At 43.5% G+C, this 133746-nt stretch overlaps 1 protein-coding gene and 1 pseudogene across 2 annotated transcripts; one reads left to right on the top strand and one right to left on the bottom strand.

Annotated features, from left to right (window-relative positions):
• The first annotated feature begins 31846 nt into the window (after positions 1 to 31846).
• Positions 31847 to 32577, top strand: LOC105729876 (phosphoglycerate mutase 1-like; annotated as a pseudogene).
• A 22687-nt stretch (positions 32578 to 55264) lies between these two features.
• Positions 55265 to 121309, bottom strand: ETV5 (ETS variant transcription factor 5). Of its 2 annotated transcripts, none has more exons than XM_012470818.3 (13): positions 121265 to 121309; positions 117353 to 117471; positions 117162 to 117249; positions 116977 to 117024; positions 116833 to 116883; positions 91895 to 92024; positions 90690 to 90977; positions 75637 to 75896; positions 73967 to 74026; positions 67230 to 67298; positions 66885 to 67054; positions 61554 to 61655; positions 55265 to 57772 (listed from the first exon to the last, which is right to left on the bottom strand). In XM_012470818.3, the coding sequence occupies exons 2-13, from the start codon at positions 117395 to 117397 to the stop codon at positions 57551 to 57553; spliced, it is 1533 nt and encodes a 510-aa protein (XP_012326241.2). In that variant the 5' UTR covers positions 117398 to 117471; positions 121265 to 121309; the 3' UTR covers positions 55265 to 57550. The 2 variants fall into 2 exon arrangements, with proteins under 2 accessions (XP_012326241.2, XP_012326240.2); XM_012470817.3 differs by lacking the exon at positions 121265 to 121309 and adding an exon at positions 120440 to 120589.
• Between the last annotated feature and the right edge of the window lie 12437 nt (positions 121310 to 133746).

Genomic DNA, 133746 nt, shown 5'->3' on the forward strand with positions numbered 1-133746 from the left:
GAGGCAGGGTTTTACCATGTTACCCAGGCTGGTCTTGAACTCCTCGGCTCAAAGGATCCTCTCACTTCAGCCTCCCAAAGTGCTGGGATTACAGGCATGAGCCACTGCGCCCAGCCTCTCAGTCACTGTTTTATTTAAGCCTATTATCTCCTTGAAAAGTTGGTGTATGTGATGTTTACCAATCCTGTCTTCTTTGGTACACAGCTGGACCTCATTTCTCAGTGTTTTTTTTGCAATTAATTACAGCTGTAGGACTATTCTAGACACTAGCTTGTGAGTGGAAGTGATGTGTGATACTTCCCGGCCTGGCATAAAACTCTTCCACTTGCCACGGTCCTCCACCATCTCCCTATCACCTTCGGACTGATGTCTGTGCTGATGACCCTGGTGAGGCCCAGCCACCTCGATTCCCTCTTAGAGGAGAATGGCTCATAGATTAGGAACACGTGCTTTGAACTTCACGTGAACAAGAAATAAACTTCCATAGTATTAGAGGCAATTGACATTTTGAGGGTGTGTGTTTATTATAGCAGCTATCATCACCTTAATCAGTACAGTATTTTCATGCCCATTTTATAGAGAAGTAAACTGAGGCTTGGGGAGTTAAGTGACTTGCCCAAGGTCACGCAGCTGAAAAGTAATGAATTTGAACCCAGATTTATCCAGCTCTTAAACCCAGGGTCTTTCTAAAATAACACACTGCCTCTAAACTCAACAACACATTCTGTGGTGCCTAGTTTGTGCTCTCTCATCCTATTGGATACCCCACCCCACCCAAATCTGATGGAGCCTCCAAAATACAAGCAAATGGGAGAGAAGAGCTGGGGTAATGGGGGGCTGAATCATCAAGATTTCAATCTAATATCAAGTTACTTAGAGGGAAATCCACATGCAGCTCCCAAGTCCCTGAAAGCCAGTGGGTGCTGCGGGCAGAGAAAAACGGGGCCTGTATTTCCCCTGCCTGCCAGCAGGGACCTGAAAGTCCTAGGGGAGTTTTTAATTCCCAGTGGCACTCTCGCTGGTCCTCTTGTTCATTAACATCTGTGTCCCTCCAATTTGGGCTCTGGCTTGAACTCTCTGAACTGCTCAAAGAGGCTCTTGCTACCTCTTTGTTCAAACAGACAATGGCTGCAGTAACAAAGAGGAAAATCAGATGCAGGTGAAAGTTTATTTTTAACATTTCCGAGGCCAAATGAGGATTTAACATGAAAATCAGAGCCCTCACTTCCGCCTGCTCTCTCCAAAAGTGGCTGGGGCGCTTTTGGCTGGCCCAGACTCCAACACGCTTGGATTCCCTCCAAATGAGAACACCACTGATGAGGTAGACAGTTTAGTCTTTCTAAGCCTTCTGTTGGCAGGAAATAGACATTTTGTTTGGAGATGAGGTTAAACTTGAACCCACACATTGTGATCAGCTTAGGAAGCCAGCCTGCTCTGGCCACCCCAAATATGTGAGGTTGTCTTCACATGTTATTTTATTTTATTTTTTTGAGACAATCTCTCTTTGTTGCCCAGGCTGGAGTGCAGTGGCACAATCTCAGTTCACTACAACCTCTGTCTCCCAGGTTCAAGCGATTCTCCTCCCTCAGCCTCCTGAGTAGCTGAGATTACAGGCATGTGCCATCATGCCTGGCTAAGTTTTGTATTTTTAGTAGAGACAGGGTTTTGCTATGTTGGCCAGGCTGGTCTCAAACTCCCGGACTCAAGTGATCCGTCTGCCTCGGCTCCCAAAGTGTTGGGATTACAGGTGTGAGCTGCCTCGCCCAACTCTGTCTTTACACTGTAGTCAAATCAGACTGAAGTCTGAACAAATTAATAAAGTGAAAATTCTTTGAAATCATGAGTCTGAAAGCTCCCTTGGGGATGAGCTCTTAGCTTGCCTCTCCTCTGTGGCTCCTCTGACGCTTGCAGATAGCAGAGGCCTGGAGGTTCCCGAGAGAAACAGCAAGAATCACCAGGAGCTGGGGTGCCTGTAGCACCTGCGTTGTGCAAAGTACTTAATTCCCTTATCCTGATCCTCATAACCATCTCCTGAGGTCAGAGCCATTATCAGCAGTGTTTGAGGGAACCAGCTCAGAAAGGTGCGGGGTCAGCCCATTCCTTGCAGAGCACTCCCAGGCTGATTTTCTTTCCATTGTACCACAGTGTGAATGAGCATGGTTTTCTTTTCCCTGATTTCCCACCTACCAGCAGGAAGCAGAAGAGTGCAGAAATGGCCCTATGCTTTCTCGTTCCTGAGAACTCAGCAGCGGCAGTTTTCTTGCAGAAACTCAGAAAGGAGAAGTTATGGGTTCATGATAGCCATGATTATAATAAAGTGGTTCCAGAAAATGAAACAAACCACCACCACCACCAGTACCACCACCACCAGAAACCCAAATGACTTGCCCTTCTCCTTATGCTTCACTTTAAGCTGAATTGGCTTTCTGACACAAAATGGCTTCCCTTTCTGTTTCAATTCTTCCATTGGCAAGTCTTGGGCAAAGGATGGATTGATGAAGGAAGGAAAAGGGGAGCAAGTGGTCCTAAGAGCTAAGAGCTGCCCTTCTTCCTTTAAGACACCTGGTGGATATTCCCTCCTCTTGCTTGTGTTTCATTTCAGCCTCTCTGCCCTAGGGCTTCTCCATGGTTCTGACTGGTCAACACCACCCCCCCAAGTCCTGATACTTAACCCTTTTTCCAGAAAAAGAGGTATTCCTTGAGGTTACCAGATCGGTTCTCCTCAACTCCCCATCTCCAGCCAACATCTCTCACCGCACGTTGCCCCGTGTTACCCCATTTACCACCAGTAACTTTTTTTTTTTTTTTTGAGACGGAGTCTTGTTCTATCTCCTAGACTGGAGTACAATGGTAGGATCTCAGCTTGCTGCAACCTCCTCCTCTCAGGTTCAAGAGATTCTCCCGTCTCAACCTCCCAAGTAGCTGGGATTACAGGCATGCACCACCACACCTGGCTAATTTTTGTATTTTTAGTAGAGACAGGGTTTCACCATGTTGGTCAGGCTGGTCTCGAACTCCTGACCTCAAGTCATCTGCCCGCCTCCGCCTCTCAAAGTGCTGAGATTACAGACATGAGCCACCACCAGTAACTTCTATAAAGCTCAACAAGGGTAAAGTCAAGAGCAAATCTTCTCCTTCAGACCAACTTCTCCTTTCTTTCTTCTCATTTTTAACAGGGCCGCCAGCGTCCAGGAGCCCAGGCTTGCAGTCCTGATTCTTCCTTTCCCATCAACTCCATAGTCTGTCATTCACAAATTCCTGTTTGTCCTTTTTTTCCAAATGCCTCTTGCATTTCTTACTGTTCTCTCACTCCTCTGCCTTCATCCTAGCCTAGAGCCTGCCCCTGGGCTGATCTCCCTATAAACTCTTTCTTTTCTAAGCTATCATTCTACTCCATTCATCTATTCCTTCATTCATCAGAAGAATATTTGTGGAGTACTTCGTGCCAGACACTGCACTAGACACTAGATGCACCCATAACACAGACACGGTCCAGCAGGGGAGGCAGGTAATTGACAGGCAACTACAGTGTCTTGGGGTGATTGTGATGATAGAGGAAACCCGTAGCTGGGACAGGAATCCAGATGGGAGCAGCGTTAGGGGAGGCCTACATACTCCTACTGATATCATTGTCCTAAAACAACACTTTTTTCCTGTTTCAGTTAAAATTGGCCTTCTCTTACCATCGTTCCTTTGGGTTCAAACCTGAGATTCTCAGGCCTTCCTTGCCCACCTAGCCCCATTCCCAGGACTCTCTAGTGGAAGAGATAGTAGTAATAATGATAGCAATGGTAGAAAACCTTCACTGAGATTATTTATCTCAGATAATAGGCCCTCTTCTAAGTTCTGTTCTTATGTTAACTCTTCACAACATTCTCTAGGAAGGAGGTACAGGTACTGTGATCAGCACCACTTACAGAAGGGAAAATCGAGGCATGAGTGGGCTAAAAGGTGGAATCTGGGTTCGAATTCAGGTGGTATGGCTTCCAGGCTGGCATGTAACCATGACACCATCGCGTGTCAGCCTCACCTGGTCCCGTGGACCTCAGACTCTCTACCATACACCCTAAGTTCTCCCCAAGGACCTTTTTCACTGGTCCCCTCTCCCCTGAGAGTGCCCTTCTCTTTCTTAAGCTGTATTTACATATAAAAATAGAGGCTTCTTCTATGAAAAGTGACTAGGTCTGGACTCAGTTCGATGTTCCAGCCTTGTTTCTGGCTGCCAAATCCCTTCTTCTTCCTGACTCTCAATTCTCCCATCTCTGCAATGGGGATATTACTATTCTCCTCACACAGCCATTCTGAGTATGATGCAAAAATAATGCATCTGAGTGTGCTTTGAAAACTGCAGTCCTGTACAAATGTACAGGAATCAATATCACTTTTTCCTCTGGTTTCTTAAAATAAGAATGTCGTTATACAGTCTGAGCTTCACTAAGGCAAAGTTTGCCTATACATTCCACTGGGCACATGACTATCTTTCTAAACCTCAGCTTCCTCATCTGGGAAATGGGCATAATACCAGCTGCTTTACAGGAAAATTTTGGGAATTTAATGAAACAGCTTTTTTTTTTTTTTTTCTTTTTGCAGATAGAGTCTCACTCTCTTGCTCTGCCTTCTGAGATCAAGTGATTCTGCCTCAGCCCCCTGAGTAGCTGGGATTATAGGCATGAGCCACCATACCCAGCTAATTTTTGTATTTTTAGTAGAGACAGCGTTTCACCATGTTGGCCAGGCTGTTCTCAAACTCCTGGCCTCAAGAAATCCACCTGCCTTGGCCTCCTAAAGTTCTGGGATTACAGGTGTGAGCCACTGCACCCCGCCAACAATAGTGTTTTAAAAGAATTAGATGCATAATAGACATTGAAGAATGTGCGTTCCCTGTCTCCCCCAAACCTTGATTTTTCTCTGGCTGCTGGGGATAAATCGGTTTTGATTCTCATTAGAAGGGGAGCATCCAGAATCATGCCTTCTCTCTTCTTCCATTCTTTTAATGAATGAGTGACACCTATATTCTTGTAGCTTCCGCTTTAATTCAGCACCAACACTGAAATATTTGTTTACCAAAGAGAAACACTTTCCGTGCTCCTCTGACTGTGTCATCCGCATGTGCCGCCACCAGCAGCCCAAAGCCAGCTCTGAAGCAGCGGAACATTTTTCGAGCATAACAGCAGTCTGTGACCCTCGGAGTGCTTGTTCAGCTGAAATGACTTGTGTCTGGCACAGACCTTCTCTTTTGATTTTGGCAGGACTTCAGAGAGTGAAAAAGCTGGGTTAGTGTTAGGGCTGGGATTAGAATTTGGTACTCAACAGATCATACTGTTAACACTTCTCCTCTTTGCTAACTTTATGAAGTTCAAGAAAAAGCTTTCTGGGGAATGGCACCAATTTATTTGCCAAAAGCTGAGATGGGCCAAGGAAGATGTAGTCAGCATTTGGAATCTCCTTGCCTTAGGGTTTAACAGCCAAGGAGGGAAGAAGGTTGTGCTGGGAGCTGGGGAATAGGGGCCGTGTGGGCAGTGCTGGAAGGATTCGGGATGCTGAACAGGCTTCGCTCCTTGCGGTTCCTCCCCCACATCTCTCAAGCCATGTGCCGTCCTCGCCTCTAGCACAGCACCTTGCCCTGATCCTTATCATCCTTACCGACTACAGCGATCCTTTCTGCTACACCTCCTTGCCTCTCTTATCCGTCCTGAGCACTGCTGCCAGTTTGCATTTCTGTGCTTAGAAACATTCAAGGCTCCCCAGTGCCTGTCATCTTTTAGCATAATGCAACACCCTCGACAAGCAGGTCCCAAGCTACACTTCGGTCCTTGCTTCTCCCGTCACCTTCCACGAAGACAGCAGCTGGATATGTGCCATCCTCCAGACGTGCCACGTCTGTGCCAGCCTGCAAGACTTTGCACGGGCTGGTCCCTCTGCCTAGATTGTCCTCCCCTAGTTCCCATCTTTGCCTAGTAGATTCCTTCTCATCCCTAAGGACCCAGGTCAAATGTCGCTTCTTCTGTGAAGCCTCTCTCAACTCTTCTGGGCAAAGCTGATGCCTCAAGCTCATCTACGGGACTTGTGCACTGCACTCGTTTCTGTGTGCCACGAGGGGACCTTGGGGACAGAACGATGCCTTGTTTATAATTATGCGTCTTCTACTCTACATCGAGTGCCTTGTTCAGTGTCTGTTACTTATTTGAGTTTTTGAAAGCAGATGGGACAATCTTCCTTGATACCAGGGAGAAACCAGAGCAGTAAACTCGGTTTTTGGCTGTGTCAGGCTGATTGCTCTGCTTTATTTTTATTTTTTCCTCCTGCAACTGTCTTGATCGAGTTATATTTATTTTTATTTTTTATTTTTTGAGATAGGGTCTCTGTCACTCAGGCTGGAGTACAGTGTGCAATCTCGGCTCACTACAATCTCCACTTCCCAGGCTCAAGTGATCCTCCCACCTCAGCCTCTGGAGTAGCTGGGACCACAGGCACGCACCACCACACTCAGCTGGCTAATTTTCTGTACTTTTAGTAAAGAAGGATTTCACCATGTTGCCCAAGGTTTCTTTCTTTCCTTCCTTCCTTCCCTCCCTCTCTCTCTCTCTCTCTCTCTCGCTCTCTCTTTCTTTCTTTCTTGACAAAGTCTGGGTCTGTCACCCAGGCTGGAGTGCAGTGGTACAATCTCAGCCCACTGTAACCTTCGCTTTGTGGGTTCAAGCGATTCTCCTGCCTCAGCCTCCTGAGTAGCTGGGATTACAGGCACGGGTCACCACGCCTCGCTAATTTTTATATTTTTAGTAGAGACGGGGTTTTTCCATGTTGCCCAAGCTGGTCTCGAACTCCTGACCTCAGGTAATCTGCCCACCTTGGCCTCCCAAAGTGCTGGGATTACAGGCAGGAGCCACGTGCCCAGCCTCAGGCTTGCTCTCTTTAATCTCCAGAATAATGCAGGGCACTGGGTAATCAGTACTTGGTAAACATCTCCTTATTGGCCACAGGTGACTACTCCCTGCAAATATGTCATCTCTGAGAAGATGTCCCAACTGGCAGGCATGTTTGACCCAATTAAGCTCCCAAGAGTTATCCTCATTATGTGGCAGACCATCTGTTGGGTTTTGGAGACACATGCATAATTGTGACTCTGTGCCTGCCATGGATGGAGGTCCTCACAGCTTAGTGAGGAAAGCACACACACACACACACACACATACACACATACACACACACACATGGTGTGAAGCTTGATGGGGTTCTCAGCTAAGCTGGGAGCAACAGGATAGGTTTCTTAGAGGAGGTGAAAACTGAACTGAGCATTAAAGGTTGCACAGGAGTTAGACGGACAAAGGCAGTGAGTATAACCAATAGAGCCTCAAGCTGCCGTTAGCACTCAGAACTGAAAGATCATGGTGGTGTAGGGAAGGGGATGCGATGAAGATAGAAAGAGATATTGATAGAGAAGATGATATGCGAGCTGGGCTTTGAAAGATGAGAGGGTTTTGGATCGATAGAGATAGGAATAGGATACAGGTTGAAAGACAGTCTAGGCAAAGGAACAGTATAAACAGAGGCATAGAGGAGGGATGTAGCTTGCTTTAAGTGATCAGCTTCAAAAAGGTTGTCACTGCAGTATTAGTTGAGAGATGAATCATGATGAGAGATGGGGCTGGAGAGGGGCAAGGGTTTAGGTTATGAAGGGTCTAAATGTCTCCAGAGCAACTTAGGGTGACATGATGAGCATACTTCTTAGCTAGAGTCTGATGATCTCCTACTAACAGCAGGGTCTGTGGAACTGGGAGACAGAGTGCCTGAGGAATTGGTCAACTCTAATATTAACCAGCAAAACTGTAGCAGGTTAACCACGTCTTCTTTCATCATCTCTGTTCGTACATGGATATCACGACGCTGACTTACCTCCTGGTAGCAGAGTCAGAATGAAAGCAACCCAGGGTCCCACGATGCTGTCCCACCATGCTGTCCTGCTGTCCAAGGACAGAGCATGAACCTCTCTCACAAAAAAACATCAGTTAAACATCTCTCCTCTGAAAGAACAGCCTGACCATTCCTTTCCAGGCTAGTTTGTTCTCAGAAAGTAAAGTTCCCTATGTCAAGCATTTCCGATGGGTCAGAGACACGTTGGGAATTGAGAGGCCCTTAGCCTCCAACAGACAGGCTGCAGGACTCTTAAGTCACAGCCCAAAGAAGAGGGAGGTGATATTGCCCATTTGGTCTTCGAGGGAATTCAAGTTGTTCCAGGAATTATCTCTCTGCTCTAAACCCCAGGCTCTTCCAGAAATGAGGATCTATTGGAATGTGGGAATCTTGACAGGGTTTGGTGGACAAGGTGCATGGCAGTCCTGGGGCCCTTGACTTTGGGTTTAATATCGAGCTCCTATGCAAAACATACAAGAAAATCACTTGCTCAGCTGCAAAAGAAATAGCTCTTGTGAAAGTTACTGCATTTCAAGGCCTATTTTGGGTGAGTGTGGGAATTTAGATCAGTGAACCTGGACTCTATAGGTCCAACTGGAATCTTCAGGTTTCACACTCATTGATAACCCACACTGTAGCTTCCCTCATTACCAAAGCCCGTGCATCTCCGGTGATAACCCAGAGGAAGGGTCCTGGCCTCGCATCGGTAACTACCCAGGGAAGGGACAAAGGTTCTCCTAGCTACCCTGAGATCTGAGGCTTGATTAGAAATGCCTTCTGGAGACAGCCTCGAGCTCATCCAAGAAATTCTGCTTTAGGACCTACTGTGCGCTGAGTGCTAACATGACTGTGGAGGATGCAACTGCAGACAAGATCTAATCTCTGCTTTCTAAAAGCATACCATCTGATTGACACGAGACAGGTGGGGATAGGACTTCTCAGTTGTTACTCTTGTCTTTGCACATGCTGAAAATACTGCCTCCATATGACTTAAGCAAAGAAAGAGGCACGACAGGGGCCAGTGGCCAGGGGCTAGGGGCTCAGGAACTGGGGCTTCTCTTTCTCAGACACGCTTTACCCTTGTGATTGCAAGATGGTTCCTAGTAGCCACTGCTCTACCTCTCTGGCTTATGTCCAATGGGAAATAGAGAATTTCTGGCTGGCTCTGATTGGTCTGGCAGAATAGCTTTCCCAGTTTCTTTCCTCGGATTATTAGCAAAAGCTTAATAACGCGTCAGTAGCTCTAACCAGGTATACGCCCATTTCTCAACCAACCATTGTAGTGGTTGGGGAGAGAAGATGTGGTGATGACCTTAGGTCTAGGTTACGTGCTCCATCTTTGGACCAGGGATAGGACCCCAGCTGAAGCCATGGGCTGAAGACTGGGAAGGAGAATAGGGTTGTGGTTAACTAAAGGGTGAATGGAAACTGGTGGCAAAAAATGAGATACTCCAAGGTATACTATGACACTGGGTCTCTGATGACAATGACAGCGACTCAAAGCAAGTGGAGAGACAGAGAGAATAAAAGGAAAGACACTGGAGGAGGCACAGGATCAAGTGCAGATTTTCCAGAAGGACAGTCCCTGGATTTTATGGAGATCTTTGTGAATGATTCCATAACGTAGCTTGGGGCTGTGTTGGTTATAATCACTGCCTTTGCCTGCCTAACTCTCGCACGTCCATTAATGTTCTACCCCACCGGTTAGACTAAGCCAATCATAATATCCAAATATAAGGGCAGAGTGATGGGAAAAAAACCCAGGTCTTCGGTGACATTCTTCAGTGGCTGTATCAGACAGTCCTGGGGTCCAGTTTATCTCAGGTTGTGTGAGGCATTTAATTTTCTTAAATGTTATTTTCATTTTGTTCATGATTTGAGTTCAATATCTGCTACTTTCATCTCAAAGAATCCAGATTGGTACAGGCTCAAACAAACACCTTTGGGATGCTGGATTTCATCTGTTTCTCTCTACCTGCTGGCCTCATTCCATTACAGAAAGGTTCATAAGTGGCCAGCTCCATGTATATATATATATAATATACATATATATATATATATATATTTTTTTTTTTGAGACAGAGTCTTGCTCTGTCACCCAGGCTGGAGTGCAGTGGCCCGATCTCATTTACTGCAACCTCCGCTTCCTGGGTTCAAGTGATTCTTGTGTCTCAGCCTCCCGAGTAGCTGGGATTACAGGCTAATTTTTTTTTTTTTTTTTTTTTTTTTTTGAGATGGAGTCTCGGTCTGTCGCCCAGGCTGGAGTGCAGTGGCACGATCTCAGCTCACTGCAACCTCCGCCTCCCAGGTTCAAGTGATTCTCCTGCTTCAGCTTCCCAAGCAGCTGGGATTACAAGTGCCTGCCACCACGCCTGGCTAATTTTTTTTTTGTATTTTTAGTAGAGACAGGGTTTCACTGTGTTAGCCAGGATGGTCTCGATCTCCTGACCCCGTGATCTACCCACCTCAGCCTCCCAAAGTGCTGGGATTACAGGCGTGAGCCACTGCGCCCGACTAATTTTTGTATTTTTAGTAGAGATGGGGTTTCACCATGTTGGCCAGGCTGGTCTGGAACTCCTGGCCTTAAGTGATCCACCTACCTCAGCCTCCCAAAATGCTGAGATTATAAGTGTGAGTCACTGCACCCAGATCTTAATGGCTCTGAAAGATGACAGGAAAGGCTCTGATTGGTCTGGGAGCTTGCCTGCCCTTTGGACCAACTGTGTGCCGAGGGACATGATATATTTGGAATGGTACATTTTAGGTTAATTATCTCTACCTAAATGATTATTAATCACTTTGGACTAATTGACCATTTTGGACTAATGGATCTTATTATAAATCTTGGACTAAGCTACCATGGGCAAGGGCTAAAGGAGGAAGAGAAGAGACATTGGTCCTGGCGGTGAACACCCTACTGCACAGTATGCTCCCCAGACTAGCAATGTCTGCATCACTAGGGAAATTGTTAGAAATGCTAATTATTGGCCGGGCGCGGTGGCTCAAGCCTGTAATCCCAGCACTTTGGGAGGCCGAGGCGGGTGGATCACGAGGTCAAGAGATCGAGACCATCCTGGTCAACATGGTGAAACCCCGTCTCTACTAATACAAAAAATTAGCTGGGCACGGTGGCGCGTGCCTGTAATCCCAGCTACTCAGGAGGCTGAGGCAGGAGAATTGCCTGAACCCAGGAGGCGGAGATTGCGGTGAGCCGAGATCGCGCCATTGCGCTCCAGCCTGGGTAACAAGAGCGAAACTCCGTCTCAAAAAAAAAAAAAAAAAAAAAAAAAAAAAAAAAAAAAAAAGAAATGCTAATTATTGGACCCTCCCCTGGATCTCCTGAATCAGAGACTCTGGAGGTGAGGCTCAGCAATCACCTCCACGTGTTCCAAGCACACTAAAGTTTGAGAACCATTGCATCATTATACAACTAAAACCAAATACCATGGTGGTTCAAGAAGCAGTAATGTCTGGCCAGAAGATGAGGGAGGTCTTAAAACGAGAGGAAGCCTTTGAGACAGGTTTTCAAGATTGAGTAGATGACTTGAAGCCAACATTATTTCACAAACAATATTATAATTGCAATGAAGAATCTTCAAAACCCTTCACACAAGCAAATCAACTGTTTCCTGTTACATAAGGTCTTTTCATTCTTGGTCAAACATATATTGATTTGTAACTAACACGGATAACATTTTCTATTTTACTTTTTTCACTCAACATTTTTCTTCACGGTACTCTATGGTTTCCATTATATATGCATTTTAACCATTTATAATACATTTGAGAAAACTAATTAAAGATTTTAGAAGTTACTACAGACCCACTACCCTAGCCCAATAATTACTATCATTTCCTTCTTTTTCCTTTGGAGATTATTTATATAATTAGGATAGCAGCAGACATATGTTATACATATATACTTACATTACAGTACAAGCAATCCTCCTCATTGCTGAACAGTTTTCACGGGCATACATTTCATCGTGTACAAGAAGCCAGCAAATAAACATCATGATTTATTTCACCACTCTCTGATTATTAATCCTTTTGGTTGTTTCCACTTTTGCTGTGATAAATATCTTTGTGTATGAAGTGTTTTCTCCTGCATTTTGAGTTATTTCCGTAGAATAGATCTCTAGAAGTGGAATTACAGGGTCACAGGGTACAAACCTTTTTATAGTTCTCGATACATGTTGCCAGATTTCTTCCAAATGGTTTGTACCAATTTACGTCGCCACCAGCAATGTGTGAGAGGGCCAGCTTTCCCACACCCTTGGCAGTTTCGGGTCTTTTAATTAAAAAACATTTTTTTTTTTTTTTGGCCAATTTATCAGCGGAAGAAGTTTACCTTGTTATAATTACTTTACCTAATATTACTTAATAAATTTTCCCCAAATTTCTTCAAAGTTCGTAATAAACTCTTTTACGATTGTCAAGCCCTCTTCTGGTTGAGATTTAATGAGTGAGTATTGAAGGCAGGGCAGTCCAGTAAGAGGCCAGCACGAGCAGCTGCACAGGGTCAGGGAGCCCAAACACAGCCTATCCGGAGCTGAGCTGTTTCCAGCAGCCTCCTCTTCCTGGGCCTCCCATCCTGAGCAATAGCACCACTAGCCATCTAATTGTTCATGCCCAAAACTGGGTGCCACTGTGGACCCCTCCCTACTTTTTATCACCTACATCCAATCAATAACCAAGTCTCCTAAGATGCTCTTGAAGCTGTAGCCCCATCTGTACTGCTAATACCTTAGTTCAGGCCATATCAGCTTTTCCCTAAACAATTGCATGTGCCTCCTGCTGGGTCTTGTTTTCCTCCAAATCATACTCCACATTGCAGGCAGACCCATCTTTTAAAAAACCCAAATATTGGCCGGGAGCGGTGGCTCACGCCTGTAATCCCAGCACTTTGGGAGGTGGAGAGGGGAGGATCACGAGGTCAGGAAATTGAGACCATCCTGGCCAACATGGTGAAACTCCACCTCTACTAAAATGCAAAAAATTAGCCGCTGGTAGTCTCACTTACTGGGGAGGCTGAGGCAGGAGAATTGCTTGAACATGGGAGGCAGAGGCTGCAGGGAGCCGAGACTGCGCCACTGTACTCCAACCTGGCCAACACAGTGAGACTCCCTCTCCAAATAAATAAATAAATAAATAAAATTTAAAAAACCCAAATATCACTCAAGTTTTGTTTTTGTTTTTGATTTTCTGAGATGGAGTCTCATGCCATCGCCCAGCCTGGAGTGCAATGGTGCAATCTCAGCTCACTGCAACCTCCGCCTCCTGGGTTCAAGTGATTTTCTTGTCTCAGCTTACCAAGTAGCTGGGACTACAGACACCTGCCACAATGCCTGGCTAATTTTTGTATTTTTAGTAGAGACCGGGTTTCACGTTGTTGGCCAGGCTGGTCTTGAACCCCTGACTTCAGGTGATACACCCACCTGGGAATGCTGGGATTATAGGCATGAGCCACCACACCCGGCCTCAATTTTTTTTTGTTTTAAACAACTTTCACACAGTTTTTAGGATGAAGTTCCCAAATTCCTTAATCCATTTTGCAAGCCCTCTATGATCTGAACCCTTCCCTTCTCTCTTCTGAGTAGTGCAGTCGGAAGGTTGCGTATTTCTGTTTTCTCGTGAACCACATGGTGACCGTGCCCCACACCTTTGGGGACCATGACTGCATTTTCAAAATGGCCGTCTAGGGCTGGGGTTAAATGATGGGGAGCATTACCCGGTTACATGAGTGGCCGTACTAAACCTCCCTGTATCCAGACCAACCATCTGGGTGGTGCTTTGCCCCAGAGCTCTTCAAAGTAGCTGGTTAGTCTTTGAAATGCTTCTTACTGGTACAAGATGAATAGGAAGCAAGCATTTAGAAATGGTTACGGCAACTCAATAATTTTGTGTTTAATATCTAATAATAAAATGAATTTGTATTTTCCGTCTTTTAAAATTTCATTTGTTAGCTGGGTGAGGTGGCTCACACCTATAATCCCAGCACTTTGGGAGGCCAAGGCAGGCAGATAACCTGACGTCAGGAGTTTGAGACAAGCCTGGCTAACATGGTGAAACTTCATTTCTACTAAAAATACAAAAATTGGCCGGGTGTGGTGGCAGACACCTGTAATTCCAGGTACTCGGGAGGCTGAGGCAGGAGAATCGCTTGAACCTGAGAGGCAGAGGTTGCAGTGAGCCAAGATCATGCCGCTACGCTCCAGCCTGGCCAACACAGTGAGACTCCATCTCAAAAAAAAACCAATTAATTAATTAAAACATAAAAATAAAAATAAAATTCATTTGTCTCATAATTTAAACATTTTTCTAATATTTAATTTTGTGAGTACATAGCAGGTATATATATTTACGGGGTACATGAGATATTTTGATATTAGTGTGAAATAATAATCACATCACGGAAAATGGGATATTAATTCCTTCAAACATTTATCAATTATATTACAAACAATCCAATTATACTCTTCTAGTTATTTTAAAATGTACAATTAAATGAGCATTGACTACAGTCACCCTGTTGTGCTATGAAATACTAGGTCTTATTCATTCTTTCTATTATTTGGTGCCCAGTAACCATCCCTCCTCCTACCCCTGCTACCATTCCCAGCCTCTGGCAACCTCTGTTCTATTCTCCATCTCCATGAGTTCAGTTGTTTTGATTTTTAGATCCCACACATTTGTGAGAACATGCCATGTTTGTCTTTCTGTACCTGTGTCTGATAATTTGACTCTACTGTATTTTATGAAAGTCTTGGTATACAATGCAATGAATTGGAAATTTTAAAATCAAAGCTCTTTGAACACAGATAGCTTGCCTTGAGTTCTCTTGAAAAAGTTCAGTCTGAAACATCTTCCCATAAGTTTATAAATGCACTTTCTGGAGTAAAAAGATGTTTGAATCCCCAGCTGAGAGTGTGTGCTTCAAAAATGGAAGAGAATCACAGAAAGAAAGAAATCACAACTTTAATTTATATCTTAACGGTTCATGATTTTCATAGAGTAACTGGTTAGAAAAGAAATTTCTGGCTTCTGACCACCAACTCCAGATGCAACAGTACGTACCCGATATCCTGAACAGGACGGTAACTTGGAACATTTGAGAGGGGGAGATGCTTTCAAGCACTTCCTCATTTTCTTAGTCTGTAAAATGAGGTGAGATGAAAAAAAACTCTCAATGTTCTTTTCAGCTCAGTATAAAACTGTGTACTTTCATAATTCTATAATTGACTGTTAAGTTTAAACTTTTCTAATAAAGACACCTGATGATATATTATAAGAAATAAAAACAGGGCTTAGAACAAAGTAGATGGATAGTCATTGTTATTAGTCATTGTTATTATTTTTTACTTTCTACAAATGCAACACATTTTTAGTGCAAGGAATAGCCAAATACTGTTATTTGTCAGAGACTTGGTTTCTTTACCATGAAGTAGCTGGGTGACTGAGGATAGGTGATTTCACTTGTTTGTGCCTTCTGCTTTGGATAAGGGGATTAAACTGTGTTGACAGCATCCCTAAAGTGTCGAGAGGTGCTGGGGAGAAGGACGAGAGCCAAGCAGGTTGGGTACTTCTTGAGAGTTACCTCATCCTTGGCCAAAAGAGCTTTTTTGTGTTTAGAGATGGGTAATGTGGGTAGGCTCTGCGTCCCCACCCAAGTCTCAACTCAAATTGTAATCCCCATGTATAGAGGGAGGAATCTGTAATCCCCATGTGTTGAGGTGACTGGTTCATGAGGGTGGTTTCCCCCAAGCTGTTCTTGTGATAGCGAGTGAGTTCTCATGAAAGCTGATGGTTTCATAAGTGGAAGTTCCTTCTTTGTTCTTCTCTCTCCTGCTGCCACGTGAAGAAAATCCTTGCTTCCCCTTCGCTTTCCACCATGATTGTAAGTTTCCTGAGGCCTTCCCAGCTATGTGGAACTGTGAGTCAGTTAAACCTCTTTCCTTAATAAAATTACCCTGTCTCAGGTATTTATTTGCAGCAGTGTGAAAGCAGACTCTCATAAAAAGATTGGGAAAACTGTTAGGCCATATGATTGCCAATGTCCCTGCTAGCCTTATGTCTGCCTTGTACCATTTAGTGATAGATGCCTGAATTGCAGGTATATTGTCTAGGTTTGGGGGTTGAAAATTCAAACACATAGAAGACAGGCAAACGCTGTAAATGAATGAAGAGGGCTGAATATAAGCCTGACAGGGAGCAGTGGGGAAGTGGAGAATTAGGAAGCATATGCCCTGTCTAAAGGGAACCTCAAAATTCAGTTCCTGCCCCTTGTTGCCATGAGAGGGTGTGAGCACTGCTCTAGAGGCCATGTATCCAATATGTATTCTGCGAGCTAAATGTGACTCATCTGCCCCTGAACTGTGGTTGACCTGAAATTCTTAGAATTTTTTTTTTTTACACTAAATAACTAACACACATGATAGCAGGCTAGTAGGCCTAATCATCTTCCCAATTGCTTAGCACGGTCTCTGGTGCATGGTAAACAGACTATGGATGTTAGCTGTCATTATCATCATCATCATCATTATTACCTAATAATGATGTAGCAGACTTGGATCTGCTAATAATTGCAATGGAATTGTAAGATAATTATACGATTTTGTGCTATTCAAATTTAATTTCCTTAAAAGCCATATGATAAAACTGGAACATTTTGGAGAATTACTGACAACAGGAGAAAGGAAATAAATGAAGCCTCATTGTGAACTTGAGTCCTATCCAAGGTAGGTCCTCTGCTACTCTGCGAAGTGTGGCCCTTCAGACTCACTGTGGCTCACAATGCAAAACATGTGGGTGTCCAGCACTACGGCACCCTTGGGTGTGCCTGCTCTGTGTCTCAGTCAGACCTACCCCAGTGATCAGAAAACAACACAGTCACACTGAATGTGAAGGTGTCTGAATGCTTGGCTTCTTTCTCACTCACATGATTATTGCAACTTTAAAACAAGTTAGTATATCTATAGAATAAGGTCTCTTTTCTTACTTTTTTTCCAAAAATGTTTTATCTTGTCTTAATGCCAGATAAACTTGCTTATTTATATGTGCTGTAAATGCCCAGAGACTGATTTCAGACACCACTGTGAAATACTGTCTGAGAATTGACTCTACCTTAAAAAAAGGCTGTAAAACAAAGCACAAAAGGAAAATTTAAAAATGCTCTCACAGTTCCACCAGCCTAACAAAAGTATGATCATTTCTCTGCATTCTCTCTCATATATGCTTTTACATTAAATAAACTAAATAAATGCTGACTTTATTGAACTCGTTAGAGGCTGGTTAAGGGGTGGGTGGTTACAAAAATGAGTTTTCTTATTTTCTTATAGTTTCATAGTTCCCATAGTTTCTACTCTCTGAGAGGTAGGGAGACACTGAGAGGTAAAGGAGAATCTTAAAATGGAATAAAGAGAGCAGAGGATGACAAGTGGGGGTGTCTAGGAAGAAGGAAGCATGAAGGGGAAGGGCTGATTAATACTGACTGTGGAATTATCTAGCCTTAAGGTTCCAAAACCCCTTTGAAACCTGTTCTCGCTGAGGATTTCTTTTTTAAAGCAGATTTTCTTTCTTTCTTTTCTTTTAACTTTCATTTTAGGTTCAAGGGTACATGTGCAGGTTCGTTATGTAGGTCAGCTTATGTCACGGGGGGTTGTTGTACAGATTATTTTATCACCCAGGAACTAAGCTTAGTACCCAACAGTTATTTTTTCCTGTTCCTCTCCCTCCTTCCAATTTTCACCCTCAAGGAGGCCCTGGTGTCTGTGGTTCCCCTCTATGTGTCCTTGCGTTCTCATTATTTAGCTCCCACTTAAAAGTGAGGACATGTGGTATTTGGTTTTCTGTTCCTGTGTTAGTTTGCTGAGGATAATGACCTCCAGTTCCATCCATGATTCTGCAAAGAACATGATCTCCTGCTTTTTATGGCTGCACAGTATTCCGTGGTGTATATGTACCACATTTTCTTTGCCTAATCTGCCATCGATGGGCATTTAGGCTGATTCCATGTCTTTGCTATTGTGAATAACGCTGCGAACATTCATGTGCGTGTGTCTTTATGGTTGAATGATTTATATTCCTTTGGGTTTATACCCAATAATGGGATTGCTGGGTCGAATAGTAGGTCTGTTTTTAGCTCTTTGAAGAATTGTCATGCTACTTTCCACAATGGTTGAACTAATTTACACTCCTACCAACAGTGTGTGTTTCCTTTTCTTCACAACCTTGCTAGAATATGCTATTTTCTGACTTTTAAATAATTTGCTAAGGGCTTCTAAGGCTGGAGATCCCTACTAGATCTGAGGGATTGAATTTATATATAAAAATTCACACACATTTCTGTTTTCCTCTGATGAAATTTTATGTTAGGAAGTAGACCATTTCTTGTGTTGCTACAGAAAATCCTCATAATTATTTTTTGTAATCTACTGAAATATTTTTCTTGTATTAGGTATGTATGTTAGATCCAGTTTATCACAAATATAAATAACACTGTGACCAATATCTTTATACATAATTTTTTTCTTCATTACAGTTATTTCTTTAGGATAAATACTGTAAATTTGGGAATGTTGAATTTTAAGAGATTATTATTGTAACTCATGTCATATTGCCCAGTTGTCTTCCTACAGATTATACAAATTTATATTGCTACCAGATTAAATGGAGTTTCAGTTTTTCTGCAGACATCTGAGAACTGGATTTTATAGATTTTTGTTTTTATTGTTTTAGTTTTAGTTTTAAGCTTTGAAGGTTAATAGAGTAGAAGAGCTTTAAAAGCTCTTGTTATTATTATTATAATTAATATTATTATTTGAGACAGAGTCTTGCTCTGTTGCCCAGGCTGAAGTGCAGTGGCACAATCTCAGCTCACTGCAACCTCTGTCTCCTGGGTTCAAGCAATTCTCCTGCCTCAGCCTCCCAAGTAGCTGGAATTACAGGCACCCACCAGCATACCCAGCTAATTTTTGTGTTTTTAGTAGAGACAGGATTTCACCATGTTGTCCAGGCTGGTCTTGAACTCCTGACCTCAGGCGATCCACCCGCCTCAGCCTCCCAAACTGCTGAGATTACAGGCGTGAGCCACTGTGCCTGGCCTGATTATTGTTATTTTTCAATAGAGACAGAGTCTTACTCCATTGCCCAGGTTATAATGCAGCTGTGCCATCACTGACTCATGCAGTCTCCACCTCCTAGGCTCAAGTGATCCTCCTGCCTCAGCCTCCTGAGTAACTGGGAGCACAAGTGCATGCCACCACAAACAAAAGATAAAGTTGATGCACATATAGAAATATATCAAACTTATTTATTTATTTATTTTTATTTTTGTAGAGACAGGGTCTTGTCATCTTGCCCAGGCTGTTCTCAAACTCCTAGGCTCAAGCAATCCTCCCGCCTCGGCCTCCCAAGATGTTGGGATTACAGACTTGAGCACTCAGTTTTGTTTATTATTTTTGTTTTTTCTCGTGTTAATTGCCTACTTATGTCTTTCACCATTTTGTCTCATAGGACTGAGACGATGTTCTTGCATGCATATTTACCTACTTTTATATGGTATAAATAGTAACTTTTTGACAAGTAAAAAAATAGTTATGCTGGTCAGGTGTTTCTCCTTTTACATCTTAGTTGAGTTAGGTTGTGCTAATCTGACCTGGGCTGCCATGCACTTTGTTCATCTCACTATGCTGTTCACAAGGTTGTGCTGTAATGATCGGTTTACTTGTCCTCTTCTGTTGAGCTATGAGCTCCTTTCTACACACCCAGCATCTTCTATAGGGTCTGGTACATCATATTTGCTCAAAATTGCTTGTTGAGATTTTAGAGAAAAAAACACATTTGAGTGAAAGAATTAAATGAAGGAGTGTGCTGCAGTGATACCACCATTTTCAATTTCAAGAACTAGAAGGAGACCTGAATTTTCTTCCTCCAGTCAGGAAGCCATAGGAAAACCTCTGGCTGACCCTGTAGGAAGTTGGAGAGCAGGACTTCCTCTCTCCCCTGGGGCCTCACCCAGGACTCTGAGGCCCTACTGGAGAGCCCCTGGGGGTCTGGGTGGGTAGCTGCTTTCCTTTGGCGCCACTTTCTGGGCAAAAGGTTCCAGTGTTTGGATTTTATTAGCCAATAAAATTAGGGGGAAAATGCTGGAAAAAAATCACAGCACACTGTTGTTACTCTTGTGAATGAATAACATAACTTGCAACTAGACTATTAATGGCTAAATGGATTTTCTGTGCTCCAAGCCAAAACACATTTCATAAAGTTATACAGAGATGGATAGCATCCCAGTTAATAAAAACAGTTGTGGGCGAAAAATGCATGGTCTGACAGAAGGGGTGCTGATTGATGCTAGGTTGCTGGAATTTTTGCATTTAGCTGAGATTTTACTTTATTTAAAAAAATTAAACATTCTATTAAATAGTCGAACTTAAACATTATTACCCCATAACTTTAAAAAGTATGTTTATTGAGCAAGTGTTTGGAGATATAAATATATAGATGGAACCCTATGAGTTATCTTAAATAATTTTCAACATCGTATTATCAACCAGTTTAATCCAATCCTAGTTTGTTCCAAGTCATAAATAGGGATGTTTCATTTTAAATCACATTTAATTTATTTGTCGGATCAGTATCTCTCCCAGATTGATGTACAGTTTTAGAGTTTTAACTCAATACTTAAAGTAAAACAACTCTAGAGATTCTGATAGCTGAGGATACCTACCTTAGCTCAAATAATTAGTTCTGTGATCACAATCTATTGTGATAACACATTGCGGAGTTTGCCTTCTTTAGCTCTGCCATTATATTCACCCAAAGGAGGAAAGAAGGAATGTGAGTCACTGTATTGAAAGCCTGACAGACCCAGGACTTTCATCCAAAGAAAGGTCACTTTTCATTTCATTCTTAGAAATCTTCCCCATCCCAGGAGATCTCTTCAGCGGGGATCAGTGGCTGGTGGCTGGGTATTGCTTGAAATTGCAGCCACCTCTTCCAACAGGGCTATTTGTAACGATGGCTAGGAAATACGTGGCACAGGACACAACCTGCTTGGACAAAGTAGGTAGCATCCTATATATATTTAATATACATATAGGCCGGGCGCAGTGGCTCACATCTCTAATCCCAGCACTTTGGGAGGCTGAGGGAGGTGGATCACTTGAAGTCAGGAGTTCAAGACCAGCCTGACCAACATGGTGAAACCTCGTCGCTACTAAAAATACAAAAAATTAGCTGAACGTGGTGGTGGGCACCTGTAATCCCAGCTACTCAGGAGGCTGAGGCAAGAGAATCACTTGAACCTTCGAGGAGGAGGTTGCAGTGAGCCGAGATTGTGCCACTGCACTCCAGCTGGGTGACAGAGCCAGCCTTGGCCTCAAATATATGTGTGTGTGTGTGTGTGTGTGTGTGTGTCTCTCTCTCTTTTGTCACACATTAGAACATATAGTCTTCCCTTTTATCACACATTAGTACAGACTTGTGTACTGGGTTTCAGACTTGCTTGGGACCCATGGCCCCTTTTTTTCCTTCTTACTTCTTTTTTTGGAATGGAAGTGCCTATTATATGCCTGTCCACCACTGTATTTTTGAAGCAGATAATTTGTTTTTTGATTTCACAGGTCCACAGATAGAATTTTTCCCAAATTGTACCATACCCCAAGACTCACTCATAAATGACTTAGATAATAAAATTTGTGACTTTAAAAGTCGTTTTTTTTGTGTGAGGCTGAGTCTAGTGCTCTATTGCCCAGGCTGGAGTGTAGTGGCGTGATCTCGGTTACTGCAACCTCCGCCTCCCGAGTTCAAGTGATTCTCTTGCCTCAGCTGCCAGCATAGCTGGGGTTACAGGCACTTGCCACGCCTGGCTAATTTTTGTGTTTTTTAGTAGAGACAGGGTTTCACCATATTTGCCAGGCTGGTCTCCAACTCCTGACCTCAAGTGATCCACCTGCCCCAGCCTCCCAAAGTGCTGGGATTAGAGGCATGAGCCACCATGCCCTGACTAAAAGTTGATATTTAGATAAGATTTTGGACTTAGAGTTGATAGTGGAATGGCCTAAAATTTTGGGATCAGGCGAATGTATTTCTGCATGGGAGATGGACCTGAATTTTGTGGTGCCTGGGGCAGACTATACTGGGTTAGCGAGTATCCCCCTCCCCCAAATTTGTGTCCTTTCTGGAACCTCAGAATGTGATTTATTTGGAAATAGTGTAGTTGTAGATATAGCTAAGATGTAAGTTAAGATGAGGTCATATTGGAATAGTGTGGGCCTTAATCCAGTATGAATGGCATCCTTATAAGAAGAGGAGAGTGGTCAGGCGTGGTGGCTCACACCTGTAATCCCAGCATTTTGAGAGGCTGAGGTGGGCAGGTCACCAAAGGTCAGGAGTTCGAGACCAGCCTGGCCAACATGGCGAAACCCCATCTCTATTAAAAATACAAAAAACTTAGCCGGGCATGGTGACGCATGCCCGTAATTCCAGCTACTCAGGAGGCTGAGGCAGGAGAGTCGCTTGAACCCGGGAGGCGGAGGTTGCAGTGAACCAAGATCACACCACTGGACTCCAGCCTGGGCAAGAGAATGAGACTCTGTCTCAACAAAAAAGAGGAGGAGAAGGCACACAGGAGGGATGCCCAGGGAGGCGGCTGTGTGACAACAAAGCAGAGGCTGGAGCGATGTGCCTACAAGCCAGGGAACGCCAAGAATGGCTGGCCCCACCAGGAGGCAGGAGAAAAGCATGAAACAGATTCTCCCCTAGGGCCTTCAAAGAGAGCATGGCCCTGCCGACACCTTGACTTTGGACTTCAAAGTGTGAGACCATAAATTTCTGTTGTTTCAAGCCATGCAGTTTGTGGTGCTTTGCTTTGAAGCCTTAAAAGATGAATACGACTTGTATAGGAGCTATCATATTGATACGTATATTATAAAGCACACACCGAAATTGATAGTGACGAATGTATCAAGATAAAGAAACCAATATTTGAAAAAATTTAATCTAGTTTATCGATAGTATATGAAAGAGTTTTGAGAGCAATAATCTTGAATATGTGCTATTTTAAAATAAACTTTTAATTTTGGAATAATTTTATATTTATAGAAAAGCTGTAAAGATAGCGCAGAGGGTTCTCCAGCACCTTTCCTTGCGGTGCGTGCGTGGCGGGGGGCGGGAAGCAGATGGTGCCTGCCAGATCGATAGCATCTGTGATACCCAGGAGAAAGTAGCGACCTACTCTCCATATCAAAGCCCAGCTTTGCTTCCACCCTCTTCCTGCCTCAGTTTCCTCATCTGGAAACAGGGATGAAATTGTTGTGAAGATGAGTAAATCCTGTTCTGTCCTGTGCTAACTGAAGAAGACACTTGACTGTTTAAGGTATGGTTTCCTCCTCTGTAAAGTGAGGAAAGTCATTCCTTCCTTACAAGGGTGGAAGAAGAGGGGTAGTTGTTCAACTCTAGGCTACTGGTCATCTGATCTTCCCTTTCTTTACTCCTCATCCACGTTTTTCAGGCTTCTCCTTAGCTCTGTTCTTGTTTGTGGCTGTAAAAATGCCAAAAGGCAGATCAAATATCCACATGGTATGTTCAGACACACCATGAAAACTTGCTGTAAATACACAGCTCACAGCATGTGCATTTGTGTAACCTCGTCTGTATGTGTGTGTGTGTGAGAGAGAGAGATTGGTGACCCCTTAGAGACCTTCCAGTCTTGAGATTCTTTGTATCAAGATAGGCAGAATCTAAGCTCGATGCTTTTTATGCTGGAAGTCGTCTTCAGCTCTGTAGTCCTCTGGAAAATTCCAGGAGGAGGCTTCTTCAGTACATATGTCTGAGAAGCGCTGATTTGTTCTAAAACGAGCAAGTGTGTGGGTTGCTGCGCACTGCTCCTTAGCACATTCCCCTCGCCCCCACTTCTGCCAGCACCAGCCTTGCCTTCAGCAGAGGAACCTCTGCTACCACCGCTCCTTTCTCTCCGGATCCCTTCAGGGAGGAGGGGACACGCCCCAGGGTCTGGTCCTCAGCTTTTTTCTCTTCTTGTTGCATGATGACAAAGATCACAGAACACCCGTTTTAGAGTCAGCTGTTCTCAGATCATTTTGTCAATGTGTGTCAGTCCTGGCTACATTCTGCAGTCTCTCGGGGGAGCTTTCAACATATACAGATTTCCGGGTTCTATCCTCTGAGATTTTCATTTAATTGGCCTGGGAAGAGGCCCAGGCATTGGTAGGTTTTTAAAGCTCCCCTGGTGATCCTAACATTCCGCCAAGATTGAGAACCGTTCCTTCAGTCCAGGATTTTGCAGACCACCTCTTACAGAAAGCAGGGCTGTCTCCCTTGTCCACCACTGTTTCCCCCAGCTATGCAAATATTTGTTGAATGAATGATCAAGCTCACTCCTCAAAGCCCTGGGGAGTCCCTGTATGTCATACCAGGCTGGGGATAAGAGGGCCAATTTTCTGGGCTCTGGGACCCCATTCCTACTTTTGCAGGAGCACCTAAGTTTTATCTGTTAAAACTTCCAGGTAAGATATGGAAACCCCTCATTACTGTTAGGGTGGAGGCTCCACACAAGAGAACAGAGACCGTGTGTCCTGATACAGCAGAATGGCCTGAAGAACAAGCGTTCTGGTGATAAAACTCCAACACATGATCATTCACAAGTAGAGTTCTGTAGTTTAAGAATAATTTCGTTACACAATTATAGAGTTCAATCTGTGATAGCCATTTTTCATAACAGACTTTATTTATTTATCGAGGTGGAGTTTCGCCCTTGTTGTCGAGGCTGGAGTGCAATGGCACAATCTCGGCTCACTGCAACCTCCGCCTCCCAGGTTTAAGTGATTCTCCTGCCTCAGCCTCCCGAGTTACAGGTGCCCACCACTACGCCCTGCTAAGTTTGTGTTTTTAGTAGAGGTGGGGTTTTACCGTGTTGGTCATGCTGGTCTTGAACTGCTGACTTTGTGATCTGCCCGCCTCAGCCTCCCTAAGTGCTGGGATTACAGGCATGAGCCACCGCACCCGGCCATAGACTGTATTTTTTTAGAACAGTTTTAGATTTACAGAAAAGTTGAAACGACAGTACAGAGTTCCCATATACCCTGCACCCACTTTTCCACTACTAATAATACCTTATATTAGCAAGGTCTGTTTGTTACAGTTAACGAGCCAAGATGGATACACTATCATTAACTAAAGCTCACACTCTGTTCGGGTTTCCTTACTTTCTGCCTGGTATTCTTTTTCTGTTTCGGGCTCTCATCCAAAATATCGCATTGTGTTTGTAGCTGCCATGTATCCACAGGCTCTTCTTGATTATGGCAATCTCTCGGGCTTTAATTTTTTTTTTTTTTATGACGACCAGTTTTGAGAAGTACTAGTCAAGTTTTGAAGAATGCCCCTGTATTGGAATTTGTTTTTCTCATGGTTTAACTGGGGTTATGGGTCTTTGGGAGGAAGGCTGCAGAGGTGAAGTGCTATTTTCTTAACACCATGTCAAGGGGACATACTATCAACATAATTTATCACCGTTAATGTTGACTTTGATCAGCTGACTGAGGTCATGTTTCTCCACTGTAAAGCTACTTTTCCCATCTCCCCTTGACCTAACTGTGCTCTTTGGAATGGAGTTACTGTGCACAGCCCACACTTAAGGAGTGGGGAGTTACATAACCCTCCCTGAGTGGGCAGCATCTATGTACATAATTTGAAATTCTTCTCCATGGAAGATCTTTCCTTCCTTCCTTCCTTCTTCCCTCCCTCGCTCTTTCCTTTCTCTCTCTCCCTTCCTTCCTTCTTCCCTCCCTCCTTCCTTTCTCTCCTTCCCTCCCTCCCTCCCTCCCTCCTTCCTTTCTTTCTTTCCCTCCTTCCCTCCCTCCCTCCCTCCCTCCCTTCCTTCCTTCCTTCCTTCCATCATTTATGTCAGTGTGAACTCTGGATATTTATTTTATATTTTGGCTTACAATCCAATACAGGAATACCTCAAAGATATTGTAAGTTCAGTTCCAAACCACTGCAATAAAATAAATATCACAATAAAGCAAGTCACGTAAAGTTTTTGTTTTCTGGAGTATATAATGTTTATCCTATGCTATAGTCTATTAGGTGTGCAATAGCATTAGGTCTAATAAATGTACATACTTTAATTAAAGTGACTTTATTGCTAAAAATGTTAATGATCACTCAAGTCTTCAGTAAATCATAATCTTTATGCTGGTGGAGGGTCTTACCTTGATTTTATGACTGCGATTAATCAAGGAGGTGGTTTCTGCAGGTTGAGGAGGCTGTGGCGATCTTGGGTCACTGCAGCCTCAACCTTCAGGGCTCGGGTGATCCTCCCACTTCAGCCTCCTGAATATTTTTCATATTTTTAATAGAGATGGGATTTCATTATGTTTCCCAGGCTGGTCTTGAACTCCTGAAATTAAGCAATCTACCCACTTCAGCCTCTCAAAATGCTGGGATTACAGGCACGAGCCACCGCACCAGGCCAACAGTTTCTTAAAAGAAGACAATAATGAAGTTTGCTGCATCGATCGACTCTTCCTTTCATGACAGATTTCTCTATAGCACCCAATGCTGTTTGATAACATTTTACCCACAGTAAAATGTTAAATGCCTTCAAAACTGCAGGCAATCCTCTCAAACCCTACCACTGCTTCGCCAACTATGTTTATGTAATAGCCTAAGTCGCTCGCTGTCGTTTCAACAATGTTCATGACATCTTCACCAGGAGCAGTTTCTGTCTCAATAAACCACATTCTTTGCCCATCCCTAAGAAGCAACTCCTTATCTGTTCAAGTTTGATCATGAGGTTGCAGCAATTCAGTCACATCTTCAGGCTCCACTTCTGATTCTAATTCTCTTGCTATTTTCTACCAATAACTGCAGATTACTTTCTCCACTGAAGTCTTGAAGTCCTCAAAGTCATCCATGAGCATTGGAATCAACTTCTTCCAAATACCTGTTAATGTAGATACTTTGAAATCCTTCCATAAATCATGAATGTTATAATGGCATCTAAAATGGTGAATCCTTTCCAGAAGGTTTTCAATTTACTTTACCTAGATCCATCAGAGGAATCACTATCTATGGCAGCTATAGCCTTCACAAGATTTATTTTTTAAATAATAAGACTTAAAAGTTGAAATTACTCTTTGATCCATGGATGTAGAATGGACGTTGTGTTTGCAGGCGTGAATACAATATTAATCTTGTACATCTCCATCAGAGGTCTTGGGTAACCAGGTGCATTGTCAATGAGCAGCAATATTTTGAAAAGAAATCCTTTTTTTCTGAGCAGTAGGTCTCAACAGTGGGCTTAAAAGATTCCATAAACCATGCCGTAAACAGATATGCTGTCGTCCAGGCTTTGTGATTCCATTTCTAGAGCACAGGCAGAGTAGATTTAGCTCATTCTAAAGGGCTCTAGGATTTTTGGAATTGTAAATGAGCATTGCCTTCAATTTAAAGTCACCAGCTGCATTAGTCCCTAACAAGGGAGTCTATCTGTCCTTTGAAGCTTTGAAGCCAGGCATTGACTTATCTCTGGCTATTAAAGTTCTAAGCCAGGCTCAGTGGCTCATGCCTGTGATTTCAACACTTGTGGAGTCTGAGGTAGGAGGACTGCTTGAGCCCAGACGTCAGAGACCAGCCTGAGCAACATAGTGAGACTTTGTCTCTATAAAAAATAAAAATTAGCTGGGTGTGGTGGCTTATGCTAGTAGTACCAGCTACTAGGGAGCTACTAGGTGAGAGGATCACTTGAGCCTGGGAGGTGGAAGTTGCAGAGAGCCAAAATTGCACCACTGCACTCCAGCCTAGGTGACAGAGCAAGACCCTGTCTCAAAAAACAAAACAAAAAAAAATGGAAAAGAAAAGAAAAGATGACATCTTCTTCCAATAGGAGGTTGTTTCATCTACACTGAAAATCTGGCTGGGCACAGTGGCTCACACCTGTAATCCTGGCACTTTGGGAGGCCGAGGCAGGTGCATCACCTGAGATCAGGAGTTTGAGACTAGCCTGGCCAACATGGTGAAACCTCATCTCTACTAAAAATACAAAAATTAGCCAGGCATGGTGGCAGAAGCCTGTAGTCCAGGCGATTAAGTAGCCTGGAGTCCCAGCTACTCAGGAGGATGAGGCAGGAGAATCGCTAGAGACTGGGAGGCGGAGGTTGTAGTGAGCAGAGATCACGCTACTGCACTCCAGCCTGGGTGACAGAGACAGACTCCATTTCAGGGGGAAAAAAAAGAAAGAAAGAAAGAAAGAAAGAAAATCTGTTGTTTAGTGTAGCCGCCTTCACCAGTGATCTTAGCTGGATCTTCTGGGTAAGTTGCCGCAGCTTCTCCGTTGGCACTCGCTGCTTCACCTTGAGCTTGTGTGTTACAGAGACGGCGTCTTTCCTTAAACCTCATGAGCCAACCTCTGCCACTGTTCACATTTTCTTTTGCAGCTTCCTCACCTTTCTCAGCCTTCATAGAATTGAAGACTGTTAATCCAGTTGCTCTGGATTAAGCTTTGACTCAAGTGAATGTTGTGACTGGTTTTGATCTTCTAACCAGACCATTCAAACTTTGTCCATAGCAGCAAAAAGCCTGTTTTGCTTTCTTACCAATCATGTGTTCTCTGGAGTAGCACTTTTAATTTCCTTCAATAACTTTTCCTTTGCATTTACGACTTGGCTGTTTGAGGCAAGAGACCTAACTTTTGGCCTATCTTGCCTTTCAATATGTCTTCCTCACTAAGTTTACTCATTTCTAGCTTTTGATTTAAAGTGACAGATGTGTGACTCTTCCTTTCACTTCAACACTCAGAGGCCATTGTAGGGTTATTAATTGGCTTAATTTCAATATTGTTGTGTCTCAGGGAATAGGGAGGAGAGAGAGAGAGAGAGACAGGGAACAGCCAGCTGGTGGAGAGTCAGAACACACACAACATTTATCGATTAAGTTTGCCATATGGGCACAGTTTGTGATGCCCCAAAACAATTACTAGAGTCACATCGAAAATCACTGATCACATGGTCAGGTGCAATGGCTTACACCTGTAATCCCAGCACTTTGGGAGCTGAGGCAGGTGGATCACCTGAGGTCAGGAGTTCGAGATCAGTCTGTCCAACATGGTGAAACCCCATCTGTACTAAAAATACAAAAACAGCTGGACACGGTGGTGGACATCTGTAGTCTCAGCTACTTGGGAGGCTGAGGCAGGAGAATCACTTGAACCTGGGAGGCAGATGGTGCAGTGAGCCAAGATTGCACCACTGCATTTCAGCCTGGGTGACAGCAAGACTCTATCTAAAAAAAAAATCACTGATCACAGAACACTGTAATAGGTATAAAAATAATGAAAAAGTATTTAGTATTAAAATATTGTGAGAATCACCAAAATGCAACACAGAGACACAAAGTGAGCACATGCTATTAGAAAAATGGCACCAGTAGACTTGTTTGATGCAGATTCGTCACAATCCTTCAATTTGTAAAAAACAAAACAAAAAACAAAATGCGTACACACAACGTCTGTGAAGCACTGTAAAGTGAAGCGCATGGGATAACTGGCTGGCCATACACATAAGACTGAAACTGGATTCATTCCTCACACCATATACAAAAACCAGTTCAAGATGATTTAAAGACTTAAATGTAAAACCCAAAACTATGAAACTCTAGAAGAAAACCTAGGCAATACCATACCATTCAGGACACAGGCAAGGGCAAAGATTTCATGAGAAAGATGTCAAAAGCAATTGCAACAAAAGTAAAAATTGACAAACAGGGTCTAATTAAACTAAAGAGCTTCTGTACAGCGTAAGAAACTAGCAGCAGAGGAAACAGATAACCTACAGGATGGAAAAAAATTTTTGCAAACTATGCATCTGACAAAGGTCTAAAATCCACCATCTATAAGGAACTTAAACAAATTTGTAAGAAAAAAACAACCCCATTAAAAAGTGGGCAGATAATATAAACAGACACCTCTCAAAAGAAGACATACGTGTGGCCAACAAACACATGAGAAAAAAACCCAACATCTCTGATCGTTAGAGAAATGCAAATCAAAACCACAATGTGATACCATTTCATACCAGCTAGAATGGCTATTATTAAAAAGTCAAAAAATAACAGATGCTGGTGAGGTTGTGGAGAAAAGGGAACACTTTCACACTGTTGGTGGGAGGGCAAATTAGTTAAAACATTGAGGCAATTCCTCAAAGACTAGAGACAGAATGCCATTCCATCCAGCAATTTCATTACTGGGTAAATGCTGAAGGGAATATAACCGTTCTACCATAAAGACACATGTACACGTATGTTCATTGCAGCACTATTCACAATAGCAAAGACATAGAATCAACCAAAATGCCCATCAATGATAGACTAGATAAGGAAAATGTGGTACATATACACCACGCAGTACTATGCAGCCATACAAAGAATGAGATCATGTCCTTTGCAGAGACATGGATGGAGCTGGAGGCCATCACCCTCAGCAAACTAACGCAGGAACAGAAACCCAAATACTGCATGTTCTCGTTTATAAGTAGGACCTAAATAATAAACACATGGACACACAGAGGGGAACGACACACTGGGCCCACAAGAGGGTGGAGAGTGTGAGGAGGGAGAGGATCAGGAAAAACCACTAATGGCTACGAAGCTCAATACCTGGGTGACGGAATAATCTACACGACAAACCCCTGTGACAGACATTTACCTACATAACAAACCTGCAGTCCTGCACATCCTGTGCCCCTGAACCTAAAAGTTAAAAAAAATAAAGTGAAGCACCACACAATGAGATATTCCTGTGTTTCTTTATTTTGTTGCTTAAGCTGTTCCAGTTTTGGCCATTGGGAGTTTTTTCAGTTAGCTTTTGTTCTTTCAAAATATGACCACCAATTTTTAAGAATTTATTTATTTTTTAGCATTTCCTTACTTTCTGGCACTACAAGATGCTGCAGTCTCGTGTTTATTTTCTGCCCCAGATTGTAGCCATTTATTTGTATTGTTCTTTTGTACTCCTTAATTTCAGATTCATGTTGTATTTTTTTCCCTCAGAGTAGCTGAAAAATTAAAAAAAAATTAGAATGGTGTGTCAGATAGTTCGGGTCTTGTGATATGGCTCAGCTTTAAAGATTTTTTTTTTTTTTTCGAGACGGAGTCTTGCTCTTTTCGCCAGGCTCCTCAGCCTCCTGAGTAGCTGGGACTACAGGTGTGTGCCACCACACCTGGCTAATTTTTTGTATTTTAGTAGAGATGGGATTTCACTATGGCCAAGATGGTCTCGATCTCTTGACTTCATGATTCACCCGCCTTGGCCTCCCAAAGTGCTGGGATTATAGACGTGAGTCACCGCACCTGGTCAGCTTTAAAGATTTGTAAATTGTTTTGATTTATTTTCTTGGTTGAAATGAACTTTTTGTTTTTTTTTTTGAGACGGAGTCTCTGTTGCCCAGGCTGGAGTGCAGTGGCATGGTCTCAGCTCACTGCAACCTCCACCTCCTGGGTTCAAGCGGTTCTCCTGCCTCAGCCTCCTGAGTAGCTGGGATTACAAGCAGCTGCCACCATGCCCGGCTAATTTTTTGTATTTTTAGTAGAGATGGGGTTTCACCATTTTGGCCAGGCTCGTCTCGAACTTCTGACCTCAGGTGATCTGCTCGCCTCGACCTCCCAAAGTTCTGGGATTACAGACGTCAGACATCACATCACGCCTAGCCATATATATTTTCCTTTAAAAGAGACCTTTCCGGCTGGGCACAGTGGCTTAACCCCATAATCCTAGCACTTTGGGAGGCCAAGGTGGGGCAGATCACCTGAGGTCAGGAGTTCGAGACCAGCCTGGCCAACATGGCGAAACCCCATACTAAAAATACAAAAAATTCACTCCGGAATCTGCGAACCCTAGTTGGTGCTGCATCCCCAGCCCGTAGCCATGGCCGCCTACAAAGTGGTGCTGATCCGGCATGGCGAGAGCGCGTGGAACCTGGAGAACCGCTTCTGCGGCTGGTACAAGGCCGACCTGAGCCTGGCGCCACGAGGAGGTGAAGCACCCAGGCAGGCGCTGCGAGATGCTGGCTATGAGTTTGACATCTGCTTCGCCTCAGTGCAGAAGAGAGCGATCCAGACACTCTGGACAGTGCTTGATGCCATGGATCAGATAGGGCTGCCAGCAGTGAGGCCTTGGCGCCTCAGTGAGCGGCACTATTTGTTACAAAGCATGGTGAGGCCCAGGTCAAGACCTGGAGGCGCTCCTGTGATGTCCCACCACCTCCAGTGGAGCGTAACCATCCTTTCTACAGCTACATCAGCAAGGATCGCAGGTGTGCAGACCTCACAGAAGATCAGCCACCCTCCTATGAGGGTGTGAAGGACACTATTGCCAGAGCTCTGCCATTTTGGAAGGAAGAAATAGTTCCCCAGATCCAGGAGGGGAAATGGGCACTGATTGCTGCCCGTGGCAACAGCGTCCGGGGCACTGCCAAGCATCTGGAGGGTCTCTCTGAAGAGGCTATCACGCAGCTGAACCTGCCGACTGCTATTCCCCTTGCCTGAGAATTGGACAAGAACCTGAAACCCAGCAAGTTCGTGCAGTTCCTGGGGGATGAAGAGACTGTGCGTAAAACCATGGACGCTGTGGCTGGCCAGGGCAAGACCAAGAAGTGAAGGCCAGCAGGCAGGCTACTGTCCCCAGGAGCACCCTCCCTGCCGGTCACGTCCCTCCGCCCCTCCCTCCTGCACGCGTCACACTGACCACATCTGTAAGCATCTTGAGTTGTAGTTGCAGATGGGGGCCAGTGACTCCCACTTTCATTTCAGCCATTTTTGTCTCCTGCACCCACCCGCTTCATACATTCTAGTCAGAATAGCACTTCCGGTGCACGGGTTCTCAGTCCAAGCTGTGGGAAATCTCCCCTTATCCAAGAGAGTTCAAAGGTAGTGATTTGGACTTTTCAAGTGCCTTGTTTACTAAGGACTTGTGGGGAGGAATCATGCTAAGCCATGACCAATGAGAGAAGCTAGAGAGCCTGTGTGCCCCCAGGAGCCAGTCCTGTGCTCTTCTGCGTTGGGCCACGGCCTGGGGGCTCTGGTCATTCCCGGGGAAGATGAGTGTAACCTGCATGGTGATGTGACAACTGCTTCCTCCCTCACCCCAGAGGAGCTGGCTCTAGAAGGTTGGGATGAATCCTGAATTTAGTTTAGGTGTTACATTTAATATTATATAAAAAAAGAAAGTATAGCATATGTAAATAATACAAAACAATAACCCTTCTGGGGTTTCTCATGACAGCTGAAATAGTCCCACTGTGTGGTCATCAGAAAATAGGCCATTCCTCATACCAATATGGGATCAGCCCTCTGACCTCTGAGGGGCAGGAGTGCTTCCTGCTGTGTGTTTTTGAATCCCGCCCCCGGCTTGTTTCGCAGCAGTGAAATGCCTCTAGGTCCCATCCAAGTGTCTCTTTCACTGATTTCTGCATCATGTTCTAGCTGCTTGGCCCTGCCACATGGGTCCGGTGTTCATTTGAGCATAACTGTACTAAATCCCCTTTCCAGATCAGTATAATAATGGAGTGATGTGCAATGGTGAAAAAAAATACAAAAAGTTAGGCGGGCGTGGTGGCGGGTGCCTGGGATCCCAGCTACTCGGGAGGCTGGGGCAGGAGAATCTCTTGAACCCTGGAGGTGGAGGTTGCAGTGAGCCGAGATTGCACCTCTGCACTCCAGCCTGGGTGAAAGAGTGACTCTGTCACACACACACACACACACACAAACATACACACACACAAATAATAATAAAAATAAATAAATAAAGAGACCTTTCCTCCTTTGCACTTATGACTGGGATGTTTGTTACAAGAGGCCTAAAACTTTTATAACTGCATAAAACTTTTACAACTGCATAAAAATTTTAGGCAGTAGATATTTCCCTGCTGAGCCCCTGCTGCCCCTTGGCTGCCTATAGTGAGCCAAGGCCCCAAGGAATGAAGTCTCGGTCTTCAACATTCATGGTCAAGAGAAAGAGTGACAAAATTGGGACACGGAAAAAAAGCTGGCCCAGCTCATGGGCCAGGACAGCTGAGCCATCCCTTACGCTGGCTGCTGACCACGGGCCTTTGCTAACAGCCCTTCTTTGCCAATAATGTAACTTCAGTTGTTGTATTTATTATTTTACTAACCATGTGGTACTGGTGATTCATTCAGTAAGTGTTCAGTGAGAACATCTGCTATGTGTTAGGCATCTCGCTGGGCATGGCTGGAGATAATAAGCAAGACAGGAAACTAGGAAGCTGAGAACCAACTCCTAGGAACGAACCTGCAGTGCAGAGGAGGAGATAAGATAGGAAAGTCTACGGATAATCACAAACTGAATGTAACCGGTACTCTGGGGCCACATAATTCTCAAGGAGAGTCGTCTTGTCTTTTGGGGTATCAGAGAAACCTCCCTAGAGCAGGGGATATTTGGATTGGGTCTTGACAAATGAGTAGAAGTTTACCAGGCAGAGAGAGGGTTGATTCAAGTTGGGAAATGAAGTCAGGCTGTGTGAATACAGCTTAGGATTGTGAAAAGTCCCGCCAGGCACATCAGGAACCCTAGAGAGGTCAGCGAACCCAAAATGTGATAACTACTTAGTATTCTTTTCTAGATGAACAGTTCCTGTGTCAGATTCATCTTCATAACTCTAGCACCCAGACGGTTCATGGAGAATAGCAGGTGCTCCACAGCATTTGTTGAGTGAATAAAAGAAAACATGCAACACGCATTCTAAATTGACTTCTCCAATGTATGCGAATATTTGACTCTAAAGATGTGCAGCATAACGTTATATACAACAATAGAAACCTCAAAAGAACTTACATTTTCAGGTTGGTTAGAAAAATTATGGTACGTTCACGAATACAGCAGAATTTGATGTAGCCATAATAACAAAAAAGATTATACTTATGAATATGGAAGAGTATTTAAATATATCATTGAGTAGAAGTAAGAGGTTACAAAACCAAAATGTATCATATGAAGAAGTTTTGTAAATTATGTATTGTGTATGTAGATATATACACACATAAGTATATATATACATATACACACATGTATATGTATATATATGAATATCTGAAAGGATTTTTGCAAATAAATTATAGATTATTTTGATTTTCTATTTTTGGTTTATTACTTTTCTTAATTTTTCTATAATGCATAGACATTAAATATGTATAAGAAAAATGCTTTTAGAAAACTAAAATTTTGAGAAAAAGTGTTTTCTGAAAGTGTTTGGTTCCTGACAGTAACCAAAAAAAGTTACCTATTAAAATGCAAATATGTGTGTGTGTGTGTGTGTGTGTGTGTGTGTTTAGGAATGGTGTAGCTAGACTGATATTTTGACACCTTGTTGTCTCACGTTTTGAATGATCATTTTCTAACCATTGTCTTATTTAATTCCCACTATAGCCCTGGGGTAGAGGCGAAGCTGGCATTACTATGAGTGAGAAGTGTTAGTATTGGGAACTGAGGCTCAGAGCCTAAATTCGGCCTTGCCTAAATTCTCACATCTGGTAACTGGCTGAGCTGGAAGTCATCCACAGACCTCTGAGCTCCAAAGGCCAGCACACTCTTCTTTTCTATTTCAGAGATTATCATGGGGGAGGCAGAAAACAGCCCCAGCGATATTCCAGGGCTTTTCCAGACAGTGCAGCCTTTGAAAATGATACTGTGGAAGAATATTTGAAAATATGCAGAGGTCCACAAACAATTTTTAAGTAAAAAAGTGCAAGTTACAGAAGTACGATCCCATTTCAGTAAAAACGAATGTTTGCATAAATACGTTAAAAAAAGCAATAGAATATATTGTCAAGTCAAAAAGCTGAATGCAATTATGTGACATGCTACCTTTTGTAGTAAGACAGGTGTAAAATAAGAATTTACGTTCGTACTTGTATTCGCATTAGACAACGTTAGGAGAATGTAAAAACAGTCGAGTTCACCTGAGAAGGTGGGAGTGAGTGGGAAACATGATGGAAGGGGAAGGGGTAGGGGCAACAATTCTCAAGGAATATCTTTTTAATGTCACTTAGATTTTGAGCCATGCCAAAACAAAAAAATTAAAACCATGTTAAATGTGATAGACATACCAAAATGCTATTTTTGGGTAGGAGGGAAACAGAGAATGTGCATTCCCTTCTCTTGATGCATCTATATTTTCTCAGTGTTTTACATGTGTAAGAAAGGAGTTATTTTGAAACACTTCTTTCTAAACTTATTAAAGTCTTTGTACCCATGGTTGAAAAGAGGGGTCGAAGGGAATTTCGAAAGGATTTCAAAAATAAAAGGCATTCCGTAGGATACTGTAAAAAGGAATCCTTTTTTTCACCTGAATCTGTTTATCCCTTCAGCCTGCCAGGCTGGAAAGATGCATTCTGGACCTGGTTTCCATTTTAGGAAAAGTCCCTAGAGTTCCCTCTGGAACTGCATTCAGGATACTGCTTGGCTAAAAGGTGAAAGGCAGATTTCTCACTACAAGGCTAGTCCTCCTCCAACCCCAATGTTGATTCAGATAATGCTTAAAAAAGAATCCCACACCACCTACTTTCGGGGAAATGGAAGACGTCCAGTCCAAATATATTCTCTGGGCCTTTAGCATTTTTGATTGATTGTGAATTTAATGTATTTTTAACTCAATTCAAGTGCTTCTCTCTCAAGAGACTGCTCCTCCTCTGCTTCTCCGCTGTGTTGCCGGAGTTGTAGTCGGTGAAGTTTGGCTGGGTGTTTGTTGACACATTTTCTGGGCAAGGCTATTTGAGAAACACTGACATTTCCCCTAACTTCCTCTCCAGGCATCAACTCAGTTTGTCTCCTCATCCCTGTTGGTGCTCCAAATCTCTTTCTTGGAAGCGAAGAATCTGCTTTCGTCTTCACAATCACTTTCAGATTTTTTTTCTTCTCTCTTTCTTTATTTCCTTCTCCAGACTTGTCTCTATTCCCTCAGCTTGGGCCTCTGCCCAGTCAGCTTCCGAAACAGGCTGTCTCCTGAAGCACAGAGTCCTCTGCTCTCAAATTTGGAAAGGTCCTCAGAAATCTTGTCAGTTTTGCGAAATGATCAGGAATCTCCTCTACCGCATCTTTGCCAGATGGTCATCCAATGTCTTCTTGAACACCCCTAATGGCAGAGCGCTCACTCTCTTTCAAACCGTTGGTGTCAGCCGGGGGTTTCCTAAGGAAGCCAGGAGCAGGCTGGAAGCTCCCTTGCTTGCTCTTGAGTTAGTTTTCATCCGAGTGAAAAGAACAGACTGGGGAATGGAGGATGGAAAAGAGAAGAGACCATTGCCCAGCCTGGACTAGTAGGAGGAGGTCTGAGAGTGGCATTCGCCCCAGAGGCAACGAGGTAGGCTAGAAAGAGCTCTGCGTTTGGCCTTGAAAGACAGGGCCTCACCCCAGCTCCATATTTCACGTACTGACCCAGTATTCGGGATCATTTGTACTGAGCGTAGCGTCTCTTCTTTATAAAACTGGAGGTGTAATTACCTCATAGGACAAATGGGAGTACTGAATGAAATAATGCAGGTGGATATGCTTTGTAACTAGAAAGCGTTTTGCAAACAGGAGCATGGTTATCATCCAAGATGCTAGATGCCTAGGGTGGTAAATCTGTGAACCCGCCCAGCCCAGGGAAGTTACAAAGTGAAGAGTCTGTGGATTTGCTCTGCCTGTACCTATGTGTCATTGGCAGAATCAACCTGTGACCACCGTGGCCTCCTCTGAGGAGAAAACTGCAACGTGATGACAGAATCTGGGCGTCAGGGGCTGAGGATGTGAGTTCTCATCTGGAATACAATGCTCATTTTCAAGATGAATGAGATGGATTGGTGACTTGCCCAGTGCCCTGGCTCACTACGGTAGGCTGGACTTTGACCCTGGAAGCCTGATTTCTAGGCACAGCTGCTGTGAGGTTTCTGACAGAGGTGCCGCTGGTATTTTGCATAGTATACTCTTCATTGTACAGGATTTCCTGGAACACTGTTGCAAATTTAACATCTCTGCTCCTCATCCTTTAAATGGCAGTTGCAACCTCTTTTCTTTCTTTTTTTCCAATTTTGAGATGGAATCTCACTCTGTCGCCCAGGCTGGAGTGCAGTGGCATGATCTCAGCTCACTGCAACCTCCGCCTCCCAGGTTCAAGCGATTCTTCTGCCTTAGCCTCCTGAGTAGCTGCGACTACAGGCACGTGACACCACGCCCGGCTAATTTTTTGTATTTTTAATAGAGACAGGGTTTCGCCATATTGGCCAGGCTGGTTTCAAACTCCAGCTCCTTTTCTTAAGTCTACTAATAAGGCTCCCACACATCTGCCATTACTTTTGGGGGCAGTACTTCCCCTGACTGACAACCACTGGGAACCACAGTGATGTCGTGTAAAGGGGAAAGAATATTGGATCAGGAGTTAGAAAAATCATGTCTGCTCTTAACCAGCTCTGTGATCTAAAGAAAATGACTTCATGTCTCTAAGCACTAGTTTCCCCATCTATGGAATGAGGGAGCACGTCCACATGCCCTCTGAGTTCTCTTCCATGCCTCTGGTCCCCACGCTTGCCTCTCTGGCCTGCCTACACCCAAGATGCCTCTATCAACGAGCTTTCATGTTAGGTCTCGATATGATAGGTGATTTGGGTTCTTTTGTAATATACGCCTTTCTGTATTTTCTAAATGTTATACATTGAACATATATTGAGCCCTAACCCTAACCCAAGAATAAAACCAACAAGTGAAAAGCAGAGCCTTGTGTGATAAAATGAGACTAGGTGCTAGCAAAATTATTTGAGCCCCTGGATCCAACTGTGTCTTACCCCGGGATGTGTTGGTAACGTGCACCAATTTATCTAGCTATCAATCATCTATCTTTCTAATGTCAGGGGTCCCCACCCCTTGGGCTGCAGACTGGAACTGGTCACTGGCCTGTTAGGAACCGGGCCGCACAGCAGGAGGTGAGTAGCAGGCTAGCGAGCATGACCGCCTGAGCGCGGCCTCCTGTCAGGTCAGCGGTGGCATTCGATTGTCATAGGAGCTCAAACCCTATTGTGACCTGTGCATATGGGGGATCTAGGTTGTGCTCTCCTTATGAGAATCTAATGCCTGATCTGAGGTGGAATAGTTTCATCCTGAAACCATCTGTGCCCCCACAATTTCACATGTCCGTGGAAAAACTGTCTTCCACGAAACCCGTCTTTGGTGCCGAAAAGGTTGGGAACTGCTGATAGAGTTTTTACTTGCAAGCAAAAGACCCTTGACTTAAAACAATCCAGTGATTTGAAATAATACTTTTTTTTATTATATATAAAAATTTGACAAGAACTTGTCCCCTCTAATCCGTCCCATTGATCCATTTATCTATTTCAAGGGTCATAAACTAGAGGAATGTGCTTTTCGGATCTCTTTTGTTTGGATAGCTCACTTACAAACGTTTTGAATTTGAATGTTGCTGTGATTACTGGCTGGTAACAGTACCCAGTTAGCCCTCTTCTTCAGAGGAATGCTGTTGGTGAAACAGAAGCCCTCCCACCGGGGAGGCTGTGTCCCCCAGTCACCCCCAAATTCTGCTAGTGACTGAATTCCATGGGGTCCAAAAAGGCCAATCCTCTTGTCTTAAAGGGAGACTGTGTTCCAGAACATTCTGGCTTGGCTTTTCCTCCTTGCTGGAGAATTGCCTTTATTCCTTGTCTCTTGAGAGCACTTCCCAATAAGCCATTTGAGTAAGAATCCCCACCTCAGGTTCTGCTTCTAAGGAACCTGAACTAAGAGAGAAAGGAATTCTTTTTTTTTTTTTGAGATGGAGTCTCGCTCTGTCACCAGGCTGGAGTGCAGTGGCACGATCTCGGCTCACTGTAACCTCTGTTGCCCAGGTTCAAGTGGTTCCCCTGCTCAGCCTCCTGAGTAGCTGGGACTACAGGTGCCTGCCACCTCACCCAGCTAATTTTTTGTATTTTAGTAGAGATGGGGTTTCACCATGGCCAGGATGGTCTCGATCTCCTGACCTCGTGATCCACCCACCTTGGCCTCCCAAAGTGCTGGGATTACAGGCGTGAGCCACTGTGCCTGGCCATTTGAGAGAAAGGAATTCTTTTCAGGCAGTCGTAACACTCATCCCTAAGAGCTGTCACTAACTGGAAAAAGTAGCCCCTCTAACAGCAGAAGCAATGCAGATTAAGGATATCGATTCTTTTTTTTTTTAATTTCTCTCTTTTTTTTTTGCACTTATTGGTAAGATAAGGGATGTTGATTCTTTTAAATGTATCTACGTAGTTGCCTGAATCCAAGATATATCAGATAATCAACACTGGGCAACCATCAATGTGTAGCTTTGTTTGGGCAAAAAGGTCATCAGTGGGCTGGGCGTGGTGGCTCATGCCTGTAATCCCAGCACTTTGGGAGGCTGAGGTGGGCGGATCATGAGGTCAGAAGTTCGAGACCAGCCTGACCAACATGGTGAAACCCCATCTCTACTAAAAAAAACACAAAAAATTAGCCAGGTGTAGTGGCGCATGCCTGTAATCCTAGCCACTCAGGAGGCTGAGGCAGGAGAATCGCTTGAACCTGGGAGGCAGAAGGTGCAGTGAACCGAGATCAAGCCATTGCACTCCAGCCTGGGTGACAGAGCGAGACTCCATCTCAAAAAAAAAAAAAGAAGAAGAAGATCATCAGTGGTTGCCGAGACCATTGGTTTGGAAATGGGTTATTATTAATCACATAGGGGAAAATATACTTTTATAATCAAAAGAATTGGCATTACCACCTTAACGAAGAGATCAAACTCAGCATCAGTAATATTGGAGCAAACCAACATTATGTGCCCCTCAGAGGGATGTTAGGAAATACACAGTAACACTTAAGTAGTATTCCTGCCAGAAATATTAACCTGGATCCAATCAGGAGAAAATGTCAAACAAATTCAGCCTGTGAGGCATTCTACTAGACAATGGGCCTAGAGAATGTCCTTGTGCTTGGGAGCTGAAGTTCATTAAAAAGTGTATAAATAACCAGGATAGATGAGTTTAAGTAAAGTGTTTACGTGTGTTCTTCACATTATTCTTTCTACTTTTCATAGGTTTGAAATTTTTCAAAAACAAATTTGCAAATAAAAAAAGTATTTTTTATAAAGGCACACAAAATATATATCATATAAAATTCTCATGTGCTTTCAAATTGGTGTGTGTCATTCAGTTAAAACCTATTTTGTCAAATCATATTATGAAATGTGCATCACAATTATAGTCAATAATCCTCTTATTTCAGCTTATAATAAGGTTTTATTTCTCCTATTAACAAAATATAAAATTACATGCTAGCTGCCGGACCAATTGGTTTCTTTTTCATTAAATACATGGGAAATTTAATTATAAGGCCTAATGAAATTAATGGAGCTATTTTGGCCTTTTTAATGCATTACTTAATTGCATTATCCCCAAAAGCTGTCTACCAGAAGTCGATACCTACATGAATACACATTTACTGAAGGAGTACCTTGCCTTCTGCAATATTCATCACATTAGTAATAATTATTAATTTTAGCCACACATCACACTAGATAGTTATAAAATAACGAGGATTGATGTTATCTTCTAGTTTAGGTAACTTGGATATGACTAGTTACATTAGATCTGCATCAATTGCGTGTTGACCTGGCTGCTTTAGTAGTATTTCTTTCTTTTTTTTTTTTTTTTTTTTTTTTTTCCTTGAACCAGAAAATTTTATTGGCAGGTCAGGGGAAGCGCCAGGGATAAGGGTCCCTTCCTTCCCATCTCCTCACCCAGGAGACACCCTCCGAAGGACAGCGGTTCTGCATGGTGAGCTTCTCGTTGCCAGCCAGCAGCCCGTCAGAAGCGGCCAGGATGCCGCCGTAGCCGCCGCCGTAGCCCCTCGAGGAGGACGAGGACACGAAGCGGGCGGAGGACACGGACACGCCGCGGCCGCCGGAGCCCCCGTGTATGCTGGGCGCGCGAGAGGCGACACCCGGCCCAAAACGCACGGAGCCGCCGCCCAGGCCCCTGAAGGATGACGTGGACGACGACTGGCGATAGCTGTAGGAAGTCATGGCGAGGCGGAGCACGTACGGAGCGACCCTGGTCCCAGAGGCTGCCATCATGGGAGGCCGGTAATATTTCTTATAATATACGCTCCAAATTGCATCATTTCAAGTTTAAAAAATATTCCTTAAAATTTGTGTTAACATTTTTTTTGTTTGTTTGTTTGTTTTGAGACACAGTCTCACTCTGTCGCCCAGGCTGGAGTGCAGTGGCACAATCATGGCTCACTGCAGCCTGCACCTCCTAGATGCAAGTGATCCTCCCACCTCAGCTTCCAAAGTAGCTGTGATAGCTGGGACTATGGGCGCAAACCACCACACCCTGCTGATTTGTATTTTTTGTAGAGACAGGGTTTTGCCATGTTGCCCAGGCTGGTCTGGAACTCCTGGGCTCAAGCGATCCCTCTGCCTTGGCCTCCCAACGTGTTGGAATTCCAGGCGTGAGCCACCACACCCAGCCGACACATTTATTTGAATTGAAAAGTGACATCAGACTCTTTCTGACAGAAATTAAGTCAGAGCCTGATTTGGCTGATTGGTTTGATAATGAGGCCCAGCTTTGCCAAAAATGTTCTAGTGAACATTTTTCAGAATGCTTGTTACTGAACGACCCAAATGGAATCTCTGAAGTTTTGATAAAATAAAGGATGCAATAAAACAAAAGCATCTCAACAAAAAATACTGGGTGACATGGCAGAAGGATTCTAACCTGGCTCCGTGATCCTTCCTGGTGTTCTTGCCTTTGTGTAATCCCCTCCCTTTGAGTGTGAATGGGACCTAGGACTCTCTTCTAACCAAGGGAATATAGCGAGAATGATGGGATGTATGTGATAATGTGATATAAGACAAATTGTAATGCCAGTGTTGTTAGGAGAGACTCCCTTGCTGGCTTCGAAGAAGCAAGTAGCCATGCTGGGAACACCCACGTGGCAAGGAGCTGAGGATACCTTGCAGCTGACAGCCAGCAAAGAACTGAAGACTGCCAACAGCCATGTGAACTTAGACATGAATCCATTCCCAGCCCCCAGCCATGCCTCAGCGGAGACTGCTGTCCCACCCAACGCCTTGACAGCACCCTCATGAGACCCCGAAGCAGAGGACCCAGCCAAGTCATGCCCGGACTCCTGGCCTACAGAAATGTATACTGTTTAAAGCCGCTAAATATCTGGTAATATTGCGCACTGATGGATGACTAATACAAAATGGCAAAGGTAGGCTGAAATTGCTATTTCAATATTTGAACCTCTTCGGAACCTAGCCCTATTAAACAGGAGCCCAGGTGAAAGAACCGCAGGTGTAACATCCAGCAGCGGTTCACAGACGAGCAGGCACCAGAATCACCTAACAGGCAGGTTGGCCAAACACCGATTGCTGGGTCCTACCCTTAGAGTTTCTGATTCAGTAGGTCTGGGTTGGGTTCTGAGAATTTGCATTTCTGACAAGCTGCCAGGGATGCCGATGCTCCTTGTCTGGAATTCACACTTTGAGAGCCACTGTATGGAGTCACCAGTAGCTAAGTATTAGTAAAGACTTGCTGGTATACTAGGTCATTGAGAAAACGATTAGATTCTAAAAACTGGTAACAAATCCTTTTGCAAGTTAAATTGTTTTCAATCTTTTATTTTCAATAAAATTGAAGGGGGACCTAATAGAGTTGTCAATTGATAAATCATTACAAATACTTTCTGATGAAAGAATATGTTAATTTTAACAAGTAAACTTGTTAAAAGTTGGAAAGACTTCCAAGAATGGAGTTGCATTTCTATTAAAAACTCTCACACGTTGACCAGGCGTGGCGGCTCACACCTGCAATCCCAGCACTTTGGCAGGCCGAGGTGGGTGGATCACAAGGTCAGGAGTTCAAGACCAGACTGGACAAGATGGTGAAACCCCATCTCCACTAAAACTACAAAAATTAGCCGGGCATGGTGGCAGGAACCTGTAGTCCCAGCTACTCAGGAGGCTGAGGCAGGAGAATCGCTTGAACCCGGGCGGCAGAGGTTGCAGGGAGCGGAGATGGAACCACTGCACTCCAGCCTGGGTGACAGAGTGAGACTCCGTCTCAAAAACAAAACAAAACAAAACAACACAACTCTCACACACAACTGCTTCTATTCCTAAGTGCTTATTTAAGTGAATAAGGTGTATTAGAGTAGGTTAAACTGCTGTTATAAATGGACTCAAACATGGTTCAAACATAAAGTTTATTTCTTAATTGGCAAGTGTTCTCCAGCACGTGGTGAATCAGACACCCAGGTTTCTTCCATCTGTGGCTCCATCATCCCCCCAGGGTCTTGCCATCATCTACACCCAACTAGAAGAATGCACAGAGGAGCACCTCCTCTTTTAATAGTCCTGCCCAGAAAGAGCATGTTTTATTTCTGCTTACTTTTAATTAGATTGTATCCATCTGGGTCCAATCAGCAGAGAGAAACCATATAGTAATTTGAATAGGGGAAGTTTAATAGGAAGAATTATTAACTGTAAGAGGGGATTGGCAGTTCAGAAGTAAAGGGATAACACTGACAAAAAGTGAATACTACCCCTAAAGCTGAGAAAGAGCACTCCCACCTCCTTCTCTGTCATCACGGCTGAGACTCATATTTCACTGAAGAAGTGTATTTGAGGGCCCCAATATCACCCTTAGGTTCAGTGATATGTGAGGACTCAGAATTCAAAAAAGCTTTTATACTGAGAGATATGGTTTGTTATAATGAAAAGAGAGTTAAAAATCAACCAAATGAAAAGGCACGTGGGGCAGAGGCTGGGACAGGCCAGCTGCAAGCTTCCAGTTGCCTTTTCTTAGTGGAGTCATATGGACAGTACTTAATTCTCCCAGCAATGATGTATGAAAACACTCATAAACCATTGCCAACAAGGGAAGCTCACCCAAGCTTTGGTGTCCAGGGTTTGTAAAGGGGATTGATTACATAGGCACGGCTGATCGTGCTCACAGGTGACCTTAGTTATTCAAATCTTCAGCTCCTCCAGAGGCCAGTTAATACCAAGACCCCCACCATAAATCACACCATTAGCATAGACTACCTGGCATGGCCTAAGGTCCTAGAAAAATAAAGACACTCTTATCAGGCAGTGTATTCCAATACTTTTTTTTTTGAGATGGAGTCTCATTCTGTCACCCAGGCTGGAGTGCAGTGGTGCAATCTCGGCTCACTGCAACCTCTGTCTCCCAGATTCAAGCAATTCTCCTGCCTCAGCCTCCTGAGTAGCTGGGATTATAGGTGTGCACCACCACGCCCAACTAATTTTTGTATTTTTTAGTAGAGACGGGGTTTCACTATGTTGATCAGGCTGGTCTTGAACTCCTGACCTTGTGATCCGCCCGCCTCGGCCTCCCAAAGTGCTGTGATTACAGGCGTGCACCACCACGCCCGGTCCCAGTACTTATTTTTGAAGGTACAGGGCTTGGACAATGTGAACTGAGTTAATCCTTTATTGCACAACAGGGCATGGCTACTGCTCACTGAAGGGTAGACAGGTACATTGCTGGTTGCACTTGCTGGAAATCTACCCTATTGGGTGCCAGGGAAAGCTGCTCAGCCCACTCTGCTACAGAACTGCCTGGAAGGGCGTGGGCCAAAGGGAGCTGCAGGCTGCTAGTGCTGCTGACTGCTGTGCATTGCAGTAGCTGGACACTGGAGAAGCTGTGATCCTTGGAGGAGGCTGCACATGGGAACTAGGAAGCAAAACGCTTTTCTCTTTTCAGTATCACTCTAGCATTCCAAAGCTCCAGTGCCGGCCACCAAAGGAAAAATGTTTAAAGGGCCCAGATCTACTTTCTTTTTTGTTTGTTGTTTGAGATGGAGTTTCATTCTTATTGCCGAAGCTGGAGTGCAATGGCAAAATCTCGGCTCACTGCAACCTCTGCCTCCTGGGTTCAAGGGATTCTCCTGCCTCTGCCTCCTGAGTAGCTGGGATTACAGGTGCCCGCCACCACACCTGGCTAATATTTGTATTTTTAGTAGAGACAGAGTTTCGCCATGTTGGCCAGGCTGGTCTCAAACTCCTGACCTCTGGTGATCTGTCCACCTTGGCCTCTGAAAGTGCCGGGATTACAGGCGTGAGCCATGCGCCCAGCCGGGCCCAGATCTACTTTACAGAGCAAACAGGCAAGGATGAATTTGAGCTGAAAAGCAATATACTGATAATGGCACAGCCACACTGCAAGGAATGCTGGGAAATATAGCCCACTCACATATCTAGCTAACAATCTTATTACTGAAAGAGAAGAATAATGATTTTGGTGAACAGGTAGCACTCTCTGCCACATGATACTTCTTAGACTTAACTTAAAATGGAAAAATGGGAATAGAATTGATGCTAAACCCATCTTATTCTTGCAGTGAACTAGTGAGGAAAAAAAAAATAACACTCCTGTCTAGCTCGTTGAGAGATTCAATTCAGACAGATTTTTACTTTTTATGTTTAATAAGTATACATCAGATTTGGTTATATATTTATGTTTTTTGATCAATTGTGAACTAATACTTGTAATTGCTCAATACAGAATAATTTTTTAACATATATTGCTTTATTGTCAAAAAATTATTTAAAATAATTTGTTTGTATACAAGTATGATAGAGTAATTTTTTTTTGGTTGGGGGATGGAGTTTCTCTCTTGTTGCCCAGGAATGCAATGGCTCAATCTTTAAAAGTAAGATAAGCCCAGCATGGTGGCTCACGCCTCTAATCCCAGCACTTTGGTAGGGTGAGGCAGGCAGATCACTTGAGGTCAGGAATTTGAGACCAACCTGGCCAACATGGTGAGACCTCGTCTCTACCAAAAATACAAAAATTAGCAGAGTGTGGTGGTGCACACCTGTAATCCCAGCTACCCAGGAGGCCAAGTCAGGAGAATCACTTGAACCTGGGAGGCAGAGGTTGCAATGCGTTGAGATCATGCCACTGCACTTCAGCCTGGGTGACAGAGTGAGACTTTGTCTTAAAAAAAAAAAAAAGGAAAAAAGAAAAAAAAGTAGGATAAAGACTTCTAAGTATAAAAATATATCAGGATAGAATTCTTTTGGGGGTATACATGGAAATATGGATTCGGGGATAAAAAAGAATGACATAAAAGTTTGTTTAAAAAAGAGATTGTGTATTTTGGTGGAAATTGATGATAATTTGGTGATGGTGGTAATTAAATTGCTATTGTATACAGAATTGGTTGCTAAATTATGATAATATTTTTATTTTATTTATTTATTTGAGACAGAGTCTCGCTCTAATGCCCAGGCTGCAGTGCATTGGTATGATTTCAGGTCACTGTAACCTCCTCCCAGGTTCAAGTGATTTTCGTGCCTCAGCCTCCCCGTAGCTAGGATTACAGGTGTGAGCCACCATGCCTGGCTAATTTTTGTATTTTTAGTAGAGACTAACCATGTTGGCGAGGCTGGTCTCAAACTCCTGACCTCAAGTGATCGGCCACCCTCAGCCTCCCAAAGTGCTGGGATTACAGGTGTGAGCTGCTGCCCCTGGCCACTAAATTGTAATCATATTTTTAAATGTCAGGATTTATAATAAATTGGAAATTCTTTTTATAATACGGTAGAAATTATTGTCAACTTAAAACAGTGCTAAAGGGTACCCAGATTTTAAATTCTTTTAGACAGAATGTAAGAAAAAAAAATGTGAAACTACTGATCTAATTCATCATTTCATCCTCAACATCTGGTCAGAACATGGTACATAATAAGTGCTCAATAAATATTATTTGAATAAAGATAAGAAAGAATGAATGGTAAATAGAGGTGTAAATATAAATAATGGTCAATGTAGACAAAGGTTGTAAGAACCTAGGCAAAAGAAGTTGTAGGATACTAGTAAAGGTACAAATCCACACAATCTTTCCGGAAGGCTTTTTGCAGTTTATATAAATAGCTTTAAAATTTGCCTCCCTTTTGACCAAGTCACATATCTTCTAGGAATTTATCCTGAAAGTCATAAGTGAGCAAAGATGCCCATTACTGAATTCATTCAGTCAATAGATATTTCTTTTTCTTTCTTTCTTTTTTTTAGACTGAGTCTCACTCTGTCGCCCAGGCTGGAGTGCAGTGGTGTGATCTCTGCTCACTGCAACCTCAAGTCATTCTCCTGCCTCAGCCTCCCGAGTAGCTGAGACTACAGGTGCGTGCCACCACGCCTGGCTAACTGTTTGTATTTTTAGTAGAGACAGGGTTTCACTGTGTTAGCCAGGATGGTCTTGATCTCCTGACCTCGTGGTCCACCTGCCTCGGCTTCCCAAAGTGCTGGGATTACAGGCGTGAGCCACCTCGCCTGGCCAATGGCTATTTCTTAATCACCTACTCCTTATTGTAGATAAAGCAGTTAGGTATGGTCCTGCCTTCATAAAATGTACCATCTATTGGAGAAGGCAAGTAACTAATCTTGCAAATGAAAGGTTAAAAATTGTGAGAAGTTCTATAAAAAATAGATAGCAAGCTCTGAAAGGGTATAAAAATGGTGTTGGAGGGGAATGAGATAGCTTGGAAGGCTTGGAAAATGAAATTATTCATTTACTTGAAAGATAAGCTGATTGTTTTCCCTGTGGTGATCTTAGAAATGACAGTAAAGAATGTGTGGAGGTTAAGCTGCTTGGAGGCCAGGGATGGATTCGGGGGCAGTATAACATTTCAGGTCCAGGGAACAGCTTGTGTCAAGGCTGGAACAGGAGGGAGCCAGGTATGGCTGAGACACTGGAAGAAGGCGAGGGGCCGTGGGACATATAAAATAGGGGAGAGGATGGTGCACGGTGAGGCTCAAGGCAGGTATTGGCTTGTAAGGCCAAGTTCAGGATTTTGATTTCTTTCTTTCTTTTCTTTCTTTAACACATTAAATGGAAAGTGAAGGATTTTGGTTTTATCCCAAACAATGACTATAAATATTTTCAGAGGAATAATTAATATGAAATAAAATGCACAGACTTCAGGTGTTAAGCTCAATGAGTGTTAACAAACATATACATATGGCCGGGCGTGGTGGCTCATGCCTGTAATCCCAGCACTTTGGGAGGCTGAGGCAGGTGGATCACCTGAGGTTGGGAGTTCGAGAGCAGCCTGATCAACGTGGAGAAACCCTGTCTCTACTAAAAATGCAAAAAATTAGCCCGGCATGGTGGCGCATGCCTGTAATCCCAGCTACTCAGGAGGCCGAGGCAGGAGAATTGCTTGAACCCAGGAGGCGGAGGTTGTGGTGAGCCGAGATGGCGCCATTGCACTCCAGCCTGGGCAGTGAGAGTGAAACGCCATCTCAAAAAAAAAAAAACAAACCCCACAAAAAAGCGAAAACATATACATATAACAACCACCCAAACCAAGATATAGGCAATTTCTGTCAATCACCCCAGCATGTTCTCTCCACCCGCTTCCAGCCAATACCTGTCCACCCACCCCTTGCTACCGCTTTCTATCACCACAGGTTAGTTTGGCTATTCTAGAATTTCATATATTATAGAATCACACAGTATGTACGCTTTTGTGTTATATTTAGTTTAACATAATGTTTTTGAGATTCATCCATAGTGCTATGTGTATCTGCAGTTCATTTCCTTTTTTTTTTTTTTGAGATGGAGTCTCACTCTGTAACCCAGGCTGTAGTGCAGTAGTGTGATCTCGGCTCGCTGCAAGCACCGCCTCCTGGGTCCCGGTTCAGGCAATTTTCCTGCCTCCGCCTCCTGAGTAGCTGGGATTACAGGCATGTACCACGTGCCCATCTAATTTTTGTATTTTTAGTAGAGATGGGGTTTCACCATACTGACCAGGCTGGTCTCGAACTCCTTGGCCTCCCAAAGTACTGGGATTACAGACGTGAGCCACTGCACCCCGCCCCATATTCTTTTATTGCTGAGTAGTATTCTGTTATATGGATACCATGACTTGTTTATTTGTTCTCTGGTTGATGGACCTTTAGATTGTTTTCAGTGGCTGTTGTAAATAAAGCTTCTATAAATGCTCTTGCATACGTCTCTTTGTAATACTTTTTGTTATATCTCTTTTAGGCAAATACTTAGGATTGGAATTGCTGGATCATAGAGTAGATGTATGTTTACCTTTGTGATGAACTGCTAGTTTTCCAAAGTTGATTGTGCTAATTAACACTCCTGCCTGCATTGAATCCTTACCAACATTTGGTGTTGCTCGTCTTTATTGTAGCCCCTCCAGTGGGTGTCATTGAAAAGTCTCAAGCAGGGGAATAACTTAAAAATAAATCACTCCGACTACATCATGGAGAAGGGGTGGGAGTGGGGCAAGAGTAGATGTGGTAGGCCTGTCAGGTGGTGACGGCAACAGTCCGGGTGAGAGACATTGGGAGACTGAGTTACGGTACTGATGATGGAGATGGATTGTAGAGACATTTAGAAGATAAAATTAATAGGAGTTGGTTACTAATTAAAAACAATAGAAAAGACCCCAATAATTATTTGCCATTTGTTTGATTTTGGAGGAGGGGGGAGGTGTAGATTACTTGGTTTGGTGGGCATGGGCATTATATTTGTGGTCCCTTTATCTCCACCAGCAAAGGGGACTGCTTAAATATATGATGTACATACGTACCATGGAATAGTATGCTGTCATTAAAAATGGTGTTGTAAAAGAATTTTTGATGCAGAAAGATGTTCAAAATACAATGCTCGAGACAAGTTTAAAGACTTTGTAAAGTGTATAGTATGACCATTTTTAATATTTAAAATACGGCATAGAGAAAAGCCATCTGGAAAGATGTAAAGTGTTAACTGTGATCTCTAGGTTGAGTTTTCAAAATAGTTTTTAATTTGGGCTATGATTTTTTTCTGGTTTTCTACAAAGAACATATGCTAATTGTGTAAGAATGAAAAAAGTTATTTAAAAACACTTAACATTTCAAATATAGAAATTTATTTTAAGAGCACAAAATGAGAATAAATAGAGCTCCGAGGGGATGGGAAAGGTAGTGGTAACAGGATCTTGATTCTTCCTTTATCCTCAGATACTCTTTCCCACCCTGTGTCTTCTGGGTGACTACCTGGCAGGGGTTCCTAGGCCTTTTTCAGCCTTTGAGGGTCTGAGAGTAGACGGGCTAGTGAGAGAGGCTAAGATGAAGTCAAATCCAGGATTTTGAAATCCATGGAAACTTCTCTGATCTCTGTCCCCTACTGAGGGTAAATTCAAACCTCCTTTGGATTCTCGCAGTATTGATCAGTTCTATTACCTTTGCCACTCTGGAAATGGCTTCTGTAAGTCATACGTGGCCTCCGCGTTGCTAATCCAGCCTCAGTCCTCACCATACTGACACATCAGAAATACTGGCCATCGTCGATCTCTCCTTCCTCCTGCAGACACCCTCCCGGTCACCCCCATTTCACTGGCCACTCTTTTTCAGCCTCCGTTGCAGTTTCTTCTTTGTCTCTCCAGCCTCTTAATCTTGGAGCGTCCAAGGGCTCAGTACTTGGAACTTTTCTTCTATATATACTTATTCCCTTAGTGATTTCATCCAGTTTTAGCTTTAGATATTCTCTTACGCACTGACAATTCCTAATTGCTATCTCCTGCCTGGATCTCTCCCCTGAACTCCAGATTTGTATAACCCAATGTGTTCCCATCTGGATTTCTCAAAGGCATCTGAAAGTTAATATGCCCCCAAAAGAATGCCTGTTCTTCCCCCACCTCTCCCCAGATTGTTCCTCAGTAAATGGCAACATCAACCTTCCTTGGGCTCAGACCACAAACCTTGGAGCCATCATGGACTTCTCTTTTGTTTCTCGCCTTACATGAGCAAAACCTATTGGCTCTACCTTACAAATATGTTCATATATGCTCTCCTTATACCCTGGCCCATGCCGGCATCTCGCCCCACCTGGATCACTGCAGCCGCCTGCAACCTGGTCTTCTTGCTTCCTTCCTTGTTCCCTACAGTCTATATTCAACTTAGCAGACAGAGTGATCTTTCAAAATACACATCAGATGATGTCACTTCTTAGCTCAAAAAACTCTAACAGCTAAACATAAACAGAGTAAACGCTAGAGTCCTTAAAAAGCCTACACGGCCCCAGATGATACAATCCATTACTTTTCTTTTAACCATGTTCTGTCTGACTTCTGGATCCAGTTTCACAGTCCTTGTTATTCCTAAATATTCCAAGCATGTTCAAAGCTTCAGGGTCTTGAACTTGCTCTTCCCCCTGCAGGCAATGCTGTTCCTTCAGATATCCGTCTGGCAGCCACTTTTTTGGGTCTTTGCTCAGTGAGACCTTCCCTGACCTCCCTACTTAGAATTGCAACCCTCTGCTGCCGTCACTCACCACTTCCTTTCCCTGATTTATTTTTTCTCATAGTACCTAATATCTAACACATTCTATCATTTGTTTTCTTTCCTCCCTTTCCCAGATGTAAGATCCTTGAGAGCAGAGATTTATTTCCCTCCACTAATCCTAGAGCAGTACCTGACATGGACTAGGCCCTATTTATTGGATGAGTAATAATCAGTATGTTATATCTTGTATGCTAGTTTCACCTAGAGAAATGTTTCCCCAACTAGATTGTGGAGTGTTGAAGAAGAGGGTGGGCTTCACTGTGACTCCCTCATCTCCACCTGCAAAGTGTCCTTTATAGTGTCTTATACATCATGGATGATTGGTACATGGTAACTCCATGATGAAAGCACTGACTTACACTTGTTTCACTCTAGAAAACAGGTCATCCAGAAGAGCCTGGCTAGTTGTTAAAGGGAGGTGTCATAGACACCAGTGATGCCAGCTGCATGCGGCCTCAACCTCACGAGCTAATCGCACCTGAAAACAGTTCCTAGCACACTGATTATCTGCGTCTACTCTCTTCTCTTCCTGATAGGACATATATTGAAGAGTTAACATCTCTGGGAATAACCTTCAACCAATAGGGGCAGGAGTTGAAGGATAAACGCCCCAGCCTCCCGAGCTTCTGGTCAACATGGCCTGGATAAGATGGTGTCAGTTGTGTTTAAGTATGAGCCGGGAAGTATAGCATTTAAACATGTAAGAGGTTGTCACACGGTTACTATATCATGAACAGGGCTTTCGCTTGACAATGCCATCTAAATCATTTATTTTTAGCATCCAGCAGTGCCTAGCACCTAGTCAGTGCTCAGTGGATGATTGGAAAATGAAGAAACATGCCCTTAATGGTGGAGCAATCTTCAGAGTTTGCTTAAAAATGGTGACTTGAGAGTGATGTTCGTAACTGGTTAACTCTCTACACACAAGCACACACCTCTTGACTTCCCTAGGAAACTCCTTTCTACCTTACCGCCTATGAGATCTGGGAATTAGTGCTTCCTCAGTGCCCTCAATGAACCTGAGGTTAGGCCAGATGGCCCCCTGAGACCATCTAGTTAAATCCAATCAACCACTGAACTGGGGCCAGAACCCAAATGTCTAGTCCTCTCTCCACAGTAGCCACTGTAAAAATTCCAAAAAAGAAATTAATTCTGGAGGCTAACAGCCATGGTATTTTCAGATTCAATTTCAACAGTATTGCTGTTTAAGAAAGCCTGCCAAAAAGATAATGGAGATGAAAAGGTGCTCTGTAAACTGTAAAGTGTTATCCAAAGGTGATCTGAGGTTCACTGCCAAGGTCAACAAACCCAGGCCTGGGTGTAGAGCCAGTTCTTAAAACGAGAGGAGCTAAGGCTGGTCATTCAAGGGGCCCCTTCTGAATGGGACACCAGAGTACTCGATGGGATCAAAAGGACACCGTTGGTCACCTGGTACCACCCTCACCTCTCCCCCTATTTTAAGTACAATACACTTACGTTGAATAGAATATTTATGCTATGCATTTGTATTAAGCAATACTTACACTATGTATTGGTATTAAACTGATGATCTTCTGGACTTCCTTTGGCTTGTATTTCACAGGCCACACATTGAGCAGAAGCCACCTGCACCTCTGGGCAATGAACTGTCTCTCTAAAGTTTCCAACCGTCTGGGTACATTAGTGTTTTTTCTCCCACATTAGTTTACAGTTGTCCCAGCTGCATTAGAATTTAGATTCTGCACATACTCTGGCTCTCAAAACCACATTCTTCTGCGCTCACACTACCTCTTTGTCATCTAACAACTGAATACGCATTGTTCCCCTGGCTTGGCTCGTGAAAGGGGACCCTGATGAAGAGTAAACTTCCCATTTTCTGGGCTTCCTTATCCCAGCGCCCAACACTAGAAGGGCAGCCGTGTTTGGTGACCTCCCGCGTTAGGTTAACGATCTGGGTCTGGGCCCAGGCTGGATAACGAGCCCGTGAATAATGGGGAGCGGATTGTTAATGCCTTATCATGGTGAAGCTGAGAGGCAGAGATGGCTTTTTCCTGCACACCCCTGCCCCTTCTCCCCAAGCATCTTTTCTTAATCTGTCGGAGCTAATGGGGTTTATGTGGCAGACATTCATTCCTCACAAGCTCCAATTCAAGCGGCGGTGCACTGGTTCAGTCTCAGATGTTTCTACACTTAGAGGCTTGTAAAACAGTCAAGAAAGATAGCAGATAAACTGACAGAAAGCCTTCTGTATTAGGTTTGAAAAAAGGCTCTACTTTATTTCTCCACTGTAACAGGAGTCTTGAAAAGGCCAAATTAGAGGTACAGAAAAAGGTGAAATAGGAACACTAAAAGCCATACTGCTACTGCAGACAACCCAGCAGTTCCTTTTCATCACGAGAGACAAACTTGGAGGAAAGGTTTTTACTTACTGCTGTATGACCAGAAAAAACACAAGCAAAACCTTCCTGAGCTCTTGTTATTTATCAACCACTAGTCAAATTCGTACTTGTCAAGAGCAAAACTTGTTGGGGAAAAAATGAGAAAATGAATGGTCTTATATTCTTATTAATTTTTCAAGTATCCATATAAGGGGCTGAGAATAATTCTGGGACTCCGAAGTCCTAGACTAGCTTGCAATCTTTTCACACAACCCAAAGCCAAACATGGGTTACGCTTTAAAAAAAAAGTTACTAAGAATTGGCAGTGTGGTGGACTCAAGGGGATGAGGTGATCTCAGCTCACCATTGGCTGGGAAGAGGATCTCTCGACTTCTTATCTCTTTGGATTAAATTTTTAGCTGGAGTTTATGAGCAGATGTGTTTGTCTATTTCCAGGTAACACAGTTCCTGAAACTACCCTCAATTCCACGGTCCGTTCATTGGTAAGGCTAAACTGTTGAGAGAGGACTAGGGTCGGGGTGGAGAGAAAGCCAGGGGGCTTTTGCCTGCTTTAAAATTAGAACAGAGGGCAAGAAAGAGGCAGGTTTCAAGTGCTTGGTAAACGAAAAGCAAACTTCTTTATTGTACACAGTACAGAATATAACGCAGCTTGGCAGGATGCATACGGCCCTGCGCAGGGGAAAGTATTTCAAATCAACTGGCAGGTTAAAGTCTTTCTGCACTGTAGACTTTCCACACTCTGGAAAAGAAGCAAACAAACCCCAAAGAACCCCCGAAAAAAACAAAAACCATCCGGGAGGCGCATGAGTCCAATGGGAATGCAATGGTGAGCCGCGGTCCTGCGCCGGTGACAGCACAGGCCACGCAGTTACAGCGGGGGAGGGGTAGCTATTATTCTCATATTGCTAAGACAGCAGAAATCCATTCAAAAAAATCCAAACCAGGATAAGTAAAGAAAGGAAAACCAAATCTATACAGCATTTACAACAAATAAATCTCTAGCCAGCCGGGGGTAAAATATGCATCTATGTATAGACTATGTGTAGGTTAAGAAAGCTATAAATATGGTTTAGAAAGAGTCCTTGATTAGAGTACAATGCTAATTAAGGCCCAAGCTATAGGTTTACCACCTTTGTGGGCTAATTAGCTTCCAACAGAGGAGAATCTCATGTTAACATAGCTGTAAAGTGCACCCCTTACCCCTGCGAACCGCTTCACAAATGTGCTGTCGGTCATAAGGGGGACTGTCTGGGACTATGGAGTGCTCCATTAATAGAAAAGCAGTTCAAAGCATGTGTCTCACACTCACGGAGTCAGCACTGCCTCCGTCACATACGAGGAACAGCGTGGTCATTCTTAATGTGCTAAGTGTCGTGGGGAGCACAGAATTCTACCAGCAGAGCAGGCAGCAAGGTACCACCAGTAACTTTTCCTCTCCCTTGAGCTCAACTTTCACATAGCCTTAGCTTGGTTGTTTAAAACCTTCCCAATATAATACAGCAATGAGAATAATTTCTTTTTTAAAAAAGGCAGGAATCTAGAATGCTAGCACTGTTGCTTACCTGTCAGTATCACTAAGTCTCAAACCCTACTGAATCATACAGGTAGGGTTTAAAGTCCAAGATTTAAAGAAAAAGGAAAACAAAACCAACCGATGAAATGGAAATTGTCATCAGTCATGCCCAGGGAAGACTCTCAAGAGTTCTCACCAGGTGACCAGCTTTCCAAAGGACATGACACATGTTATATACATATGCTTTCCAGAGAGGGCATGTTAGTGAACATGGGGAACTATACACAGAGAATCTAAGCTTGTGTCCAGGCTGCCCTGCACACTTCAAAAATGTACAACTCAGGTGCAAACGTTCCATCAGGTTGTCTGGTACAGAAAGCACAAAGCAGGCAACAAGGCGGGCTTTCACATGGCCAAGGGGAAGCCCCAGCAAAGCCCCTCTCAAGCTGCAGTGTCTTCGTAAGTCAGCACGGCCCTGGTTCAAGGACATGGTGCAGTTACCAAAAGGTTTTTGTTTTTTTATATATTTTTTGCTTTAAATACCAAAACTACAAAAATCAGTTTATAAACTGTTTTTCCAAAACAACCACCAAAACAAAACAATCCCCCAAATCAAGGCAAAACAAAATACTGTCAAAAGTGTTGATCGCCCTTCTCCTAAAATAAGTCATCTGCGCTCAGCCACGTGATTGGGAAGAGAAAGGGTGCTTGCTCTACTTGGCGACCACATGGCCGGACGGTTCCCAAGAGTAGCAATGTTTTATGATTTTGAGAACCTTGGAGTGGGGAACAGCTGTTCTGACTGCCCCCCCCGCCCCGCTCTCCTAGACAAGGGGTAACATTTCAGATTCAGCTAGAAGAGCTTTCCAATTTTTAAGATATATGTTTAACCCTTCATGGTTTGAGCCTCCCCAACTTAGCCTACTTCCTTTTCTCTGGGTTTGTGATTTCTTTTTCTAGAAATTGTGCAAATCAGAGCCCTTCTACGTAAAGGCATTTAGTAGTCCATGATCAATGCAGATTGTCACATACTGTGTCCCGTTTGCGGGTACTAACCTGAACAAGATATTGCTTTGCATATATTGTCCATGGTAAGGAGACTCCATTTTGATCTCTTCCCAGAAACCTCATCAGAATCAGAGTTGAGGCACCAGCCTTTTGGTGGTTTTCTGCCCCTCCCTGTTCCCACTCCCCAGCCAATGTATCTGTCTTTAAGGGTGCCAATCCAGAGACGGCTTGGGTTCTCCGGATAATACTCAAAGGGCAAGCTTTAGGAACAGCCAAAAACACAAACAAAACCACTGCCCTCGTTTGCCTGAATGGGAACTGCTAGCTCTAGGGTTTGGCCACTCCGCCACTCAGAAACTTAGTAAGCAAAGCCTTCAGCATAGGGGAGGCTGCTGCAGCGATCCATATCCAGGAGGTAAGCGGGGCTGTCTTCAAAGTGGGTCAGCGGCAGGGTGTCCTCCTCGCTGAGGTGGCACTCGGACTCTGCCTTCAGGAACGGACGCTGGTTATCCGGGAAAGCCATGGAGAAGAGGGCATCTGGGTCACAGACAAATTTGTAGACGTATCGCTCTCCAGCCACCTGAGGGAGAAAACACACCTTACAGGGTCCATTTGGAACAGGCCGTGGGATCAGGGGAAGAAAACCAGGCATTCCTAGGTCACAAAGCCAGGGACCAAAGAAGCAGCTGATTACCCCAATCACTCAGATTTATTTTGAGAATCCTGGGAACCTATCACCTGCCAAGTGTTTTACTGATGCTACAGCAGTTAAAAAAAAGTATCTCAATTTCAAATTCACACTAGATGGACTCTTAAGAGAAAATCCTCACTTTCTGTCTTCCAGTGACAGCTTCAGAAGCATGGTTATGCTGAGCCTGGAGTTTGGTGTTCCAAAAAGGTGTAAGGACTGACAGGTGCTAGGCCTAATAGACCACATTTTTGGTCACCTCCAGAGTTTACAGTCTTCATAGTATGGCCACGTTATTTTGAAAGGTTAGAAATCTGATGAGAGAGAGCCTGTGCGGAAGCCTTAAGTATGTTCCAAAGCCAAAAAGAACTGCTTTTGGCTTACCGGCAGCTTTAAGCTACCCGTCGCACGGTGCTGCTACACTCAGGGAACCGCAAACTACCTTTCTATGGGTCTTCTGCATTATCATATTAGAACCAGAAGGTCTTGGTTATTCAAGGGCCTCATGGTACGTGGCTGATGAGCCATCTAGGTCAATGGGATCACCCTCTCTCGGTTGGTTGGTTAGCAACAGTACAAGAAGCACCTAACACTGAAAATCGAACCCGATAATCGGCTTCTGTCTGGAGACGCGGAGAGGCAAAGGAAGGCAGCCAAAATTACTGATAAAATAAACATTTGAGATTAAAAAATTCGAACTGCTGAGTTTAATCCTGCCCTTCAGTCATTCTGCTGTGACTCTTAAAATCTTTTTTTAATTCAACAAGTATGGCTCTGCTTCCAAATCTCTATCAATCAACCATCTCTAGTTAGTGTTGTATGCCACAGTTTTACCTTAAAGCCCAACTCCAAAAATGAGTTTCTGTGGAAGAGAGAGGCAGGACAGCACAGTGAAAATAATCCTAGATCAGAAGCCAGGAGCCGCATGGCTTCCAGTCCTGCTTTAGTCACTAAGGAGTCTTAACCTCTGTGAATCTCAATTTTCCTTTAAAAAAGAGAGGGTATGGGACTGCAGCTTTTGTAAGTCTCTCTACTCACCGACGGGCTATCATTCACCTTTTAACGAGCTCTCATTTACTCATGAGTCATATAACAAATAAAATAATAACCCCTCCCTTACATTGGATGGTACATTGTTTCTGAAATATTTTCAACTATATTACCCAGTGATATTAGAGCAAGAATTATTATCTACATTTTTATTAGAAATAAGGCTTTGGGAGATTAGGTGACCTTCCTCAAACCATACTGCTGACAAACTGAAGTGTTAGGATCTAAGCCTACCCAAGCCTCATTCCTGGGCCTTCTTTGTACTCTTTCCCTATTTATTTTCAGAAATAAAGTTCTCTTCTACTTCCTTAGAAAACACAGAAGCGGCTGGGCACAGTGGCTCACACCTGTAATCCCAGCACTTTGGGAGGCAGAGGCGGGTGGATCACGAGGTCAGGAGACCAGCCTGGCCAATATGGTGAAACCCGTCTCTACTAAAAATAAAAAAATTAGTCAGGTGTGGTGGCGCGCACCTGTAGTCCCAGGTACTCAGGAGTCTGAGGCAGAAGAATCACTTGAACCCGGGAGGTGAAGGTTGCAGTGAGTCAAGATCACGCCACTGCACTACAGCCTGGGTGACAGAGCGAGAGATTCAGTCTCAAAAAAAAAAAAAAAAAAAAACAAAACACACAGAAGCTAGTCCTAAGGACAGTTCATTTCCACTAGTTCAAGCTACTGTATCCTGGGCTATTCTCCTCATGTTGGATCTGGAGTTGGGAATAGCAAAGGAATCATGGCTCTCCCACCTGAACTTAGGATTTGACCTGATGATACTGACTCTAGGAAGGACAGGGGAAAATCAGGAGGGACTGCTGATAGGTATGGGGTTTCTTTTTGGGGTGATAAAATGTTCTAAAATTGATTGTGGTAATGGTTGTACAGCTCTGTGAATATACAAAAACCCACTGGACTGTATACTTTAAAAAAAGGAGAGGAAGGGTAGGGGGACCAGCTGTCTTACAGCATTTAACTCTGTGTCAAGCACTGAAGTTAAACCTCAGTTCCTACCCTGAAGGAGCTTATATTCCAGAGCGGGTTAGCAACAAGAAAGCAGTTATTTAAGACACAGTGAGAAGAGCAGTGGTAGGAACAAGTGCTGGTGCCATCAGAAGCAGCAGAGGGCACCGCCTAACCCACTCTGAAACAGAAAACAAGGAGGGAATGGCCAGGTACTGAGAGCATTAGGAATGTTCTAGGTCTTAAGTAGGATGGTAGTATAGTAGGTGTTTTCCATTTTATGGTATGCTTGATAATGTACACGCATGTAACATGTATTCTTTGGCAAACAAATACTACATTAAATTAAAAGGTGGCTACGCTAGTGAAAGCAGTCAAGTGTGAGTGAGGAAACGGGACTCACGTGGTGATCAGACTGGGAACAGCCTCAGAGCCTGTACGAAGCACTAACAAGTCTAGAGTTTATCTGGAAGATCACAATGAGCTGTTGAGTATTTTTTAAGGTGGTGAGGAGAATGAGGGGTCACATTACCACCCCACTATGAGAAAGATGGATCTGGCTTCTTGTAGACAAGTTCTCAGCAGCTATGCCCGTATGTTTCTGCCAAGTTCATCTTATTAGCTACTGCCAGGTACGCTGCCTCCATGTGTAAATGCTGGGATCTGGGCAACAGTACATTACAGAGTTTGGTAGCTAAGAAAGACTTGCCATTCCCATCTTCTACTTATCCATGGGTGTTAAGACCATGGCCTCTCACTACCTAGCCCAGTAAGAATTTTGTACTGACTTCCTCAAAATATGCTTCATCCTCTATTCCACGAAAAGCAACCAGGTGACTCTGCTGTCGTTCTACAAACCTAGGGTTTTCAACCTGAGTTCAGTTTCTGTAAGTCTGAAAGAAAAATCAGATGTTCTTATTCCTCTAACACTTCTGAGCATATCAAACTAACAGATTTGGAGGTCTAGGTGTTTTTTTTTTTTGAGACAGAGTTTCGCTCTTGTTACCCAGGCTGGAGTGCAATGGCGCGATCTCAGCTCATCGCAACCTCCGCCTCCTGAGTTCAGGCAATTCTCCTGCCTCAGCCTCTTGAGTCACTGGGACTACAGGCATGCACCACCATGCCCAGCTAATTTTTGTATTTTTTTAGTAGAGACGGGGTTTCACCTTCTTGACCAGGATGGTCTCGATCTCTTGACCTCGTGATCCACCCACCTCAGCCTCCCAAAGTGCTGGGATTATAGGCGTGAGCCACCGCGCCCGGCAGGTCTAGGTGTTTTAACAATTAAAGACTTCAACCAAGCCGCTGAAGTAGAGACCTTCAAGTTGATTCCCTCATGGAGTCCTTTTTGGATACAATAGTTGGCCTAAGTTTCTGGAAACTTTCATATGTAGAGGCAGTTTGGGGAAAGCAGAGGAGCCTAATTTTCTATTGCGTGTTCTACATGCAGCTTCCAGTTTCCACATACCCAACGGCACTCGGTGTACTCTTTTTATCTTACTTGATTCTTGTCTCAAGTTGTCTTCTCAAGATTCTTTCCTACCACAGAATCACTTAGGGGGCTAACATTTATTCTTAGTGACGATCATCAGTCTCACTACAGAAGCCCTGGACTTTTTCCTTGAAAGAGACCAGAGTGGGCTAAGGGTCTTGCATAATGGCTCACCTTCTGCATGATACCCTTTTCATAGTAGTAGCGGAGAGAGCGGCTCAGCTTGTCATAGTTCATGGCTGGCCGGTTCTTCTGGATGCCCCAGCGCCGAGCAACCTGAAGGGACAGGAAAGTGAAGAGCAATGGAAACACATCCCCTGGGCCCCGTGTCCTCTCCAATCCCAGCAAAGCCAGGTCTGTAACCTGACTGCTCTGGTCAATGATCTACTACTCTGACCTGGAAGGGGAGGCATTTAACTCCCTCAAGACCAAACACTCAACAAAGGCGATGATTCAGTGACCACTAGGAGGTGAGACCTAGAGATGGAAGAACGCTAGCACTTTAAGATTGCAGAAGGCTTGGCTAACGTCCCAGAGGATGCAGGCCCTCTACTGTTTCTCCACATATGAATTATCGACCAATACCCATAGACCATTAACATGTTGCCATTAAGTGCTATGGTTTCTGTAGCAGTCAATAAGGAATAATTAGAATGGTCATTCCTGAAACATTAGAAACACACTAGTGAGTTGCTAATGGGCCAGCAGAGCAAAAGTTCAATTCTAATAAGATTGGAGGGGGGTTGGGAGATGTTTACTTATTGCAGCTCACGGACTAAGGGGGAATCAGATCATTTCAGCCTGTTGCCATCCAATCCCACGCTCCCAGCAGACTTGCAGAATGGACATTAAAGCATGTAGCACCATTATCCACTTAATGAAAAATTAACAGAGTTTTCCAAACAGTTTTGAAATGCATTATATCCAACCCAGTCCACCTGAGGTGCAGTGATAGGGCAATATAACTGGAGCTCTGGGCAAAGAAGCCTTATAGCAGGAAAACTTCCTAGGAGAGGTTACCCAATTATCACAGCAGCCAAGCAATTTCTGTTCTCAAGTATGTCAACTTCCAAAATCCTACTTATGACAATGACTGTCAAGGTAGGAGAATAACCCTGGAAATGTGAGTTTTCTCAAAGGTTTTCAAATGTATGTAAACCACGGGTCAGGGGTCATGTTTTGAGCATTTTAGGTCAGTTTTGGAAACTTAAAAATAAAAAAAACTAACTATATTCCTATATTCCTTCGGTATTTTATTTTTATTTTCTGAGACGGAGTCTCACTCTGTCGCCCAGGCTGGAGTGCAGTGGCACGATCACAACTTAATGCACCCTCTGCCTCCCAGGCTCAAGTGATTCTCCTGCCTCTGCTTCCCAAGCAGCTGGGATTATAGGTGTCCATCGTCACGCTCAGCTAATTTCTGTACTTTTAGTAGAGAGGGGGTTTCATCATATTGGCCAGGCTGGTCTCAAACTCCTGACCTCAAGTGATCCAACTGCCTCAGCCTCCCAAAGCGCTGGGATTATAGGAGCAAGCCACCACACCCAGCCCCTTTGATATTTTAAAAGCTAAATGTTAAACATGGAGTAGGAAGCAGAGAGAAGACAGCATTTCACATAAACCATTTCCTTAAAATATTTGGGCAGAATGAAAGCAACATCTCCTAAATTCAGGATTCTAAAATGACCTTTAATAAAAACCAAAAAGGATCCGATAAGAATGCATCTCTCTCTCAATTACATTAATAGCAATGATTCTACTCTGCCTTGCAAGAAACCCTGTGAAAGTTAAATTTCCGTTCAATTGCTTCACGTCTCCACAGCAGACACAATGTCCTGGGTCTCTCTTTATTCCATATGGTACCCACTCAACTCTACCTTTCAAACAGCCCAAAAGGCAAAATTAACCAAAAATTACATCCTGGTTAGAGAAGATAAACATATTAAACCAATAGAAATAATGGTAAGAAATCCGCTAACCCAATAATATATGTCATTGTACCCTGTTCAAAAGAAATGATGCTTTACAAAACTAATCTTTAACTGCTGTATGCCATAAGTGACACAGAGAAATTGCAAAGAAGCCTCATCATTTTACTATGTTCAGGGGTGGAAAACAATCCTTGAATATTCTTCAACTTTAGCGGCCACCTCTCAGCTGTCACTTGCATATGCAGTTGCTTACTGGAGAGAGGTTTGGTATATGCACAGATTTCAAAGCAGCTCTGGTAGCCATAGTTACTGACTCATCCTCTCGGGCCAGAGCCCTGTGATTCTCTAGCCCTCACCACGGCTGTTCCTTCTACAGTAACGCATGATGCGACTCAGCTCCAGAGCAGCTGGGAATTAGGGCTGCCCCTCTTCTGGGACTGGAGGCAGGCAAATAGCTTGTCACCAGATCTTTCTTCCTTTCTTCTCTCTCATCAGTTATTTGGTAGCACGCATCTTGAGGACTGAGGCTGAAGGAGTTAAGGAATCTACCTATCCCTTCTCCCCTTTAAAGAGAGAAAAGCCACCGAACTGGGAATGGCTCTTTCTAGCAGCCCATCCCTTCAAATCTCCTAGCAGCAGTTATCTGCCACATGTTCAACAAACAACCCTACCCCCCAAAATATTCATTAATGCAGATTCACAGTTAAAATGGCTCCAGATTAAAGCCGAGTCAGTCATAATTGAGAGGGTGCTAAGCTGGATGACTATCAAAAGACATTTGATTAGGGGGCCTGCCAAAACGCAGTTCTAAAACCACAATTTCCATGCACAGTGTAATGGATATTATGGATAATTACCCAGAGTGCACTACTCAGCCACACAGCTGCCTACAATTACGTCCTCAACAGCTTCCTCCTCCGCTTCACCCTTCAAGCTCCCCCATGACAACTTCTTACAGCTTTTTCCAGAAGCTGGTATCTTCCTGACATTAACAAGAATAGGGCCCTTATAGGTAAAGGAGGGGCGGGGGGAGCTCAGCAAATGTCACCTGTCCTGAGGCTGACATGCACATGTGGCACCCAACTGATCTTGGGTGAACAGAAAGGCACATTGGGATCTTAGGGAATGCTTGGGGACTTCAAGGTGGGGTGGAAAGCAACATTTCCTGAAGAAACAAAGCTGCCCAGTCAACCGAGGAAGGCTCAAGGACACTGCAGGCTTCTCACATGACTTGGCTGCCTGGCATTTATGAGGCTTCTGTATTAATATTCGTTTCTTTATTAAGTAAGAAAGCAGGAGCCCTTTGCCATCTGTTCCTGGTTCTCTTTGCCACTGGTAGGAGTGCAGAAGATTCAATAACAGCTTTACGGAAGGCCATAACCAGGTTTACCTGCAGCTGGACGGCCTGGGCTTGGGCCTGAGGCAGTGGCAATAAAATAATAAAAGCTCCTGTTTGTGAAGCAAGATAAAGCAATGAGGGCTGCCCACGTGACAGAACTACTTTCAAAAAGCCTCTGTGAACCTAGGTGACATGCTTTCCTCAGACGTCACATAAACCAGGCCACATTATTGAGAAAGCAGTGAGGAGGAGCATGGGTCCATGTGGGGTGGATGGCTCTCTAGGGGTGCTGGAAGCCTAAAACATGGCTCTGTTTCTACATAACAGCCAGAAAAAAACACTTAGGCACTAAATGAACACAGTGGCACTCAACTCCAGCTCCGAATGTAGACTGAACCTCATAGAAGCTGTCTACAGTCTAGATGTTGATACATTTCCATTCTCGGGAGTGAATAGGAAACAGGGAACATACGCATACCTTGTTTTATAATTGCCTTTAATGAAGGCTGCCTTCTTCTCCTACCAATCAGGATCCTTCATAAATTTCCAATTCATACATTCTCTTCCTTTTCCCATTTGAACCTTTAGACCAAATCAAGTCCCAGGTTGTTACCTCCTGCTGTTAACCCCATGCCAACATATTTCCTTGGTGTGCTAAAGCAAGCCCTCGAGTTAACTGAACACTGAAAACTGCATTTCTCATTCAAATGCTTTCTAAGAGTGTCTAAGAGTGTTGTTCCCAATTTAATTATACCCAACCCAAAGATGCCTTTTGATCTGCTGGTTTAATTTATATGCCTAAGAACATGCTACTGAAAGAAGCATATGTCAGTTTTTTTGGGCAGTTATTTCTGTTCCATTTATAATCTCCCTAGATTCTAAATCAAACAGAAATTAAAAATCAACCCCTTTAGAATATGCTATACTGAGAGCCTGATTTAATTTACTTTGTTTTGTGATATTCGGGAGAGGGATTCTAGGGCGTGTCTTCTCCACTCAAGAAACGGTACTGGTTCTGTCAATAGTTCTGGGCACAGAAACAGTAACAATGTTCTTTTCCTGTTAAAATAATCGAGGTTTGCATCATCTCTCAACTACTCTATTGTGATGCCATATAACACACCTTTATGTTTTTGGACACAGGGTTCCACTCTGTTGCCCAGGCTTAATCACTCCTCCCCACCTCACCCTCCCAAATGGTTTGTACTATAGACACACACCACCATGCCTAGCTAATTTTTATTTTTTTGTATTTTTTGTAGAGACAAGGTTTTGCCATGTTACCCAGGCTGGTCTCGAACTCCTGGACTCAAGTAATACAGCTGCTTTGGCCTCCCAAAATGTTGGGATTACAGGTGTGAGCCACTGTGCCCAGCCCTAACACACCTTTAAAAAAAAATCTAGGCTGGGCACGGTGGTTCACACCTATAATCCCAGCACTTTGGTAGGCCAAGGTGGGTGGATCACTAGGTCAAGAGATGGAGACCATCCTGGTCAACATGGTGAAACCCCGTCTCTACTAAAAATACAAAAATTAGCTGGGCATGGTGGCGCAGCCTGTGGTCCCAGCAACTCGGGAGGCTGAAGTAGAAGAATTGCTTGAACCCAGGAGGCGGAGGTTGCGGTGAGTCCAGATCGTGCCATTGCACTCCAGCCTGGGTAACAAAAGCGAAACTCCATCTCAAAAAAAAAAAAAAAATATATATATATATATATATATATATATATATATATAAGCTCATAAGATTGATCCATCTCTGATAATTTTATTTTTCCAGGCTACGGCCATTTGAAATACATAGTGGGTAGCTGTATCCTGTAATATATTGGCAAAATGTCATACAATATGTTCATGTAGGCTCAGAGATAGTCTATGGCCTACAGGGACTAAGACCAAAACAAGTCTGTATCATTGAAACGACACCTGAAAAAGACTTTCCAAGGGGGAAAGCATATCCTATTTGAATATAAGTCTTCATGGTCTCGCTCCCCAGATTTTGCAGAAGTGTTAGAAATACTTTTCATGTATTCTACAGTGGAGAACTCTGCCTGTCCATGTATTATAAACTGTCCTATTAATAGGAGGGATACTGCCAAGCCCACTGGCCAGGCCAGAAGTTGAATGAGAAGAGCAGACTTAACACAATAAAAAGCCTCAATGGAAATCTAAACAAAAAACATCATCATCAACAACAACAAATCAAACACCGTCTAAGTCCAGCATCCAGCACGTACCTCTTCTGGTTCTATCAGCTTGAACTCCATGCCTCGGCCTGTCCAGGCAATGAAGTGGGCATTGGCTGGGTCATCAAGAAGGGTGACCAGGAACTGCCACAGCTGAAGGGAACCTCGTCTCTGATAAGGGGGCCCCTCTCGATACATGGTAGGCTCCTGCTTGACTTTGCCTGTTTGGGACAAGCACACATCACACAATATCTTAGCCCTAAGTATGTCAGATGGTTGGGATAAAAAGTTGTTCATGCTGATTTAATCATTCAATTTGGGAAGACAGTCATGACTGAGGTGTTCTGACATCTCCAAACCTCTACCTGGCAACAGACCTTAGATGGGGCTACTTACCTTCCAGTCTCTCAGGCACAACACAAGTGTCATCAAAGTATAATCGGGGATCTTTTTCATATGAAAAACCTGAAAAAGAATTTAAAAAGAAAGACTACATTGCTTAACAAATTCTGTGTTGTACTAAAACTATGGATTTAAGGACTAAAGTGGGATCCTATCATTTCAGGTCCTAAGCCCTACTGCTGTATCTATGCCAGACTGAATTTTCAGGGATTTCAGAAGGGCTCAGGCATTCTAATTCTGATGTAATCACCTGCGCCTCAGTCAGAGCAGAATCAATTCCTGCTTTTACAGCTAAGACTACAGGAAGTGCTGAGTCACCAGTACGTTCCTTCACATTTTGCTTCTGAGGTCTGCATGGATCAATGTTGCTCTGACTAAGCCTTTACATCTGAAAACACACCTCTATTTCAGTTGGCCTAGCTGGATGGATTTGGTTGATCTGTACATAGACCTGCCATTTTCCTGTTAGCTAAAATTAATTTCAACCTTTCCTATAAACTCATCCAAGCTACTCACATCTCATTCAATTATGAAAGAGCTTGAAGGGTAAAGAATGTTGCCAAAATGAATAAAGACTTGGGCCTGTAGAGGATTTCAAAAGCAGTGCTGGAGGTGTTATTACCAAACATAGTGAAGGGGATCTGAAAAGACTTTCCAGCAATGAAACAAATTCACTGTATAGATGACAAAACAAAGGTCAAGAAAGAGGAACTGGCCCAACAACACAAGTTAAAGGGCTCAAGAAGGATGGCCTGATATTCTTCCTCCACAAACCCATAATACACATTCCGTGCTAACCACCATGCCACTAGGCACCCTGTCAAGATTGGTGCTTCTAATCAGAGCCAGGGAACAGATAACTTTGATGGGGGCCACTCTTTTCCTTGTAGTTTAGCCTGTTGGGAAGTTTAAGGTCTCCAGTGCATATTCCTTCAGCAGCACACCTCTTAGGAGAATGCCCCAGGGCTCCTGTCTGACAGGCAGTGCTTCCCGGAGCTTCATTGTCCAGTCAGTTCACCTGGCTCTATAGTACAGGTCTACATGTTCGATATACAGTGGGGGCAGGCAGGGGAAAAGGCTCCGCAATGAAGGACTTTCATTAGAGTCTGAGAAGGATTCACTGCAACTTGAAAAATCCACAAGGCCGGGCACGGTGGTGAGTCCGTGAGCAATTACAAGGGTGACTGTACCTGTAAAGCTTCAAGGGGTCTGAATGAGGACAGCCATAATAACAAGTGCCATGTGGCTTACATGAGGAGCAGGCAATAAGTGATTTTAAACCAGTCTGTCATAGACAAACAGCCTGTAATCCCAGCACTTCGGGAGGCTGAGCAGGCGGAGTGAATCATCTGAGGTCAGGAGTTCGAGACCAGCCTAGCCAACATGGTGAAACGCTGTCTCTACTAAAAATACAAAAAATTAGCTGAGCATAGTGGTGGGTGCCTGTAATTTTAGCTACCTTGGAGGCTGAGGCAGGAGAACTGCTTGAACCCAGGAGGCAGAGGTTGCAGTGAGCGGAGACCGCGACATTGCACTCCAGCCTGGGAGACAGAGCAAGACTCTATCTCAAAGAAAAAAAAAAAAAATCCATGAGTAAAGGCGCCAAGATATAATTTCACCATTCTTTGTTTCTTCAGTCAAGCCGGATCAAGTAGCTTCTTGGCAGGACCAGCACCATTTTTAAGAGGCCTGGGACTGAAGAAACTCTGCACAAATGAGACTGTTCTGAGATTTGTATTATTCATTTTTGTTTTCTCAGCCCTAAGCATTAGTTCTCTGTTGCTTAACGACATCAAAGGAAGTCTACTTTATTGACATTTATATATTATTTAATCCACTAAATATTTATGCCAGGCGTTGTGCTAGAAGGCAGTAGGTAGCCAGAAGAATATACACTTGGTCCTTGTTCTCATGGAGACTGCATCCCAACTGGGGGAGACAGACCTGCCATTTTCCTGTTAGAGAAAAAGAAACGAGAGATGGTGTAGTACTGATGGACCCCAATTAGCTGTGCAACACTGAATAAATTAATCTCTCTGTGCTCCAGTGTCCTCATTTTGGCAGATAATAATTCCTACCTTATGGTGTTGTTATGAGTTTGAGTTAATATCATTCAATTGATCTACTGCTGCTCTATCTTTATACCAGAATGCCAAGAGTAGCTCCTGGTACATAAGTGTGTAATAAATGGTAGTTAAAAAAAAAACATAGTCGTTGTACATTGTGGTAAGTACAATTAAGAAATTAATGGAATAATGTGAGAGCTTGATCTTATATCCTCCATCAAAGATTCTAAATTCCTTGAGGATAAGGATTGTATCTTGGTATCTTAGTGTCCTCATGGCACCTTACACATAAGTACTAAATAGATATTTGAATAAATAAGAGATTCTATAGTCTTCATTAAAAATATTTAAGAATATAACGCTACCATTAAAGTCAGGGATTCAGTGACTCTTGATAAATTTATTTTCCAATTTGGTACTAAACTGACTTTTACTACAAATTGGTATACTCTGTCTTACCAACAACACTTTCATAATCTAGTATGCTTCAAACATTTTGTCCTGGCTGCCAGGAAGCTATATATTTCCCGACATCCCATATGTATTTTGATATTCCAGTGACGTTTTACTGGTCTTATTATAAAGTCATTATAAGTGAACTACTTCAAAGTTTACATATCTGCCAAACTTGCCATGTTCTTTTCAGAGTTGTTCTCCTCTAAGGGAAGAAAAATACATTCATAGTACACAGAAAACGACGACGACGACGTGTACCTAGATGAAATTCTCGGTTTGTTTTTCAGAACTAATCAGATGAAGATCTGCCTATAAGAAGTATCACTTTGGGGTATTTTGTGGTTTCTAGGCATCACCACCTGTGGTCCTCTAAACCATCTGGAAGATACTATTGGTTTAAGTGAAATTTAAGTCAGCTGAATTTGCGCCAGCAGTTTATCAGTTGTGGCCACAATTATCTAATCACTCAAATAAAGGTGGCAGGAAGGAAGAACCTGTTTGAGGGGCGAAGTAGAAACAAAAGATTCAAAACATGATGCAAAGACTCCAGGTGACCACTTAAGGCAGGATGGCTATCTTAGCAATCACAGATGCCAATCAGAAACACTTGTTTCGTTAACTGTTTCACAGACATCTGTGGTCAAGCCCGTATAAGGAGAGAAAAAGCATGTCAGGGTAATTTAGGACAATTAAAAATGCTGGGTTTTTTTTTAAACTGACTTCTTCCACGTGTTTGAAGTCAGGGAAAGGAATGGGAAAGGGTGGAGGGAAAACACACACAAATGCACTTGTGTAGTAAGCAACCCAATGCCTTGCTAAAAATATTTCCCCTAAGACCATGCTCTTTCCTAAATGTTGTAATTATGCAAAATGTTTTCCTCCCTCTCTTCCTCCACTCCCTTCTAGTTTGCCTGCTGCAGACATCAACTGCTTCTGTAGAAACATTCAGGAACCTCAAAGAGAGCCCCATGCAGCTGTGCCCATCACAGCCAGTGTCCAGGAGACAGCCCTTCCTTTCCAGGGCTGGGCACTCAATCAGAACATCACAGGGTACCCAGTGAAACAACACTTCCTCTCCCATCTAACCAAGTGAGTGCGAAGCAGCTACCCATAGAAACCATTCTTAGGAACTAATCACTTATAAAAGGCAGCCAATGCTTCATCAGTATCAGTTCTTTTGACTTTCATTTCAAGACAGAGACCAGTGGTTCTCAACCTTGGTGGGGAGCTTTAAAATCTACTAAAGCCTGGGTCTCACCCCAGAATTTCTGATTTAATTGCTCTGGATGAAGCCTGGACATCAAAATTTTTAGAAGCTCCCCAGGTGATCCTAATGTTTGACAAAACTTGAGAATCTCTACTCAGTAGTTCTCAAACTTGAAGGTGCATCAGAATCTCCTGAAGGACTTGTTAAAACACAGACTGCTGGGCCCCACTCCTCAGAGTTCTGATTCAGTAGGCCTGGGATGGGTCCTGAGAATCTACATTTTAAAAAACATCCCAGGTGACGCTGTTGTCACAGGTTTTGGGAATCAGACTGCTTTAAATCTTCAGGGAGAAATGTATTTGAGAAAAAGAAGATATACATCTAGGAAAGGAGTTCTAAAAAAACCTTTCCTATTTCAATGTTCAGAAGGGAACTCCTGAATCTACCATCCCAAGTTAGCCTTTGCCCAGAAGAGTAACTTGAAGCTCTGAGCCCACCTGTGAAGGCCTTTCATGCCCCTAAGCATGATCGCAGTCCCTACCGGGGCTCTTTTCCATCAAACGAGCCCATTGATTTGCTACTGTCATTCATTTATGCAGAAGCTTAAAAGCCCAATTATCCTCCCCCAACAAAAGGCTCCCTTTTCCTTTTGATTCACATTCAATTACTTCTTTAGAGAAATCCTAAAATTTAAAAATCTGTGACAATGCACTAAAAACAACAAAACACAGACCCTCACAAAAACTGTCAGTACCCACTTTTACCCAGAAATTTCAGAAACTTAGTTTTAAGAATCAAGGGAATGATAATACAAAAACATTTAGCTAGATGAATGTTCACTGAATTTAGGAATAATCTGGAAAAACCCACTTTTCAGCAACAGGTTGATTAGCTAAATACATACCCATGCAGTGAGTACTGTGCAGCCATTAAAGAGAAAATCATAGAGGAATGTTGGGTGCTATAGAGACGACACTGGCTGTGGAGTATGGAAGGAGATGAAGAGTACGGGCTCTGGAGCCACAGGGCTTGGTTTAGAGCTCTGGCTCAACCGTTACAGCCACATGGCCTTGGGCAAATCTTTTATCCTCTCTCAGCCTCGGTTTCCTCATTACCCTATGGGGCAAATAAAAATATCTATCCTATAGGGCTGCTATGAGAATTAAATAACTTAATTAATGCATGTAAAGAACACAGAACAGTGTTTGAAACATAGTCAGTGTTCAATGTGAGTTAATGACTATTGTTAAAAAAAGACTATAAAACAATGAGTCCTGTATAATCTGTATAATTCTATATTTACATATGCACAGAAAAGACTGAAAGACTATGTAGCAACTTAATGGTTATCTCTGGGCAGTGAGATTCAATTTTCATTTTTTTACCTGTTTGTAGTTTCTAAATTTTGTGTAGTCAGTATTTATTGCTTATGCTAAGAATAAGCTACGAAACTTTATATTTTAAAGAAACCTAGCTCAAAAGCAAGCTCCTCCAAGAAACTGACATTCTAGCTCCATTCTGACCACTTCCTTGAAGCCATATGCTTTGGAACACTTATGTGTCTTATTTGTTTCCAGTTACTTTCACCCTAATTAGTAGGTTAGCACTAATGAAGGCAAAGTCACAGGCTCAACCTTGCCCACTGCTCCTGCTGCTAATTAGAGTGAGATTATCTCAGAGACTTATTGAATTAAGTTGATCCCAAAGGGATTGGACACAAGAATTCGAGGAGATAGCACACACTCTTGATATAAAACTATCATCTTCACATAAAAATAAATGTTAGGATAAGTGATAATCCAGGCTTATGGGTAAACTGCTTTATATCTGTTCTCGTTAGAGGTACTTTTTAAAAGTCCAATTAGAAAATATTTCTTTTATGTTCTTCAATAAAGCATTTTGTACAAAACATACCTCTCCACTCCCCATCCATAATACTCCCTGCCCCCCTGCTAGCTCACGTCACCACCAGCCCCCTCAAGTTTGGTGAAGAATACCTTAAATTTCCCTCCCATCTTAAAAGTGGCAACCATTTATCATATGATAATAATTACAATGTAGAGTTACCCACCCAAGCACTCAAACTAAGTAAAACCTAGAGACACATTTTTAAAACTGTAAGACATCCTGGGACCCTCACTGACATAACTATAAAACATATGAAAACCATCCTCACTGACGTAACTCCTAAATTCCAGTTTAAGCTGATCGTGTCATGTAAGCTATTATATATAACCTCCATTTCTGGAAATGGGGAAATAAGGTGCATTTGTTTTTTTCTCCAAATTGTCCTGCACTCTAAGAAGCTGGGATCACTGCTAATGAAAATGGCAGCCCTCACAGGGCTAAGGGGCATGCTTAAACCCTGCGTGCAAAATAATTGAAGATTACAATCAATTAGCTTTATATACATGAGCTAAGCAAGGTTTAATCTATGATCTCAAATCTTAGCCTGGAAACTGAGCAATTTTAAGCTTGAGTATTATTCAAAAAAAGAAGAAAGAAAGAAGAAAAGAAAGAAAAGAAAAAAGGAAAGAAGGAAGGAAAGAAAGAAAAGAAAGAAATAAAAAGAAAGAAAGAAAGTGAGAAAGAAAGCGAGAAAGAGAGAGAGAGGTCTAGGCGCAGTGGCTCACGCCTGTAATCCCAGCACTTTGAGAGACCGGGGGTCGGGGTGGGGAGATGGTGGTAGATCACCTGAGGTCAGGACTTGGAGACCAGCTTGACCAACATGATGAAACTCTGTCTCTAGTAAATACAAAAAATTAGCTGGACGTGGTGGTGCATGCCTGTAGTCCCAGATACTTGGGAGGCTGAGGCAGGAGAATTGCTTGAACCTGGGATTTGGAGGTTGCAGTGAGCAGAGATTGTACCCTTTGCACTCCAGCCTGGGCAACAAGAGCAAAAAAACTGTCTCAAAAAAAAAAAAAAAAGAAAGAGAGAGAGAGAGAGAAAGAAAGAGGGAGAAAGGGAAGGAGAGAAGCGAGGAAAAGCAGGCTCCTTACCTTCATGGCTGTTGGAGAAATAACCCCCTCTCATGTAGGATGACTGGCAGTTAGGCACTTCTGAAAGGGAAACAAAGGTGGACACAATCCCATCAATCATTTCTGCAGCAGGAGCAGCGTATCGGTCAACCGCAGCCCTGTGGTAAAGCCTCTAAACCTCCTGCAGGATCTGGGGTCATGTCTTTTTGGCTCTGTCCTGGACAAGAGGTGCCACCCAATAAGCAAGATGGCAAACACCATAACCTACCATCTGAAAGGAAGGCTCTCCTAATCAAGAGTCATGGGAGGAAAGAAAAAAGATGCTTCACTCTCATAGTTTGCTCATTTTAGAAATTAGTTAGCACCAAATCTGGTGAAAGAGCTAATGGCAGGGGAAAAAATATTGGCCTTCAAAAGGCCAAGCCTGGCCTCTTGCCCATGCTGACTCCTGGGCGTTAGGGTGGGAAGGAGAAGAGGACGGCTTTAGATCTTTTCTAATTTGCTCCCCTTTACTGCTGGTGGCCACATCCAATTCTGCTACAAGAGGTGGGAATATTTTTAGGCCAAAGGGATTAGGGGACCTGACGTTAGGAAGCCAGGACTCACTCTGGCAGGGGTAGAGGATTGCAGTTTGGTACATTTTTGCTGTGCTGGGACTGTCACACTGAAACCAAACCATACTCAAGTGATCTCTTCTTCAGGCATCATGTTATCAGTGTCCACTGAGAGGAAAGACAGTCAGTTGAGTTGTGTCCACGTGGGATGAGCTATCACCCTGGGAACACAACTCAGATCAAAGACTTACAGATACGGTAACATCTGTTGAGTGCCTTGCTTTAAGGGAGTGGAGTGGGGTACAAAACCCATCAGGACAGATCAAAATGTCAGTCTTAAAGGAAAAAATGCTGTTCATACTACTCAAGAAAAATCCATTAAAGCTTTCAAAAGGAATGCTTATGGAAATGTTTACACATGATCACTATCTCACACTTGGTAAGTTTTCTGTCATAAAGCAACAGGTCTCTCCCTTCTGCCTACTTCCCCAGCATTTCCCATAACCAGTTTGTGCCTGAATAGATCAATCTCTGTATTATCTCAGAGAACGTCAAAAGCAAATTCCAACCAAAACAGACCCCAACAATCTTCAGGCTTGGACTCCGAGATGTACTTCATACCACTTCTGAATGCCTACTGCACTTCTACCATTTACGTAGCTTTTCTGTTTGTTTGTTTGTTTTGAGACAGAGTCTTGCTCTGTTGCCCAGGTTGGAGTGCAATGATGGGATCTTGGCTCACTGCAACCTCCACTACCTGGTTTCAAGCAATTCTCCTGCCTCAGCCTCCTGAGTAGCTGGGATTACAGGTGCGCCACCACATCCGGCTGATTTTTTTTGTATTTTTAGTAGAGACGGGTTTCACCATGTTGGTCAAGCTGGTCTCAAACTCCTGATCTTGTGATCCACCCACCTCAACCTCCCAAAGTGCTGGGATTACAGGTGTAAGCCACTGTGCCCGGCCAGCTTTTCTGTTTTGTATTCCATTGTGCATAAACATGTCGGCTTTACTAGCTCCCACGTTATTTGAGGGCAATTCTTATAAAATGATTCCCCAAGGCCCTGCATGTATAAAACACTGAATAATGAGACAAGAATGCAAGAATGAAGCAATGACAAGCAAGATTTTCTGCTGACCTGAATCGACGCAGTAATCCCGAGGCTCCTGCTTGATTCCCATTGGTGACTGGAACCCATGTGCTGGGGGGCCTGGCATGCCCGGGACCCCATGTTCATAGAGCGGGTCATGGTATTCTTGTTTGAATCCCTGAGGAGGTGGGGGAGCTGCAGGGACAATAGGTTCTGACATTTGCCGATGGTAACTGGGGCGATTATCTCCAGGAACTCCTGGCTGAGGAGGGAAGGGGTGGCAGGGTTCAGACAGTTGTCTCTGAAATCTGTAAGAACAAAGAGGTTTTCATGTTGAACTAAGACTTGATGAATACCTACTAGACCGAGCATTGGGGACTAGACGTTCCAATTAATGAAATTATTTGCAAAGTATTTAATAATGCTTATTTCTGGACATTTCACCCTCTTCCCAAATTTACACTGTGTATTTCAAAGCTCTTGAGTCAGGAAGTGGCAAAAACAAAAACAAAAACAAAAACAAAGCAATGATGTGGTAGCCTCTAATCTCCCATGTGTGTTTATTTTATGCACAATTTGTACAGATTATGTATCTGAATATATAAGATCAATTATTTGCAAATAGCACTAACATATACATAAATGTTTATTCACTAGTCCATCCATTCTCTCACCTAAGACAGAAAGAATTTTTAAAGGCTGAATACAAACTAACCAGTTAGAAAATGTAGTGTTTTTTTTTTTTTTTTTTTAAAGAGAGAATCCTGGGGCCGGCTTTAGCTCAATGGTTACTTCGACAATGCTTTCTACGGTGGAAAACAACCACTCTGCCTGGTTCGAGACCCGCGGGCGCTCTCCGGCCCTTCAAAAAAAAAAAAAAAAGAGAGAATTCCATTCATAGTAGCAATAAAAAAAAAATATTCCTAGGAATAATCAGGAAACCTATAGGCCATATAAGAATAAAATCTTGAAATTGTTTTCTGAGGAAAAGAAAGGAAAAAGAGCTAAGAGAAGATATTTAGGACTTTGAAGCTACTGATTCACTGAACATTATTCTATAAAAGCAAATGCCTTCCCAACTAACTTGACAAAATAATTCTAAACTTTATTTTGAAAAGACATAAGGACCCACTAGCTATTGACATGTCATAAAACTACAATAATTAAAACAGTGATACAAGAAATTGAAAGACTGGCAGATCAAAGGAATTGAATGGAAAGCCAAAAACTGTCAAATATATTCCAAAATTTATTACTTGTTAAGGTTAGCATTTCAAATTAGTTGGGGGAAAAAATTAGACCTCATTTTATATAGATATCAAAATAAATTTGTAAGGATTAAAGGTTCCAATATAAAAAGTGAAACCAGCCAGGCATGGTGGCTCATGTCTACAATCCCAGCACTTTGGGAGGCCTAAGCGTGCAGATCACTTGAGGTCAGCTTGGCCAACATGGCAAAACTCTATCTCTACTAAAAATACAAAAAAATTGGCTGGGTGCAGTGGCTCACACCTGTAGTCCCAGCACTTTGGGAGGCTGAGGTCGGCAGATCATGAGGTCAAGAGATCGAGACCATCCTGGCCAACATGGTGAAACCTGTCTCTACTAAAAATAAAAAATTAGCTGGGCATGGTGGAGCAGGTCTGTAGTCCCAGCTACTTGATAGGCTAAGGCAGGAGAATCGCTTCAACCTGGGAGGTGGAGGTTGCAGTGACCCAAGATTGTGCCACCACATTCCAGCCTGGTAACAGAGTGAGGCTCCATCTCAAAAAAAAAAAAAAAAAAACACACACACACACACACACACAGAGAAATTAGCTGGGTGTGGTGATGTGTGCCTGTAATCCCAGCTACTCAGGAGGCTGCAGCTTGAACCTGGGAGGTGGAGGTTGCAGTGAGCCGAGATTGCGCCACTGTACTCCTGCCTGGGAGACAGAGCAAGACTGTCTCAAAAAAAAAAAGTGAAACCATAATATGAAAACTTACATAACTTTGGAGTGAGGGAAAACCTAAGAATCATACCAACAGCAGAAATCACCAAGATAAACCTGGATATACCTCACTGTATAAATTTCTGTAAGTTAAAGACACCAGAATCAAAACCAAAAGAAACATATCAAATTAGGGGGGAAGAATCTGTAGTAGTCAGAACACACCAGAAACAAAACCAAAAGTAAAACTGAGGAAAAATCTCTAACAGATACAGCAATCTCACTGTTGACATAAAGAGCTCTTAGAAATTAATAAAAGATGAACATATCAAGAGGAAAAGAAAGGGCAAAGGACATCAACAGGAATACCATTAAATAACAGCAATGGTCATAAACAAGAAGTTTAACTCATTAGTAATTTTAAAAGTAACAAAGTCAAAAGAGAAGTACTTTTTCCTTTTAACTTGGAAGATGAGCAGGCAGTTAATAATTCTATGCCAGGTACCTAAACAGCACTTCAGTCACAGACAATCAGGTATAGCTACCGAGATGGTCACCAACACAGTTATCTATCAAGGAAACTGGCTATATATATTGTGATATAGTCATTTAGTTGAAAGCAACCATTAGAAATTATATAATGTGAATATATAAGGGCTTGGAAAGGCATTTTTGACATATTAAGGAAGATTGCTAAACAGTACACACAGTATCAAAGCTTGGCAAAAATAATAGCATTATGGTGTCATTAAAACCACAGAAAGATTTACACTTAAATATTAACACTGCCAATCTTTGGGGTGGTTATAATTTTAGGTGATTTTCTTTTTTTGCTCATCTATAGTTCGATAATAAATATGCAGTTTTTATAGTGAGATAGAACAATAAAAATCTGTTATTGAGTTTCCTTAACAATCTTCAGCTGTCAGATAAATCCAGATGTGTGCCAGCTGCCCTTTCCCTGTTGGGTGGGCAGCATAGAAGGGAAAGCCTGCCACCTCTTAGTAGGGAAATGACCAAAGGCAGTTTCTTGGCTTTGTTTGCTTATCTGTGACAGGAGGATGTATTATCTTTCAAATGCTTCTGAAAGAGTGAAACTACAATCGTGTCTGTAAAGCATGGTTTCTGCCACAGACGTAACTGACAGACTGGGATACAGTTCAGGACGGTGGCTGTTCAGAAGTTGGAGATGTGTGATTCTCGAACCATGAAATACACACTAAGCACTGATGTATGTGTATAAAGAAAAGCATTTGTGAATACATACCCTCAGGTAGAAAGGTTCAAGGAAAAATAATACAATCCTGTAATATTAAGGTCTTATTCTCTACTTTTAGCTTGAATTCCATTGATAAACAGAATTCTTGAATAGCTTTAATAAAATAGTTTGATTTGAATCAATCTGTGGGAACAGGTGGCAAACAGATTTCTAGAACATCGAGATTTGAAATCTCAAACTGAAGAGATCTGTGTGCAAATAGAACACTGCCTAGATCAGGGTATAGCACGGCACAGCATGTTCTGTCTTTATTATTCTACCTAAAGCAGCACGGTAAGATCATTTTATAATATGAAAATTACTGGGCAATTTACATACACTTATCCTTTTATCCCAGACATCAAAAGCCTCAGAATCCACCTGGCCAATGTCTTAAACAAGGTTCAGTGGGCTGATAGCCTTTCACGGGGGCACTGAGTGCTCTACAGCAGAACTTCATCAGGTTGCTCTTACTTAAAGAAACCTTTCAATGTTCTTTGAAGAAGTGTAAATTCCCAACTCAGGTTTACACTTGACATTTAGAACACAGGCACTGGCAGCATGCCGCAAACCTGAAGGGAATTCTTTCAGAAAAGAAAGACAAAGAAGTTTTTTTAAAGACAGAGTCTTGCTCTGTCACCCAGGCTGGAGTGCACTGACTTGATCTTAGCTCACTGCAACCTCTGCCTTCCGGGATCAAGTGATTCAAGTGATTCCTGTGCCACTGCCTCCCAAGTAGCTGGGATTACTTGGGAGTTTGAGTCACCATGCCTGGCTAATTTTTGTATTTTTAGTAGAGAGTGAGGTTTCGCCATGTTGGCCAAGCTGGTCTTGAACTGCTGAACTCAGTGATCCGTCCGTTTCAGCCTCTCAAAATTGCTGGGATTACAGGTGAAAGCCACAGTGCCCAGCCGATGAAGATAATCCTTTTTTTTTTTTTGAGATGGAGTCTCACTCTGTCTTCCAGGCTGGAGTGCAGTGGCGCGATCTCAGCTCACTGCAATCTCTGCCTCTTGGGTTCAAGCAATTCTGCCTCAGCTTCCCAAGTAGCTGGGATTACAGGCGCTCACCATCACATCTGCCTATTTTTTTTTTTTTTTGTATTTTTAGTAGAGATGGGGTTTCACCACGTTGGCCAGGCTGGTTTTGAATTCCTGACCTCAAGCGATCTGCCCGCCTCAGCCTCCCAAAGGGCTGGGATTATAGGCGTGAGCCATTGCGCCTAGCTGAAGATATTCTTATGATGGCCTTATTTTTGCAAAGGGCCTAAATCTTGGACTATTTGGAAAGAAAGGTAATAACACCTTCCATTTTCTCTCCCTTTCCCCTCTGCCACCATCCCAGCACCTTCAAAGGTGACCTCGGGAAATCAGTTCCTTTGATAGCTCCGAGATGGCGTGGGCTGCTCAATTCTGTAACCAGAGCCTCTGCAGCTGGCAGGCTGATGGCCTCACTTCCGCTTAGTGCTGGTCTTCTCATCTTCCAGAATGAAACTCTAGAGTCAGCCTGGTATGGCCTCCTCAGGAAAAGGTACTTCCACATGGGCACTAGCCAGCAACCTCATCCCCTCCCCATGGCATAACTTTAAGGATGTGCAAAGCTTCAAAACCTGTGATCTGCAGAACAGATTCTATAATTGGGATTGTTCTGTACTGTTTGTTTTGACAGAGTGGGAGTGGTCAAAGGGGCATCTCAGGGGTAGGTCACAAAGCCAACGTATTGGGAAGAAAGATTCTCAGAGCGTGCTGCTGATAACATCTTTTATTTGCAGAGATGAGTAAAGTAATTCAGTCCTTGTCCTCAAAATACATCCTGTGAACTTTACTCAATGACCTTCACTTGAACCCCCCCTCCCTTCTCTAGTCTTTTTGAAGTATCTAAGAATGTGCTGCATACATAATACAGCTATGACAAAGATGCCTCTAATGTACCAAGGCAGGCAATCACTTTCAGTGAGGGCACAGCCTGGTTCCTACCAAACCTCTTCTTCCTCCCTTCCCTCCACTTCCACCATTCGCCCAACAGAGCACACGTAAGGAACTCACGCTGGGTTAGCAAAGGCAGACTTCTGACTCTGAACAAGCCTAAATTCAATAGGTCACAGTTTAAGGTTTTCTCGGTGCCAGTTTATTTAAAGAACCAGTTATTTATTTATTTGTCAGATTTATATAGCGCCTTTCCTCCCACGAGCTCACCCACACTCCCAACATTTGGTTTACGTTATGAAAACCGTGAGATGCTTTTTCTGCATTTCCTTTTTAGTTTCTGCTGCCAGCACACAGAGTAAACACAATGCTGACAGGAAAAAAAAAGGAGAAAAGGATCTAACAAAGGCTATATGATGATTATGGGTGCCAGATGAAGTAGGGACAGTTCAAAGGCCAGCTGAGAGATGATACATAAAATGTGCCAAGAAGACAACATCATGCACTTAGTATTTCCGTTAAGGCTCAGGGAAGAAGATGGAAAATCGAGAAGCAGCATAGCTGGGTAAGAGGCTCTGGCTGTGAAGTCAGAACATCCTGGGCTGAAATCCAATCTTTACCACTTACTAGCTGTGTGACCTTTGCTGAATTATCTAATTGCTGTGAATCCTCAGTTTCCTCTCCAAAAAAATAAGAACAGCCAGGATACCTTGTAAAGATGATGTAAGATAATGTATGTAATAGGGCCCACCCCTATTATAACACTGGTAAGTTTTCAATAAACATTATCTTCAACTGCCCCACCTTCTCCCTGCAACTCCCAAGCTAAAATCAGAAGATATGCAAATATGGCCCAGGCATGGTTGCTCAGGCCTATAATCCCAGCACTTTCGGAGGCCAAGGCGGGCAGATCACCTGAAGCTGGGAGTTTGAGACCAGCCTGGCTAACATGGTGAAATCCTGTCTCTACTCGAACTACAAAAAAATTAGCCAGCTGCAGTGGCAAACACCTGTAAACCCAGCTACTTGGGAGGCTGAGGCAGGAGAATGGCTTGAACCTGAGAGGCAGAGGCCGAGATCGCGCCACTGCACTCCAGCCTGGGCGACAGAGCAAGACTCCACTCAAAAAAAAAAAAAAGAGGCCGGGCACGGTGGCTCACGCCTGTAATCCCAGCACTTTGAGAGGCTGAGGCAGGCGGATCACGAGGTCAAGAGATCGAGACCATACTGGCCAACATGGTGAAACCTTGTCTCTACTAAAAATACAAAAAATAGCAGGGCATGGTGGCATGTGCCTGTGGTCCCAGCTACTTGGGAGGCTGAGGTGGAAGAATCGCTTGAATCCAGGAGGCGGAGGTTGCAGTGAGCTGAGATTGCGCCACTGCACTCCATCCTGGCGATAGAGCAAGACTCCGTCTCAAAAAAAAAAAAAAAAAAGATATTCCTGACTACCAGCAACATTAGGACTCCACGGCAAAACAAAACAAAAAAACAGATATGCAAATATAAAAGAAGATTTTAAGGAACTGGGAGACTGTAACACACACAATACATGCATAAATCAAGAGCCCACTGGTTGCCTATTGAACATCCATTCTCCTTTTTTGGAAGAGAATGCTGATTTTTACTGATTTTACTAAACATTAATGTGCCAACTTCACATTAATGTTTTGTTTCCTGCGATATAACGAAGAGCCAGATACTGTCCCTAAACACACTAAAGAACTCTGAAACAACTCCCTAAGGCCTGCCAACGTTGCTTAGGCTCCAATGGGCTCATCTAAGCTGTGAGAAGACATTGAGATGAGGAACAGAAAGTATGTCCTTTCTAGGCCTACATGTTTGTCTGATTTCTCAAGATCAAATATGGGAGAAGGATGGTGATGAACTCAGATTTTAAAAACTTAACATTAAACAATGAAGTTTCTCAGTCCCCAGGATATCAGATGGTGAACGTATTAGTTGTACATATAACATTAAGTTGGCTGGGTGCCGTGGCTCACACCTGTAATCCCAGCACTTTGGGAGGCCAAGGCAGGCAGATCACCCAAGGTCAGGAGTTTGAGACCAGCCTGGCCAACATGGTGAAACCCCATCTCTACTAAATACATAAAAACTAGCCAGGTGTGGTGGTGCGCTCCTGTAATCCCAGCTACTAGGAGGCTAAGGCAGGAGAATCATTTGAACCTGGGAAGGGGAGGTTTTAGTAAGCTGAGATTGAGCCACTGCACTCCAGCCTGTGCGACGGAGAAAGATGCAGTCTCAAAACAAAACAAAAACTATTATTAAGTGTGAGGATGAAAAGATTAGTGATAAAGGGTGCATTACATTTTAAAACTTAACATTAAACAATGAAGTTTCTCAGTTTGTGGTACCTACATCATTTAAGAAAGTGTCCTTTAGTATAGTTTGTGTAAAATAAAAGTGATTTTGAAAAAGTAAAATTGTCATAGAAGATAACATTTACTGAACACCTTCTCTGTCCAAGTGTCATTTTATTTAATCCACCCAATTCTTCTATGTGGTAAGTATCTATTACCCTATTTTCGGATGAAGAAACCAAAGTGTAGAGAATCTGAGTGCCTGCCTGATGTCACACAGAGACGATTTAACCCCAGATCTGTCAGTCTGTCCAGCTCCAGAGCCACTGGCCTAGAGTGTTTCTGCAATCATTTAAAAATACTCTCCGGATGAGATTTAAATAAAAATCACATAGTCTAGGCAACCAGAAAAATCCCATTAGGTTTAGAAATTAAGAAACATATCTGGGGCCGGGCGCAGTGGCTCACGCCTGTAATCCCAGCAGTTTGGGAGGCCGAGGCAGGTGGATCATGAGGTCAAGATATCGAGACCATCCTGGTCAACATGGTGAAACCCTGTCTCTACTAAAAATACAAAAAATTAGCTGGGCATGGTGGCGTGTGCCTGTAATCCCAGCTACTCAGGAGGCCGAGGCAGGAGAATTGCCTGAACCCAGGAGGCAGAGGTTGCGGTGAGCCGAGATCGCGCCATTGCACTCCAGCCTGGGTAACAAGAGCGAAACTCCGTCTCAAAAAAAAAAAAAAAAAGAAAAGAAACATATCTATAAAGAACTCCAAGGTTGAAAGAAATAATAGAAAATACTTGGAACTAAATTTTTAAAATACTGCAAATTAGAACTTGTGCGATGTATCTAAAGCAGAACTTGGGTAGGGAGATCAAATAACTGATTGTCCAAACCAGGAACTTTTGGAGAGTGAAAGGGGAAGCTATTAGCAATCACTTCTCGACAAGGCGTAGACAGACCGTAAGTGACCTGGGCAAACCTCCATGTATAGTCACCCCAGCCCTAAGAGAAATTGTATATGGTTATGTGCTTACACATTATAAAGAAAAAGGGCTTAGAATTAGTGAGCTCATCACACAACCAAAGAAGTTAGAAAAACAGAATAAACCCAAAGAAAACAAAGGATAAAGTATTTTAGAGAGAGCAGAAATCAATGAAACAGAAACACCCGAGAGAGAATAAGGCCAAAAGTAGATTTGTTGAAAACACAATATTGTCTGTCAAGACTAAGAAAAAAAAAATCTAGATAAATAATATCAAAAATGAAAAAGACAACTACAGATGCTAAAGAGATTTTAGAAAGGGCACCATGAATAACTTTATGTCAATTAATTTTAAAACTCACACAAAATGGATGTCTTAGAAAAATTTATTAATTAAATTTATTCAACTAAATAGAAATCCAGGGCAAAACTATAAAATGTGAAGACACTGAACCAGTAATTAAAAATCTTTTTACAAACAAACGTCAGGCCCAAATGGTGTTACCAGTAAATTCTTCCAAAAGTTCAAAGAATAAAGACTTCCAATTTCACATGAGATATTCTAAAATATAGAAAAGGGAAGACACCCTCAACACATTTGATGAATATAACCTCAATACTAAAACCTGGCATGGACAATATAAGAAGAAAAAATTATGGTCGGGTGCAGTGGCTCACGCCTGTAATCCCAGCACTTTCAGAGGCTGAGGCGGGTGGATCAGGAGGTCAAGAGTTTGAGAGCAGCCTGACCAACATGGTGAAACTCCGCCTCTACTAAAAATACAAAAATGAGCTGGGTGTGGTGGTGTATGCCTGTAATCCCAGCTACTCAGGAGGCTGAGGCAGGAGAATCACTTGAACCAGGAGGTGGAGGTTGCAGTGAGCTGAGATCATGCCATTGCCTGGGCCACAGAGTGAGACTTGGTCTCAAAAAAAAACACAGAAAAGAAAAATTATGTACTTTTCTCAATCATGAATGCAGGTGTGGAAGTCTTATATATTTATATTAGAAAACCCAAGTTCAGCAATGTACAAAAGATAATACAAAATAAGCAAGTTAGGGTTGGGCATAACACCTGTAATCCCAGCACTTTGGGAGGACAAAGTGGGTGGATGACCTATGGTCAGGAGTTCAAGACCAGCCTGGCCAACATGGCGAAACCCCGTCTCTACTAAAAATGTAAAAATTAGCCAGGTGTGGTGGTGCGTGCCTGTAATCCCAGCTACTAGGGAGGCTGAAGCAGGAGAATCATTTGAACCCGGGAGGTGGAGGTTACAGTGAGCTGAGATTATGGCACTGTACTCCAGCCTGGGTGACAGAGCAAGACTCTGTCTCAAAAAAAAAAAAAAAAAAAAAAAGAGTAAACAAGCTAGGTTTGTCACAAGAATGCAAGGTTGGTTTCATATAAATCAATGTAACTCACCATATAAGAAATTAAAGGAGAAAATTATTTGATCATCTCAACAGAGGCAATAAAAATGTTTAATGAATTTCAACCTGTATTCATGTTAAAAACTTTCAGTAAACTGGATAAAAGGCAATATCTTATAGCTTGTTAAAAGGTAATAAGAAGCCTACAGTAAACATGACGAAACGCAAAAACACCCTCTTAAGACTCAGAACTAAAAAATACTCTGCACTCTAACCATTACAAGTACATTATTCAGTCTGTCAAAGAAGGTTCCATTAAGCATCCAGGAAACTCAGTTTCAGATCCCAAAGTGAATTTGTGCTGCCATATACAACATGCTATTAACAGGCACTTGGAGAAGAGATGCATCATACACATTCACTTTATTCCAGGCCAGGCTCCAAATGTAACACAGTCAAGTTCATCCCTCTCTAAAAATTATTGTACTACAAAATCTTAAAGATAAAAATGAACAGCAATTTACTTTAAGGGTAATGAACTTTAAGAGAGGAAGAAAAAACAAGAGGAAAACCTTGAGTGTATTAAATCTCTTAATTTATCTAGCATCCCTAAGGAATTAGTAGTTTCTGTTAAATCAAAATTCCGCAAACTTAGCCCATCCCTTTAAGCTTTGAATCCTTGATAATAACCACGAGGGAGACATTATCAAATAGGTTAGGCCATTTCTTCCTTCAGAAGACACTACCTAATTGACCTTTTCCTGATGACTCCAGCACAACATATTATGTTCTGTCAATTACAGCATGCTAGCCTACTATAACACTGGTGCCCGTAGGGGCTATCCAGAAGCAGAGGATTCTGCTGCTGCTTCTTGGGTTTTTGCCACTTTGGTTGATGTCAAGTAAGTGAGAAAGCAATGTATTCCAAAATTCTTAGATGATACATTTTTCTTAGTAGAGCCTCTTCTGTTGAATTGTAGGGCTTTCCTCAACTCAAGATGCAATGAAATATGGTTTAATAAAAGCCAAAAATATATGTGGCTAGTACTATAGGCATAACAGGAATATTTCTGTAAGTTCTTCCACCCAGCACATGTAAACATCATAAATAACACAATGAAAAAACTCAAGATTGGGATGGCTGAAGGAAAAAACACTTCTCTTCCAGGAGCAGCTGGTCTTTCAGGATAAGTGGAACATGTCTGAACATGCCAAATTACATGTCTTTTCCCCTCTCCTTGCGGGGAGGAAATCACCAGTATAAATCATGGCTTTCAAACACAGTATTTATCTTCTAAAAATAAATTAAGTTGTGAAGAATTATATGCTAAGATTATATAAACATTAAGAATGTACTTTTTTCTTTCTTCATTATTTTCTTGGAGTTGGGGATCTCACTGTGTTGCCTAGGCTGGAGAGGAGTGGCGCAATGAGATCATGGGAAGTTTGACCAGAGTGCTCTGTTTCTCACCTGGGCCAGTTTACCCCTGCTTAGGCAACTTGGTGGACCCCACTCCCAGGAGGTCAACCATATTGATGCCAAACTTAGTGTGGACACCTGATCGATCGGCATAGTGTACTACAGCTCAGAACTCCTGGGCTCAAGTGGCCCCCCCACCCCCTTCCCCCCACCAGCCTCCCAAGTAACTGGACTACAGGTGTGTACCGCCATGTCTGGGAAGGATGTACTTTTGACTAGATTACATTTTAGTTGTTTAAGGTGTAATTTTAGCATACTTCTATCACTATCAATAAACATATATCGAAGACAAGTAAGAGGCAGGGCTAAATGTGGCCTAAAGAAAGGAGCCTAAATCATAGGTTTTTACCCTCCAAGAGCTCACTCTTTTCAACACAACAGATAAGGCACACTAAGCAAAACGAAAAAGATACATGCTAAGCACACTGGTTTGGATTAAGTGTTGTAGGAATTTAGTAAGATTTTGTAGTTGAAGAGATAGATAATGTTCAAGGTCAAAACAACTTTATCTAGATCAATTATGCAGTTTTTATAACAGACATTAGTGGATGTTAGCAACCCAAATAAAATCATAATGAAACAAATGGCATAAGTATACGTCATGAAAGGTTTTGGTTGCTGAATGTAGGACCCTGTATTTGGCTATGTGGACTTTAGAAAGTCCTTTAACTGGGTCAGGCGCAGTGACTTACGCCTGTAATCCCAGTACTTTGGGAGGCCAAGGCGGATGGATCACAAGGTCAAGAGATTGAGACCATCCTGGCCAACATGGTGAAACCATATCTCTACTAAAAGTATAAAAATTAGCTGGGTGTGGTGGCGCATGCCTGTGGTCCTAGCTACTCAGGAGGCTGAGGCAGAAGAATCACTTGAACCAGGGAGGTGTAGGTTGCAGTGGGCCGAGATCACGCTACTGCATTCTAGTCTGGGTGACAGAGAGACTCGGTCTCAAAAAAAAAAAAAAGTCCTTTAAATGTGCTGAGGCCTGATTTCTAATCTGTAAAATGAGATTTTTTTTACTCTGTCTACATCACAGGACTGTTAAAAGGTTCAAATCAGATTCTATTTACTTCTATCATACAAAATTCCATATAATTGTCTTAGGGATTTCATTTTGAAATAGTAGTCCCTCTAATTTTAATAAAAAGTTCTAAGCTGAGAGACAATCTACAGTCACCAACAAAAGTAATCTGCCCCACTTTTAGGCAGGCATAAAAGTTATTAAATGTATGATTATTAAGCTTGATATTATCCATGACTGCAATTTCTATTACTTTTACAAAAATCAAACCAGGGATTTTAGTCTGTCTTGTTTTCTGTGGGCTAACTAGTATCTAGAAGCAAAATCGTCATGGTTTTGATGTGTTTTATGTCACACAGCTATCACACTGATGGCCATATTAACAGACAAAGACAGTAAGAACAAAATTTGATAATATATGATTGAAATAAAGGTGGGGTGCAATACGGATGAGGGTAGAGAGAGCTGGATCACAATTTCCCAAAATATGACAAGAATATATCCAGGCTCTGCCCCAGGCCCACCAACTCTATCTCTGAATGGAACAAGGAATCTGCATTGAAAATCCCCCCTCCACATTCCCGTGGGGATTCCGGTGCACTTTCAACTTCGAGCGGACAGCACTCTAGTGTAGAAACCCAAGTGCCCAATGTTGTATTTAATCGATTTGGTTATAGCCTACAGAATACCTCACCCTTCACCTCAATTCTCTCAAGGATCTCTGTATCGCCCCAGTGTATGTGTGAGATCTTTCAATTTTAGATCCATGAGTCCTAAAGGCAGAGTATAAGAAAAAGTAAGTCCAGGATGTACAGGCAGACTTCAAGGAGGAACCACCCTAAAAAAGAAATACCTGCTTTCTGGTTCCCTCCTCTCTTCCTCTGAACACCCAAGGGCAAAGAACTTATAAATCCCAGGAATCCAAACGTCCTGCCTTCTCAGGACAGACTTATTTCACAGCTGAGACTGGGGCCACCCGTCTCCCAGTTCTCCAGGAGAACTAGTATATTTGTCTCCCAACTCAGTTAACTGTTAATACAGTATGTTACATAAGCCCCTTGGATACAAAACACAGATTAAGGGGGAAATAGTACATAAAGGAATTTTCTTTTATACTTCATGGTATAACAAATAGAAGTTTGCTAAGAATTCCAAATATTGAATATATGGCCCACCCCACCCTGGCTCCCCAGTTTCCCCATAACCCTTGCAGAAAATCAGCAAGATGCTCTTTAAAACCACCAAAAAAAAAACCATTGAAATAAAAATGATATCTAGGCCAGAGTTCACAAGTTGGCAGGCCTGCAGGATGATTTTGCCCAGAGAAGTTTTGTTTAGTCTGCAGAGTGGTGGTGTTTTGAATTTGAATTAGTTGCCAACTTTAAAAAAAATCTACAATTTTTACATAAAAAAACAAGTGTCCACATTCTCCTGAACAAGTACAGGTTGTTAGTACAAGGTAACCATTGCCAAAAGCTCAGTGGCAGCTGTGTCCTCCAGATGAGTCCCCGGTGGCAACAGAGGCCCACTCCCAGCCAGCCAATCAGTGCTCACCCCTTGGGCCCTGTGTAACACGGGTGTTTGTGCCTAACCAAGGAATAAACACCAACTGGCCATATTTTGCAGTTCTTAATGGTGACTTTCAGAGCAAAATGGGAAGGGGATCAGAACCAGACAAAAGTACCTTATTTTTAATTTTCCTGCATTTCATCTAGAAATAAAGTGATCTCCAAGTAAATACTGGCAGGCATCTGGAATGGACCAGGCCTGGGAAAGGCACACTCATGTATTCTTCCTACTTATGCCCCACTGCCGCCCCCCACCCTGATCCACCCAATGCAAGATAGATAGATATGAAATACCATGGTCGCCATCTTGTATCCCTTGGTAATATTGTTGACAACCACCCACCTGTGGTTATCTCCTAATCCCAGAGAAATGACATAAAAAAGACAGGGCCCCAGCACATCTTATATAAAACTAGTCCACAAGCATCCAAGATTCTAGAATACCACAGTTAATAAACTTAGAAGGCTGGGACTTTAAGAGGTCATATATATGATTATTAAGTTTGATATTATCCACGACTGTAATTTCTATTACTTTTACAAAAATCAAACCAGGCATTTTAGTCTGTCTCGTTTTCTGTGTACTATCCAGTACATTTAAGAGGTCAGGTTTGGAGTGTGTGGAGAAGGCTCCCTTCACACAATTTTTTGATAAATGAATGACTCTGGACAAGTTACTCCTGATGCCAATGTCTGCAGAAATGTAAAACCACGTGCAGCATAACCAGATTTCTGTCTCAAAAGCAGGTGTATAAACAAGGTCCTTAACTGATCTCCTACTGTTAAAATGCGTTAAAATCAAATGAGTAATGCTACCTTGTGTAACTCAGCAATTGTCCCTTATATGTAATTGAAATAGTAATAACCAAAGTTCAATTCTATTAATAGTAGGCAGCATCCAATGAGGAGTCAGGAGCCTGCCCTCAGTGAAGGTCAATATTGTATCCTGGCAAGGCATTCTTCCTCTAGTTCTGTGAAGGGGGAGAATACCTATTACCTCTCCCTTACCTATTTCATAAGGATGTCGTAGTCCATCAACCATCTAGAGCACCTTGGGAACAGGGTGGTATATAAACAGCCATATCTGTATTATTGTTAGTCTTGTCTCACAAGTTGCCTCAGTGCAGTGATAATTTTTCAAGAAACTGGTAAATAAGACGAACTGCTTCCCCTCTCCCAGTGAGAAAGGACCGGGGTGATGGCGGCAGTTAAGGAAGAAGCCCAGATTAACACCCACCTCTGTTCTGATGGATACTGGTTTTCAGGCATCATCTTTGGCATCTGCAGGGGCTGATGTGGTGGTCGGGGGACCGCAAATGTTTGCTGCTGTGGTCCAGGCTCTGGAAGCGAATGGGGGGTGGGGGCGGGGCCCACACCTTGAACAGGGCCAGCTGCAGGGGCGTGCGCTGAGGTGGGCAGAGTTGCCTGAGGTGGGGGAAATAGGGGATTCTGATGGGTGGGTGAGAGGGGGGTTGTAGGAGGGGTTAATGGCTTGAACCCAGAGGGAGGCTTCCTATCATAGGCACTGTAAACAGAAAAAGAGAAGAAACCATTAAGCCGAAATGAAGCCAATTAGCATGGTTACCAGGTCCAGCAGAAAGCTAGTTTGCAGCCCATTGTTGCCAGGAAATAACAGCATTAACATAGTTAAATCGCTCGTAGCCCCGAGGGGATATTTGTACCTCCGAAAAGTGACAAACACACTGCGTCACAGGGACTTGTTTAACACTTCTAGTGATTTTTCTCAAGGATAATTTTAGCCTCTGCTTCCGGTTTCCTTTTTCCCTCCTTCTAAAAGAATTCTCCGTGTATGCCTGTGTAGGGTGGGTGGGTGAGGGGAGAATTTACGCTTTGCCAGGTGTTCTCTGGTCCCCTCTCCCAAGTGGTCCAAGGTTCCCAGGAATTAGTCAGAATCTGTGTTGAAGGTACATTTGTGCTGTGACATCACTTGAATTAACAACTCTTCTCCTCCCCCTTTCAGGCAAATCTATGTTTATCTTCTAAAGCAAAGAATGATTTAAAATTTAAGCTTCATTCCTGGGCCCTGGATATTCTTAAGTAAAGGGCACAAGCATCAAGACTTTTCATATATTCTGATTTGGAGATTACCTCTTTGGTGCTTAAAGTTCACATTAACATATGATAGACATGAAGAAGTATATATTACCTGCCTCAAAGCCACAGATCAAATATCCCAGGATTGAGACTCCTTCCCTGGAAGGGTACCCTATGAACTTAGTGCCCTGCAGAGCCACAAGGCTTTAACAGTTTTCTTTTGTGTGCAGTACGTTATCCCAAGGGGGCCAGGATAACACTGCCATGAAAGAAGGATGTGTTCTACCCCAGGGTCTGCTGGGTGACACCAGGGAGAAACATTCAGCTTGATGGCGACATCCAGAGCCTTTCTAGGCAGCCTTTCTTCGATGCCACTTGCCCACTTACCAATAGTTGTAGAGGCACTTTTCTCCATAGTTAGCACCAAGAGCCTGCTCATGGCTACAAGACGACAGCTCAGAGGAGGGGCTGTGCAGCTCCCGTTTGATCTTGGTTGGAGGTGGGGCATGAAGCACCACTGAAATCAGAAGAGGGATGAGAGGGGAATAGAGAGAGAACAGCTGATTAGCAGGGAGCACAACGCTTCCTTCTGCAAACCTAACTAGCTGATTGTTCTTGGAACTCATGTCAAGTCACATGTCAGAAAAAGCAAAACACTTCAACACACAACCTCCCATCTAAAGCCAATTAAATTCTTCAAAGTCAGAAGTCATCATCTGACACTTTTCTTTCCCAAATTTCTTTAGTCACGGGTCTTGCTTTCTAGAAAGCTGCAAAACCCTTAAAAATCTTGCAGGTAATGGGTCTTCACCAAAAATGCAAGAGACTGCAGACATGAAGAATTTTGTTTCCAAAAAGAACAAAACGACCAAACGTGTTGGTAGACATTACCAACACATGTAAGCTTAGCAAAGGCTTAAAATTGCTGTGGTAAATATACTTCTTATTCAGATGCATATTTACAAATTAAATATAGAATTTTTAAAAAGCCCTTCCTCAAGTAACTTTAAATATCAGCTCTCAGCAAGAAATATTCAATTTTAGAGGTATTCCAAAAATCTTAAAAGCAAAGGAATAAAACAACAGACCAACACAGTACCTAGCAAAGGCTACTGAATACAGAATGCAGAAAGCCTGGCTACCTTTGTGCTCCAGGCCTGTCTCAGTGACAGACCAGCAAGGGCGGGTTTGCATAACCAGTTCTTTCATAGATGAAAATAAATACATGGAGTTACTGCTTTTAGTTTGGAAGCCAACTACATATTCCATAGAGGATTCTGAGAGGGCAGAGTAACAAGAATTTTTCAAATCAAGGTGATTGACATGTAGTGGCCAAAAAAAACTCAAAGAACAAAAACGCGAGTTTGCCTCTTCTGTCTTCTCTAGGAGCCAAATTGTTTCAGAGAGAGCATTTTATCCAAAGTGGAAAGATGCCTTCCAAAGATGTTGTACTATAAGAGCTGCCTTCTACTTGAGTTAGAATGGTTTCTCCTGGTCTAGCTGCCTTTGGAAGGTGGGGAAAGAGAGCAAGTTAAGCTTCTGTGCTGGCCACTGGCCACTGTATCAAAGGTCTCATTAAATAGCTAACTACAGTGTGTGCTCTGGTGACCCAGTAACATTTTCAGTTTGACTCAATGTTTACTCCTAAAACACCTTTAGGAGTTGGGTTAATTCTCGGTGATCATACTAGGTAGAATTAGCTAAACAATCATCACTTTTCTACTTAACATCCGATAAGACTGAACAATCTTCCAACCAACTGGCCTCTCAGGTGCCTCTATAATCCCAAATTCTGAATTCAGGAGTGAACACGAGACAGATGACTCTATCACAGATGACAAGGTTATAAAGCAATGTTGCTGCAAAGTCCTGCCAGTGACTGACTGGAAAGGATGGATTTTTATAATTCCTTTCTTACATAATGCCAACTGCTTTTCCTGAATACATAAAATAAGTTGAGAACTAGCAGATTATATTTAGAAGTCATTAGAGTTTCTCTCGTGATTTTTTTGATGATGACATCATGGCAGCCAACACTCAATTGTTATCAACTGTTTCAGATATTCAGACACAGAAAATAACGAAGCTTGTTGTCTGAATGTTGCTGGCAAATGAGAATTTGACACAGAAATCCCTTCCTCCAATGCAGTGGATGTCTGACAGTTCTCAGCAACGCCTGTGGTCACTGCCCTTCTTCTCACCAGTCTTCTGCTATAAAAGTTTTAACAAAACAATGAGGAAAGGTAACGATGACCCAATTTAAAAAAAAGCTACATGTTCTTGAAACGTCTACTTTCTTGCTTTATCTAAAGATAATCATTTGCAATCACTGCTTTACCTAAGTTTGGAAAGAAAACAATTAGGGTGTTATTCAATGGTCTTATTTCAGGTTTTAGAAATGTCTTGACATTTTCACAATATTATTGTAACAGTTACCAGTTCTGCTGACAAGTCTAACACCAGAGGGTATGCCAAAGTTGCCCAGAAAAAAACATTTTGTAATTGTTTCAGGAACTGCACATATTTAAAAGGATCTAACCGGCCCACAAACTGATGTCTTGGTTTCTTCAAATCTAGACAGCACTCGTGTGTGTACCACATCATTTTGGCTCTAAATTATATAGTACCTTCTACCCCAAAATGTTTTATATGTGGAATGGTATATTCTTTATACAAAGGGGTATTTCAAAAAGTATTTGCGTGAACAAATGGATTGTATTTCCAATTTGTTCTTAACCTTGAAGGCAGGGACCATATCTACCCTATAAGGCAGGGTACAATGTTAGTTAGCTATATATACTTTCTCCCCAGGATAAGACATGGCAGGAACGAGAATGGAAAGTTTCACAGATCTACACCGACAGGAAGGCCATGAGGGGCCCTGTGAGTGGTGAGGAACAAGGCTCAGCTCCTCAAAGGTCTGTGGGACTAGAGGATGTGTGAAGGAGCCTAATTATGGCATGTGTTAGTCAGAGATAGTGGTGTATTTAAAGCAGGAACTCAGAAGCCCAAGGAATGCTCCTTGCTTTCAGTCTGTTTCTTCATTTGTAAAATGAGGAACGCGGTGCTGCCTTGAGAAAGAAAGAAAAGGGCACAGCACCTTGCAGATGGTGCTATGATGTGTAATTATACCCTGTGCTTTCAAAAATAGTATTTACCTTTGCACAGCTGACTTTCTAAATGATGACAGAGACACAGGGCTATAAAGGATGGCAACAAATCGGAATTGAAAAGGGATCATGAACTCTTCAGGAAGTTTGAAAAGAAATGCTAAAAAAAGTTGAGGATTTGAGCTAATAAACATCTTCTGCAATTAGAAACTTTGAGTTTAAGCTCAGAATTACAGAAGAGGGGCCCACAAAGTCAGGGGTGCCCTGACAATAATTTCTGATGAACATGGATACTATTGTCTTTGTCATGAAGATCTTTCTTTCCTTCTTTTTCCATTCATTCATTCATTCATTCATGGAGTATCTTCAATGGGCCAGGTATTCTGGACATGCGGGGTGTATGATGCTAAGCAAAACAGACATGGTCCTTTCTCCTCATGGCATGCCTAATTTAGTGAGACATCTGACTTTTAGCATCTTCTCAAAGATGCAATTAGAGATAGATTAGGGCTTCAGTACACTCAATTCAATCCCTTACATTTATAGATAAGGATCCTGAGGCCCAAGGAATTAAAGGTCTTGGGACCGCTGCTATTTGAGGGGAGAAGAGGCAAGGGCCCCGCACTGTCATTTTAGTAATCTACCACACTGGCAGAAATGGGAGATATTCCACTCTCTCACTTTGTACATTAAAAATAGAAGGCATAAACCTTTTTTTTTCAACTAAACAAAAATACCACTTACACCTGGTTAAGAGAAAATGCTCTAGAATAAAGGAAAAATGGATGAGAAGAACTAGTATCTCTGGAAAAGAACAAAGAAGGCCGACCAAGAAAGAGGCAGCCAGCCAGACCCCTTACCATTGCCTTTACGCCTAGTTCTTATATACCTCATTTCATTCGGTCTTCCCAATTCAATGAGAAAGCTATTAATGCTTCCATTGCCTTCACTTTACAAATACGAAAACAAGGCTCGAAGTAACTTGCTAAGGTCTCACAGCTGGTCAGTGGCCAGGATTCCTATCTATGCAGCTCTTAGTCTTTTCATCATATTGGCCCCCCAGAAGGAACCCGAGAGAAAAAAGACCAATCAAAAATAGATTAAAAGAAATAGGGAAAGAGAGAAGGAAGACAGCACAAAAGAAACAGCAGAAGGATACTTTGTTCCAGCTCTCAGGGTTGTATCGTCATGCTTTAATTACATACCTCATACCCCAAAATCCACTCAAGGACTTACGCCTTCCCCTAGCTCTTGGATACCAAAATGACCAGGATCTCTATTTCACCTCCACTGTTACAGGCAATGACATCTCTAACTCCAGTAGCCTTCACTTTTTTTTTTTTTTTTCGAGACAGAGTTTTGCTCTCGTTGCCCAGGCTGGAGAGCAGTGGCGCTATCTCAGTTTACTGCAACCTCTGCCTTCCAGGTTCAAGTGATTCTCATGCCTCAGCCTCCTGAGTAGCTGGGATTACAGGCGTGTGCCACCACGCCTGACTAATTTTTTGTATTTTTAGTAAAGATATGGTTTCATCATGTTGATCAGGCTGGTCTCGAACTCTGACCTCAGGTGATCCACCCACCTTGGCCTCCCAAAGTGTTGGGATTACATATGTGAGCCACTGCGCCTGGTAGCCTTTACTTTTTGTAATCCTTGCCTCCCATTCTAGCATTCCATCTAAAAGGTCTCACTCTCCCTTCTATAGTCGAGCTGATCAAAACCTTCTGCTCATTCAGACAGCTGCCAGCACTTCAGAACCTTGGCCTCCCAAAGTGTTGGGATTACATATGTGAGCCACTGCGCCTGGTAGCCTTTACTTTTTGTAATCCCTGCCTCCCATTCTAGCATTCCATCTAAAAGGTCTCACTCTCCCTTCTATAGTCAAGCTGATCAAAACCTTCTGCTCATTCAGACAGCTGCCAGCACTTCAGAAGATCGGGTATCTTGTACAGGGGTCACTACTACCGAGACTCCTCACTGCAGCCATGGATGCCATCTCTCTCCCCACAAGCCCTGCCCCGCCCTGAAATTGCTTCTTGACAACTGTCTTACTATCACCACTGAGGCAAGAAGATCCTGAGTGAGCTGTCTGGATCCCTGTTTGACTACAAGAACTCTGCTAAGGATCTATGCACAAATATATGTGACAGTCTCAGCTTGTCAGGGGTAGGAAAAAGAAGAGCAGCTAGCTGGTAAGATTTAATTAAGTAGGTATGCACAATCAAGTACATGTATTGCCTTGCAGACAACCATAGCACCATTTTAAATTTAGATACGATGCTCACAGGTTAACCAACTTCATAGTTGCTTTTCTTCTTAGACTAGGAAACCCCTTAGAAGATTTTTTCTATCTGACACTGAGGTCAAAATCCAGGTCTGGGCCAGGCGCAATGGCTCATGCCTATAACCCCAGAACTTTCGGAGGCAGAGGCGGGCAGATCATGAGGTCAAGAGATCAAGACCAGCCTGGCCAACCTGGTGAAACCCCATCTCTACTAAAAATACAAAAATTAGCCAGGCATGGTGACAGACGCCTGTAATCCCAGGTACTCGGGAGCCTGAGGCAGGAGAATCACTTGAACCCAAGAGGCAAAGGTTGCAGTGAGCCGAGATCGTGCCACTGCACTCCAGCCTGGCAACAGAGTGAGACTTCGTCTTAAAAAAAAAAAAAAAAAAATCAATCCAGGCCTAGTGCCTAGCCAATGCAATAAGGTAAGAAGAATAAACACAAGGCAAATTAGAAAGAAGGAAGAAAATCTGTAATTATTAACAGATGGCCTGGTTGGGTACATAGAAAATACAAAATATCCACAAAGTGTAAGAATCAGTAGGCAAGGTCATCAGTCATGAGGTTAACCTTTCAATATACAGTAACTAAAACAATGTGAAATTAAAAGCATACATTTACAATATCAACTAAATCATCAAATACCTAGGAAAACATCTAATAAAAGACATATAAGATGTCTACACTGGGCCAGGCATGGTGGCTCATGCCTGTAATCTCAGCACTTTGGGAGGCTAAGGTAAGGTAAATCACTTGACCCCAGGAGTTTGAGACCAGCCTGGGCAATGTAACAAAATCCTGTCTCTACAAAATATATATATATAAAAAAAATTCAGCTGGGACTGTGGTGTGCACCTGTGGTCCCAGCTTTGCGGGAGGGTAAGGTGGGAGGATCACCTGAGCCCAGGAGACTGAGGCTACTGTGAGTGGTGATCATGCTACTGCACTCCAGCCTGGGCAACAGAGTGAGACCCTATCTCAAGAAAAAACAAAGAAAAAAAATGCTTACACTGAAAACCACAACACACTAAGAAAAATTAAAGAAATGGAAGGATAGATCATACTCGTGAATTGGAAAGGTTGACATTATAAAGATATCAATTATTCCCAAATTTATCTATAGGTTCAATGTAACCCCCAACAAAATGTTAGTATTACACAAAAGGGAGAATGAAGAAATTGCAATTACGCCTAACAACATGGATGAATCTCACAAATATGCTGAGCTAAAAGAAGCCAGAAACAAAAGTGTATATGCCATGTAAATCCATTTATGTGAAGTTCAAAAAAAGACTAATTTACAGCATTTGAAAGCCAGCAGGGTGGTTTCTCTCGAGAAAGCAGTGCCTGTTAAAGGGGCATAGGGGTCTTCTTATAGTCCGATAAGTTCCGTTTTCTGATCTAAATGTGTATACCATTTGTGAGAATTCATCAAGCAGCTATACTCTTGTGATTTCTGTATGTTACTTTAATTAAATTTCTACTTTTAAAAAAAGCAGCCCAGTCCTCATCAAATAGCACCAGAGTTAATACTAAAAGTTCTCAAATGTTAGAAAATCCTTCTTCTGTGGTCTAGAAACAGTCTTCCAAAGAAACAACTCAGTTGTTTCAAAATAGAAAAAATAAACTGGTCCATTCGAGAGAAATAATAATTCCCTCTGCTGACAAAATCTGTTTCCTGCTCACAAGTATAGGCCCGTGGACTGTTCAAGGCAGCCACCCCATGCCTGTGCTAATGGTAAACTTCACTATTACAGCCCCAAGGACCAAAACGTAGGAAAACACTTTTGTTGAATGTTATGGTGAACGACAGTTCCATTCAAAAGGATTTTTTTTTTTTTAGGAAACCCAAAACCCATCTTGCCTAATAAGGTTTTCTTGGGTGTTTCACAATCATCAAAGATTCAATTTGCCACAGACTTGTTGTGAATACATAAAACACTGATGTAGCTGTTGAGTGTTAAAGAAATTGCCAGTCAGTTACTCTGCGGTCTGAAGGGGAGGAGGACTAAGCTCATCTGAATTTCTCCTGCTTTGCACACAGGCTTTGCCCACCTTCCACCAGTTGCCATCCTTCAGGTTCTGTTTTGGGGTTTTCCTCCTCCCTTCTTCAGTTTCATTTACCTTCATCTGGGGCAGACTCATTTTTCCCAAATCAGCTGTGCAGGCTTGATCTTCAGGGAGGATCTTATTTGGTCACACTCCATAACCATGATCCTCTTACTTCATGTGGAAAGTTGCGTCTTACAACAGAAGCTGACCAGAGCACTGACACGTACTTCTGAAAGGCGTATCAATGAGGCTGCATCTCAGGGCCCAGCCTCGGTCTCCAGAGCCTCCCATTACACTCTGAACAAATGTCATGTTTAATGTACACAAATAGTTATGACCAAACACTGCTCAGGGCTCCAGAGTCATAATCCTAAAATAAAGCCCTTTTCCTAAGTCTCTTGGCCACCAACTTTGGGTCACTACTCCGCTCTGTGACCACTGCCATCTCACTTCCTTTCCCTCTAGAGGAAGAATTATATACTTCGTAGTCCAAGATTGGGGGTGGAGGGAAGAGAAGTCCGAGACACCTGCCTATACTATTAATATTCTATGGTTGTGGGAGTGAATAGAACACAGGGAAAGAAGGCAGAGGAAAAAGACGATCAAGCAGAGAGACCTGGAAATATAACAAGGACACTGGCAAGACAGAACTGAAAAACCCACCAGGGAAGAGCAAGTGTGATCCCTTTTTCCCTGACTTACCCTTAACCTGTCTAAGTACTCCACTGGCAAAGACCAGAGAGCTTTAAGTCACTGGAGAAAGTGTACTCTGTGTTTCCAACATAATGCTGCCCACTCTTAACTCTTGCCTTTTTTGATGAATTTTGAGACAAAGCTCAAATACCTAGTTAGCAGGAAAAAAGATGTAGATAGGGGCTTCACGCAGTGGCTCACACCTGTAATCCTAGCACTTTGGGAGGTTGAGGTGGGCGGATCACGAGGTTAAGAGATTGAGACCATCCTGGCCAACATAGTGAAACTCTGTCTCTACTAAAAATAGAAAAAATTAGCTGGGCGTGGTGGCATGTGCCTGTAGTCCCAGCTACTTGGGAGGCTGAGGCAGGAGAATCGCTTGAACCTGGGAGGCGGAGGTTGTAGTGAGCCGCAATCGTGCCAGCCTGGTGACAAAGTGAGACTCCGTCTCCAAAAGGAAAAAAAAAAAGATGTAGACAGGATAAGCCTTATTTTTTAAGTTCTACTTTATTACCAGAGAAGGTCAGAAGTATTTATCTTAGGACTGAGCAAATTAAAAACTCATTTCACACATAAAATCTATGGTATCTCAATATTCTTTGTAATTGCTCTAACAGGACTAGTGAATGACTATAATAGTAGATAATACCCTCTTCTGGGAAACAAGAAGGTTCACAAGGAGATAAGGTAAGTGGACAGGTTCTGGCACTTAAAAAAGAGTATCTGGAAAAGGAGATGTCTGGATTTCCAAACCAAATAAGAGGCATGCTCAAACTTGTTTAACATTGATCCTGCCTGGCAACAGTTTCTAAAAATAAAAATTGACAATGTTATCAAATTTAGTTAGGGGATACACGTTCTAAAAGCAGAATCAGAGTAGGTATGGGAGAATGTGCCGTTTTTCTTTAATATCTCACACAGCTAACCTTTGTAAGGATAAATTCTTGAATTTAATGTGTGAAAAATCATCCACAAACAGTAAAACTATCGAGCCAGCTGTGCTAAAAACTGCTTAATGAGTCCCCGAAAAGCCCTCTCCTCAAACATGCACAAACTATCTCTGACCCAATTATCTCCATCTGTGTCACTCTGTTCTTTCACCATTGTTTTCAGGTCAACACAAACACATGAATGTGAGAAGTGAGAGAATCAACAGTATTGGAGATTTCTCAGCCTAAGGGAAGCATTTCTGGATGTTGTTTGCATTTCTCTATATTCTTTAAAAGTTTACCCTAAAAAAGTCAACAACTGGCCAAGACTTTAAAAAAGTCACTGTTATGGGAAAAAAATAAAAAAGGTAGAGAGACTGCTGCACATCAAAGAAGATAAATGAAGCATAAAGATAAAAGCAATGTGTGATTTTACATTGAATCCTCGATCAAAACCATTATCCATATTGCTATAAAAGATACCTGGGGACAACTGGGGAATTCTAAATATTACTGAATAAGAGTTCATTTTCTCAGGCTATGTAGAAGAATGTCAACCTGTAGAGACGCACACCTGAGTATTTGGAGGTGAAATGTTATAATGCCTGAAACTTGCTTTCACATGGTTAAGAAAAACTATATATACACAGAGATAAAGCAAATGTAGCATATGTATTACAAATAAATCAGTAAAACAGATATTATGTCCCATTTCCTCTGAGATATCTGGAGGAAAAAAATTCCTTTATCTTATGGTTGACTAACATGTCAAAAGTAGAAATGCTAAGAACTTCATACATAGACACATGAAGAAAGCCATCTTTGGCCTGTTACCAAACTGGAAGGGTAATACAGCCTTGGGAACCTAGCCTTACACAAGGATAAATGCTGGTCACACCTAATGTCTAAGCCAATGGTTCTCAAAACATTTTGCTGGCTTTGGCCCACTTAGAAAGGACAAGGGAACACTCTAGAGACGGCACAATAAAAACAGCCACTGCTGTCACTGTGACCACTGCCTGCTGCCAATACTTCCACCAAACTGCTTGGGTAAAAAGACAGCAGTTATACAAATGCAAAATTATCAACAAAAATAACACCTATCAGTAATTCTATGTTTATATTAATGCATATGTAACAGGAACTAAAATACATGCCCAACTCAACTGCAAAACATTCTTAAGAAAAAATGGAGAATTCCCACTCCTTGTGAATTTATATGTACAATAGGTTTAGAACAATAGGCTGTCCAGAACAGCTAGACAACTCATTCAATTTTTATCCCAAGTCCCAAGAGAGCACAAGGCAGCTATCACCAACCTGGGAAGGCTGGCAGAATTAAAGTTCTGTTTCTCATGGTTCTCCTTCATTTTCTTCCCTCATAAGTAGCTGGGCTAGCCTCTTCTACCCCTAAAGCATGAGTAGGACCAGGACCAGGACAAGAGGAAGCTGGAAAGAGGTGGTCTAGGCTTTTGCTGCTCTGAGCCTGGGGGCTCCAACTGTTCGGTCTAGTTTACCAGGCTAGATGAAAAGGGACATGGGACTGAAGACCTCAACTGTGTTCGGTCTAGTTTACCAGGCTAGATGAAAAGGGACATGGGACTGAAGACCTCAACTGTGTTAAACTAAGTACAACGGCTTGGAAAATCCCCTGTGAATTTTTGTCTTAGGAACCAAGAATGGCAGCTGGGCCTTAGTGTGGAATCAAGGCCCTCCATACGACTCAGGGGAGACACGACAAACACCTGGTAAGCCAACAAGTGGCAGCCACACCACATGCCAGGGTTGAGATTTCTGGGCAGGCTCATTCTGCAAGAACAGCTGCATTTGTCCTGGGCATAGTTCCACATGAAGAAAGTAAGGCTTATGCTTTGGGATAGGTTTTGCTATTAGCAGGTACAGGGAAAGATAGCTTCAGAACTGGCACAGCTGTAGTACTCAGGCTTTAGATTAGCAATTAATCACGGTGGTAGAAGGCGGTTGTGATGTTGATGACTCCACGGCATTTTTGCTATTTGTCCTATTTCTCAGCAAGAACCAAAGGACTGACTGTCACCCTAGTGGTATATTTCAGGGCTCCAGGGTATCGGATCAACCATGAGGTAGCAGAATTCATCAATGAACAGTTAGAGAATAGAAGCCCTTCCTATAAGGCCAATTATCATCTTCTGTACAATAAATAACGCAAGAGCCAAATTAGGGAGTGGTAAAGCTAGTTCCTGGAACATTTGGCTTCAGGAATCAGATTTCTCCCAAGCAGTGGGAAAAAACTATAGTCAGCAGAAGAGAGGCTTCAGGAATTGGCGTGTGGACAACAAAACCACTCTATTCTTCCTGATTTAGACCTAGAAACTTGGGGTAATATAATCAGCTTAAAATAAAAGGCTTTGAACTTATTATCCTGACAGGGACTATGGGAAAGACAGATTCAATAAACAGGGTTAGGGTTACATTTGTATAGGAATAGGACCAACCTAAGATCCAGATTCAAGTTTCTGAAATTTTGATGGCCTTGCATGAAAATGGCTAGAAATACCAGGATGAAATAATAGCCAATGAAATTAGAGCCAGGTCTTGCCACAGTTGGAAAAGTGAGGGAAGGAGACACCTTTCTTGCCCATGAGAATAGATGAGGTTGTATCAAGTGTCTGGAAATTCCACTGCCAAGACCTTTTTGGGAAGATTTTTGAAATGCAAGCTGACAAATTTTGTTGGTGAGTGCCATGTTAAAAAATGCTAGGCACCTTGCTTGAAAGATAGTGTAGAGACTATCTCCAGAGAGCCCACTTTCAGTTCATAAGTGTGGTGGTGGAAACACAATATTAAGGACACTGGAAGATTACTCTAGAATTCTGAAAATGGAAATCCAAAGGTCTTGAATATAACAGAAACTAAAGGGAAGAACAGGAGCTTAGAAAAGAACTGAACCAACTTTGAAAATGTATAAATAGCATTAGCAGAGAATGGTATCTGAAACATCTCTAAGAGGTTGCCTGCAAAGGTAGTGGAAATTCTCCCAGAATACAGGAATTGAGTTATTGATAAACTTTCCCCCACCTGGGTTTCATTTTATCTTTTTCAGTTTGTTTTTTTAGAGACAGGGTCTTGCCCCCAGGCTAGAGTGCAATGGCGCTATCATAGCTCACTACAGTCCCAAACTTCTGGGTTCAAGTGATCTTCTTACCTCAGCCTCTTGAGTAGGGGGGACCACAGGCACATGCCACCACATCCAGCTGTTTGTTTGTTTTTTAAATAGAGACGGGGTCTATGTTGCCCAGGCTGATCTAATCTCCTGGCCTCAAGTGATCCTCTAGTCTCAGCCCCTCAAAGTGTTGGGATTACAGGCTTGAGCCACTGCACCCAGCCTCAAACCTGGGTTTTAAAACAGATGACAACTGCTACCGTGAAGCAGTTAAAACCATGAGGCCATTCCCTCCCTCTCCTCCATTTCTTGTTTACCTCAGATAACCCTAAGTCTCTGCTATGCACTCGAGCAGACAATAGTAACATGGGCCTAGGTTGTGACACACATCATGTATTGTGCTTGTAGAACATTGCTTTCTCTGGGGAAACGCTGGCTGTATATAGAATTGGTGCTTTGAAGACAAGATCCTGCAGAGTTCTGGAGAGTCAAGTGTTTGTATAAGGCCAGTGTTATGGTATTTTGTGCCCTTATTGCTCCCTGGAATGTGGTCTATATGAGATAAAGCATAGGTTCAACAATAGAGAAATCCAGCTTGAAGGTGCCAAAGCACATCAGCAATTCCAGCTTAGGTGGCCCCCAGGTTGTAGCTTCTAGTAGACCCCAGAACAAAGCTTGTCTGGCTAGGGGTAAAAGCAAGGAAACATGAAAATGGTGATTTTATACTTACAAAGGAATTTTAGTTTCTTTGTGGGAAGGAGGAATGACTTGACAAGGTTACACTTTACAGAAAAGGGCTTTAGTTGGGAGCATTCTCACACTGTTAAAAATCTTATTATTTGAACTATAAGGTTTATATTATTTAGTGGCTTCCTATGACCTGGGGGGAGGGGAGATAGTTTAAAGTTTGCTTCTGCTAAGCCTGGTTCAATGACTGCAAGGTTCAGCAAACAACTTCTTCCCTCCCCTCCCCCATTTCCCATGGTCGCTTACAGTAATGGTACCAGCTAGACAGTGGAACCAGCACGTGGCATCTCGAAATCAAATCACCAACTGAAATACAATTAGTTAAAAGATGAAAAACTAAATTTTGCCCATGAAGTAAGTTTGGGGGGTTACTGTCTAACATATAATTATAACCTACAGGTTGGACAGTACAACTCGGGCTGATCGGCCAGAGTGGAGAGCACTCCGAACTCCAGGGGGAGCTCAAGACTTGCCCTACCTCTTGACTCCTTCCAGAGAGAAGAAATGTGATCGATCGGGTCTAAGATGACACCCAGGTCCTCAAGGACAGATGGGGGAAAGATGGGGTGGGGCGATAGCTTTGGCTAGGAAGAGCATACACGGTCCTGAACACTGTCTGTCTTTTCTGCTGCATGAGGCTGAAAGCTGCTCCCACTCTCCAAAGGCCGAGAAGGCCCAGGGAAGAGCTCAAGGCAACGGGCCTGTTGCAGGCCTTCAGAGTAAAAGAGTCATCAAGGGTGACCTATGCGGCACTAGCAAGTTTGCCAGGGTAGAGAAGTTGGCAGGTCATGCCTTTGGTCATCAAGTAGGAGGGTTGGCTTTTGGGATACTGGTCTTGTCCTTTCTTCACTTCTAATAGTGAATGACATGGGTGGTTTGTAAAGGTTTCTATTCTAACTCTGGCTAAAATACAAGGAAAGAAATTCTTTGTATTAATGTTTTGTCTCTGCTCCTCCTACCAAAAGAAATGGTCATGGATGGGAGGAGAGCCTTCCATCCATGGGTGTAAAGTATTAAATCAGGAATGACCTGATTCACAGATGGTGACCTGTGGGTAAGAACGATTATCTATCACTGAATAGCTGTATCTTATTCTTAGGACAAAATTGCCTCTTTCAGACTGTCATTTCCAAACAGAAAACCTCTGTTATCTAACAATGAAGAAAATTGAATGCCAATCGTAGTAGAGAAAGTTTTTGACCCAAATGAACTAGTTTCAGATTTACTTCCTTTAAGTTCATATTCTTTCTAACTTCAGCATTTTTCTTGAAACAGCTTGGATTTGTACAGTTCCTTTTCTCCAAAGGACTCATTTAGCCTAACAATTTAGGACTGTTGCTTCAGAACTCTGAAAATGGAAACCTAGATGCCTTGAATGTAAGCGTTAACAATTAAAGGTCAGAAAAGGAGATTAGAAAAAAACTGGACCAACTTTGATTGAGGTAAGGCTCATGTATTAGTAGATATGGGGCTCTTCCATTAAAAATATTTTGTACAGGATGAATATTTCTGATTGCATAAGAGTGTTGCATCTCAGAACTTGTGGGATGTAGAGAAACCAAAGCATTTAACAGTCAAGTAAAATACTTGTGAGTACAAAGCTGACTCCAGGAGAGTCAGCATAAAAACAAAAGGTTCTTCTGATTTCTAATGCACCGCCCTCTTCTGACTACCATAGGCTGGGTTCTTTTAGACCTATAGCCACAGAGCTAGAGTGTTGGTTACTTTCATGCTTAAGAGACCAGCAGGAAAAAAATGTGAGGGCCTGGGGCTGGGCGAGGTGGCTCACGCCTGTAATCCCAGCACTTTGGCAGGCCGAGGCGGGCAGATCACTTGAGGTCGGGAGTTCGAGATCAGCCTGACCAACATGGAGAAACCCTGTCTCTACTAACAATATAAAATTAGCTGGGCGTGGTGGCACATGTCTGCAATCCCAGCTACTTGGGAGGCTGAGGCAGGAGAATCGCTTGAACCTGGGAGGCAGAGGTTGCACTGGGCTGATTGTGCCATTGCACTCCAGCCTGGGCAACAAGAGTGAAACTCTGTCTCAGAAAAAAAAAAAAAGTGAGGGACTGGCCTCATTACACCAAAGGGGGATCTGAGCGCTGTTTTACTAAGTGTTTTACTACTTTCCTCAGGCAGCTAGCTGTTCAAGGAATTTTAATATTCAACCTGTAGAAATATGATAGACAGCTATTGGTTTTATTTTCAAGACTGAGAAAGAGGTCTAAGGAAACCCCTGTCCTCCCAACTCCAGTGTTATCAGAGATGACTGGGCGGTTTCCTCTACTGTGACCTTACATCAACCACAGTGGATTTTACCATGAAGGGCTGCTCACAGTGGATCATGCAATCAGGATAAGGGGAAACAGGACATTTTTTCTGAACGGAAAAAAATCACAAAACTAAACCTTGAGCTTTAACATTCCTTCTATAATTTACTCCCAACTTACATAATTCTCATCTACACTGGCACTAAAGTGAAATGTTAACAGTACTTGAAATAGGATTTAAGCACTGTGCAAAATCTTATCTTTAATTTCAAATTGAAAATTCATCCTTAAAATCTGACAGGAGAAAATCCAAACCCCAGAGAAATGAGTTTCTTCCCCCAGAACTATGCCCTTCTATGTATAGCCCCACTTCTCCTAAAAGCAGAAACTCGGCAAGTACGTCAAGGGTGCCTAAACTGTGACTTGCTCCCTAGCACATGCAGTCTTACTGGGAAACATAGCATTAGCTGCTCAAAGTCTAAATGCAGCCTAGCAACACTTGGCTAGTGTATGTGTTTAAAAGAGGAAACAGAAAATGAGAAATAGCCCTCACTAGTTTTTGTTCTATTTATCCAGAAGGTCATCCTAAGGACTCTCAGAATTCTGGGTTTGATTGAGATCCTTAACAGAGTTACTCCCCACCAGCTGGAGGCTGGGGCAGCTGGGGTGGGAAGGACATGCGGTAGAGAATGCGGTGGTGTGCGGGCTGCCCTTGCCAGGTGTCATGTGTGCAGAGCAGGCACTGTGGACGAGGCGGACATAAAGAAACACGTGACAGACAGCTTCTCTGCTTTTGGAGACACTTAGAGCCTAAGAAATGTGATTTGTTTCCTATTTCAATAGGAATAAAAATTGGGAAGCAGGGACTATGATGATTGTTTGTCAAAATACTGAATACCTCAAAACCCTATGCTGTTTTCACCTTCTTCCAGAAGAAATGAAATTCCATGGCTGCTGGGGAAGAAAAATATGAAGAGGGAGTTGAGGAGAAGCAGAAGTTTTCTGAGTCAAGATATCCCTCAGCACAGCACAGCACAGCACAGCAAAGTTATCCCTCCTCAATTATTCTCTATTAAAATTCAGATGAGGAAATTTGGAGTAGGCTCCAGGATCTGGCCTTTACTGTGGGTGACCATGTGGAAGAGACATCCCCTCTCTAAAAGTATAAAAGACCCTCATTAAGTGTTCTTGCTGGCTATTACAAAGCATTTCCAGGCACTCAGCTGAAAAGTGTTTATGTAAGCAAAGTCCTTTTCAGCCCCTCTGGAGAAGCACACGTATCAGCATCCTCCTACACAGCTGATATCTAGGGTTACCTCCTGAGAGGTTTCAAACTCTCTCACAAAAGGACAATCTGCCCAGGCCTGTTCTTTTTTTAATAGGGAAGGGAAGGCATGCTTGCAAGACCGATTTATAGCAAGGGAAAAAAATTCCTGAAGCAAAACACAAGTGCAAACTGCCATATTAAGGTTGTGAGGATGAGGAGAAGGAACTAAGAAGAGCCTTTTAAATCCCAAGGAAGTTGCTCTGGATTATTACTATTAAGTTTTGTTTTTGCCTTTTAACTGATTGTCCTGTTTATGCTCATCCTACGTCCCTGGGCTTTCCCACAGAGCATGTTGGGAGTGTGTCTGTGAGCTGCTGGGTAACATGTTGGAGAATGTTTAAGTGTGGAAGCAGTTGAGTGTGGTGGCTCGAACCTGTAATCCCAGCTATGTGGGAGGACTGCTTGAGGTCAGGAGTTCCAGACCAGCCTGGGCAACACAGCAAGACCATCCCCCTCACCCCCTTGGCCAATGAACCAATCAATCAATCAAGGGTGGATGATATTTTGAGGCATGTGCACACTTAAAACCAGGCCTGATTTTGGCATGATGAGGCTACTTTGGTTTGGGGACTGCTCAGAGGCTGGGTTTTTCTGGTACTTCCAGAGATACTCATTTTTGGAGGCAATGCATTTGATTAGTGTGTAGTGGAAGGGCTGCAGCCACAGTGAGGTTCCCCCGTTGCTCAGTAGAAAAGTTTGAGTACGGTCATTTAAAAAAATCATACTTATCTGACCACAGTGGAAAATTAAACAGGAGAAAAGGCAAAGGAGTAGAAAAACTAAAACTTCGTCTCTCCCGTGTTAAAACTGTAAACCTAAGCAATAAGTGTCTGTGTTGTGGCAGGCAAACACCTGGGTTGTTAAGGCCTGGAGTGGAGGGGAGGTCAGAGGGGAAGAGCAGGCAGGAATGCTCAATGGGGAGCTAAAGCCACAACCCCAGGGAAAGGAGATAAAAGGGTAACAGCCTCAGATCAAGTCTCAACACCTCCCTCTCCAGGGGAAGCTAAACCACCCTCTCCTCTATTATCACTCCCTTTGGACATCTACAGTCTAAAATAAGAGACAAAGAAAGGGGAGTGGGCTTCACTGGCTTTGTGGGTCAGCAGCAGCTCTTCCCCATAATCCCAGGCCATCAGCCCGGCAGTTTGAGGGTTAAAGTCAGCGCTTACAAGAAAACTCAAACCCCATTAAGCCCAGGCTTGGAGAGCAGCGAGCAGCAGGGAAGCCAAAGGAAACTAATTTTGGAGACTCTCCAAGCTGCCAATCACAAGCATATTTCTAACAGTCCCAGTGTTGTTTGAGTTGGTTGTTTTTCCACAGGCTGCACAATGGGGTCTGGTTATTCATTGAAAAAGTCTGTAAGTGAGCCCCGCCCTCCATTCACAACCAATTTGGAATGCTCCATTCAGGCAAGAGGGGGAATCTGCAGCTCTGCTAGCTGGGGCAGACCTAATAGTGCTCAGCGCCCAGCTGTCGCCACAGGGACGCTTGCTCGCTCAGTACGCTGTGTTTATGTAAGAAATTCAGACACGGCAGGGGCTCTGGCCTGCTGTGCGCCCTTCCTAGGATTGAAATGGCCAAGACCCTTGGAAATCTGCAAGGGCGTGCAAAAGTCCGCTACAAGTAAGGTCACAAAGTGCCCTCTGGTAAAAGGGGAAGGCAAAAGAAAAACTACCATGTGCAGCTGGGTTCAGAATCTGACTGTAGCTACCAGCTGAGAGAAACAGACTTCAGTGGTATTTCTCCTGCCCCAGGGTGAGCTGGTTTGCATTAGGGGGACAGCTTTCTCTGGAAGCCTGCCTCTCCAGACTTTCTTTCCCTTTCACTGCTGGTAGCTACATCGGGAGCCACCTGGCTTCCTCCCCAGGGGAGGATGGCTCTGGAGACACTACTAGATTTTCTGGCTGCAGAGGAGGAGGGGACGAGCTACCTATTACGACGATTTCACAGTTCCTTTTTTGGCTTTGGATCCAGCCCGAATAGTTGAGAATACCCTCCTGAATGCTGTGAGACATCAAAAGAGAAGGTGGAGATCTAAGGTTGGAGGGTGAAATGTACGCCAAGACTCTGCAAAGTACAAGGCAAAAAACTGGTTTTGTTTCTTAAATATTTTTTTCCAAACCTTCAATAATCACCCTGAGGGAAACCTGATGGAGCCGGTCTGACAACCAGACTTTATTTCAAGGAAAAGCATACTTCTTTATGAAAAGCAGGAGATACACTTGAGCTCATGGCTGTTTCTTTTTTCATCACGTATTTGGCTATTTTCAAATGTCTTATGTCTACTTCTCACTGCTGGCCCTCACATTCCCTCCAGCGAACTCAGTGCCACTGGAAGCATTTCTCTGAAGTCCTTCTGACCACAGATTCCTCACTCCATGCCTCGGTTGTTCAGATCAGCTTCAAACTTCTGGCCTCTTAATAGCTAGATCTTATCCTGCTCCCTGGAATCTTGCACTCTGCTTCAATTTTCCTCTGGATGCTTCTTTCCTTTAAACAAGGGAGCCCCCTTTATTTTCTATGCAGAGTCCTCTTAATGTGGAATTCTTTTCCCTTTAACATCTAAGTTGCTAGCCCACTGTCATTTGCCTGCCAGGCCCAAAGGTGTACTTACATTATGGTTATGATTTATACAAATACACTGTAACTAGTGCGGGCACATACTAGGGGCCTGGTATCTTGCCACTCCTTTAAGCCGAGCCTAGAGGGATAGGACAATGATAGAAACTGACGACCAAAGCCTCTGTTAAATCAGCTTGATGAGTTCACAAAATGAATTTTTTAAAAAGCAACCTAATCCGGTAATGGCATCAGCATGCCTGGCACTTGTCCAAGAGCTGGGAACTGCAACATGACAAGCCTCTGAGCTCCTTGGATTCCAAGTGGAGAAGCACTGTGTGCCAGGGCACAGATGGGGCCCAAGCTGCCTCAAGGGCAGCCGTATGCCCGAGAGGAGGGCTGTCAGCCTCTGAGGCTGGATGTACAAACACCACTAAAACCCAAGAATGTGTTTCTCAGCAGAGAATCACACACCCCACCCCAACATCAAGGAGCATTTTTTCTGGGGCTGAAATTAAAACAATGATACTACTAGCTGGTAGAAATGGGAGACAGTACAGATTTTCAGCTTCATTATGCTACCCATGTCTTACTCTTGTAAAACTGAAGAATGCTGAAGAGGAGGGGATACACGGTAATTTATTGATGGATGCCAGAATTTTGTTACTTCTGGCACCTACACAAGTGATCTTGACACAGATGTAACTCCCCATTCCAAATCTTTATCACCAAATACAAAGGACTGGTAAGCCTACTGGGTTTTGTTACACAACTAAGAGCAAAGAGACATAGAAGAGTAAGAGAAAAATTCAGTTTTGAATAGGCCTAACTGAATTAAAGGTAGATGAAAGCAGATTTTGTGAAACAGACAGCTCCTCTAGATAAATGGGTACTGTAGGTCTTGGGGATCTTGGGTCCTTAAGAATACGGAGTCTAAGAACCTTCAAGGCTATTAAAACAGGAAGGATTTCAAATCACTGAGCACTCTCCCAGCAGTAAGGTACCGGGCTAGCTAATAAAGACTTTGAAAGTAACACTGTAAAACCTGGAGTCAAAGAATCTCTCCCCCACGTTTTCCTCATGCTTTCTTCAGCATTCTTTTCTACCTTCAGAACTACTGACTCCTGAAAGTAGAAACCAATGGCCTTATTTTCCCTCAAACCTCTTAAAGTGCCCAGTTTTCCTTCTTACCTTGCCAGTCAAAAAGACTTTAGGACGATCCTTTTGAATAGAGGTGGCCCAAGCAAGAAAATGTGGTGTTTTGCTACATCACACCTACGACCAAAGACCAAACTGATGTACCCGCTCCAAAAGAAAGGCACTGCCTCTGCTATACTAACCTCACACATTAATGAAGAAATCCGGCTGAATAATCTCATCGTGAAACAGGATTAAGATCAATGTGTTAGGCTCCAGGGCTGTCATAACAGTTAATTCTATTTCCCCAGCCATCTATTGCAATGTATTTATGAAAAGTCGATTTTATCAGTTAATTAGCTGGTCCTTAGGAAATTACTTGTACTTCCTCCCGTTGTTCCATTCTTTTTGAAACACAGATCTAAAAAGAGCACTTTGAGGGGAAAATGGGGTCATTTGGATCTTAAAACAATTCTTTAGGCTATATTTGGTATGGAGGCCATGATTTTGAAATAAGATTTGTATCGTGTTCTCTCCTCAGCATAAAATAGATATCTTAGTTACTCAAGATGCTAACAGGTATATATTTACAATATCATAACTGAAATAAGTGAGATTAAAAATGAGAACTGAAATGTGTATTTAAAAAACTGCTATTTATATATGCTAAAATCTAGTAATATACTCTTAAGTACCCAAGCAATCAGTTCAGAAAAATGAATGGAACACATCATCTTACCCCACTTTGAAACACGCTGAGTTCCAATCTTATCCATGGCATAGTTAGTTCTATGAAAATGTGTAGTGAAGATGTACGCACATCTATTCTATGCACTGACCCAGATTCCCTGGCTTAGTAGCTCTGTGTTAAGGTACATACACACTTTCATAGATATATACACATGTACAAACACTTCTTTATAAATACACAGGACCTCCGTACACAGTTCTATCTGTATACATACTAAGGTGTCTTCTAGGAAACATGGCAGTTTTTTGTTGTTTGTTTTTTAGTGATAGGGTCTTGCTCTGCTGCCTAGGCTGGGGTACAGTGATATGATCACTATTCACTGCAACTGCAATCTCGAGCTCCTTGGCTCAAATGATCCTTCCGACTTGGCCTCCCAAAGTGCTGAGGTTACAGAGTGTGAGCCTAAATATGTCAGTTTTTATAATTTTTTTGTTTTATAATTGCTCTCTCTCTTCCAAATCCTAGATGGAAAAACCCAAAGCATCAAGGTATTGATTAACTTTCTCAGGATCATAGAAGGAAAAGAACTGAGTGTTGAATTGGACAGTCAGAGGTCTCTCTATGCTTTCCTGAACACCATCTCTAGGTATCTGAAATGATAGAAAGCCCTGAATATACTTTAACATGCCACTATTCCCTGGCTCTACAGCTTTGAGAGCTTCTTTAAGAATATTATTATATAAATCTTTTTCTTATCTCACCCAACCCTTCCCATTTGTTCCCACTATTGGTCAGTCTCTCCAGCTATTTGGAAATTGCTGTGAAAGGAGGGGGCTGGGCAAGACTGTCTCTACCAGGGACATCCAACCCAAGCTATCTGAGATCTTCAGGGTTACTTCTTAGGACCAAGGGACAATGAGGCACACTGGTAGAATCTCTCTGATCTATAGGTTTCTATTCCCTTGAATTTGACCTTTAAGAGTTTCCATGTTTTACTGATATCTATATTTGTGAGGCAGAGGTGAAATCTCTACAGCTAGAAGTAAGCTGCGCATTTCCGTAAGATATAAAAGCAATGGTTTCATTCACTCAAATCAGACTTAAGGATGTATCCCTATGGGCAGGAAACCCAATTCTGAGAAACTTAGAAAATATAATCTCTTTAAAAGCTGAACTTTTACTGTTTAGAGAAAAAAAAAAAGCCATAATCTTTAAAACTGACATTCCAAAATAAAAATATTACCTACATTTCTTAGTATTTCTCTTTCATGTATACAATAAACTCACACACATACAATGGAAAATTATCACATCATTATTAATAGGCAAGTCTGATTATTACCAGTGGCCACTGGTAAGACCACCTGTTACAGGCTGGGCACAACGCCTGTAATCCCACCACTTTGCGAAGCTGAGGTGGGCGGATCACTGAAGTCAAGAGTTTGAGACCAGCCTGGCCAACATGGTGAAAACCTGTCTCTACTAAAAATACAGAAATTAGCCGGGTGTGGTGGCAGGAGCCTGTAATCCCAACTACTCAGGAGGCTGAGGGAGGAGAATTGCTTGAACCCAGGAGGTGGAGGTTGCAGTGAGTGAGCTGAGATTGCACAACTGCAGACTGCACTCCAGCCTGGGCAACAGGAGCAAAACTCCGTCTCAAAAAAATTTTTTTTTGTTAAAAATGTTTTTGGTACTGTAGGAAAAAGGTTTGCTTTCCGCTGGCAAATCTAAGTTTGGCTTATATTCATTCATTTATTGAGTCAAACCAACTAATAAGGTTTCATTAAATTTGAATGAGTTCTTTCCCTCCCCTGAAAAAATCATGGGCTCTTCCAGAAAATGACTGGAGTGAAGTTGGTCCTGAACTTGAGGCTGTGGAAAGTGCTGACAGAGAAGTGCATGCATGCAGCCAGCTGTGGGCTCTGCCAGCTCCTCCCCGTGCTTCTGCTGTCAGTCTGAACTGCAGACAAACATAACAGCAAGAATGAGTGGCTCAAAGATGCACCACCCACATCTCTGTTCTTGCCTAGCCTCTTAGGCAAGGTATTCCATTTAATCTATTCCTTCAACAAGCTCTACCTCAAGAAATAAAGTCAGATGAAAGAATCCTTAGAAGAACTTTTCTAGGTTAGTCAACCATCTCTTTTATCCTTAGAAGATAGAAAGGCTCAACTTAGGAAGTTAAAACAAAAAGTAAGCAAAGTAAAAAAACATGTCATACTTGGTAAGCAGACATCTCCCAAAGTCCCTCCATTTAAGGTACGGAATTTTAATTAAAGAACTTAGCACATTCTATTTGCTGAGCAGAAATGATTTCTAAAGAGCCAAAACACATTGACTGATTTCTTCATTTTAGCCTAACCCCACAGATAAATATCTCTCCAAATATAAATCCTGCTTGCTGACAAAGAACATACCCTTGCTTCAGCACATGCAATCAATTTGAATGCAGCCATCTCATCTCCCTTTTGACTCTTTTGGGTTACAGAGAAACAAACAAAAGTGTCATAAAAGCATTTCAAAGAACCTCTGCCAAGAAAGCCACCTCCCAAACAGACTGCAGTTTATGCTGCTTTGAGCAAGAACTGGAAAGGCTGGGCCAAATTGTCAACACAGAACAAAGTTGGATTACAAACCCTGTCTTTCATCTTGCAAACACACACACACACACACACACACACACACACACACTCTCTCTCTCTCTCTCTCTCTCTCTCTCTCTCTCTCTCACACTCTTTGGGTTATCTTTATTTAGTCTTTCAGTGGCAAGCTTCCCAATCACTTGAAAGCAATCAAAGGGCAATAATTAACATGCATTTACTCTCTTCTAGAACACATCCGCAGCAAGCTGTGACAAAGCTAAGGTAACCGTGCATCTGTGTGTTACAGTTTATTCCCTTTTACAGTTTCATGGCATTGTGCCTTGGACATGAGGCCTATCATTAAGGAATGTTTAGCTGGTACCTCTGTTCTTATATTTAAAAGATTTGGAATATCCAGCTTTTTACTTAGAGAGAGACCTAAGATACTCTCTCTCCAGTGGCATTTTTACAACACATACACCCACCTACCCAGAGATAAAACAAAGCTGGGAAGAGTCTGTTGGTCCAAAATGAGAAATCGAGTCCTTGCACAGCTCAGGTGCTTGCTATTATAAACTATGACTAAGAGACATGAATTTCTCTATGATGCAACTCTCAAGAGAGGCAGCATTTTCTCCAGGCCTCTCTTAAACCTGCTCATTCGCCAGTGACTAATGCTCTCTAGAGCAGCCCTGTGCTGCTCAAATTTCATCAGCCAGCTTTGTCCTTGATAGCTCCGCCTAGACCATAAAAGCTCCCAAACCTGTTGAGGACAGCCCCCAAAGATCAGGGCAAAGCTAACCATGCCCCTGCCAGTGCTGAAAGCCATCTTTTGAGCTTCCCACTGCATTTTATTATCTCCAGTAATGAGCACTTAGTGGCCATTTTAAGAAAAAGTTTCTCTGAACAGCAAAGCCACAGCAACTACATGAAAAATAAGAGTAAATCAGGCCACCCTGTGACCACTCCTTGTCAGCTTAGGAGTAGAGACAAAGTTGACAACGTGTTGGATGAAGCCAAAGTTAACTGGAGTTTTCCATTAACTATTTTCTTCACCTTTAAGAGAAAGAGAAATGTCAGGTTCATGATTTACATCAAGGACTTAATTTATAAAACAAATTTTAAAAAGCTATAAAACAATGTCTGATTAATAGATACTTGGTCCAACATCATATATATTATGTTAATTTATAATTTTGTGCTTAAAGGTTTGCAATATTCTAGATTTTTTTGTTTTTGTTTTTTGAGACGGGAGTCTTGCTCTGTTACCCAGGCTGGAGTGTAGTGGAGCGCAATCTTGGTTCACTGCAACCTCCACCTCCTGGGTTTAAGCGATTCTCCTGCCTCAGCCTCCAGAGAAGCTTGGAATACAGGTGTCTGCCACCGCACCCAGCTAATTTTTATATTCTTAGTAGAGATGGGTTTCACTATGTTGGCCAGGCTGGTCTTGAACTCCTGACCCTCAAGTGATCCACCTGCCTCAGCCTCCCAAAGTGCTGGGATTACAGGCATGGTTCACCGCACCCGGCCAGCTTTGTAATATTCTTGAGGTAAAAAGAAATTTAGGATAAAATTATGTTCAGTAAGTCTAATCTACAACAGAGTAGAAACACTTTAGAAATAATTTTAATAAGAAATAAAACAAAAGTTTCCAGGGTTAACTCTGAATCATTAGACGAAACTAAATGCATACCACTGTCTAAATCTGTCCATAGCTGAAAAAAGCACATTCTAGACATGGATGATCCGAGACCAAACAATTTCAGAACAAATGTGCCATCACCAGAAAGGTACTTACAGTTATCAGACTGAAAATCTGGGACAAACTGTTCATCATCAGGAACTTGTGCTGGAAAATAGATTTTTATTTTAGACCTTTAAGTTTTATTAAAAAGCACAGTAAAATGTTTTATATGGAAAATAGGACATCCATGAAACTTGCCTTCAGCTAACCAAGCCTCTTGAAGTTGACTGAGATCCTGAAACAACTCTGAAATTGAAAACAGAAGACCCCAGAATGAAGGTATTTCTTCTGCTAGGGAGGAGACGGGGAAGAATCTACATGCTGCATAGGCATGTCACTCATAGGCAGGGAAGCCACAACATAGGCAGGGAAAGCTTTACTACCTTCAGAATCGTGAGCCAGATCTGTGTCCAAAAACTTCCTCTTTCTGTCAATCACAGGCCGCCCTCTACATTCCTCAGATCGAGATTTCTGAAAGAGGCCAACGGACAGTGAAGACTCAAGTGTAGTGAAGAGGGGGATGACTCACACTGAAGAGGGAGGACAAAACAAACCCAAAGCCACATCAACTTACCCCTGGGACCATAAAAGGGACTTGCTGATCATAAAACCCATCCATGGCGCTTTCAACGTCTCTAATATCACTTTGAGAGGTTTCAGCATTGAGTAATTTCTGGGGGAAAAGGGATCCTCCTGTAATATGAATTTGGGAGATTTTAACGAAGAGGGGAAAAAAGAAATGAAACAATTTTAGACTGCTTTTCCTTTAGGGCCTGTGCAAAATTATTACCCTTCTGTGAAGTACTTAGAACCTACTCAAGGTGTAAGCTTTGCAGACCAATGCTGGGCTTGATTAACGGTATCAGAGGTGCACGATGTACTTAGTGCCAAATCATTTATCCAGTCATCATTTCTTTCTTTTTTAAAATCATTAAAATATAGATTTGCTACTATCTGTCCTTTACCAAAAAACAAAAACCAAAAAAAACCTTATTTTCATTATAAAAGGGTGATTTCAAGATTCTCTCACATCCTCCAGGACATTTATAGTACAGTTTTTAAAAAAGAGATGATTTAATTTTTGACAGCATAGTGTCAGGAAGCAGAGAAACTGGGTTTAAGTATTCCAAATTTTGGCAATTAAAGAGTTGACATACATGGTGTTTCTAAAAGCATTTTGTAGGTCAGATTTAAAACACTATATATAGTTCCTGGAATAAATTGATCAGAGGTATACTCATCTTCACACAAAACTCTTTATTTAAAAGAAGTCTAAATAGATGTGGCATCTGTAATGTCACAATTATCTCTCCGGCTGCTTACAGAGATATTTGTGACATCTCCAACTTCTAAAAGAATAAAATGTCTATGAGAAGTAATGGATTAAAAACACTAATTCCATTGCATATGTTTACAATGCATCTCTACCAAAGGTCTTTAAAAACTCAGGTTTTAAAAGTCTAACCTCCCCCCACCCCAAATGAAATGAAACTCATTTCAGGACTGGTAAGTGTTGAGTCTGGGGAAAAAGGGTGGGGTCAGAAGGGAGAAAACTTCTAATGTGGGTGGAATAAAGTAACAATTTTAGGAAGGTACCATCCTCCTAAACACTTTTATTCTCTAAATAACACCGTTAAGTCAACAAAGTGTGGAAAAACATTAATTTCACTCACTCCAGCTTTAAACTGCTTAAAAGGTCAATTTCTTTTGTTTAACATACACACAAATTTTAAACAGGAAACTTTTCCCCCAGTGGGCAATTCCATTCAATATGTTTTTCACACTGTGTATATAGCATATCAAATTTTTCATAAATGAGCAGGATACAAGGAAACCCTTCACAGCCAGCCTCCTCTTCAGCACTTTGGCCCAAGTAATCAGGTATTTTCAAAGTCAAAGGAAAGAGAGGAGTAAAGTAGCACACAGTTCATAACTTCGTAGAAAAACACTGCGCCAGCCTGCCTGCGTGCCCGTCCAAACAGCACAAGAAACATTCAGAATAATGCCTCTCTCAAATGTCACCAAACCGTATACAAATCTGAGAAACCTCATCAGTGAGTTGAGGGGCATGAAAGACGGTGCTCTGTCGATGATGAAAATCTGTCAGATTAAATCGTGGCCTTAGACATTTTGTAAATGTCTGTTGGGGTTAAAGAGACAATGAGTAGGAGACGAGAGGGGGAGATATTTTTCAGTCTCATGATGAAATACTTCACCCGGAAGAACAAAAAAATCTTCTAAAAATTTAAAAGAAATAAACTGCCATAAACGAACCGAAAAGAGACATTCCAGGGCTAGAAAAATTGTATTCCAAGCATAATTTTTTTTTTAAAGCCTGAAGGAAAGGCTCGAGTTCATCCAGGAGTTTAAACCACTTCCTTTGCACCCCCACCACCCGCGCCCCGGGCGCCCCCAGGAAAACTTTAGCACAGCGCAGCGGCGCGATCCAGGCCCCTCCCCTGTGGCGCGCAGCGGGCCCGGTTTTATGAATGGGAGAGCGAGCCGCGGCCGCCACATCAGGTAGAGGCTGTAACTGGATCGCTCGCGCTGGGCCCCATTCACAAAACAAGACACACTTCCACCCAATTCCCAGCCTTCCCCATTCATGAAAACTCCTTCAGCTGCGCCCCCGCCCCCACTTCCAACGCACGCCCAGCCTCCGACGCAGGCCCCTCACCCCAGCGTTTTAGGAAGAAAGCTCAATGCTTCATTCACAAAAAGGGAAGAAAAAAAAAAAAAGCCGCAGGGAGCAGCGAGCCAACGAAAGAAACCCGCTTCATTCATAAAGTCACCCACATTCATAAAAACGAGGTGCGGCGCCAAGCGCTACCATCCGCTTCCAATCCACCCCCACCCCCAACATCTCTTCTAGGCACCCCTCCTCGACCAGGAGTTCGGTTCTCCACCCCGAGTTCTCTCCATCCTCTGAAAATGCGGCCAGAACCGCGAGGCTCCAGCATCTTTCGGTGCGACCCTCTCCACACCCGTGTTATCCCCACCATCCCCAGGCCGCTGTTCCAGTGCACCCCGATTCTTCTCGAGAGTCGCCGCGCAGCCCGAAGCCCTCAGCCTGCTGGGGTGGGAGCAGGGCGACTGGACGTCCACTTTCCACCACCTGAAACTTGCAAGGCCTGCGTAAGTTCCTGGTCGACCCCCGCCCCCGCAGGCTGCACTTGCCTATGTCGTTTACCCCTTCCCGGTGCTCTGGGGGGGCAGCGCCTCTCAGACGTGCCCCTCAAACTGCTTCCCGCCCCCTCCTCCCAGCTGCGGAGCTCCGCCGGGCGTCTCTTCTCGCGAGCCTCCAAGTCCCCTCGGGGCTCTCGAATCTCCAGAGACGACGAGAGCCTCTCAACTCCGCGATCCCCCATCCACCCGGGAGCCCCCGCACTCGCGCTCCGGGGCGCCTCCCCCACGACGTGCGGAAAGCCGCTCGCCCCACGCTCCGGAACCGTTAGCCGTACCCGCCCGACGCCTCACAGGAACCAAACGGGACCGGGCCTCGGGGGGAGGGGGCGGTCAATTCGGGGGGGCCCACCCCAGGTACTGCACCCCGACTTTGAGGATTCTGAATCAGCCCGTGGACTCTCGCCGGCTGGGCCTTTTGGACCCGTGGCCGGACGCCCCTTCCGATTTTCCCCCTTCCCCCGCAGAGCCCACTCACCTGAGGCGGCCGCTCTCCTCCCCTTGCAGCGGCCCCGGCGGCGCAGGCGCGCTCACGCACGCGCGCACCGGGCCTGGGCTCTTGGGCGAAAGGCTGGGCCGAACCGCTCCGAAGACGGTGAACCGCTCCGCGCACCAGCGGCTGGACTCTGCGCCGCAGCTGCCAACCAGGCTGGAGCGCTGGCCCGGCCCCCCGCGGTCCGCTGCTCCGCCCGCCGCCATTGGCCCGCGGCCCTAGCCCAGCCTCGTTCCCATTGGCCCGAGGCCGTTCCCGCGGCTGTCCATCACCTCTTGTTTACCCTGACTGCGGGCAAATCCAGCCCAGCCGCCCCATCAACTCCGGCCCCCATTGGCCAACGGTGCATCTCTCTCCACCCCCTCAGGGGTCTGTTTTACATAATTTATGCACCGGGGGCCATTGGCCAATCAGCATAGGCTTGTTTATATAATGAATGTAAGGACGTTTTTCATTCATAAAAAACGCGACCTGAGGGGGAAGCTTAGCTGAGTCAGTGAAGCACTTAAAGGGGCCGAGGCCAGGAGGAGCCGCTGTTACTTCCCTTCTCGCCGCTCTCCCGACTTTTCCCCGAGGCGTGACTCTTTTCCCCTTTCCCACTCACCCCCACTTCTCCATCCAGCGAAGCTCCGACCAGGATTGAGTCGCTTGGCGCCAGACGTTCGCAGCTGCAGCACCAAGCAAAGTTACCATTTTAGAATTCAGGGGAGAGGAATTCGTCATTCCACACACAGAGAGTCGCTGACCGACCTGGGCGTTTAGCCCACGGAAACACAGAAAACGGAAACCGAGCCCTCTAATCTTAGTTACCTTTAAGAGAGGCCTTAATTTCTTTTAACCAGGTTTCCAGTGGGAAGAATAAGCAGCATCTCCTTTTAAAATCTCAGCTCTCAAACAGATTTTAGTTACTATTTTATACTGGCAAGGCCTAAGGCCCAACCAAATCCCGTTTTCTCTTCAATTGCGCCTCGTAACCTCCGCCAGGGTGGGATCTGTAGTCGCGGTGAGACAGGGTTCCGGCTCGAAGAAATCCTCTCCGGGGACAGCCGCAGCCAGTCCACCGACCTGGAAACCTCAATCCCTCCGAAACCGGCTTGCAGAGTTAGACCGCTTGCCTCCCTCCCCGGGCTGCTTGTTTTCCATTTAAGTGTTGCATGCAAGATGGTGTATTTGCGAATTAGATCCCGTGCAGCTGGGAACGAGGAGAAGCGGCTCTGCTTGCCAAACGATAGGGCACTAACTGCAATTGCCGAGATTCTTAACAGGGTGTTCCGGGAAACAAATAAACAAACAATCCTCTCCCCTCTTCGCCACCTCTACCCCGTCCTGTGAAGACCATGGGGCGGTTCTATCTTCTCTCCGGGATGCTGGGGGCCTGTGAGGGAGCTCTGTTCTCGTCCTGCTGGAGTGCCCTGCCATTCACGCCGCGTGCCAGCGGTGGGGAGGAAAGATGCCAAGTTTTAGGAGAGAGCCCCTAGCAATGGGGATCCCGGGGTGGCCAACCCTGGGGCAGTTCCTGCGCCCGCCACCCCCACATTGTGGGGAATGCAGTGCGGATTTTTAGAAAATGATAATAATAATAATAAGTTAAAGGTTGCCTACCTTCTTTCCTATCTGCACTTGTGTCTGTCGTGTATAGCCCTTGAAATGTTGATGTGCACTTAAGCAACCTGCAGCCCCCGTGTGGAGTCCTGGGCTCAGCACTGACCAGGCACACTCCAACTATTGACTTTGAAAGACTGAAAGGGGCAGGACTCGATGAGTGGAAAGTGCTCTGAACATTTAACAGGCAGTTCCTTGAGATCTACTTTCCTGGTAGAACATTTTGCTTCCGACTTCAGTTTTCCCTTAGTGCCTTTTCTCTTTCCCCAAGTGGCACCGTTTCTGTTTGGTGGCTGGAGATTTTATACTGGTACAGTTGTGCTCTGAGCTTACTGCTGATGTTCCTGAGAGCTCTATCTCCCTAGCTCGATGCAGGGTGCAGGTAAGCTCCCAGATCCTCCTCCTCCCCAGTTTCGTCTACCCCCATTCCCACTCCCACTCCCCCTCTATCCCATCCCATGTCATCCTGCTCTCTAAACTCATTTTTCTAAAAGGGCTTTCTTACTCCTCTACCCTTAAGTCTCTCAGGCTCCCACCCTCCGGAAGGCTTACAGCCCACAGAGCCACATATCCTCACCATATAAACCGTAGCACATCAATCACACTTTATAACTTTGGCTACAGGCAAACAGTGCAGCACGCTTCACAGCAACTTCCTCCACAAGGTTGGACTTGACGCTGGAGTTTGGCTCTTGTGACCTTTGCCTCAAGCCAAGACTGTCCATTCCACCTTGGAAAGAGAAGTTGGATATTTCTGGGTTGAGTAGTCACAAATAGTGGCTCAGTTGGGAGCAGGGGAGGATTGGGTGATAGGTTTTTTTCAAAATAAAGTTATCTTGAACACATGATCATACGTAGGGATTTACACCAGGATAGAGTAATTGCCAATAAATTATTTAGATTATTTAGTCAGCCAGTAAACATTTTTTTTTGAGACAGAGTCCTGCTCTGTCGCCCAGGCTGGAGTGCAGTGGCCCAATCTCGGCTCGCTGCAACCTCCACCTCCCAGGTTCAAGTGATTCTCCTGCTTCAGTCTCCCGAGTAGCTGGGATTATAGGTGCCCACCACCATGCCCAGCTAATTTTTGTATTTTTTAGTAGAGACAGGTTCACCGTGTTGGCCAGGCTGGTCTCGAACTCCTGACCTTGTCATCAGCCTGCCTCAGACGCCCAAAGTGCTGGGATTACAAATGTGAGCCACCTCGCCCAGCACTAAACATTTATTTTGTACCAAATATTCAGCCAGACCTTGTGCTAGGCAAAACAGTTGCAGAGGTGAATAAGACCCAGTCTTTGCCTTGGAGGAGCCCAGTCTGTGTAAGTTTAGTAGCTGGGTTTACTTAGTACTTTATAAATGACTTGTTCATGTCTATACAATTCTTCACAGATTATCTCATTTAATCCTCATAATAATAATACCAAAGTGGTCAGACTATTTATATCTCCATTCTGTAATACACAGTTGAGAAACTGAGGCACAGAGAGATTAAGTAATTTGCCAGTGGTCACAGAGCTTGAAAGTTGGTTATGCTTGGGAGACTGAGGCGAGTGGATCAGGAGGTCAAGAGTTTGAGACCAGCCTGGCCAACATGGTGAAATCCCATCTCTACTAAAAATACAAAAATTAGCCAAGCATGGTGGCGGGCGCCTATAATCCGAGCTACTTGGGAGGCTGAGACAGGAGAATCACTTGAATCCGGGAGGCAGAGGTTGCAGTGAGCCGAGATCACACCCCTGCACTCTAGCCTGGGCGACAGAGCAAGACTCTGTCTAAAAAAAAAAAAAAAAAAAAAAAAAGTAGGTTGCTGAACCTGGATAGGAACCAAGATGGTCACATGCTAGAGCCCATATATGGGAGATCTAGTATGTGCCTCTCTTGTTCAGCGACCACCAGGATATATCATTTCAACACAGTGGTAAAGGACAGAGCTGGTCAAAGTCAGGGAGGCAGACTGTAGCTCTGAACAGGGTTAGGAAGGACTTTGGGATATTTGGAGTGGTCCAACAAAGGAAGACTGTATCTGGCCATGAGTCTCCCATCACAGAAGGCATTTATGCAGAAAGATTTAGGGATAGGGTAGAGGAACTAACACATTTTCCAGGATAGATGAAATCTGAGGATTGTTCCATTTCTCAGAGTCTCTGATTCTGGGAATTTGGAGCTTTGTGCTGCAAGGGGGACAGGGAGTGACAGCTCTGGGCACAGCGATCTTGGCTGTGACTTTAAAAGTCAGGGTACAGCCTGCGATGACCTGGGCCAGCTCCTGGGCCCAGGGCTCCTCATTGTTAAATGTTTACTGATGTCTTCTCTCCACTGTTTTTTTTTTTTTTTTTTTTTTTTGAGATGGAGTCTGGCTCTATTGCCCAGACTGGACTATAGTGACTCGATCTTGGCTCACTGCAACCTCCACCTCTCTGGTTCAAGCGATTCTCCAGCCTCAACTTCCTGAGTAGCTGGGATTACAGGCGTGGATTAACTGCCATTACGCCCAGTTAATTTTTGTATTTTTAGTAGAGATGAAGTTTCACCATATTGGCCAGGCTGGTCTCGAACTCCTGGCCTCAAGTGATCTGCCCACCTCAGCCTCCCAAAGTGCTGGGATTACAGGTGTGAGCCACTGGGCTTGGCCTGTCTCCACTCTTCTTCCTTCTTCTCTTTGCTTCTCTTATGATTTATCTCCCCAGCTCCTCTTCTTCTCTTGTTATCTTTGCCTTTACAAGAGTTAAGCGTAGTATTTAGAAGTTCTTTGTGTAGGGGCGGGCTCGGTGGCTCACACCTGTAATCCTAGCACTTTCGGAGAATGAGGTGGGTGGATCACCTGAGATCAGGATTTTGAGACTAGCCTGACCAACATGGAGAAACCCTGTCCCTACTAAAAATACAAAAATCAGCCAGGCGTGGTGGCGGGCACCTGTAATCCCAGCTACTTGGGAGGCTGAGGCAGGAGAATCGCTTGAACAGAGGAGGGAGAGGTTGCAGTGAGCCGAGATCGTGCTATTGCACTTCAACCTGGGCAACAAGCGCGAAACTCTCCATCTCATCTCACACACACACACACACACACACACACACACACACTTCTTTGTCTAGTACACTAAGGCTTCCCTCCTAGGAACATAACTTACATGGGAGGTTTTGTCGAACAAGCATGTGTTCTAATTATCATGGCCTCTCCTCCAGGAGAGAAACAGGATTGGAAAAGAAAACAGAAAGAGAGACCAGTCTTCTGGAACATTTGTCTAATGTCAATCTAGCCTTCGTCCTCTGGCAGTAGCAAAACTCAATCACAGCAAGATAACTAGACCCTTGTTCTTTAAACTCAATTTGCAGTGAGTCTTGAGGGAAACAGTGTAGAAGAATAGAAGAGAAAGTACCTTGCCCCAAGCCTGAGAACTGTTACTTTTTAGATGACCGCTTTTAGAATTTTCCCCTCAAATGCCAAAAGCAAGTTACTGTATAAGGCAGGCAACCCTGTCTTGAGCTGATCACCAAAATAATGGTGGGAAATATGGAAGCATCATGATCCTGGTTTCTCATACTGGAAAAATGTCTCCTCTTTCTCTGTTTGAAATGCTGGTGGGAGTGTAGGTCTGCCTAGACGTAGGGGTGTGGGCTACAATGCTCCTGGGGTCCTTTCCCATTCTTGTATGAGGGGAGGAAGAGTTTTGAGGACAGGGTTAAAAAGGTACTGAAATGTCAGCCAGGCGAGGTAGCTCATGCCTATAATCCCAGCACTTTGGGAGCCTAAGGTGGGAGGATCACCTGAGGTCAGGATTTTGAGACCAGCCTGGTCAGCATGGTGAAACCCCATTTCTACTAAAAATACAAAAATTGGCTGGACATGGTAGTGTGTGTCTGTAATCCCAGCTACTCGAGAGACCGAGGCAGGAGAATCGCTTGAACTCGGGAGACAGAGGTTGCAGTGAGCTGAGATCGTGCCACTGCACTCCAGCCTAGGAGACAGAGTGAGTCTTTGTCTAAAAAAAAAAAAAATAAAAGATACTGAAATGTACTTCTTTAAGGGAGAAATTGAGAATCTTAGTTTTCTTTCTAAAATTCAGAAATAAAGGCCCTAAAAACTTAAGAGAGAAAAGAAAATCTGTTAGCTTCAATGTCTCTTTAAAAAATAGGGGCTGTATTGTCTTCAGAGTTCCTTCTAGCCAGAGAATAGTAATAGCTGACATTTACTGAGCACTTAGTATGAGCCAGACGCTTTGCTAAACACTCCACATGCCTTGTTACAGTTAGCCCCAAGAGCAGCCCTCTGAGGGAGGTACTATTATCATCACCGCCACCTTTTTTTTTTTTTTGAGATGGAGTTTCGCTCTTGTTGCCCAGGCTGGAGTGCAATGGTGCGATCTCGGCTCACCACAACCTCTGCCTCCCAGGTTCAAGCGATTCTCCTGCCTCAGCCTCCTGAGTAGCTGGGATTACAGGCATGTGCCACCACGCCTGGCTAATTTTGTATTTTTAGTAGAGACGGGGTTTCTCCATTGGTCAGACTGATCTTGAACTCCCGACCTCAGCATCACCTCCACTTTTCACAGGTGAGAAAGCTTAGGTACAGAAAGGTTCAATCAATTGCTCCAGGCCACACAGCTAGTATATAGTAAGAAAAGGAGTGTGCCCAAACAGCAGAGCTGCCCTTCCAGGGCCTGCCCAGAAGCCACTCTGCTGTGCTGCCCCTTCCTGCCCTGTGGAAGCTGTGTGTGCTTAATGACAGCAGCCAACACTGCAAGAACACTTCCCTGTGCCAGACTCTGTTTAGGGGCTTTGTTCTATTAACCCACTTGATCATCCTAATAACCCTGTGAGGCAGATATTATTCTCCCCATTTTACAGATGAGGAAAGTGAGGCACAGAGAGGTTAGGTAGCTTGCCCAAGGTCACACAGCTAGTAAGAGTTGGAGTCGGGTACCGAATGTAGATCCTGAACAGAGTCCTTGCTCTGTTGCCTTAGTTCCTGCAGTCTCTCACTCTGCCCTCCACTTCGCCTTTGGGGCTTTCACTGCTTGTTTGCCACTCCAATGAGACTTGCTATGCTTCCTTAGGGACTTGCTTCAGCAACTCCAGCCAGACTTCTGAATTATTGTCCTGGGCTGGCAAAGATTTGTCTTCAGGAAAACCACTTTAGAAAGAGAATGGAAATGTTTACTGAGCATCTCCAATATGCCAGGCTCTGCGCTAGACACTTGACATACCACCGTGTTTCATTTAATACTCCCAATCTCTCTTAGAGGTGGTAATAATACCCAACTTGCTGATATGAAAGCTGAGGTTCAAAGTGGTTTAAAACCATGTCTGAGATTTCTCAGTTAGAAAGGAGCAAATCAGGTTTCTGACAGAATGCATGTTCTTGACCCTCTGATCCAGCCGGCCTATGGGACCTTATTTCTCTTCTGGCTCTCAATTCTTATGAAACAGCCACTATCAAGAAAACCTGGGCTGGTCACTGTGGCTCACACCTGTAATCCCGGCACTTTGGGAGGCTGTGGCGGGCAGATCACCTGAGGTCAGGAGTTTGAGACCAGCCTGGCCAACATGGTGAAACCGCCCTGGCTCTACTAAAAATGCAAAAGTTATCCGGGCATGGTGGCAGGTGCCTGTAATCTCAGCTACTCAGGAGGCTGAGGCAGGATAATTGATTAAACCCAGGAGGTGGAAGTTGCAGTGAGCTGAGATCACGCCATTGCACTCCAGTCTGGGCGACAAGAACAAGACTGAGTCAGGACAGGACAGGACAGGACAGGACAGGACAGGGGAGGGGAGGGGAGGGGAGGGAAGGGGAGGGGAGGGGAGGGGAGACCTGGAAGAGCATGTCCTATTTAGATTTCTGATGGCTGACAGATTTATTTCTTAAGCTCACAACATTAAAAAGAAACAACTAGGGCCAGGTGCAGTGGCTCACGCCTGTAATCCCAGCGTTTGGGAGGCTGAGGCAGCTGAATCGCTTGAGGTCAGGAGTTCGAAACCAGCCTGGCCAACATGGTGAAACCCTGTCTCTACTAAAAATACAAAAATTAGCCGGGCATGGTGATGTGCGCCTGTAATTCTAGCTACTCGGGAGGCTGAGGCAGGAGAATCACTTGAACCTGGGAGGCGGAGGTTGTAGTAAGCCGAGATCATGCCACTGCACTCCAGCCTGGGTGACAGAGCAAGACTCTGTCTAAAAAACAAAGAAGAACTGTGTGGAAATCTTGAGAAACTTCCCATGGCTTCCCCCTTGACTTCAAAACTGAGTTCAGCTCTGCAGCAGAATCTTCACAACGCCCATATGACCCTGCAGTCTCTCCCAAGCCTCCTGAGTCCTTTGGTTTGGCCATGCAGGGAAGAGCTGTCTGGTCCTGGAGACAGTCACACACCTGCATTCTTCTCTACCTCTGAGAGATTTGAAGGACTGCCTGTCCCCCATGAAGGAGCCTCAGGCTCCTGGACTTTTGGGGGATCCTGTGTTGGATATTCAGAGTTTTCCTGCCCTCTTTTCAATGTCAGGTTGTTAATCAGAACATCAGACGCATTCAGCACGTGCTTCTCCAGCTCCTCACATCTGTTGCGATTTTCCGCCTCTGATCTGCCATGGGCATGGAAACAAGTAAACCAAGCGTTTGAAATGGGTGTAGAGAAAGAGTCCACAGGTTCCAAGTGACAGCTAAAGCACCCCCCCAATGAGGAAGTGGACGAACCTGGGTGTGTAGACTTGGCAAAATCTATTTTGACCGCTCAGAGTCCTCTTTTTTCTTCCTTTTATGCCCTTGCTGGTGAGTTTAATGTGACCAGGGGTTAACCCATGCCGCGCCTTCCTTGGACTTCGGCTCCTAAAGTGGGAGCAGGCTGACTCAGAACTTGCCCGACTCAAACTACGAAAGGCCTTGCTTCAGCATCTCCCGCAGCTCTACTGGAAGAGAAGACTAAGAGGCTGGCAGGGCTGGAGCGTGGCTTCTTCATGGGCCTGTTTCAGCGTGGCAGCTGGAGAGCGGGTGGCAAGGCGGGCGGTTCTTTCAGCTCTTGGCTTGGTCTGTAGGCGCCCACCTCCGCTGAGGCTCTGCCGGGCCTGTGGAGTGGGCTGTATTTATTTTGAGTTGGACAAAGGGAAGATCAACCATGGCCAACTGACAATTGAGCCCCCAGAAGAAATGTCCCATCGGTGGATTTGATCGCTTGGCTTCAAACGGGGGGTTCAGTCTGCTCTTTTAGTCTGAGGCATCTTCCCACTCATGGCCATGTCAAACCAAATAACCACAGTGAGTATTTAAAAAGAAGTACACATCCTCTTCCCTCCTCTCCCCATCATGTTTCTTGCTAATAGTCTGTCTTGCCTTTCTCTTGGCTCTGGGGCAGCGCAGTCTCAGTTTAAACCAGACCCATCTGAAAAGCTCTTCTCATCCCCGCTCCTCTCCCTTCTCTGCCTTCTCACCTATCAAGAGGCCAAACTATACGCCTAAAAATATAAAATATGAGAACAGCATCCCATCCCAGGTTCTCTGTCTGTTCCTTCCCACCCTAAGGCTCTCCTTGGGAGTGAGACGCCAGCACTCGTGGAATGATTAGGGGGCACGGTTTAGCTCCCATCCCATGCTGACCTGTATTTCTAGGAGGCTGGAAGATCGGCATCCAATTCTCAAGAGGGATTATTGGCTCGATGTAAGGGAATGTTCAGGTGTCTGAATTTGGGCCTGTTTTGCATGTTTGTTTACTTTTTAATTGAAGTATAACATACATACAGGAAAATACACAAATCAGCCGGGCGCGCTGGCTCATGCCTGTAATCTCAGCACTTTGGGAGGCGAAGACGGGCGGATCATGAGGTCAGCAGATTGAGATCATCCTGGCTAACACTGTGAAACCCCGGCTCTACTAAAAATACAAAAAATTAGCCAGGCATGGTGGTGGGCACCTGTAGTCCCAGCTACTCAGGAGGCTGAGGCAGGAGAATCACTTGAACCTGGGAGGAGGAGGTTGCAATGAGCCGAGATCGCACCACTGCACTCCAGCCTGGGTGACAGAGTGGGACTCTGTCTCAAAAAAAAAAAAAAAAAGAAAAGGAAAATACACAAATCATAAATATATAAGTCAACGAGTTTTCACAAAGTAAGCACCTCTGTGCATTCAATACCAAGATGAAGAAACAGAACATTCCCGCTTCCTCATCCCACCAAAAGCCACCTTCATAGCCCTTACCAATCACCAAATCTCCCTCCCCTCAAGGGTAGCTACATCTTGGCTTCTGACATCACCGCTCAGTTTTGTCTGTTTCTGGGCTTTATATACATGGAATCATAATGTGGCATCTGGCTTCTTTACTCCGACATGTTTGGGAGATTTCATTCATTTTATAGTATAGTATACAGCTATATTTCACTCATTCTCATTGCTGTATAGTATTCCATTGTATGAGTACATTATAACTCCTTTACCCATTTTACTGTTAGTGAACATTTGGGCAGTTTCCAGTTTTAGTATCTTTTTTTTTTTTTTTTTTAGTTTTAGCTATTTTTAATGATGCTGCTATGAACATTGTAGTGAGACTAGCACATCTTTTGGTACACATCAACCTAATTTTAATGGGTTCACTTAAGATGCAGTCACAGGAATTGTTTTAATCTCTTATTTGTTTGAAAAGTGACAGAGACTCATGACAAAAATTTCAACATCACAGAAAAGTGCAGAATGAAAAATCAAAGCCCTTATATAATCTCCCAGCCTGTATCCATTTTCATGCATGATTAACAGTTTCTTGTGTATCATTCTATTTTCTATTGCCTAAACAACTATATCTAAGTATATGTTGCAGCCTTTTAAAAATATAAATTAAATTTTATTATACTGTATGTCTGCCCTTAAGTCCCTTCACCCCACCTGTAACACTATAGAGTCCTAGCAGTAAGTGCGTGAGCGTATCTGGCCATGGAAAGTGAATGGTCCTTCCTTCTATCAGATAAGGCTGGGCAATCACTTTTTTTGTTTTGTTTTGTTTTTGAGATGGAGTCTCACATTGTCACCCAGGCTGGGGTGCAATGGCATGATCTCAGCTCACTGCAACCTCTGCTTCCTGGGTTCAATCGATTCTCCTGCCTTAGCCACCCCAGTAGCTGAGATTACAGGCGTGCGCTACCACACCTGGCTAATTTTTGTATTTTTAGTGGAGATAGGGTTTCCCCATGTTGGCCAGCCTGGTCTTGAACTCCTGACCTCAGGTAATCTGCCGGCCTCGGCCTCCCAATGTGCTGGGATTACAGGTGTGAGCCACCGTGCCTGGCCTGGGCAATCACCTTTAATGGGTTCTTGTTAAGGTAAGACACATGGGAGTTTGCATAGCAGTAAATTTCATTTTCACTTCTAGAAGCATTTGTTGAGTTGCTGGTGTCCTCAGCTTAGGACTTGTCTGAGAAAAGGTCATAGTCTAGTGGGAGGTAGGAGAAGGACACAGGAACAAATAGCTATTGTACAATGTTTACAGGTGTCGTAATACAGGCATGTAAACGGGTTCTGGGAGCACAAATGAAGGAGCAGTGAGTACTTCCTGTGAGGGTCAAAGAAGGCTTTAGAGAGGGTTGACATTTGGGACAGCCCTTGAATGATTAATTACTCAACTTTACTTTGCAGAGCAGGTAGATTTTCAGGCAGAGGGAACAGCACACACAAACATACGGGGGCTTGGGAATAGCTGGTCCATCTGGGGACTGTCGATTCCTCATGTGTGTCTAAACTGTAGAATGTGAGGTCAGGGAGGAGAGATGGCTGAGAAGGGGCTGGAATGGATATTTTAGGGACAGGATAATGATTTAGATAATCATTAAAGGGGTGACAAATCACAGTTTGGAATCAATGAATACAACTCTTAGGCACTTAAAAACAATCAACCAGGCTGGACATGGTGGCTCACACTTGGAATCCCAGCACTCTGGGAGACCAAGGCAGGTGGATGGCTTAAGCCCGGGAGTTCAAGACCAGCCTGGGCAATATGGTGACACCTCATCTCTGCAAAAAAATGCAAAAATTAGCCAGGCATGGTGGTGCGTGCCTGTAGTTCCAGCTACTTAGGGGGGCTGAGGTGGGAGGATCACTTGATCTAAGGAAGTGGTGATTGCAGTGAGCTGAGATTGCGTGCCACTGCACTCCACTCTGGGCAACAGAGCAAGACCCTGACTCAAAAAACAAACAAATAAATACCCAACCAACCAAACAAACAAAAAACAAAACCAAATAAGTCAACCAAAAGATAAAGACCTCTTCAAACATCCTTTGCGACATCTTCAGTTAAAGCACAGATCACATTATTTGTGCATCTGTATTTCCTGTGACACAAATTCCTCTTACAGGGAATCTCTCAGGTTCTTGTCTGAATCCTTCAGTCCCAAACGCAGCACCTGGCACTTAGGAGGTGGTCACCAAAGGATGAATGAAAATGTGAATGAGGCCGGGTGCGGTGGTTCACACCTGTGATCCCAGCACTTTGGGAGGGCGAGGTGGGCAAATCATGAGGTCAAGAGATCGAGGTCATCCTGGCCAACATGGTAAAACCCTGTCTCTACTAAAAATACAAAAATTAGCCAGGCATGGTGGCATGTGCCTGTAGTCTCAGCAACTCGGGAGGCTGAAGCAGGAGAATCGCTTGAACCCAGGAGGTGGAGGTTGCAGTGAGCCGAGATCCTGCCACTGCACTCTAGCCTGGCGACAGAATGAGATTCCATCTCAAAAAGAAAAGAAAGAAAAGAAAAGAAAGAAAAGAAAAAATGTGAATGAACAGTGATTTCTACCACACAGCAAAACACTGTGCCTGAGAAGGGGTGGCTGGGTTACCTTTCTCTTTGTGGACTGAGTTTTACACGTATGTGTGCAGCTGCTGCCTTGCTCACATGGCGGGTGAGGAATGAGGAACTGGTAACCTGGTCTCTGCAATAGCTCAGAGTGTGTGCTGAGGGGACCACTGCATTTCCTGAGCAGCAGTGCCTGGACCCTGGGACACTGAATTTCATTTTGGTGAGATTTGGAATGGCATGAAGCTCAGTCGGACCCTACAGCCTCATCTTAGCATTTAGCAACCCAGAAGGTGTTCACAGTACACCTGGATTCCCAAGTCTCCCATTTGCATGTCTGAACTGAAGCCTTGTTCAGGAGGAGGACTTCTGCCTCCTCATTGACTCCTTCTACCTAGCTCCCTTTCCCTCCCCAACATGTGCCCCTTTGTCCACTGGGGCTGGGGAATAGTGATCAGGTGGGAAGAACCACTTTCCACTTCTCTGGTCTGGGAAGATTGGGAGGCTCCAGTGTCACCCCCCAAAAAAGAGGTTCTCGCTCACCCCTGGCGTTCCTGGTCCTCACCATTGTTGCCAGTTTCCCTGGGATAGACCCCCATGCATCTGGAGGGTCTTTAGGCAGCCAAAAAAAAAAACACCACCATTCCAAGACTCTCCTTTCCACCTGACCATCGAGGAGTTTTCTTCATCAACTAGCATCCTGGTTGGGAGAACTTTGCATACCCTTGACTTGAACTGCCTTTGAAACCTTTCCTCAGTCTTGCTCCTTGCTCCATAACCTAATTGCTTTGTGTATTTATCTAGGTTTCATCTAGATCTTCCCACCTAGGAATGTTCATCTTGAACCTGTGAGCTGAGCTTAGGGCCTGCTCCAACAGGGTCTGTCTCCGTCACAGGGGAATATACCAGCTAAATATGGACTTCCCCTTCATC

The sequence above is a fragment of the Aotus nancymaae genome, unplaced genomic scaffold (genome assembly GCF_030222135.1).
Source record: "Aotus nancymaae isolate 86718 unplaced genomic scaffold, 86718_ANA_hifiasm-v0.15.2.pri h1tg000067l, whole genome shotgun sequence".
In the NCBI taxonomy this organism is placed as follows: Eukaryota; Metazoa; Chordata; class Mammalia; order Primates; family Aotidae; genus Aotus; species Aotus nancymaae.

Coding starts and splice junctions, on each gene's coding strand:
- ETV5 (XM_012470818.3), bottom strand. CDS start 117,397: ATGGATGGGTTTTATGATCAGCAAGTCCCTTTTATGGTCCCAGGG. Junction 116,884..116,976: donor AGAGGCTTGGTTAGCTGAAG/GCAAGTTTCATG, acceptor TCTATTTTCCAG/CACAAGTTCCTGATGATGAA. Junction 92,025..116,832: donor AGATTTTCAGTCTGATAACT/GTAAGTACCTTT, acceptor TTCTGATTTCAG/TGGTGCTTCATGCCCCACCT.